The sequence below is a fragment of the Lontra canadensis genome, unplaced genomic scaffold (assembly GCF_010015895.1).
Source record: "Lontra canadensis isolate GAN:19392208 unplaced genomic scaffold, GSC_riverotter_1.0 scaffold9, whole genome shotgun sequence".
Classification (NCBI taxonomy): Eukaryota; Metazoa; Chordata; class Mammalia; order Carnivora; family Mustelidae; genus Lontra; species Lontra canadensis.
Window position 1 is genome coordinate 32,528,944 of NW_022631003.1, and position 144,179 is coordinate 32,673,122.

The 144,179-nt window shown below is 37.7% G+C and overlaps 1 protein-coding gene across 3 annotated transcripts; it reads left to right on the top strand.

The window, feature by feature from the left end:
* Positions 1-1,101: 1,101 nt before the first annotated feature.
* On the top strand, positions 1,102-61,735 carry LMNTD1 (lamin tail domain containing 1). Of its 3 annotated transcripts, XM_032855228.1 has the most exons (10): positions 1,102-1,110; positions 1,397-1,515; positions 11,510-11,739; positions 13,399-13,597; positions 34,189-34,375; positions 35,498-35,617; positions 37,803-38,017; positions 38,600-38,771; positions 56,980-57,045; positions 61,632-61,735. In XM_032855228.1, exons 2-9 carry the CDS (start codon positions 1,427-1,429, stop codon positions 57,019-57,021), a joined length of 1,254 nt encoding a protein of 417 aa, XP_032711119.1. In that variant the 5' UTR covers positions 1,102-1,110; positions 1,397-1,426; the 3' UTR covers positions 57,022-57,045; positions 61,632-61,735. The 3 variants fall into 3 exon arrangements, with proteins under 3 accessions (XP_032711119.1, XP_032711120.1, XP_032711121.1); XM_032855229.1 differs by lacking the exons at positions 1,102-1,110; positions 56,980-57,045; positions 61,632-61,735 and adding exons at positions 1,152-1,301; positions 43,803-43,894; XM_032855230.1 differs by lacking the exons at positions 1,102-1,110; positions 11,510-11,739 and having other exon boundaries at positions 1,430-1,515.
* Positions 61,736-144,179: the final 82,444 nt, after the last annotated feature.

The window sequence follows — 144,179 nt, forward strand, 5'->3', positions numbered from 1 at the left end:
ATGTTATGGAGACTCATCTTCCCAGTGTAGGTCCTGCATGTTTGGGATGCCTGGTGTGGAACCTGTTCCTCTCCCTTTCCTCTATTTGTGGTGTCCCTCCAGTCTTTGTGGTTAAACTCTCAAGTTAGGTTATTTCCCAACTGGGGCTCCATCCTTTCACCGTTTTCTCATGTGGCCTCCTTTCTACAGTTAACTGTAGTGAGTCTATTATGCCAGTCTTCAATCATTTTCTGGGTTAGTTATATTGATGTGGTTGTTATCTAAGAGTATCTGTGTGACAAGGTGAGTTTAGGATCTTCCTATGCCACTATTTCACAGGGTCCCCAAGAAATCGTTTTCTCTTGACTTATTAAAACAGTTACTTTGTTCATTGTCCTTTTATTAAATAATGCTCATCATTCCATGATGGAAGCCATTTTCTAATCCTTATTGGAAGATATTTTATCATTATTCCTTGAAGCAAGAACTATTTATCCATAGTATCTGTCTGGTTCCTGGTACAGAATAGATGTTCATTTATGAATGAATGTACTCCTCCAGTAATCATATTGCTAATATATCTTATAACTGTGTACAGTGTTAATTTTATTCTTATACCATCATTACCATAAAACATTTAAGTGAATCTTTTATTCAAGATCAGAATCTGAACTAACTGATTTCTTCTAAATCATACTGCTGGCATAACTAGAAGAATGTAAATCTCCTGACTTTGATTTACACTACTTCTACCAATAGCTTTCTTTCTGCTGAAAAGTACACAAGTTTTCTGTTCCTGCTGCTTGGCTATTTCCATGTGTTCAAAGAGCATTTGTCAAAACAAAACAAAAATCAAAAAAAACAAACAATTAAAAACAGTGACTAAAGCTCCAAATATTTACATACTAGCTTTGAGCCTCATAAATCCAAAATAGGTTATTGAATATTTTGGTGGCAAAATTTGTCTGACTCTCCTAAAAACAAGTTACCATATTTAATGTCTGCAAACTACAAAGCAGGTGCAGTGTCAACATAATTGCTCAGAGACTGGAACTTTGTAACCATGGAGACATTACCTCACAGTGTTCTAACAGGCAGTGTTGGCCAGATGTGAAGGTTCTAGTCATAAAGGTATCTGTGCTGGGTTGCCACCTTGTTTCTTGAGCTGCTTCCAGTGAAGGCCACACACCTTCACCTTGATTTGCATAATATGATTAACCAGTACTAGTATTGGCTATGTCAGTGCTTACATACTTACTTTAGAAACCTGGTTCTGGCACCAGCTTGGGAAAGAAATTATTAGATCTGGCAGATGGTTTGAGGTAGTTAGATTAACAGCTGAGGTCACTTGAAAAAAAAAAAAATCTACCTTGAACTTCAGCTATATTTATTACTATATCGTGACTTGTTTCCCCAGGAAAGAAAAGAGAATTTTCTCCTAGCCAAAATGAAAGGCACGCAAGCCAGTCAGAAAACTTCGGTGGCCCTGCAGAGTGAACTTCATGAGCAGGAAGATAAAATGAAGAATCAAACACAGTAAGAATGGCACAAATGAAAGGAGGATCTGAGATTTAGAGGATAATGATAGAGTACTTGACCTCTTGTTTCAAAACATCTTATTTTAAGTAGCTGTAACTGGAATTGATTCCAGTTGATTCCATTGATTTAGAACATCTTCTAAAATTAATTATAATGTACAACTATTTTCTCAACCACAGTTTTATGAAGTTTAGTTCTTGAATAATGCAAAAATTCACCTGGACAGATCTCTGTCATATAAGACATGGTTGAGATTTCAGAACTTATATCTAACATGTTAAGGCAATTGACAGACAATTTCTTTAGAATTCTTTTACTAACCTTTGGGACAAAGAATTGCTAGAGAATTGTGTTTTTTGGAAATGCCTGTGAAGATATTGAATAAAAACTACAACTCTCTCGCTACCCCCAAAAAGAAAAAGAAAAACAAAAAAAAATAAACAAACAAACAAACAAAAACTATAAGTCCCTATTTTTACTACTAGTACGAATCATTCTATCAATAAAAACATTAGCATGGGTTTTCCAATTTTTTTTTAAAAATGACCTCAGTATTGAATATACCCTATTTAAAGCTAAAGTTACTTTGCACCTACATGTCCTGTATTTACTGATAAGTTCATTTTTAAAATATTTGTTCTTAGAGGTCATCTGAGAAATAATTGTTGTCAGAATTACCAATGTAGCATCTCCGAAAATAACACTGAAATGTGGGAATTGAACTTTTATAACTACCTCTGGTGTAGTACTAATCAATTACAGAGGAAATAAAATGCAAGAAGGGACTTACAAAATTCCATATGATAGAGGGCAAGCTGACTAAGCACAAGGCCAAATCTCTCATCTTCCAAAAGGATACTAACAGGATAGTGCAGAGTTTAGACAATGGGCTACATCACATGTGTCTCTTGTGAAATGTCTCACCTTTTTCAGAGGTGTGTGCAACCATTAGAAATTTCTTTTTCAGGGGTGCCTGCATGGCTCAGTGGGTTAAGCCTCTGCCTTCAGCTCAGGTCATGATCTCAGGGTCCTGCAATCAAGCCCCACATCAGGCTCTCTGCTCAGCAGGGAGCTTGCTTCCCCCCGCCCCCACCCCCTGCCGCCTGCCTCTTTACCTACTTGTGATCTCTCTCTCTGTGTGTCAAGTAAATAAATAAAATCTTAAAAAAAATTCTTATTCAGCCACAAATATAAGAATACGTTGTGGCCCTAAGCCAGATTTCTTTAATCACAACATTTGCAAAGGCTTATTAGGAATCTTCTGTGGAATTAAATTATTTGGAAATGGTATTATTTTACTGGAGGAAGAAAAAAACTTTGGAGCTTTTAAAATGAAAATGCTGAAAAGATATAGCCAGTTTGTAATGAAACCCAGATGTAAGGAACTTTGAAAAGAAAAGTACATTTCCTGCTTATGTTAGTGTCAGGCAGAAATCATGTCAAATGATCCTGTCTCAGGTTGGACAGAGATGAAATATTGTAACTTGACAATCTACCTCTTAGTCTCCTTTCCACAAACTACCACATCCTACTCAAGAGTATATATTCATGGGTTAGAGGTTTTCTGAGAAAGATGAGTGCTTGGGGTGTCAGCAGAATGGCTAATGCTCAAGCTTTATATGTACTGGCCTAGTAGTACAATTTTCAAGCCAATGCCATTTATTTATATTAAAAAAAAATGCCTGAGATGTCTGTGCCCTCTGAGAGGTACATTTAGAGAAGTCTGGTTTTGAGTACAAAGCTCTCCAGATATAATACTTCTGATGAAGGAATTTACAAATTGTAGAGCAAGATGATTATAAATACCTCTTACTAAACAAAGTGATTAAGACTGACATCACTTTGGCAGATTCGGAAACTTCAGGCCCTTGTTTCCTTATAGAAATATTTAGAAAACAAAAACAAACAACAAAGCAGAAGACTTGCTAAAATATCTTTACAGTAACTCAGTAAAATAAAGAACCAAAATAGAAATAAGCCATGGATGCAAAATTCTTAGCTCTTGACTTACAGAGGATAAATAAGTGGCCCAAAATAACGGGGTGCATGAACTGGCCATTTATCCAGTTTTTCAAAAAGCTAGAGGATTTTGGACCCCAGGACTTTGTTCACAATTCAAGTGTTAAACACACATATACATACACATACACACAGATTGCTTTAAGGGGACTAAGTCTCAATGTGACTCATAAAATGGAGTTGTCGTAAATCTTTTCATGAGCCAAGCCATGGGAATATTATGTTACTTGTAAAATAATTGTGTTGTAGTTTAGAGGCTTTGTTTAAATGCACGCTAGTTAACAGATATTTTTATGTTTTTAAAAAAGAAAGAAAGAAAAACCTGTGTTCGTAGGAAGATTTAATTATAAAAATAATACCTGGAAATTAAGCCTGTTTTCTTCCTTTTCTATATTCCCCTCAACATACATATACACACATACACACACACGTATACACATGTACAGACAGATATACATGTATACTGTATTCAAAGTAATTAATTTTCAGAATATATTTGAAAGTAGACATTAACTAGAATTTTTATAAATATAGGAAAATCAGTTAGCAGGAATTAAAGGAAAAAGTTTACTAAACAATAATATATTAAGCAGGAACTATAACCATTTTTTTAGTTAATGGAAAGGGAAATATAGAGTAAGTAATAAAAGTGGTATATAAATGGTTTCTAGAGTCTCAATTTTGAGTTTAAAAAAATGTTAGAAACACTGGAATGGAGTGGAGGAGGCAAGATGGTGGAGGAGTAAGTGACCCTATTTCAGCTGGTCCCCTGAATTTAGCTATCTATCTACCAAATCATTCTGAACACCCAAGAAATCAGCCTGAGAGGTAAGAATATATATCTGGATCTCTACAACCAGAAAATCTCTGCAGGTTTCAAGGTGTGAAGGATGGAGTCGTGAATCTACAGGCAGATATCAGAGGATAAACAGAAGGGGGAAGGAGCTGTCATAAGCTGGTACCTCGAAAGTGATATAACACTGAAGCAAAAGAGCATCCTGCAATGGAAACCAGGCACAAATTTTCAGAGAGGTAGCACCCAAGAAAGGGTTTTAGAGCAGGCCCCACACAGGATCCAGGAACTGCAGGGGCACACACATGAACCTAGACCACTCACAGTTTTAGAAGCCCAAAAGGCAGAGACATGCCCCGACCCTGGGGTTGACCTCTGGGAGATCTGCTGTGGGCACAAACCACTACAGGAGTCTGCCTTTTTTAGCAGCATCTACAGAAGCAGAGACTGTATCTTGGAGGGCTCAGTGAAGAGCAGATTATGATTTGTCTCCTCTTGGACAGAGTTTTGAGTGTGACTATTTTTGCTCTGGCTCTCAGAAGAGATGCAGAAAGCCACCAGAGAACAAAAGCTCAAAAAAAATGGTTTCCATCAAGCCCAACCCCTGGACGGGGGCAGGGCATCTCTCCCCAAGTAGGGTTGCCTGAGTAATAGCATGGCAGGCCCTTCCCCCAGAAGACAGAGTGGAAGAACAAGAGGAAGACAACACTAGAGTCCTCATAAAATGGGTGCATCTTGCTTACATCATGGTTAATACTTTGAACTCTGTGTATTCCCTCAACCACCCCTCGACATAGTTAGTAGGAGGAGGAAACTCCAACAAAGAAAAAAGAGACTGTGGCCTCTGTCACAGACCTAATGGTTATGGATAAAAGCAAGATGTCAGAGATAGACTTCAGAGTAGCAAATATGAAGTCAATATCCAGGCTTAAGAAAAATATTAGTGACAATATAGAATCTCTAAGGGCAGAAATGAGATCTAATCAGGCCAAACTTAAAAATACTATGAATGAGATGCAGTCTAAACTGTATATCCTGACAGCCAGTGTAATGAGGCAGAAGAATGAATTAGTGAGCTAGAAGATAAGATGATAGAAAGGAAGGAAGCTGAGGAGGCCTAGGATAAACAACTAGAAGCATAGGAGAATAGACTTAAAGAGATCAATGATGTCATGAAACATTCCAATTATCAGAATTATTGGGATCCCTGAGGAGCTGGAGAGAGAGAAAGGACTAGAAGGCATATTTGAACAAATTGTAGCTGAGAACATCCATAATCTGGGGAAGGAAGCAAGCATTTGTGTCCAAGAGGCAGAGAGGACCCCTCCTGAGATCAGTAAGAACAGAAAAACATCCCAGCTTATAGGGAGTAAAACCTGCAAATCTTAGGCCCAATGAAGCTATTCTGAGAGCAGCTGGGGGAAGAGATTTCTTACATATGGAGGGAGGAATATCACAGCGTTGCAGATTAGATAAAATACATGACCCATCTATATGTTGTCTACAAGAGACTCATTTTGAATATAAAGATACTTCTGGTTGAAAGTCAAGGGATGGAGAACACCTTATCCAATGAACCTCAAAATAAAGCTGGGATAGCAATTCTCATATCACAAAAATTAGATTTTAAGCTAAAGACTGTAGTAAAAGATGTAGAGGGACAGTATATCACACTTAAAGGGTCTGTCCCACAAGATCTAACAGTTGTAAATATCTATCCCCCAACATGGGAACGGCCAAATACATAAGCCAACTATTAACCAAAATAAAGAATCATATTGATAATAATACTTTAATAGTAGGATGTCTTAACACTCCACTCTCAGCAATAGACAGATTCATCTAAGCAGAAGATCAACAAAGAAACAAGAGCTCTGAATGACACATTGGACCAGATGGACCTCATGGATACATACAGAACATTCCACCCTAAACAACAGAATACTCATTCTTCCCAAATGCACATGGAACTTTCTCTGGAATAGACCATATATTGTGTCACAAATCAGGTCTCAACCAATACTAAAAGACTGAAATTATTTCTTGCGTATTTTCAGACCACAGTGCTTTGAAACTGGAACTCAATCATAAGAAAAAAATTGGAAGGAATTCAAACACATAGAAGTTAAAGACCATCCTGCTGAAGAATGTTTGGGTCAACCAGGAAATTAAAAAAGAACTTAAATAATTTATGGAAACCAATTAGAATGAAAACACATTGATCCAATACCTATCGGTTACTGGAAAGGCAGTCCTAAGGGAGAAATACATAGCCATCCAAGCCTCACTCAAAAAAGTAGAAAAATCCAGAATGCACAAGCTAACCTTATGCCTAAAGGACTTGGAGAAAGAATAGCAAATAAAACCTAAACCAAGCAGGAGAAGAGAAATAATAAAGATTAGAGCAGAGAGCAATGAAATATAAATCAGAAAAACAGTAGAAAAGATCAATGAAACTATAAGCTGCTTCTTTGAAAGAATAAGATAAAATTCTGGAAAGACTTACTAAAAAGAGAAGAGAAAGGACCCAAGTTAATAAAATCATGAATGAAAGGGGAGAGATCATGACTAACACCAAGGAAATAGAAACAATTATTAGAAATTATCAGTAACTATATGCCAACAAATTAAGCAACCTGGAAGAAATAGATTCCTTTCTGGAAACTTATAAACTATCAAGACTGAAACAGGAAGAAATAGACAATCTGAATAGGCCAATAAAGAGAATGGAACAGAAGCAGTTAAAAAAGAAAAAAAAAAAAAACACCTCCCTAAAAACAAGAGTCCAGGGCCAGAAGGCTTCCCAGGGGAATTCTATCAAACACTTAAGGAAGAAATAATACCTATTTTTCTGAAGCTGTTTCAAAAGATAGAAACAGAAGGGAAACTTCCAAACTCATTCTATGAGGCCAGCATTACCCTAATTCCAAAACCAGGCAAAGACACCATAAAAAGGAGAATTACAGGCAAATATCCCTGATGATTAGATGGGTACAAAATAATAAGATCCTAGCTTATAGACTCCAACAGTACATTAAAAGGATTATCCATCACAACCAGGTGGGATTTGTTCCTGGGATACAAGCGTGGTTCACCATTTGTAAATCAATCAACATGATAGAGCACATTAAAAAAAGAAAAAGACAAGAACCATATGATCCTCTCAATTGATACAGAAAAAGCATTAGACAAAATACTGCATCCTTTATTGATTAAAACTCTTTAGCGTATAGGGATAAAGGGAATATACCTCAATTTCATAAAAACCATCTATGAAAAGCCCACAGCAAATATCATTCGCAATGGGGAAAAGCTGAGAGCTTTTCCCTTAAGGTCAGGAACATGACAGAAATCCCCACTCTCACCACTATTGTTCAATATAGTACTAGAAGTCCTAGCATCAACCATCAGAGAACAAAAGGAAATAAAAGGAATCCAAATTGGCAAAGAAGAAGTCAAACTCTCTCCCTCACAGATGACATGATACTTTATGTGGAAAACCCAAAAGACTCTACTCCAAAATTACTAGAACTCATACAGCAATTCAGTAATGTGGCAGAATACAAAATCAATGCACGGGAATCAGTTGCTTTCTTATCCACTAACAATGTAACTGTAGAAAGAAAAATTAAGGAATTGATTTCATTTACAATAGGACCAAAAACCATAAGATATCCTGGAATAAACCTAACCGAAGACGTAATGGATCTGTACTCTAGAACTTTTTATGAAAGAAATTGAAGAAGACACAAAGAGATGGAAAAACATTCCATGCTCATGGATTGGAAGAATAAACATTGCTAAAATGTTTATGCTTCCCAGAGAAATCTACACTTTCAAAGCAATCCCTATCAAAATACCATCAACATTTTTCACAGAGCTGGAACAAACAATCCTAAAATTTGTATGGAACAAGAAAAGACCCCAAATAGCCAGGGGGATGTTGAAAAAGAAAACCAAAGTTGGGGGCATCACAATGCTTGACTTCAAGCTATATTACAAGACAGCATGGTACTGGCACAAAAACAGACACAGAACAATGGGACAGAATAGAGAGCCCAGAAATCAACACTTGACTCTATGGTCAACTAATCTTTGACAAAGCAGGAAAGAATATCCAATGGAAAAAAGACAGTCTCAGGGCACCTGGATGGCTCAGTCATTAAGTGTCTGCCTTCAGCTCAGGTCATGATCCCAGAGTCCTGGGATCAAGCCCTACATTGGGCTCCCTACTCGGCGGGAAGCCTGCTTCTCCCTCTTAGTCTCCCCTTGCTTGCATTCCCTCTCTCTGTCAAGTAAATGAATAAAATCTTTAAAAATTAAAAAAAAAAAAAAGAAAAGTAAAGGACAGTCTCTTCAATAATGGGTGCTGGGAAAATTGAACAGCCACAGGCAGAGGAGTGACAATGGACCATCCACTTACACCATACAAAAAGATAAACTTAAAATGGATGAGAGACCTCAATGTGAGACTGGAATCCATCAAAATCCTAGAGGAGAACATAGGCAGTAACCTCTTTGACCTCTGCCATGGCAACTTCTTTCATGACACATTTCCAAAAGCAAGGGAAACAAAAGCAAAAATGAACTTTTGGTACTTCATCAAGATAAAAAGCTTCTTCACAGCAAAAGAAATAGTCAACAAAACAAAGAGATAACCCACGGAGTGAGAGGAGATATTCACAAATGACATTACAGATAAAGGGCTGGTATCCAAGATCTATAAAGAACTTGTCAAACTCAACACCCAAAAAACAAATAATCCAGTTAAAAAATGGACAGAAGACATCCAAAGAACAAAGAATCCAATCAAGAAATGGGCAGAGGACATGAACAGACATTTCTGCAAAGAAGACATCCAGATGGCCAACAGACACATGAAAAAGTGTTCCAAATCACTCGGCATCAGGGAAATACAAATCAAAACCACAATGAGATATCACCTCACACCAGTCAGAATGGCTAAAATTAACAAGTCAGGAAATGACAGATGCTGGCGAGGATGCGGAGAAAAGGGAACCCTCCTACACTGTTGGTGGGAATGCAAGCTGGTGCAACCACTCTGGAAAACATCATGGAAGTTCCTCAAAAAACTGAAAATAGAGCTACCCTATGACCCAGCAATTGCACTACTGGGTATTTACCCTAAAGATACAAAGGTAGTGATCTGAAGGGGCACGTGAACCCGAATGTTTATAGCAGCAATGTCCACAATAGCCAAACTATGGAAAGAACCTAGATGTCCTTCAACAGATGAATGGATAAAGAAGAGGTGGTATACATATACAATGGAATACTATGCAGCCATCAAAAGAAATGAAATCTTGCCATTTGCGACTATGTGGATAGAACTAGAGGGTATTATGCTGAGCGAAATAAGTCAATCAGAGAAAGATAACTGTCATACCATCTCCCTGATATGAGGAAGTAGAGAAGCAATGTGGGGGACTTAGGAGGTAGGAAAGGAATAAATGAAACAAGATGGGAACGGGAGAGAGACAAACCATAAGAGACTCTTAATCTCACAAAACAAACTGAGGGTTGCTGGGGGTAGGGAGGGAGAGGGTGGTGGGGTTATGGACACTGGGGAAGGTATGTGCTATGGTGAGTGCTATGAAGTGTGTAAACCTGGCGATTACAGACCTGTACGCCTGAGGATAAAAATACATTATATGTTTATAAAAAAATAAAAAATTTAAAAAAAAACTTTAAATCTAAAAAAAAAAAAAAAGATGGACAGAAGATATGAACAGATGCTTGTCCAAAGAAGACATCTAAATGGCGAACAGACACGTGAGAAAATGTTCCATGTCAATTTTCATCAGGGAAATTAAAATTAAAACCACAATGAGATACCACCTCACACCAGTTAGAATGGCTAAAATTAACAAGGCAGGAAACAACAAATGTTGGCGAGGATATGGAGAAAGGGGAACTTTCTTACACTGTTGGTGGCAATGCAAACCAGTACAGCCACTCTGGAAAACAGTATGGAGTTTCCGCAAAAAATTAAAAATAGAGCTACACTATGGCCCAGTAATTGCACTACTGAGTATTTACCCCAAACATACAGATGTAGTGAAAAGAAGGGGCACCTGTGCCCCAACGTTCATAGCAGCAATGTCCAAATAGCCAAACTGTGGAAGAAGCCAAGATGTTCTTCACTGGATGAATGAATAAAGAAGATGTGGTTCATATATACAATGGTTCATATATACAACCATTAGAAGGGATGAATACCCACCATTTGCATTGATATGGATGGAACTGGAGGAGATTATGCTAAGTGAAATAAGTCAATTATCACATCATTTCACTCATATGTGGAACTTAAGGAATAGCATGGAAGACATTAGGGGAATGAAGGGAAAACTGAAGGGGGAGAAATCAGAGGAGGAGATGAACCATGAGAGACTATGGACCCCGGGAAACAATCTGAGGGTTTCAGAGGGGAGGAGTTTGGGGGGAGGAGGTAATAGGGTGATGGGTATTAAGGAGGGTATATGTTATAATGAGCACTGGGTGTTATACACAAATAATGAATCATTGAACACTACATTAAAAACTAATGATTTAATGTATGGTGACTAACATAACATTTAAAAAAAAAACCTGAATGAAATGGTTGATAGCATTTTGTGATTTTTTTGGCAAAATTTTTGGTTGGTAGCATTTTGGTGATTTTTGTTTTCTTCTTTCTACTTTTGCACTTTTTCAAAATCATCTACAGCAACAATTGACTGATATTTATTTTTTATTTTTATTTTTTAAATAAAGATTTTATTAATTTCCTTGAGAGAGAGCACAAGAGAAAACAAAGGGAGAGGGAGCACAGAAGGAGAGGCAGACTACCCCTGAGCAGGCTTCAGTATGGGACTCAATCCCAGGACCCTAAGATCATGACCTGAGCCGAAGGCAGATACTAAATCAGCTGAGAAGCCCAGGCACCCTGATTGACTGATTTTTAGTTAAAAGAGTAAATAAAAGCATTTCTTAACATTCATGCGTCTTATTTAGATTGTTAAAACTACAACTATAAGATGTCCTTATGCTTATATAGATACATAATACCTTTGAAAAGCAGAACTCTGGGTAATAATCACAATTCATGATTCTTATGTTCATGTGTATTCATTTTTAGTTTCTCACTTTACTTATTGTACTGATTTTTGTACACAGAAGAAAAGATACCCAAGACAGTCTCCTAATGACACAGAGATCTTTAGCACATTTTTTTTCGACAGCAAATTCAGATACAACGCTATCATTTCCATGGTCATTATCCTATGAAATGCCTCTTGATTACACTCTGTCTAGCCCTCACTTTAGTGGACTAACTGTATCAACAATTGGGCAGAAGACTCCTAAAACTACAGGAGTGGGACTTTCCAGATCAGAAAACAGCTTGGGTAAGCAACACATGTACCAATTTTTTTTTTTTTAAGATTTCACTCATTTATTTGACAGACAGAGATTACAAGCAGGCGGAGAGGCAGGCAGAGAGAGAGAGAGAGGAGGAGGAAGCAGGCTCCCTGCCGAGCAGAGAGCCTGATGCGGGGCTTGATCCCAGGACCCTGGGATCACGACCTGAGCCGGAGGCAGAGGCTTTAACCCGCTGAGACACCCAGGCACCCCTGTACCAATTTTTTTAAGACGATTTTTAAATCATGTAGTTTAATAGATTCTTTATATGCCTAGAAGTCAGAATGAATTCCAATAACACAGATTTCTTAATGTCATATGCAGAGTAACTTGATTATGCTCAACATTGATCCTAACACTTAGTCATATTCAGGTCATATAAATGTATGTGGCCAAATGTATCATCTCCATGATTAATATATCTTGAATTGTCATAATCGTTTATGGGTTGATGGTTTAGATGCTCTAGAATTGCTAGATAAAAATTCTAATGTATAGCATTAACTCCCCTTCCTCTGAACACTACCAGAAAGATTTAAGCAATGTCTTGTGTATTTGTGCCACTAGGAGACTTATAGCTTAAGTAAGGAAAAAACAGACATATAACAGAAAGAAACAAAACAAATGGTAAGAAAATGGTGGAAAGATAGAACATTAATGAATTTGGAGAAGAAGATAGAACATTAATGAAAACAGTACTACAATAGGAAAAATTCAGGTTTGACAGTTGCCAACAGTGTAAGCAATGCATTCAGCAATATCCACAGTGTGTTCCTCATGATGTTAGGGAACTTCAAGGGAATGTTATCATGTTTTACTGAAAACATCATGGTCTTGGAAACAGAGGACTTGTCTAAAGGATATTTCTACACTGTGAGATAATAGGCTAGGTATCCGTGGGTCCTATTACACCTACAAGTGCAAAATAGGGATTAAAATATCAACTTCACAGGGCTGGCCTAAAGATTAAATAAGATATGTATGAAAATCACCTAGCATATAGTAAGTACTAAATAAAAATTAGTCATGAATATGAATATATCTATAAGCACCTCCTCCTCATTGAATAGGCTAGACTTGGGGTCTGTATCTTAATTACCAGTCAAGAAGTTTCAAAACTGGTAGCATAAACACACCCATGACTACTTGATGCCTCTATTTTCCTCTATTACTCCGTGGATATTTAAGCCTGACTGTTGGTTATCTATATTTCATTTTGTTTCTGATATTTTGCTAAACTTGTGACACAGTGTTATGTAGGATTTTGATCTGCTGCCATTATTTCCTATGCTTCATTGTTTGTATGCCTATAATCCACTATTTGAAGAAGCCTCCTAAGATTACAGTGACCTTTAGCAATGACTAAAATCCATACACTCTATAGCGAAAATACCAACTTACATCTAGGGACAGAATATTTTTCTTTCTTTATCCCTGTACCAGTGTGTCACTAAAAATAATCACTAGTTATTTCATAGACTTTGGTGTATAGCTTTTAATTATCCTCATTGAGTTTGAAAGTGACAGTAAAATGCACAAAGAAAATAATTTTGTAGAAGCAAAGAACAAAGATAGTGGCTTTGTGTTCTTTTAATGTCCTTTTATTTACTTCTCTTTGTTTCTTTCCTCTTTGGTTTCTTTGAAAGGAATCAACAGCTCCATAATGACAAGGAGACAGGCTCTGCCATACCTTGCTCCTGAGATACCAGTAACTGGGGAAGGAGAAGATTACTTCCTATCTTTGTTTGGCGATACAAAGAAACTTCTTTCACACTCACCCCCTGCAGAGAAAGCCTGGAAACACTTTTCTATGATTCTTGAAGAAGTAGGCCAATCTAGATCCAGGTACATATTCTATTTGAACTATTTAACATCTTCTATTGGAATAGGAACTACTTTACTTCAGTAGGAAATGAAGTTTTAATCTGATATTACATTCCTGATTTCATCTAAAACCCTAAGCAGTTTATTGAAATATAACTTTCTTATGTTCTGAGCAATGATAAGAAATCAATGTAACTTATTAGGGAACCAAACAAGGAATGCTGATTTTTCAAAGATGCCAGAGGAAACAGCACTACATAATCCCTACAAATAAAGACAACTCTATTTTTTGTTATTGGCAAATCGTTCATATGGATTTAGTGTCTGTTTTTCTCTTCTACTAGGTGCTTGAGTTCAAAATAGAAGGAAAATTGATCCATTTTTATGGTGGTTGGTATCTATGGCAAAAAGAATTGGTCAGGATGAAAGTTGATATTAGAGCTAAAATAAAAGAGATGACTCCTTTATACATTTACTTCATCCTGCTTTTCTTGTTGCCTTAACAACAGATTGAATTGTGAATTATTAGAAATAAACACATGTCGACAGAGAGTGTGAGATGGCTAAAAGGAGTTACTAGCCAGTTTAAAGGTCAGACATAAAGGAAACTGTTTTCCCCTTAGGTCAGATTTCCTAAAATCAACCACTATTACCATTCAACTATAGTGAATAATTAAGTGTTCACTCAATCATCTAAAAGCACTATATGAAATTATTCATTCAATATCTAACCAGTGTGTTAAGAATGATGATCTATTTGGAGCAAAAATTCAAAGAAAAAAAAAAAGAGTTGTGAATATGGTTTTAAGAACTTTCACTCAGACCAGGAAGACCTGCAGGCAAAAGGATTGAGAGAGGCAAATAAAGGATCAAGGCATTTAGAGAATTTTCTCCCAGTAGAGGATGACCTGGGAAGATTTTGTGAAGGAGTTGTTAAGTAGAATTATAAGAAAGATAAGTAAATTTTGGATATGCACTAGTTCTCAATTGTACCTACAAAGTTGAATCAGCTGAGAGGTTTTTAACGTCCTGACCCTAGCCTAGACTCTTTGAGTCAGAATTTCTAGTGGTAGAATTGAGCATTGTATTTTTTTTTAAATCCCATGGTAATTCTAATGCACAGTCAAGGCTGAGAACCGACAGCCTAGAGAAAAGGAGCAGCATAAACAAAGTGAAGGAGGCAGAAAAAGCTAGGATCTGGTTGATATAAGGCACTTTATAGCATTGCCCCACTGAACAGTGCATTAGTTGGTATAACAAGACTGGGGAGTGATCACAGGGAGCCTTGAACACCAGGATGAGGAATTTGATTTTTATAATGGGAAATGGGAAGCAACGGGAAAGTTTCAAACAAAGGAGTAACAGGATCATGACTTAGAATGTTGAACTGTGGCAATGAATATTATGAATGAATATTGGATTTTTGTCAAATGCTTTTTATGCATCTACTGAAAAGATCATATGGTTCTTCTTAATGTTAAAGCAACCATACACACTTAAAATAAACCTCCCTTGATCATAATATTTTTTCTTTTAATATATTACTGAATTTTATTGGTTAAAATTTTGTTTCAAATATTTACATCTGTGTTTGTGAAAAGTATTGATCTGTAGTTTTCTTCTGTAATGTATTTGCTTTGACATAAGGTAAAGCTTGCCTCATAGAATGAGTTGGGATATATCCCCTCCTCTTTCATTTTCTAGATGAGTTTATATAGAAGTAACTTTTTTCTTAAATATTTTATAGAATTCATCAGTGAAGCATTCTGGGCCTGGAGTTTCTTTGGGGGAAGGTTTTTATCTACAAATTTTATTTCTGGAAAATAGATATCATGATATTCCAGTTATCTATTTCTTCTTGGATAATATGTGTCTTTCACACAATTTGTCCATTTCAACTACTTTGTCAGATTAATTGTCATAAAGTTGTTCATAATATTCCTTTATTATTCTTTTAGTATCTGTAGTGATGTCACATTTCTAATTACTGATACTGGTCAGATATGTCTTCTATCCGTTTCCTAATCAATCTTGCCAGAGAGTCATCAGTTTATTGAGCCTCTCAAACAATTGGCTTTCTGTGGTTTTTGTTTTGTTTTCTATTTTATTGATTTCCATTCTGATGTGTGTTTACTTTCTTCTGCCTACTTTAGGTTTCCTTTCCTTTTCTTTCTCTAGTCTCTCAAGGTGGAGCCTGAGATCAATTGCTTTTATACCCTTTTCTCTTCTAATATAAGCATTTAGTAAATTTCCCCCTAAGTACAGCTTTAGTAGCATCCCACAAATTTGATATGTTGGATTCTCATTCATTTCAAAATACCTTCTAATTTCCACTTACTTTCTTCTTTGATCTTTGTGTAATAAGAAGTTCCCAAATGTTGACAAATTTGCAAGTTACAGTGATTTTCCAGACATATTTTTATTATCAATTTTTAATTAAATTCTATAATGGTCAAAGAACATACTTTGCACTACTTGAGTCCTTTTAAAGGTATTAAGACTTGTTTTACAGTCAGGATATTGTCTATCCTGGTAAGTGTTCTGAGTGAACTTACAAAGAATTTATATTCTGATGTTGTTGAATAGAGTATTTTATAAATGTCATTCAGGTCAAATTTCATTACTGGCATTAAGTTACAGTCTTTTTGTTGCTTTTATGTCTACTTGTTCTATCAATTTTTGAGAAAGGGGTGTTAAAATCAACTATAATTGTGGATTTATTGATTTTGTCTTGCAATTCTATCAGTTTTTTTTCTTTCATATACTTTGAAGTTCAGTTACTAGATTTACAAACATTTGAAATTGTTATATCCTCTTAATGAACTGATCTCTATATCATTATGAAATGACCTTCTTTATCCCTGGCATTATTCTTAGTTCAGAAATCTATTGATATTAATATAACCATCCCAGCTTTCCTTTTCTTATTGTTAGCATGGTAAGTCTTTTTCCATGGTAAGTCTTTTACTTTTAATATATTTGTGTCTTTATATTTAGAATGCATGTTTTGTAAGTAGCATGTAGTTGAGACTTGTTCTTCTATCAAGTCTAATAATCTCTGTCTTTTGAGCATTTAAACTGTTTACATTTAAAGTAATTGTTAATATTTGTTTTCTATTTGCCCCAACTATTCTGTGTTGTCTTTCTCCTCATTTTCTGTATGCTTTTGAATTGAGTATTGTCAATGATTCTATTTTATTTCCATTGTTGGCTGATTAGCTATAACTCTGTTATTTTAGTGATTCCTTTAAGGTTTCTAGGATATCTTCACCCTGTCCCAGACTACCTTCAAGTGATATTATACCACTTCACAAATAGTATAAGACTTTTCAATAGTATTCATTTCTTTTATCCCAAATATTGTGTTTTTGCTATCACATATTTTATTTCTACATATGTCATAAATTGCATACTCCATAGTTATTTTGTTTAATAATTAGTAGAAGAAATTTAAAATATAAGAAAAATATGTTATATATTTACCCTCATATGTTTTCACTGCCTTCCCGTATTTCTTTTTTGTAAATCATGTTTCCATCCCTTATAATTTTGCTACTACCTGAAAAAGAACTTCCTTTCTTGTAATATGGATCTGCTTGTGATGAATTCTTTCTTCAGTTTTTAAACAGCTTTATTGATATATCATTGACATAAAAATGGTGTGTGTATATATATACATATATACATGATGTATATGATATATAAGTTATTTTGTCTTTTTGGTTTTTTATTAAGATGTAATTGACATATAATATCATGTAAGTCTAAGGTATACAACATGATGAATTGATACTTATATATTGTGAAAGGAATACCATTAAGTTAGTTAACAGATCCACTACCTCACATAATTATCTTTATGGTGTGTGTGGTGAGAACATTAAGATCTATCTTCTCAGCAATTTTCAAGTATCATTAACTATAATCACTGTGTTGTACATTAGATCTCTAGAACTTACTCATTTTGCTTACTGCAAGTTTGTACCCTTTGAACCACATAATACCATTTCTGCCTCCCCCAGTCCCTAGCAACAAGCACCATCAAGATCATACAATATTTCTTTCTGTATCATGCTTATTTTGTTTAGCATAATGTCCTCCAGTTCCATCCATGTTGTCATACATCCATATTGAAGTCAGGATTTCCTTCTTTTTAAAAACTGAATATTTCAGTGTGTGTGTGTGTGTGTGTGTCTGTGTGTGTGTGACATTTTCTATACCCATTCATCTATTGAAGACATTTAGGCTGTTTCCATATTTTGACTATTGTGATAATGCTGCAATGAACATGAGAGTGCAGATATCTCTTCCTGATACTCATTTCATTTAATTTGGATATATATCCAGAAGTGGGACTGCTGGATCATATGACAGTTATATTTTTAATTTTTTTTAGGAACTTCTGTATGTTTTCCATAATGGCCTTATTAATTTATATTCTCACCAACAGTACAAGTGTTCCTTTTTCTCCACATCCTCACCAGCACTTATATTGTTTTTTTCTTTTTTATAAAGATTTTATTTATTAATTTAATAGAGAGCACACGAGCAGGGGGGAGAGGGAGCAGGACAAGCAGCCTCCACACTGAGCTGGGAGCCCAACATAGGGCTCTATCCCAGGACCCTGAGACCATGACCTGAGCTGAAGGCAGAAGCTCAATAGACTGAGCCACCCAAGCACCCCATCTTTTCTTTTTGATAATAGCCATCCTAACAAGAATGAAGTAATATCTCATTGTGATTTTTATTTCATTTCACTGGCAATTTGTGTTGTTGAACACCTTTTCATATACTTGTTAAACATTAGAATTTCTTTTTAAAAGTTTCTATCGTGGTCCTTTGCTACTTTTTAATCAAGTTATTTGCTTTTTTGCTGATGAAATGTATGAATTCCTTATTTATTTAGGCTATTAACCCTTATCAGATATATGGATTACAAATATTTTTCTCATTCTATGGGTTGCCTTTTCATTTTGTTAACTATTTCCTTTTCTGTGCAGAAGTTTTTTAGTTGAATGTAATCCCCCTTGTTTATATATACTTTTGTTGCCTGTGCTTTTGGTGTCGTATCTAAGAAATTACTATCAATACCAATAGCAAGATTCCCCCCCCCTTTTTTTTCCCTATGACTTTATGGTTTCAAGTCTTATCCCATTTTGAGTAGTTTTTGTATATGCTGTGACATAGGGGTCCAATTTCATTCTTTTACATGTGGCTATCAGTCTTCCATCATTCACTGAAGAAACTATCCTTTCCCCATTGTGTAATTTTGGCACTCTTGTTGAAGATCAGTTGACCATAATTTTTATGCATGGGTTTGTTTTGGGCTTTCTATTCTGTTCCATTGGTCTGTATGTCTATTTTTATGCCAGTACCATACTGTCTTATTTACTTTAGCTTTATAATATAATTTGAGGTAAAGAAGTGGGATACCTCCAGCTTTTTTCTTCCTGCTCAAGATTGCTTTGTCTATTTGGGGTCTTTTGCGGTTCTATATGAATTTTGAGTTATTTTGAGTTGTTTTTCCAACTTCTGTAAAACACACACACACACACACACACACACACACACACACAGGTCTTTGGTATTTTGATAGACATTGCATTGAATCTATAGATCACTTTGAGTAGTACGAGCATCTTAACAATTTAGTTCCTCCAGACCATGAACATGCAATGTCTTTCCATTTATTTTGTCTTTTAAATTTCCTCCATCAATATTTTGTAGTGTATAAGTTTTCAATATTATAGTACAATATATAGTACAATTTCAGTGTACAAGTCTATCACCTCTTTGGTGTAGTTAATATGTAAGTATTTTATTCTTTTTATTCTTTTTATATAAGTGAGATTATTTTCTTAATATCTGTTTTAGTTAGTTTATTATTAGTGTGAAGAAATTCCACTGATTTTTGCATGTTGATTCTGTAGGTACAACTTTACCTAATTCATTTTTTCTAATAACTTTTTGTAGTGTTTTTAGGATTTTCTACATATATGATCATGTCATTCTTCAAATATCTGTAATTTATGTCTCATCTCATTTGATCATCTTTAATTTTTTTTCTTACCTGATTGCTCTGACTAGGACTTCAAGGACTATGTTGAATAGCAATGGTGAGAATGAACATCCTTGCCTTGTTCTGGATCCTAGAAAAGCTTTCAGGTTTTCCCCATTGATTTTGTCTTTTACCCAATGGTGATTTAAGAATGTGTTGTTCAATTTCCATTTATTCATGAGTTTTCTTGTGTTATTGATTTCTAGATTCATTCTATTGTCACTTGAGAAGATAGCTGGGATGATTTTAATCCTAAATTGTTGACTTATTTTGTGACCTAACATGTGATCTATCCTGGAGAATGTTCTGTGTGTGCTCAAGAAGAATGTGTATTCTGCCACTGTGGGGTGGCTATATAATAGACATATCCATTTTGTCTATTGAGTTATTCAAGTTAGCTGTTTCCTTATTGATTTTCTACCCTCAATATTCTGTCTATTATTGAAAATGTGGTTATAAAATTTCTTATTATTGTAATGTTGTCATTGTTTCCCTTTAGCTATGTCAATATTTGTTTTATATATTTTGGTGCTCTGATGTTGGGTGGATAAATATTTACAATTTTTACATTTTCCTGTTGAACTGACCCTTTTATCAAAGACCTTTATATAAAGGTCTTAAGAATGACAATTTTTTACTTAACGTCTTTTTATCTAATATAAGTATAGCTACCTCTACTTTATTTTGTTTAGCATTTGCATGAAGTGTATTTTTTTCTATCCATTTTCTTTCAACTTATGTGTGTCCTTATATCTATAATGAGCCTCTTATAAATAGCACATTGCTGGATATTGTTATCTGTTTTAATCTATTCAGCCATTCTATGCCTTTTGATTGGAGAATTTAACCCATTTACATTTACAACCCATTTACATTTAAAATTACTATCAGTAGATTAAAAACTTGGTATTGCCATTTTGTTCATTGTTTTGTTTTCACAGTTCCTTTGTTCCTTTCTTCCTCTCTGTCTTGTTATTTGATAAATTTCTGTAATGGAATTTATAGGGATTTTCTGGTTATCATAATGCTTGTATAGATCTTCTTACAGCTTTAACTGTCTATTGTGATTTCATAATTACTTAAGTTCAATTCAATATAAAAATTCTACACTTTTACCTCACATACACTTTATGTTCTTGAAACCAAAATTGGCTTTTTCAAGTAATGTGAATCCTTTACAAATTTTCATATTTATAGTTATTCTAAATACTTTTGTTCTAACTTTTATGTTTGATTATTAGTAATTTGTGCACAACCACGAGTGTCATATTATTTTGTATATATAGAGAGAGAAATAGATATATAGATATATACATTTGCCATTGAGATTTACACTTCCACATATGTTCCTGTTGTGTTTAGTGTGGTTTTTTTTTTTAAGATTTTATTTATTTATTTAAGAGAGAGAGAATGCCAGAGAGAGAACAAGCAGGGAGAGAGGCAGAGGGAGATGGAGAAGCAGATTCCCCACTGAGCTGGAGGCCAACATGGTGCTCAATCCCAGGACCTGGAGATCATGACCTGAGCCAAAGGCATACTCTTAAGCATCTGAGCCACCCAGGTGTCCTGTTTAGTGTGTTTTTTAATTCCATTTGAAGAACTCCTTTAAGCATTTATTGTAAAGCAGTTTTAATGGTTGAAAAATTCCTTTCATTTTTGTTTCTCTGAGAAATGCTTTATCTCTCTTTCACTTTTAAAGGATAGCTTTGCAAGGTGCAGTATATCTGGTTGGCAATTCCTTCTTTCAGTACTTTGAATATACCATCCCGTTTACCCTGTGTACACAGTTTCTGTTGAGAAATCCGCCTACAGTATTATGGTGGTTTCCTTGTATGTGATTAATCTTTTTTCTCTTGCTGTTTTTGGAAGATTTGATTATGATATGCCTTGGTGTAACTTTCTTCAGGAAGTCTATGCTTGGGCTTTGTTGAGTTTCTATGATTTGCAGATATATAGACTTAAAATTTTAAAATTATAGAAAATTTTAGGTAATTGTTTCTTAAAATATTTTGTCCCTATCTTTTCCTTTAGAGAGTCCAATTACACATGTACCAGGCCATTTGAAGTTATCCCACACTTCACTAATGTTCTATTCTTTTTTAGTCTTTTTTCGTTTGTGTGTCTCATTTTGGATAATATCTATTGCTATGTCTTCAAATTCACTAATATTTTTATTTGCAAGGACTAATCTTATTAATCCCATCTATTGTATTTTTACTTCAGCTATTTCACAATCATGTTCAATCTTTCATCTAGATTTTGTATATACCAATTATAGTTACAAAGACTTTGCTTTTTCTGCTATTTTTGACATCTTTGTCCATTTTGGATCAATTTTGATCAATTTTTATTTTTACTTCTCCTTATTATGGGTTGTATTCATCTTGTTTACATATCTAGTAATTTTTTATTAAATGCCAGAAGTTATCATTTTTAGGTTATTTGAGTGCTGGAATACCTTTGTATTTCTAAAAGTATTCTTGAGCTTTGTTCTGGGATGAAATTAAATTACTTAGAAATAGTTTGAACCTTTTGGGACTTGTTTTTAAAATTTGTTTAGCGGTGAGGGATCCAAGATGACAGAGGAGTAGGACATCTTAGTTTTGTCTGGTCCCAGGAACTCAGCTAGAGAGCTATCAAATCATTCTGAACACCTGCAAATTCAGCTGGAGATCTAAGAAAACAATAGCTGCAACTCTACAAATAGAAAAGCAACAATTTTATGCAAGACAGAATGACAAGATGGAAAAACTCACCTCAAAAAAGAGAACAAGAGGCAGTACTGTCTACCAGGGACCTGATGAGTATGGATATAAGTAAGATATCAGAACTAGAGTTCAGAATAATAATTATAAAGATACTAACTGAGCTTGAAGAAAGCATAGAGGATTATTTGACCATAGAGTTGAAGGTCCATATCTGGGCTCTCTATTCTGTTTCATTGATTTATGTGTCTGTTTTTGTGCCAGTACCATGCTGTCTTGGTATTTGCAGCTTTGTAATATAGCTTGAAATCAGGTATTGTGCTGCCCCAAGCTCCGTTTTCCTTTTTCAACATTTCCTTGGTGATTGAGGGTCTTTTCTAGTTCCATAAAAATTTTAGAATCATTTGTTCCAACACTTTGAAAAATGCCATTGGTATTTTGATTGGGATGGCATTGAAAGTATAGATTGCTCTGGGAAGCATAGACATTTTCATAATGTCTAGTCTTCTGATCCATGAGCATGGAATGTTTTTCCATATTTTTGTGTATTCTTCAATTTTTTTCATAAGTGTTCTGTAGTTCCCAGAATATAGATCCTTCACCTCTTTGGTTATGTTTATTCCAAGGTATCTTATAATCTTCAACAAAGTAGGGGAAAAATATCCAATGGAAAAAGGACCGTGTATTCAATAAATGGTGCTGGGAAAATTGAATAGCTACCTACAGAAGAACGAAACTAGAACATTCTCTTACACCATACACAAAGATAAACTGAAAATGGATGAAAGGCCTTAATGTGAGACAGGAATCAATCAAAATCCTAGAGGAGAACATAGGCAGTAACTTCTTCAACAATGGCTACAGCAACTTCTTTCAAGATGTGTTTTCAAAGACAAGGGAAACAAAAGCAAAAATAAACTTTTAGTACTTCATCAAGATAGAAAACTTCTACACAGCAAAGGAAACAGTCAACAAAACAAACAGGCAACAAATGGAATGGGAGAAGATTACAAATGACATTACAGATAAAGGGCTGGTATTCAAGATCTATAAAGAACTTGTCAAACTCAACACCCAAAAAAACCAAATAATCCAGTCAAAAAAATGGGCAGAAGACATGAACAGACACTTCTCCAAAGAAAACCTACAAATGGCTAACATACACATGAAAAATGTTCATCATCTTTAGCCATCAGGGAAATTCAAATTAAAACCACATTGAAATATCACCTTACACATTTTGTTAGAATGGCAAAAATGGACAAGACAAGAAACAACAAATGTTGGAGAGGTTGTGGGAAAAGGGGAGCCCTCTTACACTGTTGATGGGAATGCAAACTGGTACAGTCACTTTGGAAACAGTGTGGAGGGTCCTCAAAAAGTTAAAAATAGGGCTACCCTTTAACCCAGCAATTACATTACTGGGTATTTACCCCAAAGATATAAATGTAGTGAAAAGAAAGCCACCTTCATCCCAGTGTTCATAACAGCAATGTCCACAATAGCCAAATTGCAGAAGGAGCTGCGATGCCCTTCAACAGATGAATGATAAAGAAAATGTGGTCCATATATATAATGGAATTTTACTCAGCCATCAGAAAGGATGAATACCCACTTTTGCATCAACGTGGATGGACCTGGAGGAGATTATGGTAAGTGAAATAAGTCAAGCAGGGAAAGATAATTATCATATAGTTTCATTTATTTGTGGAACACAAGGAATAGCATGAAGGACAATAGGGGAAGGAAGGGCAAAATGAAGTGGGGGGAACATGGAGGGAGATGAACCATGAGAGACTATGGACTCTGAGAAACAAACTGAGGGGTTTAGAGGGGAGGGTGGTGGAAATGCAGGTCACCCTGGTAATGGGTATTAAGGATGGCACATATTGCATGAAGCACTGAGTGTTATACACAAACAATGAATCATGGAACACTACATCAAATACTAATGATGTACTGAATGGTGACTAACATAACATTATAAAATAAATAAATAAATCCATAAATAAATTCATAAACAAATAAATAAATAAAAGCATAGAGAACACTAGAGAATTCCTTTCTCAAGAAATAAGAGAATTAAAATCAAAACAAGTCTCAATCAAAAAGGCTCTAACTGCAAGGTTAATGAGGCAGAAGAGAGAATTAGTGATATATAAGACAAATGATGGAGAATAAAGAAGCTGAGCAAAAGAAAGATAAACAACTATTGGATCATGAGGGGAGAATTCAAGAGATAGGTGATACTATAAAGCATAACAATATTAGAATAATTAGGATCACAGAAGAAGAAGAAGTGTGCCAGAAGGTATACTAGAGGAAATTACAGCAGAGAAACTCCCTAATCTAGGGAAGAAACTAGGAATTCAAGTCCAGGAGACACAGAGAGCGCCCTCAAAATCTATAAAAGTAGGTCAACAACTTGAAATACAATAGTGAAACTTGAAAATCTTAGAGACAGAGAGAAGATACTAAAAGCAGCTCAGTACAAGAGGTCCATAACCTACAAGGGTAGAAACTTCAGACTGGGAACAGACCTATCCACAGAGACCTGGCAGGCAAGAAAGGACTAGTATGATATATCCAGGGTGCTAAATGAGAACAATATACAGGCAAGGATACTTTTATCTAGCAAGGTTGTCATTCAAAATAGAAGGAAAGATAAAAAGCTTCCAGGAAAAACAAACTAAAATAATTTGTGATCACTAACCAGCCCTGCAAGTAATATTAAAGGGGATCCTTTAAGCAAAGAGAGAGACCAAAAGTAATATAGACCAGAAAGAAACAGACACAATATACAGAAATAGTGACATTACAGATAATACAATGGCACTAAATTTGTATCTTTCAATAGTTACACTGAATGAAAATGGGTTAAATGCACCAATCAAAAGATACAGGGTAACAGATTGGATTTTAAAAAAGCAGAGCCCATCAATATGCTGTATGCAAGAGACTCATTTTAGACCTAAAGACACCTCCAGATTGAATGTGAGGGAGTGGAAAACCATTTATCATGCTAATGGCCATCAAAAGAAAGCTGGGGTGGCCATCCTTATATCAGTCAAATTAGATATTAAAACAAATACTAACATTATGTCATATTTAAAGAGTCTATCCAGCAAGAAGATCTAACAATTATAAATATTTATGCCCCTAACTTGAAAAGAGCCAATCACATAAGCCAATTAATAACAAAACTAAAGAAACACATTGATAATAATACAATAATAGTAGGCAACTTTAACATCCTATTCAGCAATGGACAGATCATCTAAGCAGAGGATCAACAAGGAAACAAGGGCTTTGAATGACACACTGGACCAGATGGACTTTACAAATATGTTCAAAGCACTCAATCTTAAAGCAACAGAATACACATTCTTCTCAAGGGCACATGGAACTTTCTCCAGAATAGATCATATCCTAGGTCACAAATTAGGTCTCAATCTATATGAAAGGTTGAGATTATTCCTTGCATATTTTTAGACCACAATGCTTTGAAACTTGAACTAAATCACTGGAGGAAATTTGGAAAGAAATCAAACATATGGAGGCTAAAAATAATCCTATTTAAAAGTGAATGGGTCAACCAGGAATTTAAGAAGAATTTTAAAAATTCTTGGAAATAAATGAAAATGAAAACACAACTGTTCAAAATCTGTGGGACACAGCAAAATCTATTCATCTTCCCCAAGGACTCTATTTCAAACTAAGTCCCATTTTTTCCCTCAGATGCTTTAAAACATGAAGATAATAATATACTAACTTACCTCTTCATTAACTTAATACTTCATTAAGGAAGTATTACCAAAACTTTCAGTCTGAGGGCTTTTCTCTTGTAATACCAGTGAACAGAATCAAGTTCCCTGAGTCTTCCTAAGTTTGTCTTTTAAAACTTTGGAAGGTCCTTAAATCCTTACCCCTTTGCCCCCAACAGCTATGATCACAGATGCCAATCTGTATGGAGAATGTTAGGAGGGTGTATACTAGAAGAACTGAAACTCTACAGGTAATTTTAGTAAACTTTAAAGTTATAGAAACCTAAAGGCAGATAAGTAGCTTGAATCTACCAAGAAAAATCCAAGAAGTAGGTAAATCAGGTCTCAGATGATGGAAAGTCATTGTTTAAAAAAAAAGTTACATAGCCATATATCTCTTCAATCTTTTTACAATTCAGTCCCATGCAAAAACTCCTGACAGAATGGTTGGTACATCACTCTACACTCTCATCAAATAATGATTTATAAGCAGAGGTTTCAAGTCACTTTCCTACTAAAGAAAAATGGGAAGGCTTATGGAAAGAGAAAAAGATAACTACTAAAGTCTGTGTGATAACTGTTTAACAGCCCTGCTTCTGTGAATGTCTATGTATCGTGTGAAGTATTTTCTATAACTTTTGGATTTATACCAAAAGGAAGGCAAAGGAAGTGACTAGCTCTGATATGGATGATGTTTTTTTTTTTTTCATATGAGCTAATTTACTCTTCTTATGTATATAAAATAAAAATTTAAGATCAATAAATAAACAGTTCACTTAAATAATGAAAGATTTTTGAAAAGCAACTATACATATTCCATTACATGTATAATAACAAAGAAATAACTGAACTATTCTAGGATCTTATCTGTTTAAAAGCAAAATTCAAAACAGTGCTCATCTCTCATGTAAAAAAGCAAGTTTGAGAAACAAAAAGACATCTTTTTAAGAAATTAAAACATACCACAGATAATTCAATAACAGTAGGATAAGGATGACATAGAGGAATTCTAGAGATTTCAAAGGATAAAATGTTATATCCACAATTTATTAAGAACCATATGGTAATGCAAAAGAAAAGACTATGCATGTAAACTACTCAAAAATGAAACTCTCCAAAATAGGCATTCTCATACAATGCAAAGTATGAAGTGAGAACACTATTTTGAAAGCAGTTTAGTTGTGTGTATTGATATTTCATGGATGTTTACATCTTCTATTCTCACAGTTCCTCTTCTAGAAGAGGAAACCCAGAGTGATGGCTGACATTTGGAGCCATTTTTCTCCTCAAAACAGTTGTTAATTTGAAAGCAGCAGGAATCTGAGAAGTTAATAATATATTGGCAGTTTCATAGGACCAGGTGAATAAAAATTGGGATTCAGGTCCTATCCTGAAAGAGAATCACTGATAACCCAGGTTTTCAGTTGGAATTTCAAATTTCAATTTTAAATTTCAAATTTCAAATTTCCACCCAATAGTAAGACTATATTCAAAATAGACTTCCTAACTGGAGCTGAAGTACAGCATCAAGACACTTCTTACCCTGGTTTGATTAAAGTAATTTACCCCCAACTTAGATAGCTGTCAGAGCTAAAGTAAATCCTGTATGTATGGGTTGAGAAAATGCTATACAGACACTTAAGTTATCTCTGCAGTTCTTTTAATTCATAATACTAGGCACTAAGTAAAAAAAAAAAAAAAAAAAAAAAAGGCATACAACTAATAAAAGTTAACCAAAAACTAAGGTTAAAATGAATGCTAAAAACAGGCCTTGGTGGTGCAGATATTATGGTTATCTGACAGGGATTTTAAAATAACAATGATTAAATATTCAAGGAATTAAATGACAAGATACAACAGGAAACTAAATATTTTATTGGTTTATTCTTATTAAATTATCAAAAGGAAATTCTAGAACTAAAAAATCCAATAAGAGAAATTACTATTTCAGAAGTAGATGGGTTTAACAATATATTTGATGCAACAGAAGAGAGAATTATTGCACAAAAACATTCTTAGAGGAAAATACCCAGGCTGAATTGCAAAGATAGTAGAAGAACAGAAACAAGCATAAGGACTAATAGAGAAAGATTTTTAAAAATCTATTTACTTGTAATTGAAGTTACTTAAGGAGAGGAGACATCAATTAAGGTAGAACTATACTGGTGGAAATACGCAGAGAAGTTTCCCAAACTAATGAAAGACATCAAGACACAGATGGAAGATGCACTACCAATTCCCAGAAAGATAAAAGACAGAAAAATAAAAACCCAAACCTCTGGGTACATATTGGAAAAACTTCTAAAACAGAAGATATAAGAGGAGTGCCTGGGTGGCCTCAGTCAGTTAAGCCTCAATCAGTAAAGATTCTTAATTTTGGCTCTATGCTGGGCATGGAGTATGGTTAAGATTCTCTCTCATCCTCTCCCTCTGTCCCTCCTCTCCAATCCCCCTTTAAACAGACAAAGAAAAAACTGAAGACATAAGGAAAATCTTAGCCAGAGAAAAAGGAAATTTACCTTTAAAGGAACAATAGAAGATTGGGAGTGCTTTTTCATTAGAAAAATAGAAGACAGAAGACTCTGGCAGCATTTCTGGCACATAATTTAAAAATTTATAGAAGTGGATATCAGTTTTCTATTTCTTGCCATAACAAATTATTACCATTATAGCAACTTAAAATAACATAAATAATATTCTTTTATTACTGCATAGTTCTTCTAAAAATATGTGTATATATTTAAATGCTATTTTATTTAGATACTATGAACTCAATCATAAAAATGTAAAACAACTTTATAGAAGTGGAAAAAATTTTTAATAGACAATTCACAGAAGAAAACTGGGTGACCAATAAACAGCTTATTCAATTGCACTATAATCAGCGGAAAATAAGTTAAAATAACAATGAGATACCTTTTGTACCCATTATATTGAAAATACTAAGAAGTCTGAAAATTTCAAGTGTTGGTAGGAATATGGGGAACAAGAAGAGGGACTACTAACACTTGCATAGACAGTGGGTAAAGCATGCAATGGTATGAATTGTCACAAGTGTTGTAATAAAACCTTTGTGGTTGAAGTTTAAGCAAAGCTAGGAAGTAGGAAAAAAGAGATTAACAAGACAAGCAGATTATGTAAGGCCTTATTTCCATGCTATGAAGTTTGTGTTTTCTCTGGAAGGAAATGGTCAGTTATTGCAATATTTATCCTTGTTCTGGATAGTAAACAAAGATCATTCTGAAAACAAAATGAAGAATGGTTAGGAGGGTACAGAACTGGAGAAACCAGTTAGGACACTGTTACAATATCACACAGAGGTGAGCAGGACCTAATGAAGATAACAGCAATAGGAATGGAAAAGGGGGATGTTTATAGAAGATATAGGGATAGAATCAATAGTATTTGTTACAGATAAGGCAAGAAGGTTAAAAGAATGAGAAAGTAATGGAAATTTCAGACATGCCCTACAGGATAAATGATGATGCAATTCACTGGAATAGGTTTCCCACCCTTCCAAAATGATGAATTCAATTTGGGTCATGTTGACTCAGAGGCATCTTTGGGGTCTGTAGTGACCAATTGTTTCCAAGGGTCCAAAGCTCATCTGGAAAATCTAAGCAAGAGATTTAGATTTAGCAGTCGTTGGTGTATTAATGGTTACTGATGCGCTGCTCATAGGTGATACCACATATATGAAATGTGATGGGAATAAAAGATGGTTAAGAATAGAATCCCAGGGATCAATATCTGAGACAGATGTAGAAGAAAAATCTGAAAAAGAGACTAAAAAAAAAAGAGAGAGAGAGAGAGAGAGATCCTGAAAAGGAGCAACCTTTTCAGGAAAACAATGGGTAAACAAGGAGAGGAATTCCAAAAAAGAAAGCATATCTGGTAAAGGCAAATACCACAGAGACATTAAGACAAAGACTAAGTTAATAGGAATGTAAGTTGGTGTGGCCACTGTGGAAAAGAATATGGAGTTCCTTAAAAAGTTAATATCATATGATCTAGCAATTCTACATCAAAAAATGAAACAATCTCAAAGATAGGTATATGCCTATCCCTGTCTTTATTGCAGGCTATTTACAATAGCCAAGATAATGGAAGGAACCTTAGTGCCCATCAATAAATGAATGGATAAAGAAGCTGTAGTATATAATACATATTGAATATATATATTCAGCCATTAAAAAAAGAATGAAACCTTACCATTTCCAACAACATGAATGGACCCGGAGAATATAATGCTAAATGAAATAAGTCAGACAAAGACAGTACTGAATGATTTCACTTACATGTGGAATCTAAAAACAACCACAACAAATGAACAAACCAAACAAAACGGAAGCAGACTCATAGATACCTGCAAGAAACTATTGGTTACTAGAGTTGGGAGGGGTTGGGGCAGATGACATAGGTTAAGAGAATTAAGAGGTACAAACTGAGTTATAAACTAAGTCATGCTGACGTACAGCATAGGTAATATAGTCAATAATATTGTAATAATGTTGTATGGTGGCCAATGATGACTTATCACAGGGATGATTTAATAATGTATAAAAATATCAAATCACTATGATGCACACCTGCAACTAATAGGATATTGTGTGTCAATTATACTTCAATAAAAAGTCATTGTATAGCATATTTGATTGCCAAGAGAGTAGATTTTATACTTTTTTATCACAAGAAAAAAATTATAACTATGTCTGGTGATAAATGTTAACTAGACTTATTGTGGCAATCATTTCTCGGTATATACAAATATCGAATCATTGGGGCACCTGGGTGGCTCAGTGTGTTAAGCCTCTGCCTTCAGCTCAGGTCATGATCCCAGGGTCCTGGGATCGAGCCCCGCATCGAGCTCTCTGCTCAGCAGAGAGCCTGCCTCCACCTCTCTCTCTGCCTGCCTCTCTGCCTACTTGTGATCTCTGTCAAATAAATAAATAAAATCTTTTTAAAAAATTGAATCATTATGTTGTAAACATGAAACTAATATAATGTGTCAACTTTACCTCAATAAAAAATAAGTAACCATTCAATTTACCACTCAGTTTACCAACTGGGAGGACAGTCTAAGGCAGAAGTAGATGGTAGTGGATTGAGGAGTAGAGGTGACGAATTAATGACATGGTCTTTCCAAATTGGTTGTAATAACACTACTAAGTGGAAGGTGAAGGAGGCTTGTGGTTTTGGTTTTTGTTGTTTTGTTTTGTTTTTGTTTTTTGCTTTTTTAAGGCGGCAGCCGTTTGAGGATACATACATATCTGGGGTAATGGGGCAGTGTGGAGGGAGAGGTGGTGTTAAAGGAAAAGAACGAATAGACTGAGTTGTGGAAGTAGCAAGAGGAAGAGCGAACAAAGTGTTTCACTTGAGATGGGAAAAGGGCCCTTCTTCCACCGAAACAAGATGGGCTGAGAAGAGAAGTCAAGCGGGTATGGGTGAAACTGCTTCTAAGTGCAAAGTAGGAACACACTTCTCTCTGATGGTCCTGTTTTCTCTGTGACATTATTTGCTGAGAGTAAGGATGGAGATGTGAGGGCAGGGATTTGTACATTGTTCGAGGAATAACAGACTAGTTCCGCTTATGAAGCACACAACTTTCTAACACACACACACACAGAGACACACACATACATACACACATACACACACCTTGCTGCCAATTACTAAGGGAATCACTAAGGGCTGAGGTGTGGCTGGAGACCAGTTTATTCAGTGGCAGCAATCTACACGTGTGTATATGCATGTGCGTGTGTGTGCGTGTGTTCTCTAGCAGTGCTCAACTACCAGACTATCTAGACGATTTGAATGGTTGCATCAAATCTCTTTGGGAATTTACTAATTGAGTGAGACAGAAGAACAGTGCTAACACTTATTGAGTGATCTTGGATATGACAATCTTTCTAAACCTCAGTTTCTTTATCTGTAAAATGGGACTAAAAATAGTATCTGTCTCACTGGGTTGTTGTGAGAATTAAATGAAATATTAGTGGGTTGTGTTTTTTGTTTGTTTTTTTTTTACCATGACTTTCAGTAAGAAATATGTAGCCTTATCATGAGAATTGAACGAATATCTACAAGTTCACAATGCCTTTCCCAAAATATTTGGGGACTTGATGTGTTTCAAAATTCAGAACTTGGGGGATTTCAGGAAAGTAATATGATGACTAGAATACATATTAGGTAACACCCTATCAGGGCTTAGAAAAGTATTCAAAATCAAACATCAATTTGTCCATAGCCAAACATATGAATAATTCACACAAACCATAATTAAAGACTATAAATAGACTACTCTCAGTTTTAGGTCAGATTTTGCCACCAAAGGAATTCAGGTCAGATTTGTCTCAAATGTATTTTTTTCCAAGTTTTTATTTAAATGTCAGCTAATTAACATACAGTGTAATAGTTTTAGCTGTAAAATTTAGTGATTCATCTCTTTTATACCACACCTGGTGGTCATCAAACATCAAATGCATTTTTTTTAAGTTTTGGCATTTTTCAGAATTTTATGGATTTTGGAATTTGGGGTATGAATGTGTAGATATAGATATATTCTTTAAAAGGTACCCAGCACATAATAAGTATGATTATTATTTTTGGAATTTCATTTCTAAAATGACAGCTATTACCCACTGAAGGGATTTAATGATGTACTATTAGGTTCTGACCCACCCTCTGAGAAATGCTAACATAAATGTTTATTAGCCTAGTCTGTGGTACATACTAGGCTCTCAACACATTAGAAGGAAAAATTACCATCTTATATTTGCATAATATTTTAAGTTTACAAAATTCTTTTAAGCACATAGTTGCTGTCATCTTCACAGTAACTTTATCAAAAATTATCTAAATGGCTTACCTTTCTCTTTACTTGATAGTTTCATGAATAGAAGGAAATTTAAATAATGATAATCACATCTTCCTATGGCATTTATACCTTGACAACTACAGCACTTTTTAACTTTAATTATGTTATGTGAAAGAGACAATTTTGTTGCACAGATAAACAGAACTACCAGATCAAACCATATGTCTTAGGTTATAAAATATACCATTTCTATATAGAATGTGTCCAGTAGAATATACAGCTATATAAAAGTTATACTTTCAAAGCACATTATTCAGTTCTTAAAATGAACTAAAGACACATTTCTCTAAAGTCACCTTATAATCTTTGTGCTTTTTTTTTAAATTTCTTTCCAGTGTACCAGAATTCATTATTTATGTACCACACCCAGTGCTCCATGCAATACGTGCCCTCCATAATACCCGCCACCAGGCTCACCCAACTTCCCACTCCCTGCCCCTTCAAAACCCTCAGATTGTTTTTCAGAGTCCATAGTCTCTCATGGTTCATCTTCCTCTCCAATTTCCCTCAACTCCCTTCTCCTCTCCATCTCCCCATGTCCTCTGTGTTATTTCTTATGCTCCACAAGTAAGTGAAACCATATGATAATTGACTGTCTCTGCTTGACTTATTCCACTCAGCATAATCTCTTCCAGTCCCATCTATGTTGATACAAAAGTTGGGTATTCATCCTTTCTGATGGAGGCATAATACTCCATAGTGTATATGGACCACATCTTCCTTATCCATTCATCAGTTGAAGGGCATCTTGGTTCTTTCCACGGTTTGGTGACCGTGGCCATTGCTGCTATGAACATTGGGGTACAGATGGCCCCTCTTTCACTACGTCTGTATCTTTGGGGTAAATACCCAGTAGTGCAATTGCAGGATCATACAGAAGCTCTATCTTTAATTTCTTAAGGAATCTCCACACTGTTCTCCAAAGTGGCTGCACCAACTTGCATTCCCACCAACAGTGTTAAGAGGGTTCCCCTTTCACCACATGCTCTCCAACACACGTTGTTTCCTGTCTTGTTAATTTTGGCCATTCTAACTGGTGTAAGGTGGTATCTCAATGTAGTTTTGATTGGAATCTCCCTGATGGCTAGTGATGATGAACATTTTTTCCTGTGTCTGATAGCCATTTGTATGTTTTCATTGGAGAAGTGTCTGTTATGTCTTCTGCCCATTTTTTGACATGATTATCTGTTTTGTGCTTTATTTTTTAGTGCTCTTGGAGACATTAAAATAGCTGAAGTGAATGTCAAGGGTTTATTTGTGAAACTCATTAACTCTTCCCTTGACAAAGAATTGGAGATTGGAGGTCATATTCTCCAGCAAAATGTGAATGGACAAACAGTCTCTTTTTACCGCTTCCTTCCAAATATCACAATGCAGGCCAATTGCACAGTAACAGTGAGTATAAAATATAAATGTTATGAACTAGAATTTTATAGGAAAAAATATTTCACCCAGCCAGACTTGCTTAGCACCAGTTTCTTCATCACTCGATTACTAGGTAAAATGTGATTTCTTGTTGTTGTTAGTTACTTGTCCCACTTCGTCCACCCCTGAATGTAAATTAATACCCGTAAGTAAATTTCCATGGCTTTTCTCAATCTGTGTACAATACCTTTTGGGATTTTTAAATATTTATTTATTTATTTATTTGAGAGAGAGAGAGAGAGCAGTGGGTGGGAGAAGGAACAGAGGGATAGTCAGTCTTTTTAAAAAAATTTATTTTTTTAATAAACATATAATGTATTTTTATCCCCAGGGGTACAGGTCTGTGAATCGCCAGGTTTACACATTTCACAGCACTCATCATAGCACATACCCTCCCCAATGTCCATATCCCCACCCCCCTTTCCCGTCCCCCCTCCCCCCAGCAACCCTCAGTCTGTTTTTTGAGATTAAGTCTTTTTTGGTTTGTCTCCCTCCCAATCCCACCTTCTTTCATTTTTTCTTTTCCTACCTCCCAACCCCCCCACATTGCATCTCCACTTCTTTATATCAGGGAGATCATATGATAGTTGTCTTTCTCTGATTGACTTATTTCGCTAAGCATAATAAGAGGGAGAGAGAGTCTTAAGCAGACTCCACGCTAAGTGCAGAGCTCACTTTCACAACACTGAGATCATGACCTGAGTGAAACCAAGAGTCAGTGAGGTAATTGAAGTAATCAACTGTGCCACCCAGGTGCTCTGAATACTTTTTGTTTTTATTATTCAACTATTAAAATAAAATACCTAGTTTCCTAAAAGTAAACAAGCATAATCCTTAAAAGAAAAGCAAAGAGATTGTTTGCTTAGAGAACAGGTAATTTGCTGATGCTGGAAGGTTTCCTCTCTTTCTTGTAATTTCCTTTATGCCATGTACAGTAACTGATTGGAGTCACACAGCTTGATATTATATATTGTACAGTCATATTTTAAAACCTCATCTGTGCAGAATGATACATTGCAATGACCCTCTGACATATACAAAACTCCATGGAACTCAAAGGTCATTTGTCACTAACAAACCATTTTTTTACAGGTGTGGGCAGCTGTATCTGAAGCAAAGCATCAGCCACCATCAGATTTTCTTTGGAGAGAACAAAACAAGTTTAGAACAAGCCCAAACTGTACAACGATTTTGTGCAAACCTAATGGTGAAGTCAGTGTCCTATTCTTAACAATGGGTTTTGAAAGAAGAATGGATAGCTGTCCTTATGTTCTCCTTCTCCTCTTAGCTGACTCAAGTATTTTCCATCCTTAATAGCTTAGATAAAACCATCACTAACTGCAATAACATGTCAGGCAAATCAACAGCACCCTGTTCCCAGGGCCCAAGTGCCAAAGAGCTACTTATAATCTGGCAAAAATAATTTTCATGGCCAATATTTCTAAGAAGTTACTTTAAATTCCAGAGTCAAGGATGGATTTTATTTATGATATTTAGGTTGAAGAGTGGAATAATAAAGGAGTGTACTATGTAGACATCTCTTCTATTCCTTTGTGCACCTCTCAATTATTTGTTGAGATTATTCTCTATTCCAATGACTATAATATAATAATGTAGAATAGGACATGATATCTGCTCTTAAGAGACTATTATTGAAAGGATCTATAGTCTAATTTGTAACAACTATACGTTATTCACTATAAAATTAAGTGTATTAGTAATTATTTTGGATAACTCATTCCCAATATTTGACAATTTTATAGTTTCATTCTATCTTTTCCTTAGCATAATATTAGCATAAATAGATGCCCAAAGACACACTAATAAAGTTGAAAGATATCTTTGTTTACAACAAAAAGTTATTCCTTTTTCAAAGCCATTCTTTTGATTTTTCTTGAATACCTGCCCTTTATTTTCTTACCTCCAGTCTTACTTACTATGTCCTATAACTACTAATCCAGATAATATGTTGATTGGAATCTATCTTTCTGATTGTCTTGCTTGCTACATTATACCTCATGCTTCGTTTGACTTTTCCTTTAGAGTAGACTTGCTAATTTATTAAGAGCCATTTAATGTCTTTCTGTAAGAACAGTAGTTGTCATTAGAACACTCATTAGTTGTAATTTTGAGGCCTTTACTCACCTTTAGATCTTTTAGTGGGCTCAAGATGAATTTTATAATACTTCTAATGATTTTCACTGTTGGAAAAATAAGGTGATATAATCTAAATTATTTACTCAGGCTCATAAAAAATCATTGACAAAACTAAGATTAAGGCATTCTTATTTCAGACTTTTCATCACATTTATCCATGCATTTATTCATGTTCTGGGTTTCTACTTTGTATACACACTGTTCCCAGGCACTGTATGTTGAACCAGACAGACAAGATCCCTAAGCTCCTGGAATGCCCATTTGAGTAAGTTGTCATTCCCTGGAACAGGATTAGTCTTTGTACTTATTTATTTGACAGACAGAGATCACAAGTAGGCAGAGAGACAGGCAGAGAGAGAGGGGAGGAAGCAGGCTCCTCGCTGAGCAGAGAGCCCGATGCGGGGCTCGATCCCAGGACCCTGAGATCATGACCCGAGCCGAAGGCAGAGGCTTAACCCACTGAGCCACCCAGGCGCCCCTAGTCTTTATACTTATACTACACTTTTTACTCTGGTTTGAACTACTTTGCACATAAAGGATCGGATTATTTTTGCAGGGTGGTGTAAACATAAGTAATTTTATTTGCTAGTAAAAGAGTGAAACTGACCAATGAATTCATATGGGGAAAATTTACATATGTTTAGTATCTGCCAAGCATTATGCTATGTGCTGGAGGGAAAAGAGCACAACTATTGCATGGTTTCTCTCTTCAGGAAACTCAGAGTCTAGTTAGTTTCCTTAATAGTTCCAGCTAGGATTCTAGCTCAAAAAAATGTGGTTTCCTCTCCACATCTCTAGTTCTACTGCCCATTTCCCCATTTCAAATAAGACCTATATATAAACATACACATATGTGTAATATCTTAAATATTTAAATTTTAATGATAACATTACAACTACTTTTTGCATAGTTCTTCAAAGTTATGAATTTTAGTAGTTTAGCCGAATCTCACAACACCCTCATACAGCAATTCCCTACTATCACCCTCCCCTTTTCACATATGAGGACACAGTCCAATACAGTAAATGACTAATCTGCCTGAGGTTACGCCCCTTACAATTTTTGAAACTGGAAACTAAGTCCAGGATGTCTTACTCCTCATTGTGTTCCTAATTCACACACAGTAGGTAAGTGACATTAAACTGTTTGACTTCGAAATGTTATTGCAATAAGCCTATGACATTTAAAAAATCTACCTAACTGCATTGGTATTTGATACTAATGAATCATTTTTGTTAGGCTGTTGCCTGGTACACTCCTATTCACTGGAAGCAAGCGTGGGAGAAATTAGAGACTGACATTGAATTTGACAGACGCTCAGTTGTAAGTCCAACATCTCAAAGACACATGTTTAGTTGGCCAGCAGCTGTAACTACAACTAAAGAAAAACAAGATAAATGTAATAAAGATAATTCAAAATGTCAGATGGAGCAAGTTAAAGTTTTTCTTAGAAGGTAAAATTTACTTGGCTTTTTTTTTTAATTGATTCCTTCCCACAATTAGTAACTGAAGAAGTAGGAATGACTAGATGACAAATAGATATATGATGAATAGGTAATTCAAATAAAAAAATCCTACTTCAAATAGGACCATACTTTTTGTGTTTTATGAAAAACAGAGCAAGCAGGGTTATTGTCATGGGACAGTAGAGGCTGGTGACTTCCACTAGGCAATATCAACACCCCTCTGGCCATTTCACTTCTTAGTGGCACTGCTGTTAGAGGCAGGGTTATGGAGAGGTGAAGAGAGAAAATTATCACCTTGTCTTTAGCAGTGCTTAGGAGGAGGAAGACGTGCATCATCTAGAAATTTCATCTTGGATCAAGAGCTGGCTTGCAGCGAAAAGTGCAGAATTTATGTCACACTTATCTAGGCAAATACTTCTGATGTTGACAAAAGTGCTGCTCAAAAGTCAAGAAAAGCCATATTCTCTGGTCTTAAAACATGCTTTCGCTTTTATTGAACCTTCATTGCTAATTCCACTATATAAGATATTTTGGGTTTACTTTTGGCTCAATTTTTTTTTTCCTTAACAGAGAAATTGAAAACCGACCAAGCCCCTTTCCCAATAGCAGCCCTTGGTGCCACAGTCCCAGTGCCCCTGCACACCCCTACAGTCCTCTGATTGAAACTTGCAGTACGTGTGTGGCTGGAAGCGGCTTAGACAGACACCGAAGGCCTAAGTCATCCAGGCCTGATCGAGCCCAGGTAAGTCAAAGGGATACTCATTCCAGTGGAGAGTTAAGGGATGGGGGGGGGGGGGGGGGGGGGGAGGCGGTGTGGTGAGGGAGGACAAGAGAGTAGGAGGGAGTGAAGGTGGGAGATCTGGTGAAATGGATTAAGTGGTTAAATTCTCTAAAAACTAAAAGCTATTCATATCTTTAAATATAGATGGCTTCTAAAGCAAATATCTGAAATCATTCACTTACATTTGCTTTAGCATAGTGTCTTCTACTGTTCTTGGTAAGTATCTGTGGAATGAATCAATGAATCAAAAGAATAGTGTGGCAAGCAAGAGTACATAGGATCCTTGAAGTCTGGTCAAAAGTACATCAAAAATTAATTATGTACTATACAGTGGCTAACAACATAATTTTTAAAAAGTAATTTGTTTTTTATTAGGCAGGAAAAACTTTCCCTACAAAGTTATGCTGTCCTTAAAGATAAAGCCATCTTTTCCAAACACATTCTAATTTAATCCCAAATTCTTAACTCTTTTTCAACAAGAAGTTTCTTATTTAAGTCATCTAAGGTTCTCAGAGTTGTGTTATTAAGCCAGGATCTGTGAATGGATTTCAGGAAGTCCCTAAACTGCTGTTTTAGGTACATAAATGTGTACAAAATGTGTACCTATATGTTACTTCCTGGGAAAAGAGTTCATGAGGTTCATCAGGTGCCCCCCCAAATGTTTACAAGATACTAATTAAAACACAGTGTGAGATTCTAAGCTGTGGAGAAAGTCTGTTTCATACAGGTGCTATATCCTGTTCAAGCTATAATGATTTGCAGCTTTTATTTAGTAGAGGGATGCTTTTTTAAATGACATCTTGGACAGACCCAATATATAGGACAGATATAAGCAAGCCTGTCAAAGTTGAAGGAAGGGTAGCAATTCTCACTCCTCACTACACCTTTTTTCCATCCCGTCTTTCCTTGCTTCATCCCTCCCTCCTTCCCTGTGATCTTTGAGGCACCTCTCTGGAATCATAAAATTCTATACCACAGTATGAAAACCACTGTGTAAGTAGACCAACACATAATTGGAGGTGCACTCCCAAAATAGTAACTTTTAGAAGTGAAATGTTGAAAATGATGTAAAGTCCTGAATATATTCTATTTCATAAAATTAAATACCCTATATCTTTGTGCTTTAGTTTCTTCATCTGTCAAGTAAGAGATTTGGCCTGAAATTTAAAGAGTTCTTTCAGCAATAATTTATATGTATAATCTTATGTATAATACACACAGATACACACCTTTAGTACATTACAACTTAGATTTGAGACTCACAAGAAGTATGTGAATTGTTTTTCCTCATTTAATGATAGTTTTCGCTATTTTACCCATTCTAAACAACTTGTTTCCCAAAGAAATTTGACTTCAAATTTTCTTTTTCTTAATTTTTTATTCAACTACAATTAACATAAAGTGTTATATTAGTTTCAGATATATAAAATAATTATTTAAGTATCTGTGCATTACTCAGTGCCCAACATGATAAATGTACTCATAATCCCCCTCACCTTTTTCATCCATCCCTCCCCCAACAACCTCCCCCCTGGCAACCAATAGTTGGTTCTCTAAATTTAAGAGTCTGTTTATGAACAGACATTACCCTAACGAAGACATACAGATAGGCAGCATGAAAAGATGCTCAACTTCACTCATCATCAGGGAAATGCATATCAAAACCACAAAGAGATATCACTGCATACCTGTCAGAATGTCTAAAATCAAAATTCAAGAAACAAGTGTTGGCAAGGATGTGAAGAAAAAGGAACAAAACAAATGAAAAAAAGGGAAAGGACAAGCTGAGAAACAGACTCTTAACTATAGAGAACTAACAGATGGTTACCAGAGGGAAGTTGGATGGGGGGATGGGTGAAATTGGTAAAGGAGATTAAGACTACATTTTCCTGGATAAACACTGAGTAATATATTGAACTACTGAATCACTATATTGTACATCTGAAACTAATACCACACTGTATGTTAACTATACTGGTATTATAATAATTTTTTAAAGCTTCTTTTTGTCTCTTTTATTCTTTGTACACATGTTTTATTTCTTAAATTGTACTTGTGAATAAAATCATATGATATTTATCTTTCTCTGACAGACTTATTTCACTTAACATTATATCCTCTAGATACATCCATGTTGTTGCAAATGGTCAGATGTCATCCATTTTAAGGTTGAATAATATTCCATTATACACACACACACAAATACACACATACACATACCGCTTCTTTATTTAATCATCTATGGATGGACACTTGGGTTGCTTCCATATCTTGGCTACTGTAAAAAATGCTACAGTAAACATAGGGGTGCATATCTCTTTTAATTAGTTTTTTCATTTTATTTGGGCAAATATCCAGTAGTGAAATTACTGGATCATATGGTAATTCTATTTTTTGAGGAACTTCCATACTGTTTTCCACAGCAGCTGCACCAATTTGCATTCCCACCAACAGTGCACAAGTGTTCCTTTTTCTCCACATCTTCACCAACACTTGTTATTTTTTGTCTTTTTTATTTTAGCCATTCTGACAGATGTAAGGTGATATTTCATTGTGGATTTGATTTTGCATTTCCCTGATAATGAGTCACGTTTAGCATCTTTTCATGTGTCTAATGGCCATCTGTATGTATTCTTTGGAAAAATATCTATTCCGGTCCCCTGTCCATTTCTCAATTGGATTATTTGTTCCTTTCGTGTTCAATTGTATCAGGTTTTTTTTGTTGTTGTTGTTGTTGTTGTTGTTTGGATTTAAGTTCCAGTTAGTTAACGTACAGTGTAATATTAGTGTCGTGTAGAATTTAGTGATTCATCACTTATTCATAACACCCAGTGCGCATCACAGCAAGTGCCCTCCTTAGTACCCAACACGCATTTAACTCATTCCCCTGACACCTCCCTTCCAATAACCATCAGTTTGTTCTCTATAGTTTAGAGTCCATTTTCCAGTTTGCCTCTCTTTTTTCCCTTATGCTCATCTGTTTTGTTTCTTAAATTCCACATATGAGTGAAATCACTTATTTCACTTAGCATTACACTCTCCAGCTCCATCCACTTCTTTGCAAATGGTCAGATTTTATTATTTTTATGGCTGAGTAATATTTGATTGCATATATAAACAACTTCTTTATCCACTCATCAGTCAATGGGCATTTGAGCTCTTTCCATTTTTTGGCTATTGTTGGTAACGCCGCTATAAACATCAGGGTGCATGTATCCCTTCAAATCAGTATTTTTGTATCCCTTGGTAAATACTCAGTAGAGCAATTGTGGAATGTAACGTAGTTCATTTTTAGCTTTGTGAGGAAACTCCATACTGTTTTCCAGAGTAGCTGCATAAGTTTGCATTCCCACCAACAGTGTAAGAGGATTCCCCTTTCTCCACATCCTTGCTAACACGTGTTGTTTCCTATGTAGTTAATTTTAGTCACTTTGGTGGGTGTGAGGTGATGTCTCATTGTAGTTTTGATTTGTATTCCCCTGATGCTGAGAGATGTTGAGCATCTTTTCATGTGTCTGCTGGCCATCTGGATGTCTTCTTTGGGAAAATATCTATTCATGTCTTCTGCCCATTTTTTTAAACTGGATTGTTATTTTTTTGGGTGTTGAGTTTTAAAAGTTCTTATGGATTTTGGATACCCTTTATCAGGTAAGTAAGGTGTTAAAGTCCTCTACTATGATTGTATCACCATCAGTTGCTTCCTTTATGTGTATTATTCGGTGCTCTGTGTATTTGACTGTTCTCATGTTGGTGTGGAAGTATTTACAATTGTTATATCTTCTTGTCAGATTATTCCCTTTACAATTACATAGTGTCTTCCTTTGTCTGTTGTTATGGTCTTTGTTTTAAAGGCTACTTTTTCTGATATGTATTGCTCCCCCAGATGTCTTTTCACCTCCATTTGCGTAATAAATGCTTTTTCAGTCCCTTCACTTTCAATCTGCGTGTGTCTTTAAGGTCTGAAATGAGTCTCTTGTAGGCAGCATATAAGTAGGTCTTGCTTTTTATCCATACCGTCACTCTATATAGTCTTTTGACTAGAGCATTTAGTCCATTCACATTCAGAGTAATTAGTGATAGGTATGTGTACTTATTGCCATTTTGTTACATGTTTTATGGTTGTTTTGTAATTATCTCTTCCCTTCTTCTCTTTCTCTCTCCTCTCACATTTTTCTGTTTTTTTTTAATTTTATTTTTTATAAACATATAATATATTTTTTCCCCAGGGGTACAGGTCTGTGAATCACCAGGTTTACACACTTCACTGCACTCACCATAGCACATACCCTCCCCAATGTCCATAACCCAACCACCCACTCCCTACCCCTTCCCCCCAGCAACCCTCAGTTTGTTTTGTGAGATTAAGAGTCACTTATGGTTTATCTCCCTCCCAATCCCATCTTGCTTCATTTACTCTTCTCCTATCCCCTTAACCCCCATTTTGCATCTCCTCTCCCTCATATCAAGGAGATCATATGATAGTTGTCTTTCTCCGATTGACTTATTTCGCTAAGCATGATACCCTCTAGTTCCATCCACGTCGTCGCAAATGGCAAGATTTCATTTCTTTTGATGGCTGCATAGTACATTTTTCTGTATTTTTAGTGATATGCTTGGACTCCTTTCTCCTTATTTTTTCCATATTTATGAGTGGGTTTTGATTTGTAGTTACTATTAGGTTTATATATACCATCTTATACATATAGCAGTTTATATTAAATTGATGGTGGCTTAATTCTCAACACATTCTTTACTCCTTCCCCTAACATACTTTAGGTATATAGTGTTATATTTTCCATCCTTTTATTTTGTTAATCCCTTATCTGATCTTTATAGATATACTTCATTTTACTGCTTTTGAGCTTTCTTTTGTATTGCTCCCTGAGAAGGTTTTCCTGGTGGTCAGGGCCTGTAGTTAGGCCTGATATTTAACCCCAGCCCACTGTGGGGATTCATTTGGAGTGGTTTCTCTCATTATCTTTCTCTCTCCAGTAAGAGTCACACTGCAGTGGTCCTGGTCCCTGCTGGGGCTGTTTGTACCATTTTGGATGGGCTCTAGCCAAGGGCATATTGGATGAAGGAAGTCCACAGGAAAACATGGGGGTGAACTGATGTGCTGGCAAGGGTCATGCTGGTCTGCTGTGGGATAGCCCTTGCAGCCACCCAGGAAAACTGCCAAGGCTCACCAGGTTGAAGGGGGTAGATCCGAAAAAGTTCACAGGAGACTGACATGCAATGTTCACAATGCTGTCTCTGCTATGGTAGGAGACTGTTGGCCACTTTGGAGAACTCCTGCAAAGGCTGGGTGCATGGGCAGGTCCACAGAAGAGTGCAGGAGTGGGGTATGCTTTTAGCAGGTTAGGTGGAGAATGTTGGCACTGCACTCATTCCCACAGGCATCCATATATTTAGGCTGGGATGCAGGGGAAGGAAATGGCACCCCCAGCTCTTTTGCTCTTGCAGTAATCTCCCAAAGATCCCTGCCTCTCCAGCACACGCTCTGAGATTAGCAAACAAATCTCCTTGTATCATTCCAGGAATTTTTCAAACTGTTGCTTCTATGCTGTAATTTAGCAAGGCTGCTTGTTATGCTGTCACTATAAGGGCAGGAACTCTACCCTCCCAGCTATCCTAGGGTTGAGCCACTGATTTCTTAAGTTCCAGGTATTAGGCCCCTGATTATTAGACCCCTGTTGTTTTCAAAGCCAAATGTTATAGGGATTCTTCTCTGTGTGTGTTCCCTGTGCCTGAGGTGCCTGGTATGGGGTCTGGTCCTCTCCCCCTCTCTTACAGTGGTGGCATCCCTCCCTTCCTGAGAAAGTCCTGTGGGTCTCTTTGGCTCCCAACCATGTCTCTGTCCTTCCTACCCTTTATGATGTGGCCTCTTCTCTACATTTAGCTGTGGGGAGTTTGTTCTGCCAGTCTTTAGGCTGTCTTCTTGTAATTTGCAGTGATGTAGGTGTTATCTAGTTCTATCTATGGGACGAGGTAAGCTTAGGATCCTCCTACTCTGCCATCTTCCTCAGAAGTCCTTTACCATTTTCTTATGTTATTAGATTGATTAGGTTCTCTGGTATATTACGGAATATATATGGTTCCAGTGAGCATGACCATCTTTGACCTGTTCGTACATGAGAATGCTTCTAAAACAATAATAGCAGGATGTTTGCCAAAGTTACCACTTATAGCTTGATCTGCTGAGAATTAACCCCATTGTAATTAGCAGAAACTTGAGGGAGTGTTCTGAACTTCTAAAATATATGGAAATTTTATCTAATATGATAGAAATTTTATCTAATATGATAGAAATCACAAAATGCACAAAAGCTGCAGTTAAGTTAGTTAAAGCCTACACATTATGAAAGGATTTAATAAGATATGAAGTTCGTGCTTCCACACTGAATGTTCACAACAAACTAAAACACACACACACACACACACACACACACACACACACACACTTATAAAAAGAAAGTACTCCTGATAATTATGGAGTTATGAAAAAGGGTTTCATCATAGCCCCCTACAAAAAAAAAAAAAAAAAGCCAAAAATTGTGGATAGATTCTCCTGAAGAGTCCTTTCAGCAATCCTACCAAGTGGGAGAGGGCATCCACTGGCCCTTCCTTCCATGAACAACCAAATCTCTTGCCGTAATTGCTCTCATTTTCTCTGTTAGAAGCACACTTACCCCATAACTTCAGACATCACCACAACTTTTATCAAAAGATTGTCAATCTCCTATCTTAAGAGAAATCTGATGACAGATATTAAAATATTTTCATCTCATTGTAAGTCCCATTATTATTCCCACTTCACAGAAAAAGAAAGTTAGTAATAAGTTAAAAAATTTTCCTTCTTTGAAATTTTTTTAATGCTATAAAATACAGAAAGTTGCAAAAGACACTCCTCTGTCTACTCCCCCAACTGAAAAGGTTAATAAAAAAAAAAAGAAAGAAAAAAGAAAAGAAGCAGAATCTCCTGTAGTTCTTTCTATGGTCCTTGTCTCCTCCCTCTCTCCCTGAAGCATGAACTTGGGTGTTGATGGTGGTGGTGGCGTTTTGTATTGTGTTGTTGTTCAGCTCAAATCTAACCTGAAATTCTGAAATTTTTCCACTTTGAACTGTTGAAGCCTAGAAAATTTATCCATAACTTCTAATATATCTTCCAAACCTAGAACATATTATTCCTTTTAATATGAATACATATTCAAGATATGCTATCAACAAATTTAAACTATTTCTTGACCTTAACAGAAGAATTGAAGGAACGCTGAACAAAAAAAGAGGGAGAGAACATAGACAACTATGCAAAACATTTTCTACCATAAGCAATTTATTCAAAAATGATTGAGTGCCTATAATATATCACAGTGCTAAATATGAGAGACACAAAAACAAATAAGGTATCCTCCTTCTAGGGAGAAAGACAACTAGCAAAGCAACAAAAGTGGTAGAATAATGACTTCCAAATATTTTTGACCATAAACCACAGTAAGAAATATGGTCTATATGATTATTCAATATACATATACACATATACATATGTAACTGAAACAAAAGTTTCAAGAGGCAATACTTATTTTTGAACTGTCTGTATTTCCTACTCTTTCTATTTCATTTTAAGTACCTGTCATGACCCTCTAACTTTATTTCATAACCAATAAATGGGACAGGATCTGCTCTTTGAAAAACATTGTTTTAGAAACATTTATAAGGTGACATGAGAGCAACTGAAAAGGCAACTCAGAGGAGATGTATTTGAACTATGATATTGAAGGATGAATAGAAGTTATTCAGGTTGAAAAGAAAGTGGACAAAGCATTCTGAATAAAAGAAACAGCATATTTTAAAAGCATATGGAGATAAAAATAAATTCTATGTCTAGAGAACAGTGAGAAATTGTATCCAACTGAAATATATGTTGAGATGTTAGTCTGGAAAGTTTGGTGGGTACAAAATTTTAAAGGTTTTTGCACACCATTATGTATTGTAGAGTTAGACTGTGTCACGTAGCTAGGAGGAGACACTGATGGCTTATAAGCAGGTATCTCATAGAGGTAAATCTATTTTTGAAAAAGAACTTTGAAAACAATATGGGAAAATGAAATGGAGTAGGAAAGATTCTAAAATCTGTATCTTTAGCCCAACCCTCTATTCTGAATTCCTGAATCGTGAGGCCAATTGCCTATAATTTCTTAGATGACCCCATGAGTATCTCATTCCTAATATTTACAAAATTTATCTTATCATCGTCACTCCCTCAAACTCCGTCATTCCACATTTGCTCTATATCTCAGCAAATGCCATTCAGAAACCCTAGGACGTGAGAATCTTTCTCTATTCCTTTCCTTTTCTCAACTCCCACCTATAATTAATCACAAAATCTTGTTTATTTATCAAAATAAACAAAATAAAATAAATAAAATAAACAAAATAAAATCTTGTTTATTTATCATTTTCATTTCCTTGCTTAAATGTTTTCATTTTTTCTCCCATTATCATCATGATGAAACTCAAACCCATGAAATTTTTTGTGTAGCTTGTAGCCTGGCCCAACCTATCTCATTAAACATTCATCTTGTATTCTATACCTCAACCGTCTTGAAGTTCTTTTAATTCCTCCAGCATACCATAACTACCTCTAGGCCTTCACATGTTCTGTCACCCATTTCTTCACATGGATAAATCTTAATCATTCTTAACATTTCCACTTATACATCACTACCTCCAAAGAGTCCATCTTCTGGCCTCCACCAAATGAGTTTTTTGTTCCTGATATGTATTCTCTTAACATTCTATACTTCCCCTATCATATAAAGCACTTATTGCACTCTATTAAAAATTTTCTCTATTCCCAGACTATATGCTCTGAAGGGATAGAAATAGCTTTTACACTGCTCCCCTTTTTGTCTCCTGCACTAAACTCAGTGCACGACCCATAATAGTTTTTTGTTATTATTGTTGTTGTTTTAAAGATTTTATTTATTTATTTATTTGACAGAGATCACAAGTAGGCAGAGAGGCAAGCAGAGAGAGAGGAGGAAGCAGGCTCCCTGCTGAGCAGAGAGCCTGATGTGGGGCTCGACCCCAGGACCCTGGGATCATGACCTGAGCCAAAGGCAGAGGCTTTAACCCACTGAGCCACCCAGATGTCCCCCATAATAGTTGTTTAATAAATGTTTGCTGAAGGTCAGATGGAAAAGGAGATAGTGAAAGTTTTTAAGCTAGCATCTCATAGAGTTAGATACATATTTTAGAGAAAATTTTAGAAGCAATGCTGAAAATTTTGTGGAGTATAAAGTATTCCAAAATTTAGGAAGGGAAGGGAAAGCAAAAGAAAGTAAAAACAAAGCAGGTTATAAAAAGAGATTGGGAACAAGTAGTTCTAATAAAGCTATAATTTATGTTCCACAAGGTAAAGAAGAGAAATATTTGGGCATAAGTAATATGTAAAGAAATAATGACAAAAATTGTCAAAAAATTGATGAAAGACACCAAGTCACAAAACCAAGAAAAGCAAATCCCAAGTAACACAAAGCCAAAGGGAGCACCACCAATGTATATTATAGTAAAACTTCATAAAACCAAATAACAGAAGTCAGAAGATGATGGAATGATATCTTCAAGGTGCTAGATGCTAAAAGAACCACTAACCTAGAATTATATGCCTATCAAAAATACACTTCAGAAAGTGAAGGTAAAATAAAGGCATTTCCAGGCAAACAGAACTAAGAGAATTCACCAACAGCAAACCCACAGTAAGGAAATACTGATAGAAGTACTCCAAGAAGAAAAAAAACAATCCTAGAAGGCATAGAGAACTAGGAAGAAATGAAGAAAAATGGAAAGAGTCAAACAACATAAATGAATATTCACTATACAAACAATGCCAGTATGTTCTTATAGAGACTAAAATTTATATAGAATTTAAGTACACGACAACTGTGTTAGTTTCCCAGGACTACTGTAACAAAGTACCACAAATTTGGTGGCTTAAAACAACAGAAATGTATTCTCTCACAATTCTAGAGACCAGAAGTCTGAAGTCAAGGTGTTGGTAAAGGCTATACTGTCTGAAAGCTCTAGAGGATTATCCTTCCTTCCCTCTTAGCTGACAAACCTTGGTGTTCCTTGGCTTCTAGATACATCAGTCCAAACCCACCTCCATTTTTTAGTGGCCTTTTCTCCTACATATCTGTGTCTGTATTTTCCCCTTCTTATAAAGACACTAATCATTAAAAGGATACTAATCTAGTATGACCTCATATTACTTCACTACATTTGCAAGGACCCTATTTCTAAATAAGGTCACATGCACAGGTTCCAGGGGTTAGGACTTCAACATGTCTTTCTGGGGGACACAATTTAACCCATAACAATAGCAATAACACATAAGTTGGGAGGGGAGTAATTGGAGTTAAAGTGCTCTAAATTACACGTTGTGTCGAATAAGTTGTAAAAGTTACAGTTTATATTAGTCTTTAGTAAATCAAGGATGCATGTTTTGTAATCTAAGATAGACACTAAAAGAATGGTTTAAGAATGTCATGTTTATGATTATGATCTGATATACATCATAGTTTCATTGTCATTCATCATATACTCTAATTTCCAATGTGATATTTTCTTTGACACATGGATTATTTGGGGGTAATATATCACAAAGTGGGTTTATTTCAAGAATGCAAGGTTGGTTTGAGCTTTGAAAATTAATCAAGTAAACTTATCATTTTAACTGAAAAAAGAGAAAAATTATACAACCATCTCAAAAATATAGAAAAAGCATTTGATAAAATTCAGTACCCACCTATGAAGGAGAACCTTAGAGAATTAGGACTAGGAAGAATTTTCTTAATCTGACAAGTGTCATGTACAAAACTCCTAAAGCAAATTTGAAGTTAAGGAAGTTTCCTCCTTGAGATCCAGATAAAGACAAGAATTTTCTTTATGACAACTTCTATTCAACATTACACTAGAAGTCTGAGTTCAATAAGGCAAAAAAAAAAAAAAAAGATACACAAATATCCTATTACCTTATATCCAGGAATTACATATGCCTAACAAATATATACATATGTATAACAAAAAAATACAAATAGAATAATGATCATAACAACCGCATTTGTAATAGCCAAAAGCTATAAAGCAATCCAATTATTCATTGACAATATAATGGATAAATAATGATACATTGATACAACCCCATAAGCAATGAAAGTGGATGAACTACCTGCCACATGAATTAACATCAGTGCATCTCATAAATACAATATTGGGCAAAAAACGTCTGACAAAAAAGGAATATATGTTGTATGATTCTATTTATATAAAATTCAAAAACATACAAAATTAAACCATTGTGTTAAAGATCACAGTAGTTATCTCTCAGAGGAGAAGGGAAGTAGTAAATGGAAGTTGCACAAAACTGCATCTCAATACTAATAATACTCCACTTCTTAATCTGAATAGTGTTTATATGTATCACTCACAGATAATGAACTCAAAATGAGTATTAATAACACAAAACTTATTTAGTATAGGAGGAAAAATAGTCTTACCTGAAATAAGTCTAAGCCTATCATCATATTGTTATGTATAGGGAATTAATTTTAATACAATTTGTCATAGCTTAGTTATTTCTAGGAATATCTTTGGCAAAGATGGTTAATTACTGCCACTAGACCATGTTCCTTCAGATAGAAGATGTACAGGTCCAGGGAAAGGTAGACTATGGCCACCAAGAAAAAAGCCTTTTTTAAAATTTTTTAAAAATTTTTTTATAAACATATAATATATTATTAGCCCCAGGGGTACAGGTCTGTGAATCACCAGGTTTACACACTTCACAGCACTCACCATAGCACATACCCTCCCTAATGTCCATAACCCCACCACCCTCTCCCTAATCCCCTTCCCCCAGCCACCCTCAGTTTGTTTTGTGACATTAAGAGTCCCTTATAGTTTGTCTCCCTCCTGAGCCCGTCTTGTTTCATTTATTCTTTTCCTACCCTGTAAACCCCCCATGTTGCATCTCCACTTCCTCATATCAGGGAGATCATATGATAGTTGTCTTTCTCTGACTGACTTATTTAGCTAAGCATAATACCCTCTACTTCTATCCACGTTGTCGCAAATGGCAAGATTTCATTTCTTTTGATGGCTGCATAGTATTTCATTATATATATATATGATATATATATATACATATATATATATGATATATATATATCACCTCTTCTTTATCCATTCATCTGTTGATGGACATCTAGGTTCTTTCCATAGTTTGGCTATTGTGGACATTACAGCTATAAACATTCAGGTGCATGTGCTCCTTCAGATCACTACGTTTGTATCTTTAGGGTAAATACCCAGTAGTGCAATTGCTGGGTCATAGGGTAGTTCTATTTTCAACTTTTTGAGGAACCTCCATGCTGCTTTCCAGAGTGGTTGCAACAGCCTGCATTCCCACCAACAGTGTAGGAGGGTTCCCCTGTCTCTGCATCCTCGCCAGCATCTGTCATTTCCTGACTTGTTAATTTTAGCCATTCTGACTGTTATGAGGAGGTATCTCACTGTGGTTTTGACTTGTATTTCCCTGATGCCGAGTGATATGGAGCACTTTTCCATGTGTCTGCTGGCCATCTGGATGTCTTTGCGGAAATGTCTGTTGATGTCCTCTGCCCATTTCTTGATGGATTATTTGTTCTTTGGGTGTTGAGTTTGCTAAGCTCTTTGTAGATTTTGGACACTAGCCCTTTATCTGATATGTCGTTTGCAAATATCTTCTTCCATTTGGTCAGTTGTCTTTTGGTTTTGTTAACTGTTTCCTTTGCTGTGCAAAAGCTTTTGATCTTGATGAAGTCCCAATAGTTCATTTTTGCTCTTGCTTCCCTTGCCTTTGGCGACATTCTAGGAAGAAGTTGCTGCGGCTGAGGTCGAAGAGGTTGCTGCCTGTGTTCTCCTCAAGGATTTTAATGGATTCCTTTCTCACATTGAGGTCCTTCATCCATCTTGAGTCTATTTTTTCGTCTATGGTGTAAGGAAATGGTCCACTTTCATTTTTCTGCATGTGGCTGTCCAATTTTCCCAACACCATTTGTTGAAGAGGCTGTCTTTTTTCCATTGGACATTCTTTCCTGCTTTGTCAAAGATTAGTTGACCATAGAGTTGAGGGTCTATTTCTGGGCTCTCTATTCTGTTCCATTGATCTATGTGTCTGCTTTTGTGCCAGTACCATACTGTCTTGATGATGACAGCTTTGCCTTTTTAACCCAGCCTCTGCTGCAGCTAGAAAGCACCTATGTGTCGACATTCTGTAGAGCAAAATGTGAACAGAAATTATGTATACAACATCTGGATTGTGCCCTTGGAGTTGTACTTCCCTGTGTCTCCTCTGTGCCATAATAACTGGTTGCAGCTGCCATCTTTCAAATCAGAGGTAAAACTGTGTGTTGGATGTCAGGATGGAAAAGCCACATTAAATGCCCTTTATCAGCACATCTCCAAACTAAATGAAAGAGAAATAATTTTGTTTAAGCCATTGTTAAATTGTTTCTAAACCAGATGGCCCACACCATATCACTACCATTTAGTTTCACTTAAACTATTGGTTGAAACACACAAAAGTCACAGCTAGAAAAGACAATTAAGTACATTTAAATATAGAATGAATATTAGATATTGACAAACCATTTTTCTTTCCTTGGGTTGCTAATTGTGTTGTTTGTGTTGTGGTTATATTGGTCGTTCTTAGATTCATACAGAAATCTTACTTTTCAATGGTTTGGTGATATAAGCATAAATAAATAAATAATGCAAATGTGGCAAAATATTAACTATTGAATCTAGGTGATAGATATATGGATTTGGTTGTATTTTGCTTTCATGTTTTCTTTATATTTCAAATTTTTGACAATAAAAATTTGAAGAAAATCAATAAGATAGACATCTGATAGAATGTGGTGTGCCCTTGGCGCTATTAGCGCACAGAGGCAAGACCTGAGTGCTGCACAAAGGAGGTGCTCTTAGGAAGGCTAACCTTTGACAAAGCAGACGCGTTTGCATCGTGTTACCACTGTTCCTTCTAGGTCTAGAGAGAATTAGCTTTCTTCCTGCTGGGGTTAGTTTACAGATTGTGGACAACTTTGTCAGTCTTCTGTAATTCAAGTTAAATGGCAGGAAGTAAAGTGAAGGTAGTATCCAACCGACATTGTTTTAAGCTGACAGTGTGCATGTGCTGTTTAATGTATTTTATTTGAATGCTGTCTGATACACTTTACCTATCATCTGTGGTCCATATTGCACCCTTTAGTGGGGTTCGTTTTAATTGTACACTCTACAACTGCTACTGTCTTCCATACAAATGTTATAATAATGATGATCATAATAATATTATTATAATTATAAAAACAATAATAATAATGTTTCCTTGTTTCTGAAGGCTGCAGAGACACACAATAAAAGTTTATCTGTTATAAACAAATGGGACCAGATCTTAGATAACATGTAAGAATTAAACTTTTAAAACCTTACTACTGTACACTCTGTACATCTTAAGATCACATTTATGGAATTTAACTTTAGTTGGACTGTGACCAAGTACTCATTACAGTCCAATAGGTCTGGCTTATCTGGCTGGGATCAAGGTATTTTTTTCCATAGAACATGTTTCCAATCCATAACAGTGACAAAAGGAAAAAAATATAAGTTTGAGGGGCACCTGGGTGGCTCATTGGGTTAAAACTTCTGCCTTCGGCTCAGGTCGTGATCCCAGGGTCCTGCGATCAACCCCCGCATCGGGCTTTCTGCTTGGCAGAGAGCCGGCTTCCCCCCTCTCTCTCTGCCTGCCTCTCTGCCTACTTGTGATCTCTGTCAAATAAATAAATAAATAAATCTTAAAAAAAAAGATATATATATATATATATAAGTTTGAAATAAATTGTCTTTAAGTATCCTTCATGTAAGTACTTTGTTCTCTTTATTGATGTTTATACCTGTGTTGCAGTATTTACATTTATCAGATTATAAATTTGGAAAGTTGAATGTCACATCTCTGTGATTTTTACCTTACTTATATGTACATATGTATGTGTGTGTGTGTGTGTGTGTGTATGACAGTACTAATCAATAATATAATTAGAAATTGTATGAACCACACATGAAAAAATGTTCATCATCACTAGCCATCAGGGAGATTCAAATTAAAACCACATTGAGATACCACCTTACACCAGTTAGAATGGCCAAAATTAGCAAGACAGGAAAAAACGTGTGTTGGAGAGGATGTGGAGAAAGGGGAACCCTCTTACACTGTTGATGGGAATGCAAGTTGGTGCAGCCACTTTGGAAAACAGTGTGGAGATTCCTCAAGAAATTAAAAATAGAGCTTCCCTATGACCCTGCAATTGCACTACTGGGTATTTACCCCAAAGATACAGATGTAGTGAAAAGAAGGGCCATCTGTACCCCAATGTTTATAGCAGCAATGGCCATGGTCGCCAAACTGTGGAAAGAACCAAGATACCCTTCAACGGACGAATGGATAAGGAAGATGTGGTCCATATACACTATGGAGTATTATGCCTCCATCAGAAAAGATGAATACCCAACTTTGTAGCAACATGGACGGGACTGGAAGAGATTATGCTGAGTGAAATAAGTCAAGCAGAGAGAGTCAATTATCATATGGTTTCACTTATTTGTGGAGCATAACAAATAACATGGAGGACAAGGGGAGATGGAGAGGAGAAGGGAGTTGAGGGAAATTGGAAGGGGAGGTGTACCATGAGAGACTATGGACTCTGAAAAACAATCTGAGGGTTTTGAAGGGGCGGGGGGTGGGAGGTTGGGGGAACCAGGTGGTGGGTATTAGAGAGGGCACGGACTGCATGGAGCACTGGGTGTGGTGCAAAAACAATGAATACTGTTATGCTGAAAAGAAATAAAAATTTTAAAAAAAATTGTATGAACCAATATATAGGGGAGAATCTGACTATCCTTTAGAATCTTTTAGAATAGAACAGGGCAATTATGTGAACCTCTTATAATCAGACCGAGTAGAAAATAGTTGAAGCAACACTGAAAACTGTCAAGAGTTTCTGTCCACTTTTTGTTATCAAAATAATAGCACCAAAATATCAGGAACTTTTTTATAAAGGAAAATTACATCATGTATTCCAGGGTAATGATTTTTCTCTACTGTTGCTTGCTTTCAGAAAATTTAAATTGTAACATCACCGTATTCCTACAAGACTTTTTTCTATAAAATAGATAATTAAAACCATTTACATGTCTGTTCTTATAGGTGAAATAAAAGTTTTTTTAATGATCATACAAAGAATTCCAAGATATTAGCCCTAATAACAGAATAATTGAGTAATTTCATGACTAGATCTCTTGTTTCAAAACAATTCAACATTACAAAACAGAAGTATTTTCATTTACCTTTACTTAAGAACAATTATAATCTCATTTGTGGAAATATATGTCATTAATTAACCTATTCTTCACACAAGTAAGCAATACTATTTCAGGAAGTCAGAGTATTCTAAGATTAAAGTTACCAGGGTTGAATGCGTCAGGTTTAAATCACCATTAAGAAATTGCCATCACCTAACAAAATGGAAACAAACACCACTGCTATTAACAATTCTATCATTAAATTTCAAGAAATTATGGGTGGGAATTTTCTTATTATCTTATAAGTGTTTTTAGCTCTAAAATACAGTATTTGGGGGGGCACCTGGGTGGCTCAGTCTGTTAAGCACCTGACTCTTGGTTTTGGCAAGGGTCATGATCTCGGGTGGAGACCCGCGTGGGGCTCTATACTCAGCAGGGAATCTGCTTGAGATTCTCTCTCTCTCCCTCTACCCTCTCTCTCTCACATAAATAATTTTTTTTTTTTTAATAAAACACAGTACTTTGCTTCCTGAAGAACAAGCTTTCAGGGTGCAATGCAAAGGCCTACATCTTCAGGCTACTGAGTTTGGAAGGACATTCAGAAAATAGTTACAAGGTTTGCTTCATGACAACACATTGTACCAGAAGATGAGAAGTGATGAGCTAGATTCTTATTATATCTGAGCCACTGTCTCTAGTATGGAAAATATCTTAGAAGCCTATTTATACTCCAGGTCCATAACTTACTATTCAGAAAGTTTACACTGTGATGAGCCAAATATCACGCTGATTCATTGGATTCAGAAACCCATTAGTGACAAAGAGAATCAGTGTGTTTAAACCAGAAACACCCTGCAATTTTGTTCATCTTTCTTTCAGATTACATCTTCACATCCAGCCTCTGGATATTATTTCTTTGTAATCAAATACTGGCAATGTAACTTGATAATTCTTCTGCACTTTCAGAGAAACAGAAAGGGTTAGGTATGACTGAGTCGCTTTTCCTGTAGTTGTTTTTTCCAGAGGAACTTGTTATTGTCTACACCTAGAATATTATTTTGCCTTCTTATCTTTTATTTTAAAAGGGAGAAAACCACATCTCATTTCTGGGCTAGAAGTCATTTGTATTTCACATTATTTGACTGAGCACTATTTCAATTTGATACTCTAGTTTTCTGTGTAGAAATTATATTTAAATAAAGTGACTTTCAACCCCTGCCTAAGCATACAGGAGTGAGGGAGGCCACCATATTTGTCACCTCATTCATCACCAGGGTGAAGGTGACTAAACTGGCAGGCTAAGCATCTGCTTCTAGAAGTCCACACACCATCTCACGCATCCCTCCTGATGCCGCCTCCCTTCACTAACTGCTTCATCCTTACGGCAGCTGTAAGTGTAGAAAATAGAGAAGTTAAGGGATTTTAAAGACTGGTAAAGTTACCCTGCAGCCTCGGTTTTTAAATATATATATATTTCAGATTGATATTTCTTCTCTCAAAGTTTTGATTAATTATGTCTTGAAATATAAGTTTCTTTTAGAAATGATGCACTGAAAAGTTGAACTTAATAGTCAAATATTACTTATCAAGTGGTTTTTAAACCCCTTGTTTAAAGCTACCATTAAATAAATGTCCTTAAACCTTAGACATCTCCTTCAAATCAAAGAAAGTTATTTTGTTCATAGTCTATCTCAGAGTTTGTTTTAATGTGAAAAACTCAATGCTTGGAATATTGGATTCTCAATCTCTCTTCTTTGGGGGTACTTCACAGGGACCAAGAAAAATAGGACATCTGAGTTACAAAAGCAAGTAGACAATCAACTCAACTTTTTTAAAGGTAAGCAGCAGTATTGCAAATTTGCCTTCTCTGCTGAAAAATGAAAACTAAAATAATTTCCACATATATCTTTCAGAGTCATCAGTACATAGATTGTTCTCATATGTTCTGTAGTCATTAATTTTCTGTTAAATATTTATGTTGCTTTTGGATCCATCAGTTTTTGTCTTCCTTTGTTGTATGACAAACTGTCCAAGAACGGAAAGAAAGAAATACCACATCTTTACTTTTTGCCCTATATCCTCATGCTATCCTTTTGGTGGATAAGTAAGAGCAATTAGACTCCCGAGTCTAATTGAGTCAAATGCCCAAAAACAATTCTGCAACTATACCAATACATTTTAGTTTTTATGAGCAACACATTATTAACAGTTTAACAGAAATTATTCCAGTTAAAGAGACTGCAGATGCTCTGTCATTGTGTATCTCTTACATAGCAATGAAAGGGAGAATTAGGAAATCTGACCTCTGCTACTCAGTTGATAAATGACCCGCATCATTTAAGCAGTCACTTCCTATATTACTTCATCTGCTTCATTTTATTAACATCTAAGTGACTGAGGAAGATCTCAATGGCTTTCTGTTTCATTAGTGGTTGTGTTCAGACTATTCCCGAAAGAGCTGATGACACAGTGATTTTTTTGGTCAAGGATTCCTTTTGTTTACTATCCTTCTCTAGTTTACATCCTTTGTTGCCCTAGTCCATAACTGATCTATTTACATGTTTTCTTACTCTTTTTCCTGAGTAGGCTTTAGATTTATTCCTTGGTTTAAGAATAAAGCTATAGCCACCTGATCCCTAACTTGTTAATGTGCTAGACTCCACTGGCAGAAATGACTTAATTTTACCACTCCAAACACACTGTTGGCCTTTCATGGTGCCCCTTACTTCTGTGTACCAACCTTGAAGTTTTTCTTAGATTGCCCATTTGTCCCAATTTCTTTCAGTTTGTCTCTCCCTAGATTTTCCCTAATCCTCATCTTCTACTTTTCTGAATGTCACCTACTGTTAAAGTCCACTCTCTATATTTGTCATATCATTACCCTTGAGCTTCCAACTTTATAAAAATGTGATGGCCACAGACTCCCTGTTCTTCTGAGAAGCTTTATTCTTTCCTATAGGACATTGGGAATGTAAAGAGATTTTATTCAACCACATCATTTTACAGCAAAAGAAACTGAAGTCTGTAGAGACAAGTTAACCAAAATTTACCTCATAATCAACCACAGAGCCAAAATGAAATCTAAGGTCTTTCAACTGTAAAGAACTAGAGAATCCAGCTGTAGTCCACTGATGTAATTCCTGCTCTCAGAGGTCTACCTTCACTGGGACGCATTTCCTCCGGGTAGGATAACCATGAGCAAGCCGAGTGTAGTCGAAGTGCAAAGAAGGGGATCTGCAATCCACCCCAGACACTGGCAGCCAGCACTTCTACAATTCAATTACCTTTCATTTCTGTAGCCAGGAAGAAATTATACTGGAAAGGGGACATGTTATTATATATAAAAACAGGGAATTTTTTGTTGTTGGGTTTGGTTGGAAAAAAAATGTTTTGAATCCTCTCATTGGATATTGGATAACATAATTTTGGCAAAGCTTTTTAGCTTTAGCTTTTGTTTGTCTTCTTTGATTATAATTTTGCTTAATTTCCATGGTCACAAATTTGTTCATTGATTCCCCTCTGTAGGAGATTCTTCGGTATGTTTGATTTTTTTTTTTTTAACCCACCCTGTTTCCCTGTTTTGAAAAGTTCCAGATGGCTTAAGATGCCTTACTTCTGTCTTCTCAGAGCCTCCACCCCCATCTGGTGGTATATTTAGGGTTGACCATCAATGTGGCCTCAGAATATTTCTGAAGACTTTATTGGGAACAAAATTTTATCTGTCAGGGGCACCTGGGTGGCTCAGTGGGTTAAAGCCTCTGCCTTCAGCTCAGGTCATGATCCCAGGGTCCTTGGATCGAGCCCCGCTCTCTGCTCAGCAGGGAGCCTTCTTCCTTGTCTCTCTCTGCCTGCCTCTCTGCCTACTTGTGATCTCTGTCTGTCAAATAAATAAATAAAATCTTTAAAAAAATTTAAAAAATAAAATAAATTTTATCTGTCAGTGAATAACTTATATGGTAGTCAGCTCTGAGTCTAGCATGTCTACTCATGGAAAATTGTTCAGAATCTAAGTCATCTTTTAGTTCTCTTTTATATTCATGACCTTTCTCTGGTGATTTATAATGCTATACACTCATATAGCATTTCATGGTTTTCACATTATCTTGTTTAAGCCTATGAAGTAGGTAAGGCTGATATTATCTCCCTTTTATGGTTGAAAACACTTTAGCTCAGAGAGATTCAGTGATTTGCCTAAAGTCACTTAGATAGTAAGTGACAGAGCTAAGACTAGAATCCTAGCAAGCCAGCATTAAGATTGTCTTTGTCTTGGGGTGTCTGGGTGGCTCGGTTGGTAAAGTGTCTGACTCATGATTTCAGCTCAGGTCATGATCTCAGGGTTGGGAGGTTGAGCCCCATGTCAGGATGGGGCTGCTTAGGATTCTGTCTCTCTCTCTTCTTCTGCCCCTCACACCCTCCCCCAATGTTATCTTTATCTTATTGCCCACCAACTTGTCTCAAAGGAAAAATAACACATATTAAGAAGTAGGAATAGAAAAGAGACATTTTTATTCACAAAAAAAGGAGTTGGCTATCATGAGAATCTCGACTGCTCCATACAACAAAAAAGATGCAGGTCTTATTTCCAAAACTGCTAATTTAACAGAGTGCTAATTATTGGTACAAACAGCAAAGTAAAGTTGTTTTCAGGGCTCTTTGACTGCTAATCACATCTCTGTGCTACAACTGATTAAAACCATGCAGTTTTACTTGGAGTCACAGTTCTCAAATGTTCTTGCTCAGTACTTTGCAAGGATTGTGTGGGAGTTTTACTGTATGACTAATGGGCAATGTAGGTGGGTGATGCCACAGAAGCCACCAAATAAAAAAAAAAAAAACAAAAAAAACAAGAGAAATTTCTGTGAGTTAGAGTTAGAGAACTAGAAAGGCCAGGCAATTTTCCTATGTCTGCCACACGCCCTAGGAACTCTCAGACTTGCTAAGAGACATGGAAGAATCTAGGATAGAGAATAAAGAGGGAAGAAAGAGGAGGGGCAGAAGTAGGATTTGTTACCTATCACCAGCATTGTCCTCAAGAGTATCCGATTGCTTAGGACCTGGGAAGAAAGCACCAAAACTCCAAACACAAGATATTAAATTCATAATTGGTCAAAGTGCTTATACCTAAGAGGCATTCTTAACAGAGTACTGGTGATAAAGTCCTTCCATGTACTAAGCTGTGTTCACACATCACTTAGGGCTCTGAATGGCCCAAACTGGACAACCCAAACATGAGGTGTCCTTCTAGTCCTCCAAGGAAACTTTTTTGGGACCCTGACAAGAACCTTCCATAACAATTTCTCCTCTTGGGGCCACTTTTTGTGAGCAATGAGTCAGTATTTAACAGCCCAGAAAGTATTTAATACTCTTTGATATGAAACCTTCCTAAAGAAGCTTGAAAGTCTAATGGTTAAATTTTCTGGTGTCAAAATTTTTTATCTATATTTTGCTATATATTCCTGCCATTTATTTATTAATATATTTCTCCTCTCAGCCCTCAAAGTGCTATGTTTCCAAAATTCATCAGTTGAAATTTTATGAATATTGTTTCCCCCAACATCCTTCCTTCAAAGTTTTTCAGCCACACTGTTCTCTCTCTCCCCAGCCTAACCTCACAGTGTCACAATTAGGTTGTAAGGGAGGAGTAAAAAACAAAAAACAAAAAACCTGCAATCTAGACTCTCTGCCATGTGAGATCAGAGGTGTCCCAGAGTTTAAAGAAAACTAGATGCCTGTGCAAAGGTCTCCAGTTCCATTTCTGTAAAGGAAGCATAGAACATAAACATCTCAGACTGCATGTTCTCCTGCTCAGATCCCTGAAGAAGACTCAAGCAGTTGCACACAAAGAGAAAGGAAACATTCCTCTTTTTATTACATTTTTATGTGTATTACCTGGTATGTTTTAACTCCAGGGAACATCTTAGACATTTAATGGAAAAGATAGTTAAGTACTGTTCAAGTACTATCAAGAAGGAAATGAAGGGCATGAACATTTCAAAATGAGTCATTAGACTGGTTGCTTCAAAACAATTTCTATCTTCATATTTAAGACCAGAAGTAAACGATATCCATGACCAGCTAATGAAATAGCTATTCTGCTTAACAATCAAAGAGCCCTCTACATCCTAAATCATCATTAAAACTAAACAAGCACACACGTTGCAGAGTTGATTTAGAAAAGAGAAAAAAATGAATAGTCCTTTCATCTTGGCAAAGGCTGAGGTATCACAGAATAATTTCCTCCCTATTATTGTCCTTCACCCATGACTATGTTCATGGTCTGCTATTTTCCCGCTATAATCTTAATTTAAGATTAAGACAAAGGAAAAATTCTAAACATCTCAACTTTATATTCTATAATGATTTCAGCATATTAACAGTCTGTGTTATATTTCACCATGCATTGCCCTTTTATTTTTTGTTCAGGACAATAACATCCAAATCTAGAGAATACAAGAATGCCCAACATGTCACAGCCAGCCTTCTGCAAAGCACAGGAGGCCAGCTGCAAGCAAGAAAACGGTTTCTTTTTGAAAAAATAATTCTTCCAGACTTTACAGTAACCATTTCTTAAAGAAAGAAATAAGAGTTTGTGGTCAAGTTAAACCATTTGTTTTCTAGGCTGTTAAGAAGAGAAACACGGGTCAAAAGGAAAACCACCCCAGTCTTCACTTTATACACATGATGTTCCCCCACCACTAATTTCTGTTCTAACCTGCCCAAGCTGTTATGTCTACTATTCCACCATGTCAGCAGAAGAATTTTCCAAGAGCATGTTTCAGGAATTCTGAACCCGTGGTCTGTCTGATTCTTTACACTTGCAATCTGGTCTATCTCATTAAAACATGGATTAATTGAGCTTTCTAATGACTGGAAGTAGTAGTTGAAGCTTCCATGTTGTAACTAGTTGGGAGTTCTTCAAATTACCTACACTTACCTCAGATTCATCAAAAATAGTGTCTTCTAGCTGCAGTATTATGTACAAAATCCCATGGATGCGAAATGCCAAGAATGTTTCAACTAAATTATCTGGTAGAGCACTTGTTTTTCAACCATTCTTATTCCTTATTCTTTAACAATCTTATTCTATACCCATCACAAGTATAGAATTTGAAAAATAATGAAATTTGCTCATTTGTAGTGTTGACTCTGCATAGTCAGAAGGTATGATTGCTTCAGTCTCTGAGAAATGCATCCAATCTATACCATGTAAACCTACTTAATTTAACTTACATTGATTTATGTGTATTTATATGGCATATGAAGAAAGATGGGGCACATACAGTCCTGAAATGTGAAGAGTGAGAAAAGTAAGGAATTTTCCCAGTATCTGTTTAAAAAAAATAAAGAAAAGCAAAATAACCTAAAAACCCATCCAGTGGTGACACTGAATTTTGTTTTATTACATCCAAACACCAAAAACTAAAAATACTTCATTTTTTAAAAGTCATATACCAAGGGACTCAAACATATACTGGGATACCAATGTTCATAGCAGCATTATTCACAATAGTCAAAAGGTGGAAACAACGCAAGTGTCCATCAACAGATGAATGAATTATTTAAAGGTGGTATATACAATATAACAATATTATTCATTCATTAAAAGATGAAATTCTAATATATGCTACAACATGGGTAAACCTTAAAAATGTTAACGCTAAGTGAAATAAGCCAGACACAAAGGACAAATATTCTATGATTCCATTTATCTGAGGTACACAGAATATGCAAATTTATAAAAGTGGCAAATATAATACAATTTACAAGGGACTGGAGGAAGGAGGGAATGGGGAGTTATTATTTAATAGGTGTAGAATCTATATTTGGGATGATGAAAAAGTTCTAGAAATAGTGATGATGGTTGCACAATACTGTGAGTGTACTCAATGCTACTGAATTGTCCACTTAAAAATAGTTAAAATGATTTTAAAATGCCTTTAACAAAGTATTTTATTAGTATTTCCAAGGCAAAAAGTAAACATCATATGCCAGTGTAAAGCATCTGAGAAGACATAATACAAAAGGGATTCACATTAACCCCTGCGTAGTGATACAAAATAAATATTTTCTTGTTACCAGGCCACACTGATCACAATAGTTTCTCATTCTTTGGACATTAGGAATAGACTTGAACATTTTTGGAAAATTATCAATAATACCTTATACTACTTTGAACCATTAAATATGATCTTTGAATCAATCATATGTTGGCTAAATATGTAGGCTGTGCTGTCTTTTTCATGGTTACCATGGAAACTCTGTAGTCATGGCATTATGAGGAGACTACAAGGGCATCAGAGAGTATACAATAAAAGTTAACTTAATTCATGGTTTACAGTTTCTTCCAGCTGTCTCCCTTTGTGATTATCATGTTCACATTGGGAGTATAAACATAAAACCAAAAGGTCTCTGATAACTATAGCCAATAAGCTATCTCACCCATATTAGACTTCCAACCTCCTTTCCTCAAAGACTTGGATAGAAATACATGAAAGAAGTGGCATGTAAGCTTCAGGTGTTTTCAATTATTTCCTTCGTATGAGCAAAGATTTTCTAATGCAAAACATGTTTCAGCTCAAATAGTTTTCCTTAAAGATTGTGTAGTTTCAGAAGAATTTCATCTATATACTCCTAATTCATTGACACTTCATCAACATAATATCTCCTCTGAGCTCTTCTTTAAGATCATTTCCTCTATGGGTGGTCAAAAATACAGCACTTTTAAGTATTGCTTACTTTTGTGAAGTGCACTTTTAAAAGTGTATAACCTTTTGCCCCTGCAAGAAAGAGAAATAAATGCTCAGTACTGGGATTTGTAGTAGATTCTTTGTCAGTTAAGTCACCACAGAGTGTTCTAGCACAATGCCCCAACTATTTTCCTATTTAAGAACTGTCAGTTTCTCTCTAGAATGGTATCGATGGGGGAAGATAAACCCACCTTTGCTGGTATAAATCATTAACTGCCAAAATGCTCAGGCAAGCCTATTCAGGGATTGCAAAGAAAGAATGTGGGTTTGGAGCATTTTATTTTCCTAGGTTTCTATGAGTGAAAGTGACAACATTGATCATGTAGGCTTCAGCAGCCTTACATAGCAGTGAGCTTTATCTAGGTCCAGAAATTTGCCACTTCATTATTGCCTTCTGCAAGTCAGCAGCACCACCCTGTTTGTAATTACTTTATAGGAATTATGAGGATTACTTCATAAAGCATTTGAATAATGAGCATTGCTAAACAATATTCACCATTTAGGGAAACAGATTTATCTACAGATGGATAAACTACATGAATTACAATGAAAAAGAAATCCAAAACCCTACCTACTGCTAAATATCCTCCAAGATAGGTGAACTTAATTTTAAGCCCTACCCCAGCACATTCTCCCCATACACACACACACACACACACACACACACACACACACACACATTTTATGATTTTGGCAGGAAATAATGAAAGAAATTGTGAAAAGGTAAACACTGTTCTGATGATGAAGGGGTTTTGGTTAATTGCCAATGAGCTTTGAAGAGGAATCCAAATTTTCAGATCAGTATCAAGGCTAGAGTTTATCCCAAGTCCAAGTAGAGCAGTCATTAGAATCTAACCATCTGAGCAAGTTTTAAATGTTTAGCAGCAATATAACTTTGCACTTAGATAATAAAAATGGTTACCACTCATTTATGTTTACAAAAATACTTGTTTTAAATATATCTATATAGACATATTCATGACATAGACATGCTATTTGGAATACATTACAAGACAAACTAGATATGAGTAGAAATTTGGTTTCATTTTTAGAGTTTCACTTTCCTAATATTTTACTTTTCTTATGCTAAGGACCATTTCAGTAGGCTGAATGCCATGAAACTACCAGCCTGTAGTTCATATTTTACCACAGTATGAGAAAACATAAAACTGCTGAAAATGGCATCATTCTGCCATGTCCTATTAGTCAAAAAGTTATAGAGCCTATATTTCAGGGGAGGGGACATATACATCACTTTTCTATAGGAAGCCTAAGAATTTTGTGGCCCTGTTTTAAAACCAGCACTATTTGTAAATCACCATGAAAACACGTACTTCTTTTTAATTTGATCTTGTCTTTTTAATCTCAAGTGGTAATGTCTGCCCCAATCTTGGAAAATAAAGTATTTCTCCTGAACCATCTGAATCCTGATATTTCAAAGAATCACAACAGAACGGGCAAGAAACTGTGACATCCTCATCTTTACTTAGGGTATATTGTGAGTTTAATTAAAAAAGGAAAATCTGTTTGAAATATTGCCCTGAAACAATAATGGGCTGTAGAGATTGTAAATTACCTCTTAATTTCTTGAACCACCTTTCTAGGACCCCTCCATGTTTCTCTCTTTAAATGACCAAAATCTATGTAGATTAACTGAAGATATATCTTGAAGGCCTGGTAGTTGTCTGGCTAGTTTGCATTTTGCAAGATTATTTTTCCCTGTCATGCATTCTTTTCTTTTTTTTTTTAAGACTTTATTTATTTATTTGACAGAGAGAGAGATCACAAGTAGATAGAGAAGCAGGCAGAGAGAGAGGAGGAAGCAGGATCCCCGTGGAGCAGAGAGCCAAATGCGGGGCTCGATCCCAGGACCCTAGGATCATGACCTGAGCTGAAGGCAGTGGCTTAACCCACTGAGCCCCCAAGGCGCCCCTTGTCATGCATTCTTAATCACCAAATATTTACTGAGCATCCTTTATATGCTAAGCACTGGAATTTTAAAAATACATGATTCATGGTTTTATGGTGTTCATATACCAGTGGGAAACATGCTTATAACAACAACAAATCAAAGACATACTACAGTAAAGCTAAACAAAACATCCTGTGAGTTCTTAGAGAATGAAGAATTCCAGATAGGTGCCATGGAGCTGATTTTAAGAGAAGAATGAAGATGCTTCAGGCAAATGGAGAAACAAAGTTAATCAGCACATGCAGGAAGTAAATGGAATGCACCAGGTAGTTTTGAGAAATGACCATTTATACTGGTGTGTATAGAATATGGAAAGAAACGAAAAATAAGATCAGACTAAGAAGGTAGATGGAGACAATCCTGAGCTTTGTGTTCTGAGGCCAAGTATTTGAACATTATAGAAAGGAAATAGTAATTCCGGACTTGTTTTTTGGAATCTGTCAGTACATGAAAAAGTGAGAGATGGAGAGAGAATTTGCTCCACTATAATATGGTGGCCTTTTTTTCTGAGAAAACTTTTCCAAACGTACTTTTTATAATACTTGCTTTAGGGGCACCTGGGTGGCTCAGTGGATTAAAGCCTCTGCCTCCGGCTCAGGTCATGATCCCAGAATACTGGGATCAAGCCCCACATCAGGCTCTTTGCTCAGTGGGGAGGCTGTTTCCCCCTCTCTCTGTCTCTGCCTGCCTCTTGGCTTACTTGTGATCTCTGTCAAATAAATAAAATCTTTAAAAAGAAAAAAAAAGACTTGCTTTGAAATAAAAAAAAATTCTCAATGGAAAAAAAAAATATGAAGCAGAGCATTTCTAGCTACACACACATAGTTACAAAACCTAAAAGTCATTGAGCAAGTGCAGTGTTTGATTTCATCTAGCTTTGGCTTCAGAGTAAGTCTGTCTTTACTGTCAGGATAAGCTTCTTAAAATTCTCCTTACCTCCATCATCTACTGTTAGAACAAAGCATACAAATAAATACTTACAGAAGGCAGCCATGATTTGTGTGATGGATTCCCTATCCTTCAGGAATTTAATGTTAAGCCAATATCAATCTGTACAATTAACTCATGTTACCAAGCTAATAATGGTATGTTGTCAAATCTTCTTCGAGAAAACATGCTACTGGGAAATCATCATCTTTAAGAAACTGTCTCGGGAATTAAGGAAGGTATTCTATTAAGGGGAAAGATTGGAGCTATGAACCTAAATTGAAAAGTTGGCTTGAATTATTTTAAAACTATGTTACAGAATTTTCAGGTAAAAACTTCATGAGGGATGGAAAAACAATTCTAATTTTAAAAGACTTCTGAAAAATGTGCTAATAACAAAAACAGACACATAGACTAATGGAACAGAATAGAGAACCCAGAAATGGATCCTCAACTCTATCGTCATCTTCAACAAAGCAGGAAAAATACCCATTGGAAAAAAGTCTCTTCAACAAATGGTGTTGGGAAAATTGGACAGCCACATGCAGAAGAATGAAACTGTACCACTTCCTTACACCATACACAAAAATAGACTCCAAATGGATGAAAGACCTAAATATGAGACAGGAATCCATCAAAATCCTAGAGGAGAACACAGGCAGCAACCTCTTTGACCTTAGCCACAGCAACTTCCTGCCAGACCCGTCTCCAAACACCCGTCTCCAAAGGCAAGGAAAACAAAGGCAAAAATGAACTACTAGGACTTCATCAAAATAAAAAGCTTTTACACAGCAAAGGAAACAGTGGACAAAACCAAAAGATAACTGACAGAATGGAAGAAGATGTTTGCAAATGTCTTATCAGATAAAAGGCTAGCACCCAAAATCTATAAAGAACTTATCAAACTCAACACCCAAAGAACAAATAATCCAATCAAAAAATGGGATGAAGTCATGAACAGACATTTCTCCAAAGAAGACATCTAAATGGCCAACAGATACGTGAAAAATGCTCCATATCACTTCGCATCAGGGAAACACAAATCAAAACCACAATGAGATACCACCTCGCACCAGCCAGAATGGCTAAAATTAACAAAGGAAACAACAGATGTTGGTGAGGATACAGAGAAAGGATATACTTTTGATAGGAACACAAGTTGGTGCAGCCAACAGTATGGAGGTTCCTCAAAAAGTTGAAAATAGAGCTACCCTACAACCCAGCAATTGCACTACTGGGTACTTACCCCAAAGATACAAATGCAGTCATCCAAAGGGGCACCCCAATACTTATAGCAGCAATGTTCACAATAGCCAAACTATGGAAAGAGCCCAGATATCCATCGAAAGATGGAATGGATAATGAAGATATGGTATACATATACAATGGAATATTATACAGCCATCAGAAAATGAATCTTGGGGTGCCTGGGTGGCTCGGTGGGTTAAGCCTCTGCCTTTGGCTCAGGTCTCAGAGTCCTGAGATCGAGCCCCATATCAGGCTCTCTCCTCAGTAGGGGGCCTGCTTCTCGCACACACACACACACCCCCGCTGCCTGCCTCTGCTTACTTGTGATCTCACTCTCTGTCAAATAAATAAAATCTTTTAAAAGAAGAAATCTTTCCATCTGCAACAACATGGATGGAACTAGAGGGTATTATGCTAAGCAAAAATAAGTCAATCAGAGAAAGACAGTTATCATAAGATCTCACTCATATGTGGAATTTAAGAAACAAAATAGAGAATCATAGGGGAAGGAAGGGGAAAATAAAACAAAACAAAATCAGAGTGACAAACCACAAGAGACTTTTAACCATAGGAAACAAACTGAGGTGCTGGAGTGGGGGAGGAGGTAACTGGGTGATGGAGATTAAGAAGGACACATGATGTAATGAGCACTGGGTTTTATATAAGATTAATGAATCACTGAGCTCTATCTCTGAAACTTATAATACACTATGTTAATTAATTGAATTAAAAAAATAGATACTAACCTTTTATCAAAAAAATAAAAAATAAAGCAAAATGGTGTTAAGAATGAACTATATTTTTTTAAACCTGTACTATTAGTCTTGCCAAAGTGAAAATTAGCTCATATATTATGGCTCAAGGTCCAACAATAGTGCTTACTCCCTGCAGTTTGAAATCTGAAGTGAAATCTAAAGTGTGTTAAATCTTCTGGTTGATTTCTGGTCACATTATGTTTCTCTCTTCTGTATTTATTTGCATATTACTGTCTCAATTAGAATTTTATTTTTATGTAAATTGTCAATTCCTTAAATGTTCCCAAGGACTCCTCTTGACCCCATCATGGGAAACCCCCATCTCTTGGGAGTTTGGTTGTTAATTGTTTAGGGACTTTGTTCCCCCTGGTTGCTGATTACCTCCTGTGGAATTCTCCATGCACTGTTCTAGTCTTACCTTCTCCACGTCCTTTCCCTCAAGCTGAACATTACTGGACACTACCAGAATCAGGCTGCATACCACCAGAATCCTCCACATCCCAAAGTACTTCCTGCATAAGGCTGCATGTGTCCAGCACACATTATATTGGGGCAGTAGAAAGGATTTATATCACTTAGTCTACAGCACAGCAAAGAAGTTAGAACTGAACATTTATCATGTATGTTCTGAAGTTTTAGGGGCATTCCTGCACCCAGGGACACCTGGTTGGCTCAGTCAGTGGAGCATCTGACTCTCGATCTAAGAGTCGTGAGTGTAGACATTTTTTTTTTTTAAGATTTTATTTATTTGTCAGAGATAGAGCATGCACAAGCAGGGGGAGGAGCAGGCAGAGGGAAAAGCAGGCTCTCCACTGAGCAAGGAGCTGGATGTGGGGCTTGATCCCAGGACCCTGGGATCATGACCAGAGCCAAAGGCAGACACTTTACCAGTTGAGCCACCCAGGCACCTAAACATTATTTTTTTAAAAAGATTCTGCACCCAGTTACAATGTGTGAGTTTTTTCCCCACACCAAGCAATTCTCCAAGGGTATCCTACAATTTAACTCAGTTCTAATACTATCTACCTTGAGATAGCATCAGGTCCCACAGGTTAAGTGTTTAGTCCCACCTGACTGCCCACCAGCCACCACCATTTTAGATGCCTCCTCACAAATTCAAGTTGTCACCTGTTCTTCTGACCTACTGGTATAGATCAGAGGTTCCAACAACCCCTTCCTTGAGTTAGATTAATTCACTAAAGCAACTTGCAGAACTCAGAAAAGCATTTGACTTACTAGATTACCAGTTTATTACAAAAGGATATAACTTGAGAAAAACCAGATGGAAGAGATGTATAGGGTAAAGTATGGGGTGAGGGGGCAGATCTTCTATGCCCGCTCCTACAGCATACTACTCTCCTTGTATCTTCACATATTCACCAACCAGGAAGCTCTTCAAATCCCATCCTTTTGGGTAGTTATGGGGGCTTCATTTCAGAGAGGAATGATTGGCCAATGGTAATTAATTCAGCACCTGCTCTCCTCCCTCAGCAGTGGTGGGGGGCGGGGGTGAAACTAAATCTTCTAATCACAAGGTTGGCTCCCCTGGCAACCAGCCCCCATCCTTGGATGTTTTCCAAAAGTCACTTATTAACATAACAAAAGCTCTCATCACAGAAAATTACATGGGTTGGGGAGCTCTGTGCCAGGTATGGAGATGAAGATCAAATATATATTTCTTATTATAAAGCACAATATCATACCACCTCTGGGAGCTTCTCAAGGACATTGCTCCCACAAAAGCCTGTTGCTTCACCAAGCTTCCTTCTTAGCTCCATTTCCTTAGCTTCCTAGTCCAGTTCTAATTCTCTGATTGACTTTCCTATTACTTCTCTTATGGAAAATTAAATCTTTCTAGGTTTTTTTGTTGTAGTTGCTAAATAAGTCAATCTTCTTTCAAAAACAATCCCTGATTTCAAATTTATTAAGTAATGTCATAAGCACTCTGTATTATACCCATTGGCCCATCATTCTCTAATCAGCATTTGATTTTATCAGTATAAAATACCGAACTATTATTGAGACATGTTTGCTGGCAGTTTCATTTGGCAATTATTTTTGTAGAAAGAGGAAAAACCAGTTATTGAACACCTCCCTTGTGCAAGCCATTGAACTAGATAGCTCTCATTTTATCCTTGGTCAACACTGGCGCCCAACACCGGCAGTCAACTAGAGCTCAACTGCAGTTCCTTTATTTACATCTGGCCACATACTCTTTGGCTTATGTCTGTCAACTGTCTGCTTCTGTTTCACTTTCTACAAAGGCATGCAACTTTGCCTTCTGGTATTCTGCAGTGGTGCTAGTCAAAGATTAGTCTGTAAATAATTGCACTGAATCACCTGGAAATTTATTAGAAACTCATCACCTTAGGGGCACCTGGGTGGCTCAGTGGGTTAAGCCTCTGCCTTCCGCTCAGGTCATGATCTCAGGGTCCTAGGATCGAGCCCCGCATGGGGCTCTCTGCTCAGCAGGGAGCCTGCTTCCCCACCCCTGCCTGCCTCTCTGCCTACTTGTGATCTCTGTCTGTCAAATAAATAAATAAAATCTTTAAAGAAAAAAAAGAAAGAAACTCATCACCTTAGAATCAACTCTAGATGTACTTCTTATCCCTAGGTGGTTAGTATGCACATCAGTGTTAGAGAAGCACTAATTAGAGAACCAAGTATTTATTCGGATCACAGAAGCTTTACAAATACTTCCTGATTAAGTTCTGTATTCAACCAGGCCTGCTAATTCAGCATAAGAAGATGTTGATGACCCTGTATCTCCAGAAGAAAAAGCAAAATTGTTTAACAGTGCAAAAATAAAGAGAAAAGAAAGGCTTTAGTTCTGAACGTAAGCTAGTCACAAAAATTTTAAAATTAATTTTCATCCTTCAAACTCCCTTCCATATCCCCTATTAAAGAAGGTTTCCTTTTGGCCACACCTTAACCGTAAATGCTTCATTTTTAACTTTTGTGAACTTACCCATTCCACTTAGATAATAGATTGCTACTTTTGTTCCTTAAGGTTTGTAATTGCCATGTGTTTCAATAATGATATCTTTGAAGGAAGTATTATGGTTTAAATTTCACTTATGTTAGGAAAACTTTACAAATATGAGTAAATCCTCCTTGAAAGTGCCAAATGGCATTTTTGCTAGTTCTTTTACAATCAGCAAAAAACCACTATAGATGTCTGTCCTTATCTATAGTGCTTCTTTTCTAGTTGTAGTTTGGTTTGCTAGCAAAGGGAGAGAAATAGGATGTAGAAATATGAAATAGGGTTAAATAAGAATAAATTACATATTCTAGGTTTTTAGGGGCCTATAAACTTTTAGGGACACCTGGGTGGCTCAGTAAGATAAGTGCCCAGCTCTTGATCTCAGGTCAGGGGTTCTTGATCTCAGGGATGTGAGTTCAAGCCCCACGTTTGTTTCCACTAAAAAAGGAAGGAAGGGAGGGAGGGAAGGGGGAAGAGAAAGCGAAAGAGAGAGAGAGAGAGAGAAAGAAAGAAAGAAAGAAAGAAAAGAGAAGAGAAGAAAAGAAAAAAAAACTTTTAAATGCCCAACAAGTAGGGGGAGCTGAATTGGGTGAGGGAGCAGGAAGCTCAAAAGGATATTTGTTGAACTGTTTTTTCTGTTTTTTGTTTTTTAATTTAAACTCAAATAGTTTCCAAAAAAACTAAACTTCCTGGTTTAACTTTAGATTTTATCAAGCAACATTTTTACAATCTCTCTTTGCTATAAAAATAGATCTAATACATACTTTCAAATTATACTAATAAATTTATGGCCATGTCATAAAGATACTGAAAGCTATAGAAATAAGTACATTTGAAATTGGTACATACAACCTTTATATTCTGTTTTTTTCTTCCTTTTGTTTTTCAATAATATCATTGGATTTTCTTATGTAATTTTATCATAAGCAGGGTAGATGTTGTCTCATAGTCTTTATAACTACTTAAAATGACCAGTGGGTGAAGTCTCATAATATATTTATCTATCCATCTCAGGGCATTCAAATCATTTCTCAAATATTTCTTGTTGTAAGCAATGCTTCAAGAAACACATTCATGAGTATTATTATTTCTACATGTTGTCTTATTTACTTGGTGTCCAAATATGCTAATAGACATATTTATTTTAAAAATAAAAATAATTTAGAGAAAAGAATTTAACTTTAATGAAAACTGTAGTTGAATAAAATATGAATATTTTCTAAATTTAATTCCCCCAATCTGAACTTCAAAAAATTCTTGTATTTCTTTAAAAAAAAAAAAAAGAAGTTCCACAAGAAAAACTCAAAAGTAACTATCCAGGTAACTTAAATATATTTGCTTTTCTCTGTCAGTTACCTGGCAAATTTGAGATTAATCCCCTTTCTGGTTGAACTTTGCTTTGCATGAATAGACACAATCCTTAAGGTTAATCAGTACAGTTAAAGCTCTTGGTCTTCCAAGTCCTTTTTAGTTCTCCAGATTATTTATTTCAGCAAAGAAATATTTTAACAAAGGGATTAAAGGGCTAGAATCCTAATTCATAAGTTTTGTGGGGTTACTACCCCAGAAACTTTAGCTTCAACTATTAGCTATTCATTTTTAAAGGACTACACTGATATTTCTTATACCCATTTTATTCTCTGCTACTTGTCTTAGATTTTTAAGTGTGGTGTCAAAATCCAAGGGGAATAAAAAATTCTTAGATAAATGATGAGCAAACCCTCTAAAGTTAAGAGAGAAATGTTAGTGGATTATGTGACAATAGTTTTTACAAAGATATTGTCACTGCTTTGAAAACCTTAAAGATGCTTTACCAAATGAAATGGTTTATGTAAGTGAATGCACATTCTGAAATGCGCTGTGGCCTGGCAACCTTCTCTTCTGTGAACACAGAATTTCTAGGCCTCAGAACGACGTTCAGAATGCCGTTGACAAATGATAATTAATTTAATTGTGAACAGCTGTTTCCTGGTCCTGTGCCTTTTCAAGTGAGGGGGCTGAGCATAATAAACACCATCACCCAGCTAGGCTCTGGGGGATAGGAGTTGAGAGACATGAGAAGTGAGTCTTCTGAGAAAATTGAAAATGTGAGAAATTTCACTTCCTTTTTCTTCATTTTAGAAGGAAAGACTTGTCTTTTATCTCTTACATTTTATTACTGATTCTCGCTGGGAACATTAGCAAAGGATCCATCCAGAATTTAACTGTTTGTTTGTTTTTTCAATAAGGAAAAGAGACACTCCTAAATCATTCTCAAAAAGTATAGTGAGTCAACAGATAAGTATTAATAATGTCTTACTGTGACAGATTTGTGTTAAGTTCTGGGCTTTAATTTTTTTTTTTTTTTCCTCATGAAAGTAGATTGTCTTAGAACTTCCAAGATTAATGATCTCTGACAACTATAAAAAAATATAATTACTAGGAAATGTAAAATTAAAGATAATGAAAGCTGTTGAGGCTAGTGTAGTTCTGAATTCATATGAAATGTTAAGTTATTAGGTCTCAACATATCTTCTGTTAATTCTTATCAAACTCAGCCAATTAATCACTTTACCTCCTAACTATCAAACACATACTGCTGACGACAGCCATTTTCTAGCCTGAAGTTTAAAGTATGCAGAATTCTTTTTTTATTGTTTGTTTTTGTCTCCCTTTTGTTTTCATAAATATTCTGAACTGTTTTGCAAATTGTTTCACTTTTATCTAATCATCCACAATTGGCTGTTTTCCCTTACCTCAAAGAAAAATACTGCTGAAGAGATTTGAGTTTCAGGAAAAAAAAAATAAGTATTGCTTGACTTACAGCCTTTAAATGAAAACCCAGATGAATTTATTTTCAACTTTTTTTGTATCTTGAGATATGTATGTATGTGTGTGTGTGTATATATATATATATATTCTGACCTTTGAGCAACACAGGTTTAAACTGCACAGATTCACTTATAACAGATTTTTTTCAATAAATACAGACCAGTACTGTAAATGTATTTTCTCTTCCTTATGATTTCCTTAATAACATTTCCTTTTCTGTAGCTTACTTTATTGTGAGAATACACTATATAGTACATATAACATAAAATGTGTGTTAATCAACTTATCGGTAAGGCTTTCAGTCAACAGTAGGCTATTAGTAAAGTTTTGGGGGAGTCAAAATATATTCAGATTTTCAACTGCATCGGGGCTCAGCGCCCCTAACCCGTGTATTGTTCGAGGGTGTGTGTGTGTGTGTGTCTGCATGCACATGTGCATATCAGAAGAGACAACATATTAATATATGTTGGTGACTTAAGTATGTATCTGCTGACCTTACTGAGTAAGCTGTTTCTTAAGTTTTGATATAAAAGAAGTCTTGAGAAATCTAACTATTCAAAATTTCTTTTTCTTTCCTTTCTTTTTTGGATTTTTTGGATTTTTTGCTCATTTATTTGAGAGAGAGAGAGAGAGCAGAGTAAGCAAGAACACAATTGGGGGACAGAGGGAAAGGGAGAAGCAGGCTCCCCCTGAGCAGGGAGCCCAATGCAGGGCTCAATGCCAGCACCCTGGCATCATGACCTGAGCCAAAGGCAGCCACTTAAACAACTGAACCACCCAGGCACCCCTACCTGTTAAAGAATTTCTTCCTCCTCTCCTCCTCCTTGTCGTCGTTCTCCTTCTTCTCCTCCTCCTCCTTGTTCCCTATAACATAGACCAGCTTTCAGCTGAATCACTAGCAGCCCTATTGAACCACGCATGAGGTGACCACTGGAATGGAAGTCATGTGCTTAGGATAAAAGATAACAGATAAGGATCACCAATCCTGTCTTAAAGATATCCCCAGACTGAGAGAAAATAAACTCTATCAAGCTTAAGTCACTGTCATTTTGTCTTCTTTCATACTGTTTTGCTTCAATGTGGAGCTGAACATGATCCTAACTGATACACAGAGACAACATGGACGTCGTGGAGTACACAGGAGAACAACAGTGAGCTGGGCTCACCCACCAAACCCTCACCAAGACCAATTAGAATTAGAACACATTCATGGGGAAACAGCAGTTTTAAATGAACTTTTAACGTAAGATTACAAAATATTATGGACTGGCGTAAGGATTTCTTACCAGGGGGACACCTGGGTGGTTTAGTTGGTTAAGCGGCTGCCTTGGGCTCAGGTCATGATTCCCAGAGTCCTGGATTCGAACCCTGCATCAGGCTCCCTGCTCAGCAGACAGCCAACTTCTCCCTCTCTCTCTGTCTCTCCTCTTGTTCATGTTCTCTGTGTCAAACAACAAATAAAATCTTGAAAGAAAGAAAGAAAGAAAGAAAGAAAGAAAGAAAGAAAGAAAGAAAAAGAAAGAAAGAAAGAAAGGATTTTTTATCAGGAAAAGAACACCCAGATTATGGTCTACAATGAAAAGCAGAAAACTCCATTATAAATTTCCTTTCTTAGGGTACCTGGGTTAACTTAGTTGGTTAAGGGTCTGGCTCTTGATTTTGGCTCAGGTCATGATCTCAGGGTCGTGAGCTTGAGCCCCAAGTCAGGCTCTGTGCTCAGTGTAGAGTCTGTTTGAGATTCTCTCTCTCCCTCTTCCTTTCCCTGTGCCTCTCCCCCTGCTCATGCTTACTTGCTCGTTCTCTCTCTTTCTCTCTCTCCCTCTCCCCCCAAACCTAAAATAAATAAATAAATAAAATCTTTTTTAAAAATAAAAAATTTAAATTCTTTTCAACCGAAGGAGACTTACCCATAAATGTACTTTCTTGATACTTAATACTGTAACCATGTGTTTGCAGTTTTCTCCCACTATTGAAAAGTAAAAGAGGAGGTAGTGGTGTGTGCCATCGATAATGTATGCTTACAATATTTTACTTTTATGTAAAAATTAAATGGTAGTGGAGTATAACTTTTAGTACCAAGAAAATATTTTGCCATATGTTAAACACTTTCTTCCTAAATAAAAACAGTTGAATTCCTTTTATAGTAATGTCAAAGATAATTTTAAAAACACACAAACGAGTTCATAGCAGCATTGTTTGTAATAGCCAAGAATTGTAGAGAACCTTAAATAGTCTGGCAACAAAATAGAAAATCTATGGTACTTATGGTATGTTTAGGGGATGGGACACTACATAGTAATGAAAATGAACAGCTACACACAAATACATAGATGAACTCACAAACACAGTAAAAGAAGCCAGACACAAAAGAGTATATGGCATATGAGTCCATGTATGTAAAGTTCAGAAGTAGGCAAAACTAATTCCCCATGGTAGCAGTTAGGATGGTGATTTCCTTCATGGGAGCCAGTGACCAGGAGAAAGCAAAATGGGCCTTCTGGGGAACTAATAATTCATCTTGTTCTCACACCTGGTAAAAATTCACCTGACTATAAATTTATGATTTTGTACCTTTGCATATATAAGATATACTGAAATAAGAAATTGACTTGGAGAAAAGCAACTCGAAATCAACACCACCTAATTCCGATTTTTTTCCCATCCTTACTTCCTGAATCTAAATAAGCAGTTAAAACATTCACCATCCTACAGTGTGGCCAGCACCAGGATTTTGAGGGACACAAAGATCACCTCTTCTCCATCCTTTGTTTTTCCTGGATAGTCTCATTTTTGAATGGGAATCACGTGGTCCCTCTGAGTTCCTTTTGTATTTTTGTATCTTCTCTAACTTCTCCAGTATTGCCTTTCAGGGAGGGGGGGGGGCACGGGGAGGGCAGCGGGTCTCAAATTCTAAATTTCTCTCTATCTGGTGTCTTTTTTTATCCATTTTTTAAAATTTGCTTCCACTGGCCAAGACTCCATTCTAATCAGCAGCAGCCCTAAACAAGTAGTCCCAGTCGGTGGTGACAGGTCCTGACTTCTGCGGTACATATGCTAGTTGTGACTGATCAGTGGTTCATGTATTATCCTAGTGTGGGTTATTACACTTGGAGCTTTCGCTTTATTTTTTTCTTCCCTCCCCTACTAGAGCTTTCACTTCAGCTCATCTAAAGGGGTTAAAAAAATTAATGTGCTATAGGCTTGGCTTTTAAAATTCGTTATTATTATTATTTATTATTTTATGATTATGAATGTTTTCTGCACCCTTGCCATGCTTTTAATAATTGACAACAGAGCTCTAAAAGCCACCAGAGCCAGGCCCAGAGGACCCTCTAGCAAGAAGGACATAATGCGGTCCACGGCAGCGTCTCTTGGGAGCGTCAGGAGGCTTGCAGACCCGGCCCTCGTGCCAGGAGAGCCTGATCAGCAGTGTCACAACTACACCACCACTTCTTCAGGGAATGAGGAGAGGACTTTGGCCTCTTTCCAGGGGTCCTCTTATCTTCACATAAATTCCTCTGTTGATAAATAACAAAGCAAAGATGTGGTTGATAATGGTCGCTACTGTAGCATAGAGAGTGATCTGCCAACCTTTCTTAATGTTGTAATTCTTTATGCAGGTACATTGGGGTAAGAGGGGTTGGTCTTGCTGGATGAGGGGCGGGAGAGACACCTTACTACTTGAAGTGCTCCCCTCCCACTAACAACTTCTACAAGGGCTCTGCGGGTCACACAGTCACGTGGCCCTGAATTTTTATCCTGATAAAATGGTATAGTTCCCAGGCCACTGGAAGAGCAACTTCCCAAATCCAGTCCTCCAGTGGAAGCCAGGCAAGTTGCATAATAATCACTTGTAGAGCTGATCAACATGCACATTGTCAAGCCTCATTAAATTTAGTGGTGGGTCTTAAATATGCAAGACGTCTGTATATTTCACAAGGATGCTGGGTAACTCTGATGCACAGACGAGTTTGGGCACCATGGGCATGGTCAAGACAAAAACCTACACCCACACCCACGTTTGTGAAAGTAAGGACCAGGGACCATCTGCATGGGTCCCCCGCGTGTCTGGGATGTGCGTATTAGGACAGGGACGATTACACTGAGAAACGGCACATGGGGGCTACTTTAGTTGAATTGAACAGGAAGGCTTCAGGACTTCACTATATAGAAAGTCGGGTGCTACTGGATCTGGAAACATTTCCATGTGAATTAAAGTTCCTATCCATAGTTTCTTTCATAGAGTTTCTGATCTTCGGCCAGGGCCAATTTCCCTTCTGGGAGACCCACCAAAGTCTTTGCTTTATTTGCTTATTTCATGTCTTCTCTCCTCCCCCCCCCCCCCCCCCCCCCCCCCCCCCCCACCCAGAATCCTTTATCTAGGCTTGTGGTTAGAAAAATCAGTTAGGACTGATTCACATTCTTTCAAATCTCTCATTCTTGGATCTCTGTCAAAAAATAAAGTTCTTTTTTTTTTTTTTTCTCTGATATACTGAGACCTCCCTTCCCTAGGACATGAAGTTGGAAAACTCTAGCTTAAGATAGAGGAAGGGCCTCAGGGTTTAAGTAAAGGCTGAGGGAATACACACCACTTCTGGTAACTTTCTGTTTCTTGATCTAGTATTAGGCACATAGGTGTATTCAGTTTAAAATGACACATTGATTTGTGCAACAGTACACTTGTGATTCATGCACTTTTCTACATGCATATTATAATTCAATAAAATTTACAATAAAAATTTGCTGATATCTCAAAATATTATTGTGGCCATAGGCAGACTGATCGATCGATCAGTAGAGGCAAACAAAGATAGAGATACAGGTACATTCTGAGTAAAAACTATTAATGGAAACTGTTTCAGTATTTTAAGTACAAGTTATTTTCAACTTCTTTGATTTGAATTCTTCAATTTATCCATATCCTTAAATTTTTCAAAAGCTTTAAAATTTAAAAAGAAATTTTCAAAATCTCTATTCTAAATGAGAACAATAAGCAACAGAAAAAGCAATTTCCCATTCACACTACTTGAGGATGACCTTTTTGAGGGGGCTGCTCCAGTAGTGAATTCTGAGCCTATCCTCTTTCACCTAACTTTATTATCGTGGAGTTCATTGGCGCAGGAGTATGTCCATCTGTGGCCAGATCTGCAACACTTGCAGGAGCCAATAGAAAACTTCAAAGAACTTACAAGAAACAGAACGCTTTTCAAAGAGCCTTGCAAACAGAACTCTGTAAGTATTTATATAAGAAGCCACTTAATGTCTGCTTGACTGACGGGAATTTCAATTGTCATAGGGCTGCCGCTGAATAGAAAATAAAGTGTTGGGGCGCCGGGGTGGCTCAGTGGGTTAAGCCTCTGCCTTCCGCTCAGGTCATGATCTCAGGGTCCTGGGGTAGAGCCCCGCGTCACGCTCTCTGTTCAGTGGGGAGCCTGCTTTCCTTTCTCTCTCTTTCTGCCTGCCTCTCTGCCTGCTTGTGATCTCTGTCTGTCAAATGAATAAATTAAATCTTAAAAAAAAAAAAAAAAAAGAAAGTGTTTTTAAAGTTGAAAGAGACAATACTCCTGTCTGCCTTCTCCCAAGGGTAGGCGTTCTACAACATCCCTGCCAAAGAATCACATGAGGTCCTCCTGACTGGCATTTCCAAGGGTGGCTTAAGAGAAACTGGAAGCCGGCAGAATTACTTCTGGGTGCCCAGATTCTCTCTCAGATCCCCTCTGCTCGCCACCACCTTCCTTACTCCCACCCGGTATCACCCTCAAACACACCATTCAGCTTCGCATTCGTTTTCCCTTTCTTGCTCTCAGGAGGATGACATTAAATTCAATCTTTTTGTCAAATACACGTAAAACAGCAACTCCCTGGGATTGGCCGGTAATTTATGTTACCTGAAGACAGTTTAACGTGTTCCCTATGTTCTTCCCAGGGAATTCTGGAAAGAGAGTTTTTAGAACAGGTGGCAGGATGGGTATTTCTGGCCAGAAAGCATCTCTGCCTCACCTCAGTGTTGTGCTGAGTCATGTTACCCCACAAAGCCATACCATTCCTCTCTTGTTTTGGTTTTTGTTTTTTTTGTTTTGTTTTGTTTTGTTTTTTCAGATTGCACGAACGCCAGGTATCTGAGTTTTAGGAAAGCATTCCTCTGCCACAGCGTCTGCTACTAGGTGCAGGGAAGTGGTTTCCTTATGGCAGTGGCTTCTACCCTCTGTAAACAAGGGTGTTTGCAAAGGGTTAGCATATCCCCTCTCTCCTCCCAGACCAGGCTGCTGTCCCCTGCTCTAAGCCCAGTGCCTACATGTGAATGTTAGGGATGAGTGAACTCACCCCCCAACCATTTCCATATGGCCCTTCAACACAGTCCTGCCTACTGCTTGGAACAGTGGGTGTTTAGCTTCTATGTACCTCCATTCCTCATCTGTCAAATAGGGAGAGCAACAGTGCCTACCAAATGGCATTATTAGGAAGATGAAATAAGTTCACACCAGAAAAGTGCTTGAGCACAGTGCCTCGTGGACAATACTCAGTCTGCGGGAGCTGTGGAGTCACCCAAAGCATTCTCTTCAGACTTCTCCACATGAGGGAGGTCAGAACTCCGGGGTGACCCCTTATTTGTATTTTGCATTAGGTCCTACTTCAAGTAGTCCCCTACTGGAATATTCCTCATCCTGGGGTCCCAGCTATCAATCATTAGTGCTGAAGCGTGCCAGGTACACCAACATCCCTTGGCTCCTTTAATCCCCATGACGACCCTTTGAGGTAAGTGCTGCTGTTCTCAGTTTACAGATGACAAAGTGAGGTACAGAGAGGTTCACTGTCCTCCCAAGGTCACCCAGCTACTAACTGGCAGGACTAGGATTAGAATACAAGCAGTCTAGCCCCACAGTCCACAGCAGCCGCAGTCCTGTACCGTACACCACACTGCCTACTGTCCGCCTCAGGCCAGAAGGTGCAAACGTGCCTGGCGGTCCGAGGCAGGGACTGGCTGAAACAGGCCTGCCTCCAGCACTGCTCCCAGCCTGCGCTCCGATGCCCGCCTGGGGATAGAATGTTTGATGTTCTGAGTGCTTTGAAAATTTCAAGTATTTTTCACATCCGCCGTCTGTAAACACTTTCCTTGGACAGTCACAGATAAAAATAGCATGATTTTTAGCAGCTAATACTTTGAACAGTTGTAGGGGAAGGAAAATAATTTTACTTCTATCCTTCTACATTCGTGGCTGAGACAACACCCTTGTAATAAAAGAAAAACAGAAGGCGGGTGGGGGGGAAACATTATAGGTTCACATATGCAAGAGCTCCACAAAGATGAGCTTTAGAAAGGTGGCCAGACAATTGAGGGTTGCTTACACAGCCTCCTGAGCCAAGGAAAGGGACTGAGGACCAGGGCTTCAAAGAGAAGAATAGAAAATGTTTGGTAAACAAAGTCTGCTCTGCCATGCAGATAAATCTCTCCAGTAAAAAAGTTCTGTCTGGTAGTAGCTCTCTTCCTGGTACAGGCCCCTTTCTAATGTAAATTTCCTGTCTAGTCTGTTTTCAGTTTCCCCTGCGTCTGCAGTTTCTCAAAATAACCCTAATGTCGAAGAGGCATATTTTGGGGCAGCATATTCTGCTACTTTTCACACTTAATGTAGGCTAGGAACTGAGCTAAGTGCTTTACATTAATCCTATCACTTAATTTTCACAAAAACTCTAGGAGATAGGTATTGTGACCCCTCCCACTCTATAGATGGGACTCAGAGAAGTTAAGTAACTTGGCCCAATGTCACACAGCCACCACCTTATAGGGCTGTGATGGGGAATAAATGAGATAAGTCTGTAAGCAAGTGCTTCTGCATGATTTGTGCTGTCCCTAGACTGTTCAATGACTATAGAAGGTAGGATTCTTTATCTCACTGTCTTAGGAGAGACCACTCTGATTCAGCCAATGTGGAAAGACATCTTCACCACTAAAACAACCATACGAATTACCAGCTAGCAGGAAGATTTTTAAATCCGCTGCCTATGGAAAATGTTCCGATTCATCAAATCTCCTTTCAACTCAAATTAACTTCTGGCTCCCTAACTGATTTAACTTAATGGGTTTAACACTAGGAATTTTGTGGGGGATTAAACTATAGTCAGAACTACATCATACATTTCTTCTTCTTTCATCTAATTATATTATTATTACATAAAAGTTTGGTGGGAACTATGTTTTATAACCTGAAATATGTCAGTCCCAGCAGAACAAACACTGTAGTAACACTTTCTCCTTTTCTATCCTCGTTTTAACTTTAAGTCTTGTCCATTCTTCCCAGCTACCACCTCTCCAAAACCAATCAGACCATTACTCCTGGTTCCATTTTGGGATGTAACAGTTCCCAATTTCCAACATTCTCAGGGACACTCTTGACCAAAGAAGTTATTAGGCAAGCAAATCTTCCTCTTCCTATTACGGACCTCTCCTACCACAATTTGGCTATGTAATCAGGTTAGAAGACTTGTTCCCCATCTTGGGTGAGGATGAAGGGAAGACAAGAGTGCTGAGGAAGAACACCCTAGCCTGCCACACTCTGTCATCCTCTGCCAGGCTTCGGGAGAGTCCGCACTGCTCAGAGCCCAAGCAGGAAAAGCTGGGTTTGGCTCCTTTCCCCTCCAACCCCGTCCTCTTATGGGAACTAGTGTCACAAGTTCCCAGAGTCTTCCAAGGGTTAGCAAGCATACTTTTGAATGCCTTCCTTCTCCCTGCCCTTTCCTTCTCCTCTCAGACCCAGATCTCTCTGCTCATTGGAGTGGATCCTGACGCACTGCCTCCACACATCCCCACTAGCCTAGAAAGCTAAGGACAGGAGGAGTAGGTGGGTGTCATGGATGGTGGTGTAGTCACTGCCTAGTCACACCACTGTCAAGAGGAAGATTCCCATCCTAGGGTTCTGAAGATGGCCAAACACCTGACGGCTAACATCGGACAAATGAGATCAAAAGCAGCTTCTTAGTCACACACACCCTCACAGCCTGGAGAAGGGGATCACAGTGCCCCCTGCAGGCCATATGGAGGTTGCCCTCGGATGCCTGGGAACAGCCAGGGGCTGTGGGAGTCAGGCTTTGTAGAGTCAAGAGGATGAGGTGCCCTCTGGTTCAGATATGATTGCGTTGTTTGAATAATTCCACAGGCTGGCAAGAAACTAAAACCCATTAGTGAGGGATAAGCAGAAACTGTGTCTGGTCCCCTTGATAAGGAAGGTGGTTTGGCGAGGGAGCCTTATCCGTGAGAGCAGAGTGGGGATTCAGCCATTCAAGCCCTTCCCATTTGTACCAGCTGTCAGGGCAGCACATCATATTAATTTTAGGCCTTATATCACAGAAGGTGAGTACAAAGGGAGTCTGCAAAAAATAGCTTTCAGCATACACAGGTAGATGAAGAGCAAGTTAAAAACTTGAGAGACAAAGTCTATCATGCAAGCCTGATGTTGTTCAAAGCCAGAAATAGAGTGTGATGTTCAGGAGCCCTTCATGAAGCAGAGCTCTGCTCTCAAGTCTCCAGATACTCAAATATTAGCTCGTTTCATTTTTTTTCTTCTTTCATAAGAAACGTGTTTGCTTTTTATTAAACCTAGGTAACTATTTGGGAGAAAATATATTGTTAGGATTATGTAACATTCAGAGAGGGAAAGCACACAAAGTCTTATATCAATGCAAGGTCACCCTTTCAATACACTAAGAATAACACAGGCTCCCACCTTCACACAGAACTTACTGTGTACTTTACTCACACCACCTCTTGGTGAATTCTCCTGCCTGCCCAATAAGCCACTTGTTATCCTCAGAAGGGAAAAAGTCATAAAGTCAGAGAGCTACTAAATCCCAGAGCAGGGATTTTACCTGAAACCTGCATAGATCTCGATACAATTGTTCAACATTTCACTAAGAAGTGTCTAATCTGGTGAATGAACAATAATACTGTGTCTTTAACTTTATAGTAAATTTGGGGAGACCAGTTATTCAATGACTTAGTCATTCAGCAGCTAATGTTTGACTCTCTACTGTGTGCCAGCCATTGTTCCAAGAGGAGTAAAGGCTCTTTCCTTCATGATTCAAAGAATAGTGTGGAAAGATGGAGATCCACTTCTGACCATGAAGGAATAACAGGCTAGATCTATGACCTTAAAAACTAAACAGAAATGAACAAAATATACGAAACAGCGGTTTTTAGATAATAGACAACAAACAGTAGAGAGATGTGACCCTGCAGAAAAGAAAAACAAACAAGCAAGCCCCGTGATAGCCCTAACTCACCGCCTAGTTTCCAGGCCTCAGCACCCAAACAAAGCCCAGCAGTCTCCCTGAGTTGAGGAGACCGAGTGGAGAATTTGGGGAAGCCAAAGCAGCTACAAGAGAGGAGAGAGCTGAATGGAGAGGAAGGAACCTCACAAAGAGAAATTTCTAGAAATTTCTTGAGGATTCCTCTGGCATCTTAAACTAAATACTGTTCAGTGAGTGCATGTGAAGAAACCACCACAGCCAAGAAAGGACCACCTCAAGAAACAGGACAATTCCTGGGGCTCACACAGGACTTGGGAGTGCTTTGTGTTTCCACAAGGCAGAGTGGAAAATGTAATGTGCAGGGCATCAGATAGGCAACTCAGAAGGGCACTCACTGCCTTTGCTGTGGGCCTATAGACTGCTTTGGTCCCAGCAAACAAGCCTCAAAAGACAGCCTCCAAAGGATCAAACTATGTTCAAGTATTTTTTTTTAAGACTATGTTCAAGTTTTTTTTTTTTTATTTTTTATAAACATATAATATATTTTTATCCCCAGGGGTACAGGTCTGTGAATCGCCAGGTTTACACACTTCACAGCACTCACCATAGCACATACCCTCCCCAATGTCCATAACCCCACCCCTCCCAACCCCCCTCCCCCCATCAACCCTCAGTTTGTTTTGTGAGATTAAGAGTCACTTATGGTTTGTCTCCCTCCCAATCCCAACTTGTTTCATTTACTCTTCTCCTACCCCCCTAAACCCCCATGTTGCATCTCCTCTCCCTCATATCAAGGAGATCATATGATAGTTGTCTTTCTCCGATTGACTTATTTCGCTAAGCATGATACCCTCTAGTTCCACCCATGTCGTTGTAAATGGCAAGATTTCATTTCTTTTGATGGCTGCATAGTGTTCCATTGTGTATATATACCACCTCTTCTTTATCCATTCATCTGTTGATGGACATCTAGGTTCTTTCTATAGTTTGGCTATTGTAGACATTGCTGCTATAAACATTCGGGTGCACGTGCCCCTTCGGATCACTACGTTTATATCCTTAGGGTAAATACCCAGTAGTGCAATTGCTGAGTCATAGGGTAGTTCTATTTTCAACATTTTGAGGAACCTCCATGGTGTTTTCCAGAGTGGTTGCACCAGCTTGCATTCCCACCAATAGTGTAGGAGGGTTCCCCTTCCTCCGCATCCTCGCCAGCATCTGTCATTTCCTGACTTGTTAATTTTAGCCATTCTGACTGGTGTGAGGTGGTATCTCATTGTGGTTTTGATTTGTATTTCCATGATGCCGAGTGATATGGAGCACTTTTTCATGTGTCTGTTGGCCATCTGGATGTCTTCTTTGCAGAAATGTCTGTTCATGTCTTCTGCCCATTTCTTGATTGGATTATTTGTTCTTTGGGTGTTGAGTTTGATAAGTTCTTTATAGATTTTGGACACTAGCCCTTTATCTGATATGTCGTTTGCAAATATCTTCTCCCATTCTGTCAGTTGTCTTTTGGTTTTGTGAACTGTTTCCTTTGCTGTGCAAAAGCTTTTGATCTTGATAAAATCCCAATAGTTCATTTTTGCCCTTGCTTCCCTTGCCTTTGGCGATGTTCCTAGGAAGACGTTGCTGCGGCTGAGGTCGAAGAGGTTGCTGCCTGTGTTCTCCTCAAGGATTTTGATGGATTCCTTTCTCACATTAAGGTCCTTCATCCATTTTGAGTCTATTTTCGTGTGTGGTGTAAGGAAATGATCCAATTTCATTATTCTGCATGTGGCTGTCCAATTTTCCCAACACCATTTATTGAAGAGGCTATCTTTTTTCCATTGGACATTCTTTCCTGCTTTGTCGAAGATTAGTTGACCATAGAGTTGAGGGTCTATTTCTGGGCTCTCTATTCTGTTCCATTGATCTATGTGTCTGTTTTTGTGCCAGTACCATGCTGTCTTGATGATGACAGCTTTGTAATAGAGCTTGAAGTCTGGGATTGTGATGCCAACTTTGACTTTCTTTTTCAATATTCCTTTGGCTATTCGAGGTCTTTTCTGGTTCCATATAAATTTTAGGATTATTTGTTCTATTTCTTTGAAAAAAATGGATGGTACTTTGATAGGAATTGCATTAAATGTGTAGTTTGCTTTAGGTAGCATAGACATTTTCACAATTATTCTTCCAATCCAGGAGCATGGAACATTTTTCCATTTCTTTGTGTCTTCCTCAATTTCTTTCATGAGTACTTTATAGTTTTCTGTGTATAGATTCTTAGTCTCTTTGGTTAGGTTTATCCCTAGGTATCTTATAATTTTGGGTGCAATTGTAAATGGAATTGACTTCTTAATTTCTCTTTCTTCTGTCTTCTTGTTGGTGTAGAGAAATGCAACTGATTTCTGTGCATTGATTTTATATCCTGTACAAGTTCTAGCAGTTTTGGAGTGGAGTATGTTCAAGTATTTTAACTGCAGAAAAAGCCACAAGAATATCTAAAGGAATATTATCCAATAAGCAAAGACATAAAATTCATATCTGGCATCCAATAAAAAATTACTAAGTTTGCCAAAAGGCAGGTAAATACAATCCCTGATGAGAAGAACAAAATAATCATGCAAGGGAAACAGTCCCAGAAATGACACAGATGATAGAATTAATAGATAAGGACATTAAAATAATGATAATAAATGTATTCCATATGTTCAAGAAGGTAGAGAAAAGACTGAGCTTGTTAAGACATGGATGATATGAAAAAGATTCAAATTCGACTTCAAGGCATGAAAAGTAGAACGGATGGTTGTTTGGGTGTCCCAAGCCCACCCACAAGTTGGATTGCTCACCAGCATGGCTCAGAGGGCTCATTACCACAGTGGGAGAGTAATCACAGCTAGAGCCTATCACAGCACAACCATACTTAGCAGCCCTGCAAGGGAAGAAGACAGATTAGGTGGAGGCTGCGGGAATTCAGGCACAGACTTCCAAAGGGCTGACCCCAGAGGGCTGGAGTGGGTAAGGAGTAGAGGAATAGTCACACAGAACATGCTCCTTCCTCCCAACAAAATTCAATGTTTCTTCCCAGGGAAGTCTACCAGAAGACTCAAAAGTCTGGGGCTTGGCACACTCTACAACTGCCAAAATTCCAGACTCTCAGTGGGAAGACTGGTGCTCACTATAGATATATCATTTGAACAATTAATCTAGGTTGAGGCAAACTGGTACAGCAGGGTCCCCAGTGGTCAAAATAGCCTTATCAATGTGGGAAACATTCCAAAGCCAAGTTCCAAGGTGGCAGGCAGCCAAGGGCTAGCCCCTCAGATAGGTCCTTCTAAAAGGTATGCACAGTTGCTTGCACAGGGACACCTGGGTGGCTCAGTCGGTTAAGGGTATGCCTTTGGCTCAGCTCATGATCCCGGAGTCTTACATCAGGCTCCCTGCTCAGCCTGGAGCCTGCTTCTCCCTCTCCCTCTGCCATGCCCCCCACCTTGTGTGCATGTGCTCTCTCTCAAATAAATAATAAATCTTAAAAAAAAAAAAAAAAGTTGCCTGCACAAATGAGATGGACATCAGAGCAGGCACTGCTGAAGAAACAATTATTGTATCATAGAGGTTATCCAAAACAAAAGCAAGTGAATATGACAGCCCCTGAGTTTCTGCCTTGGGTGATTTGGAAAATGGTGGCACTATGAAGGTAGGAGAGAGTGATGGGCTTTCTATAATACCTCTTAAAATATAATTCATGGGCAAGCAAGCACTAAACTAATCCATTATACAATTGTGTGCAGTCGCCAAGCACTAGTCAGATCTTCAGTTGAGTGTTAATTTCTGAGATCTCCATAACAAAAAGCTTGGTCGGAATATTTCCATATAACCAAAAAAAAAAAAAAAAATGAAGCTGTTAAACATCTTAGTAAATGGCCTCCATCAGAAGTAAAGGAAAAATGAATATGAAAGGATACAGTATATGAATTAGTATGAAAGAATGAGGGAGGAAACATTCACCTTCAGCATATAAGGCATCTTCTATACAATTATCTGATTTAATTTCCATGACAATTTAAAAAGTAAGAATTGTCTTTCCAGATGAGAAAATTGAGGTTAGGGGAGGTTTAGTAAGTGCTACACAAGAAAACAGTTAATTCTATGGAGCCAAAAATACAAGCCCATATCTCTGTCTCCAAACTCTTTGTGCTTCCCATCGTTCTCCGTTTTTATTTCAACTGAGGACAAACAGAATGAAAGAGGCAATTTTTTTTAACAAATATGAAAGTAGCAGTCTTGAAATGCATATGGAGTCATTGGCACTATACCAGTGGACAGGAAGGGGATAGACCAAAAGTGTGATTTCCAAGACCTGTAACAGCCCTAACCTCTGCCCTCTCATCTCCCTCCTGCAGAAACAGTAAATAGGTTAACTCTATTCCACCTACTGATTTTTTTTGTTTTATCTCTAGAGCTTTATCCCTGTATCCCTAATTCTAGCATAATGAAAACCAAAAGGCAAAGATGGGAAATATGCAATCATTCCCCACTTTCACATGAGGGAGACATTATTCGTACATCATGGTGCTTTTCCCTTCTAAAACCAGATATACCTTCCAAATCCATCTCAATACATCGTTCCAGGCAGCCATTCCCAGGGATTGCAAGTAGAGCTCAGAATGAAACTTCCTTGCCACCTTTATTCTTGGATCCTCTATAACAGCATAGGGGTTAGAGCTCAAATTCTAGAATTTGGTTGCCCAGGCTCAAATCTTGGCTCCACCACTTACTACCTCTGCGTGAATGTAAATAATTACCAAACCACTCGCTGTTTCCATCTTATCTGTAACTGGAGGACAGTAAGGGTATCTACCTCAGAAGGTTCTATGAGAATTAAGTAAGTTAAAATGAATGCAATATTTAGGCTAGAACCTGGTACATTGTAAGGCCCTGATGTCCTACATGTTATTGTTGTTACTGCTTGATTATTAAAACCAGAGAGATGAAGCTTTGTTAATTTCTTTGGACAACACAGAGAGAGAGTGAGTGAGGCTGACAGCTTTGGGCACCTGAGCAAGAAGAGGAATAAAAGAAAATGGAAGAGAATAAATCCCTTCTATAATTTTTAGTCTCAGTCCCACTTATAAGGATGATTAAAGAATAATAGAGGTGTGAACTAGACCATCCCTCAAAGCCTTTTCTATCCCTCTAAATTCTATAATACTTTTGACAAGGAAAAGGGAAACTTCTACAAGAAGCCTTATCTAAAACATCCAACAGATGTCCAACAGCAAAGTATTTGGTTAGGTATAAACTCTGGCCTATGTACACAGGGAAATACTGAATATCTCCATAAAAATGCATGTTTCAGAATACTTGATAACTTAAGAAATATTTATAATATATTGTTAAATGTAAGATTCTAAATCAAATATAAAATATGTTCAGATTTTATAAAATGTATACAAATATTAATACAGTATATTTGAAAAAATATTCTACATGTACACATGGTACATATAACTATATTATGTATACCAATGTATAATATATAAATAAAACTATATGTGAAATATGTACATACCCTATCAGACATATAACAAAATGTTCACACCACTACATTCGTATGATAGGATTATCACCAATTCTTAATTTTCATAAGGAACTATATCACATTTCCAGATAAGCATATATTACTTTTATTTAGATTTTTTTTTTTAACTACACATTTACAATTGGTCAAAATGCAAAACATTTGCTGGTATTTTTTTACTTGGCCATAACTAATTCAAGAGATCTATCCTATTAGTGAAGACAGACAAAAATAAAATAATAATAAAAGAATCAAGGTGTTTAAACAAATGTCATTCACATAATTCTGCTCCACAAAGATCCCAATTCTTTTCTATATAATCTAGAGAAAATTTGTTTTTCCTGAATAATTATGTCTAGCCTAGAATTTTCTTGTATCAGACCAAAGAGAGGTTTTTTTTAAAATCCTGTAGGTTTTTCAAAGCCTAGAGGTCAAGCACTCAAACATCAAACAGTGCTTCCCAAATTTGGTCTAAAGCACCATTTATAATATCAGGTGCCAGCATTTCTAAACCTGGATATCCCACCATACCTTGGCCCCGGTCCCCTAGAAAACAAAGCATGATGGCAAGTGTATACGGTACCACTCTTGTTCGCAGAACAGCAGGAGTGAGGGAAGAGGGTGAGGGAGATGGTGAAGGAGAGAAAACAAACAGAAGGTGGTGGCTGTGGCTTCACAAGAGGACCTACCCATTGCTTGACCACATGGACATCTCCAAGAAGGCCATTTGGAACCGTTGAGCCTCAGAAGAGTTGATGGGGCCGGGGCGGTGGGGGGGGTGGTGAGAAAAGGCTTAAGTTCTGGCTCTCTTCTATTTCCTATTCAAATGCGCTGCTCTCCATACACTTGGGCTATGCTCCCAGCCCTGTGGTGCCGCTGCTGGGGAAGCCAAATCTCCTGTCCCAGAGCACGGACTTCCTCTGAACCTGGAAATGGCAGCAAGAGCCAGAACCTTTGCCAGACATTTGATCAGACAGGGATGCATGAGGAGCCCTCCCAGGAAGGCTGGGATAGCAGGTCGTGACATGTGGCCAAGGCCTGGTGAGCAAGTGGGGCAAAGTGAGTTGGGGAGATAGATCAGTGATTATGGGACACCCCACTAGGCCTGGTCCACCAGCCTCAGGTCACAGTTTCTTCATTTCTTACAGCCCTTAACAGTGGACCTACCACTTCTAGTGTGAGGGTTTCATGAAAACTGCTTTGAATTAAGTCAACTTTGCCTACCAGGTGTGACTTGGCACATCCCCTCTGAAATTACCTACTAGAAGCTTTATTAATCTTCAATCATTTTTTTTCCTCTAAATTCACCTTAAAATATTAAAAAGTGACATGTCGCCACTGAAATAATGAAATAATGTTGCAGTGAACTAATACCAAAAAAGAGGGAAATTAATACGCTCACCTTCCTGCTTTAGTCCCTTTCTGTGTCATAACGTTTTCAGCCTGGCCTGCAAGTATGTTTTGCGAAAGGAAGAGCTCCAGGCTGTGTTCCATTAGTTTCTCCTAATTTCAGGGAATCACACTATGTAGTTACTCTACAATTTGGTTTCCTTACTTTACTACACAGTATATCAGAGACTCCCTCAAGGCAAATAGAAATAGCTCTGACTCAATCAAATACCGCCTTCAACTTAATCCTGAGACATTTTCTTTTGGTGACTGCCATTCTTCTTTTCCTTTAATAAAATTATATTATTTTCCATTAAAATTATCTTTAGATTCTCTTCCTAGGATGAAATACAGGCAATATAGCACAGTGCCTAAGCATGCAGCCTCTGCTGTCAGGATGCTTGACTGTAAATCCTAACTCCACACTTAGTAGCTGTGTGACTTAGGAAAAGTTACTTAACCTCTCCATGCTTCAGCATCCTTATCTATAAAAGTACTTACTTTCTAGATGGTGTTAGAAGATTAAATGAAATAATACAACAAAAGCACTTAAGACGCTTAAGACAGTGCCCAACACAGAAGAAACAGTAACTGTTACCATTGGAACAACACTGTTAGCATCTCATAGTGCCTACATAAACAGAAACACACCCACTTAACAAAGAAACAAAAGTGAGTTGAACTCTACCTTGTGCTACAAGAGCTAAGTACAAAATAGCAATAAAGACAAAGTCTCTGCTCCAGAAGAATGATGAAGAAGATAAATAGGGACAGGTAGATTACCATATCACGTGACAGATGGTCTAATAACAGTAGAAACCAACAGCTGTGGGGCTCAGCGATGGCAGTGAGTAATTGTGCCTCAGGAAAACTTCAGGTCTGAGGTGGATCTTAAAAAATGAATAATGGGGGTGGAGGCTGCCTGGGTGGTTCAGTGAGTTAAGCGTCTGCCTTTGGCTCAGGTTATGATCCCAGGATTCTGGGATCAAACCCTGTATTGGCCTTCCTGCTCAGCCGGGAGTCTGCTTCTCCCTCTCCTCCCACTTGTGCTTGTTTTCGCTATCTCTGTCTCTCTCAAATAAACAAATAAAATCTTTTTTAAAAAAATGAGTAATAAGAATTTGCAAGTCAGAGCTGTAGCGTTAGAGTGGGTGTTCAAGTCAAGGGAGCAATATGTGCAAAAACGAAAATAAGACTCTAAGCAGCTGACAAACATGTTCCATGGGGAGATAGTAAGATATCACAGTTTTCTTCCCATTTTCCAAAATGTCATATCTCAGTGGTTCAAGCCAGAGCATTTGGTCATCTGCCAAGCACTTTGCAAAATGTTTTGGTTCTTGTGACTCATCACCGTCATAGACTAATCAACTACTATGACTCATTTCAGCCCTCTTAGAATTTTATCTCTGCAAAGCATATCTGTCTGCATGAAACATGCCTTTCAAGTGAAAGACTAAATACTCTTGTTAAGGGTTACACCAGATAGTTGCTAAGGATCATTGTCACGCTTACTAGATTTTGCGCTCCAGCATTGATTTCTGCACTGTGAAGGAAATTGTCAGGGAGCAAGAGACTGACTTTAAGCCCAAGCAAAGGGTATGGATGTCCAAAAAAAAAAAAAAAGTTATGGATGTCCAAATGAGGCAAGGCATTTCATGTTGCTACTCTTTGATGGGGACCCAACAAGGTACATTAAAGCAAATACTGCAGTGGCACAAATTAAAAGCCAAGAGACTCATGAATAATTATTAACACTGACAGTTCTTTTCTGTCTCCATGATTTCACAGAGTCAGAAGGGATGGAGAATCTAAGGAAAGCTTGTTCCTCTCAACTATCTCTTTTGTTTGATCATTTTAAAATCAGACTTTGCTCAGTTTTTAGAATGTATGGAACATATAACCATTAAGTAGTTCTCTTATAAGAAAATGCCAAAGAGTGAGAAGATATTTTTTTTAAAATATTTATGTTGTCTTAGCTTCCCTAAAATTCAAAGTTCAGAAAGCATTCAAAACAAAAGGAGTTTATATCATTGTTTCAATGATAACGTAAAAGTTGGAAACAATCTAATAGGGAACATAGTAATACAATGTGGAATAATCAGTTATCAGAAATTACTGTGAAGCAATTGAAGCAATTGAACTAGATCTATGTATTGTTGAGGAAAATATGCAAAATGGAGAATATGTACATATGATGCTGTTTTTTTGATGTGTAAAATATATCTACATATTTATATTTAAAATATCAATTAGAAGCATATAAACAAGTCCAATATAGTGGTTACTCTGAGAAAGGAAAAAGGGAATGGGAAATGATCTCAGCAGTGTCGGGTGAGGGGAAGTGATAAAGATTAAAGTAGACTTTAGGTTCAAAAAAGACAAAGGAAAATATTGGTAGTTATGACATTTCTGAGTTTTTTTTCATCTTTAAATAAAAACATGATTTTTTTTCTCCTGTTATACAACTTGATTTGTATCTTCCCCTTGTCTTTGTTATCAGAGACATACACTGGTCCTACCATTTGAACTTCGGACATAGACACTCTGATTACAACTTTTTTTGTTTTTATTTTAATTCTAGTCAGTAAACATACAGTGTAATACTAGTTTCAGGTGTACAATATAGTGATTCAACACTTCCATGCAACACCCAGTGCTCGTCACAGCAAGTGCCCTCCTTACTCCCCATCACCTGTTTCACCCACACCCCCCCACCTCCCCTCTGGTAACCATCAGTTTGTTCTCTATAGTTAAGAGTCTGTTTCTTGGTTTGCCTCTCTCTGTTTTCCCCTATGTTTTTTGTTTCTTAAATTCCACATATATGAAATTATATGGTATTTGTCTTTCTGACTTATTTTGCTTAGCATAATGCTCTCTAGCTCCATCCATGTTCGACCTTGCAAATGGCAAGATTTCATTCTTTGTTATGGCTGAATAATATTCCTGTGTGTGTGTGTGTGTGTGTGTGTGTGTGTGTGTGTAGATATATACCACATCTTCTTTATCCATTCATCAGTCAATGGGCACTTGGGTTGTTTCCATACATTGGCTCTCACTGATAATGCTGTTCTAGATATCAAGGTGCATGTATCCCTTTGAACTAGGGTTTTTGTATTCTTTGTGTAAAAACCTAGTGGTGCAATTGCTGGATCATAGGGTTACAACTTTTTAAATTAGAGTTCAGTCAGTAAAACAGAATCTATTTTATATATTTCACGCAAAAAGAATTAATACATAGAATCAGATGTTTTCAAGATGACTGAAAAAGCTAGGAGCAAAAATTACAGGGAGTGAGGGACCACTAGCTTTTAGTGTTTAGCTAGAGTTTCGGTCCAGAGAATCAGGAAGCCCGTGCTGCTGCCCAGTGGTCCAGAAATGGCAGAAAATCACTGCTGAAAGTCCGAGCTGCCTGCAGCGGAGGAGGGTAACTGCGGGGAAGGGAATTAACTCTAAAAACCCATGTCTGCTGAAGTTCACACACCTGCCATCGGTGCCTGAAAACCTTCCTTTACCTTCTAAATCTCACATGAATCCATCTCGCTATCATTACTTAAATTGAGTCCAAAACGCTGCTGGAAATGGAACCTGGGAGATGAAAAATCAGTCTCTCAGCTGCAGGTACCGGGTCTGGAGTAGAAAGGGATGGAAACAAGATGAAGTGCTAAGACAGAATCTGGAACGCTTTCATTTTATAAAGGCCAGACACGCAGTTCTTTTACTTCACTCATCATTTTTTCTTAGCCAGATTTGAAAAACAGCTAAGTAAGTGCTTCACTGCCCCATTCATCACATGGGACTGAATCAACAAGGAGCTGCCCAGGGACCCCCAGCGACAGAAACTGTCTTCTTAACCAAGGAGCATGGGCCACCTCTTCTCTTGAGGAGGCAAAGCTGGTTCTTAGCAAAGCTTCCCTGACTTGGTAAATAAACATCTTCTCTATCTTTCTAAGTTACCAAATAAAATGTTATGGTGTCTTTTGACCTAATGCTGAAGGGCACAAAAAAATTGCAGGGTGGTATCAGGTTCTGGTAGGAAAGACACAAAATCCATAGTCCAGAGGCCTATGGCGTGTCTCCAGCCTTATCACTCACGAGCTAAGTGACACATCAGAAAAAGTACTTAGTCTTCCTAGAAAGGAGGTATATTGTTACTCAGTGCTACCTAGCACTCAAACCCAGCTCTCAAGCGATACTGTTATAGCAGCGTAGTAACTCTAAATGTTCCTCTTAAAAGCCATCATTCTCACCTTAAATAACTAATGCGGGTTCTAGCATCAGATTTTTCTTGCCGGGAATGAGGAAATACTAGCTTCCCCTTGGCACTTATAAACTGAATATATCAGAAGTGCCTTCCTCCACTCAGAACCTTCCAAACTATACTGAGATGCATACATAAACTAAGTTTCCCATTTTCTGAAACTTCAGATCCTAACTGCTTTCAGTCTTATTGTTCAAGCCATCATAGGAAACAGCTTTGTTTTGTTGTTTTGTTTTGTTTTTTTAAGTTTATTTCTAAGTAATCTGTACACCCAACATAGGGTTCAAACTCATGATCCTGAGATCAAGAGTCATATGCTCTTTGGACTGAGACAGCCAGGTGCCCCATAGGAAACAGGTTTTAAATATCAATAGTCCTTCTGTGAAGACATCTTGAGCTCCTTAACTTGTAAAGATTTTTACGAATTCTTCATTTCCTGTGTAATATTTCCATCTGGTTTAAAAAAAATTCGAATCTTTGTTACCTTTATTTGAATCTCTACCCATTTCCGCCACCAAATGCTATAGACATTTGTCCTAGAATCCAGGTTTTATTGTACTGATTTATTTAGGTATTACTGGCCCCAGCCCCCTCCCAGAGCAAACACCCTATTTCATTCATCTAATTACTACCAGTGCCTGCACCAGTGTCCACCACATAAGAAGAGCTCAATGAATGTTTATTGACGACTGAATAAATGAATAGATTATGATTCTTAGGCTGCAGTGGGCGCTTTCTTTTCAATGATTACTGTTACCACCTTTCAGTTCAGTTCTGCTATGGGCCTGGGACAGTTCTCCCTCTCAGAGCTAGACACAGATTCTAAACAACTGTGACTTCTCAGAAGAAATCAGGAGACATGATTTTGTCAATCTGTCCATTTTGTTTTATTTTTTTGTTTTGTTTTGTGTTGTCACTTTTAAAAAAGGGGGTGGAGGGAAAATACAACAGAGAGAAAAAATCATAAAGCATATATGATCAATTTGAGAACTATTTTAAAATGGACAACCCTGTAATCATTACCCAAGTCAAGAAGAAAACATTACCTGCAAGCCAAAAGCTCTTCAAGTGCTTCTCCCCAAGTCCAACCCCCCTCTTCTTCTAAAAATAGCTACCAGGGGCACCTGGGTGGCTCAGTGGGTTAAAGCCTCTGCCTTTGGCTCAGGTCATGATCCCAGAGTCCTGGGATTGAGCCCTGCATCAGGCTCTCTGCTGAGCAGAAATCCTGCTTCCCTTCCTCTCTCTCTGCCTGCCTCTCTGCTTAATTGTGATCTCTTGTCTGTCAAATAAATAAATAAAATCTATAAAAAAAAAAAATAGGGACGCCTGGGTGGCTCAGTTGGTTAAGCCTCTGCCTTCAGCTCAGGTCATGATCCCAGGGTCCTGGGATCGAGTCCTGCATCGGGCTCCTTGCTCAGTGGGGAGCCTGCTTCTCTCTCTCTGCCTCTGCCTGCTTGTGCTGTCTCTCTCTCTCTCTCTCTCTCTCTCTCTCTGACAAATAAATAAATAAATAAAAATCTTAAAAAAAATTTAAAAAAAAAATAGCTACCAACCTGACTATGATAATCATGTCTGTTTTTCTCTGTAGTGTTCCCCCCAAGCATTAATTTTGGAATACTATAAGCTACTGTTCCTGTTTTTTGAACTTTGCATAAATGAAATCACAGAGTATGTTTTCTTTTGGGTCTTTCTCCTTTCAAATAATAAAATTACATTATTTTCACTTGGAATCAAGGTTTTTAGCACAAGAAATATAATTATAAAATAAAGGAAGCTAGGTAAAAACCATATTGTGCTAAATTCAAATTGAAAACATCAGTATTAGGGGCGCCTGACTGACTCAGTGGGTTAAGCCTCTGCCTTTGGCTCAGGTCATGATCTCAGGGTCCTGGGATAGAGCCCCTCATTGGGCTCTCTGCTCAACAGGAAGCCTGCTTCCCCCTCCCTCTCTGCCTACTTGTGATCTCTCTGTCAAATAAATAAATAAAATCTTAAAAAAAAAAAAAAAGGAAAGAAAACATCAGTATAAACCCATGATGTATTTTTTTTCTTTTGCGAGTATACATCTCCTAGTTATGCCCATTGAAAAGACCTAAAAATAATGACCAACTAGGCAATGTATCATCCTAGAGCCAAGATCTCTAAGCACTATTTCCTACTAAAAGGAGCCAGGAATCTTTGAAAAATGGCATATCCAGGTCTAAGGCAGGAAATTTTATATGCAAGATGAGCTTGGAATCAAATCAAAGAAACTACCAAGAACAGATTCAAGTCAAAAAGACACAGCCAATTGATGAGTCTCCAATGGATCAACAAAGAGAAAATTTGAGTATCAAAATTAATTTTCATAATTAATAACAATTGATGTAAAAATCATGAATTCATAATAATACTAAAAATCTTTAACCTAATTGGTCACCTTGAAGGATTGCTAGAGGGTCAATTTATTATGTTGAAAACCAAATAAAGAGAAAGAATCAGGAATGCCTGCATAAACTATATTTCATGGAAATCAATGGTTGAATAAATTTCACCCATTAAATGCATAAAAAGCATAAATGCAAAAAAGTGACTCAATTAGAATATCACTATTTTCTAAGCCCTGATGGAAAATGAATGTAAGCAATATTCATCAATGACCCCTAAAATGATTATGTAAAATGCTGATGGTGAACTTTATAATAGATAACTATTAACAGTCTTAGCATCACAAAAAGAAAGATACGTAGGTACTATGTGCTGACATACTCAACAATGCTTATGAAATGTTAGCCTCTTCCTCCCATCAAATCTGCTCAAGCTTCTGGATCTAAATAAAAGACTACAAGAACTACAAATAACAGAAACATCAAATTATAGGAAATACAGAGGAAGTAAGATATTAAATACTAGCAAAATCAGAATATTAAAAATTCTGTAGAACAAACAAACCCCTTTTTTTTCCCCAAAAAAATAAATGGCAACATAAAAATGAGAGCAGAGAGGTGTCTGGGTGACTCAATGGGTTAACCATCTGCCTTCTGCTCAGGTCATGATCCCAGGAGCCTGGAATTGAGTCTTGGAGTCTTCTTGCTCAGTGGGAAGATTGCTTCTCCCTCTGCCCCTCCCCCCTCAAATAAATAAATAAAATCTTTTTTAAAAAATGAAAGCAGAAAACCTATCGATCAAATGAAACGAGCTATAGCTGCCAAATTCAATGGATGAGACTTGTTTATATTGTGACTCAGACAAGGAATCAATAAAATAAAACATTTATTGGATAATAGAAGAAAATGTGAACTCTGACTAAATATTTGATGATATTTAGGAGTTATTAATTTGGGGGAGATGGGAATGGTTTTATGGGTGTTTTATTTTATTATTATAGTTTTTGTGCTATTTTGGATTTTAGAAATTCTTAGATGGGTAGAAGAATGAGGTGCTGACCTAAATAACTTCAGAAATGAGCAGAGTCTGTGAGACTAGAAACAAAAGAAACTGCACATGAGAACTATGTTTTAATTGATGAAGTTATTTCCCATGGAGTCTGGGTTAACAATTTGGAAACCCCTATATTTATATACTGGAATTAAATAATTGTGTAAATGGATGACAGGTGGTAGGAGCCAGGATTCTCACTGTTGGAGGAGAAGTTGTGAAGGGGAAAGGCAGAAAATGATCTATGTGGTAATGAATTTAAGTTTGAGACATCAGTATGACAATGGTAATTAAATTTAATGTTCTGGATCGAATCCTAGAACCGGAAATAGGCATAAGGCAGAACCTAGGGAACTCTGAATAAACATTTTAGTTAATAAAAATGTGTTAGTATTAATTCAGTACTTGTGACTAATATACCATACTAATGTCAAATATTACTAGTACAGGAAACTGGGAATCGAGTATATGGAAATTACCTGCACTATCTTTGCAAATTTTGTGCAAACCTAAAATGCTTCCAAAATAAAAGATTTATTAAGAAAAAAACAAGGTGGGGGGAAAAACACCCTTAGAGAGTCATCCCAAAATAAGATAGCCAAAATTTGCCTTAAAATAATCCAACGGCGGGGAGGAAGAGAGAGGGGGTGAAAGGAAGTGGGAAGAGGTATAGATAAAACTAGCCAAGAGTTGATAATTGATTAAACTGAGATTAAGAGTATGTGAAGGATCACTATATTCTTCTGAGGTAAACGTATTTTTTGTATTCCCTGTAAGACGAACCAGTATTCAGCATTTATTCACATAATACTGGGACATAAATGAAGTGTGATTTTTTTGGTGAAGAGTAGTCACAGGTTTCTCAGTAAACATGTGGTATTCAGGGTCAGGAGCATACCCTCCTGCGCTGGGGCATTTGAGTCTAACACACTGAACTTCTCCACTTAGCAGATCACGGTCATGATGCTTTCAAACCATGCAGAGGGCCCCTGTCTCAAAAAAGATGGACATTCATTTAATCTGGAATTTGATGGATATTCCAGAAAATCCAGTAGACGCCAATTTGATTTTTAGTTCATAAGAAATTTTATATCATGAGTCTTAACCAAATTAACACACTCTAAACCATTTCCTGCAACAAATATATTTTATAAGTTTTAGTTCAACTTTTACTGTTAAATCCACAGGAAAATATTATAAGGCAAGATAGTAATATTCCATAAATCTACCCTATGGAAAAAATACTTCTATTTTTATGATCTCTGTCTAGACAGCTATAAGTTTCTCAGCTGCTGAACTTCCTTATCATTTTGATATAAAATACTTCTAAAGTAGCATTTTTATATGCGGCAAAATGACTCATTACTGGTGTGGATAGAACAACTTGCTTCATAATTCAGGTAAGAATATATTCTAAACAAAACAATATTTTTTAATTCTAATTCTGTTTATTCCCTCATATTTACCATTTTATTTTTTTTTAAATCATGACTTAAAGGAAATTTATTCCAGTTATTCAGTTAAATGTGTGTTTCCTCTATAGGGAATAATAAAATTAATAAAATTTGACACTGTAGCCTTTTGTCAAATGCTTTGGTGAAGTCTTATAAAATAATGCATAAATGACCTTTTAGGATGACATAACCAGCAGAATCTGGGAGGCAGACTAATGTAATGCTATTTTGCACAAAATGTACTTCACATAATTCTAGTTCTGTGGAGTGTTAATAGATAGTACTTGCTGAGGTGGGGGAAAGTGCTGAGGTCAAATAAGTTTGGAAAACATTGCATTAAGCAAGTTCTTTACTATAGGACTTTTAATATGCTGGTGAAGATCATTAATCTTAGGAGAGGGAGATAGCCTACAGCATTTCTTAGATTGGTTTGACCACAAAACATTTTTTGTTTTTTTGAGTCACCTTACAGTAGTGCAACAATAATGGGAGGAGAAGAATGGCAAGCGGGGGAAGGGAGGTGGGCACATGTTCTGTTGGCATGGAAAGTTCAACCTGCATTGAAATTCTGATGCTGTTACACGTAAATTGGATAATGTTAGGCAAGCGGTCTTCTCTAAGCTACACATTAATCTTTAAAAAAAGATAAAGATATCTAATATGCCTGGTTTTCATAGGGATTATGATTACTTTAGATGAGTTTTGTTTTAGGTTGTAACATAAAAGTCTGTAGCAGACCATAATTTTCACTCTAACAAGTAGGGAAATTGAAAAACTAAACAAACAAGTAAATGGATGCAAAGAAGTCGAAAGGACTTAAATTCCAGATTGGGAAGAGTCACTTCCTCCCTGATAGCATTGGCTGAGCTTGGGCTAGGTAGGTGATTGAGTTTCGCCATGAGAAGAGGAACTCTTTTTCTGAGGGAAAAGTGAATCTAACAGAGTCTAAAATACCCACATGAGCATGAGTGATATCCTAGAGTCTAGAGGAGCCCCCCACCAAAAATATATAAGCAGTACGCCCCACCAATCAGTCTTTACCCAAGTAGTTGATGAATGATGGGCAGTTTGTGAAGCTGCAACCCTAGGTTGAAAAGGTAAAGGGAGAAATCTCCATAGTCCCAATGTGATTAAATCCCAAGGAGATAGGGAACAGGCTGTATTAAACACAGAACAGATTTCACTCTCAATACATTTGAAACCAGATGGGAACTACAGCAAACTAAAACTATAACTCATTCCCACCCCAACTCAATTCCTGACAAAAGTGAAGTGGCTAGTCCCTCAGCCTTGCTGACTGATACGGAAACAAGTGTGCCCTACTTCAAGAGAAATATCTCTCTGTCAGTATCTAAGATCTCTTTATACAATGTCCAATATAAAATTTTAATAAAAATTAAAAATTAAAAAGGACATGCAGAGGAGCAGGAAAATGTGATTTGCAATCAAGAAAATAATAGAAGCAAATCTGTGGATGTTTCAGAGGTTGGAATTAACTGACATATCAAAATAACTATTATATAAATATACCAAATAAAATAGAGGAAAGGATGGACAAAATGGATAAAAACATGAAGAATTTAAGCAGAGAAATGGAATCTCTACAAAGTATCAAATGAACTTGTTAGAACTGTCCAGTATATGAAATTATAATTTTATGGAATGAGTCAGTGAATCCCAAGACAGCTCAAAATAAATTCTTCAAACTGAAGCATGGATAGGAAAAGGAATGTTAAAAAAAAAAAATATATATATATATATATATATAGTCAAATAGTCTAACAAATGTGTGATTACAGTCCTGGAAGAAGAGGAGAGAAAGAATGGGGAAAATAAATATTTGAAGAGAGAGTTTCCCAAAGCTGATGAAAGACCACCACAGATACAAAAAGTTCAGTGAATCCCAAATAGGATAAAAACAAAGAAAAAACTCCTAAGAACAGTATAGGTAACCGCTTAAGACTAAAGATAGAAGAAAGTTTTTAAAGTAGCCAGAGAAAAATGACACATCTTCAAAGGAACAATTAGTTATAAAACCAAAAGACAATGAAGTGACATCTTTTAAGTGCTGGAAAAAAAGTAAAAGAAAACTGCCAACTTAGGATTCTTTACCTAGTAAAAATATCTTTCAGAAGTGAATGTGAAATAAAGACATTTTCAGATAAACCTAAAGTGAGGAAATTTTTCACCAGCATATCTACAATATTACATATATCTATATTTAACATTAAGCTAAAAGAAGCTCTTCAGCATGGAAGGAAATTATCCCAAATGGAAATGTGGAATTGTTTTAAGAAAGAGCAAAGAGCTCCAGATATGGATAAGTGTAAAAGACTAATTCTTTTAAAACTTTTTAGACTAGTGACTATTTAAAGCAACAAAATAATAAAAACAACAACATGTGGTGAAGTTTTAATATAGATAGACATAAAATACAAAGTGAAGAGAGAAAAAAAAAAGTCCATTTTAAATAAGGGAAAATTTAGAGATTTTTTTACATTGTTCATTAAATGGTAAAATAGTCCTCAAAGATGGTGGTAAATTAAGGATGCATATTATAATCTCTAGAACAATGATTTCCAAAATATAGTCTCCAGACCAGTTATATCCACATCACCTAGAAACTTGTTAGAAGTGCAGTCTTGATTCTTATCCCAGATCTACATTTCAAAAACTCTTGCTGTTGAGCCCAGCAATCAGTGTTTTAAAAAGGATTCCATATATATTTCTAATGCAAACTAAAACTTGAGCACCTCTATGCTAGACTTGGAAAGAGAGCTGAGAGAGAAATCTTCCCAGTGGTAGATCTGTAAGCAGTATAATTGGTCATTCACTTGGATGGAAGGAGAAGTGACCCACGGTGAGAATATATATAAATTCCTAGGCAGTGACCAATAACTTGGTTATCTGGTTAGAAAACTGGAAGGAAAAGAACTGGAAGATCAGAGACAAGGAGGTCTGTGAAGAGACATACAAAGATGACAGGATGAAGTGTGAGGCTTGTGTATTGCATTTGGATACTGACAAGAAAGCATCTACCATGGGAAAAAAGCCCTTAACACAAGGAAACAAATGACTAGCCGCTTGACCTTATAGCCAGTCTTGTCATTAGTCACCCAGAGAAGGTCTGATGGACACATGAACAGAGTGGACGTGGTTGGAGAAACAGAAGCTATGTATGAGCCTGAGAGCATATACCCTGCTTTCCAATGCCAGATAGCTTCTGCTGACTTTGAATATCTAACTTGTCAGCAACAGAGACCAACACGGAACTCCCAAAATGGCATCATTCTTGCAGACATCAACTAGCCACTTAGTAGCAAGTTAGCTACAGGAATCCTCTCCATCTTGAAAAGGCCAGCAGCTTACCTTCACAGGGATAGATACATAATTTCAGATATATGTTTGCCTTTCCTGCCTACAGAGCCTCCTTCAGCATCACATTCAAGGGTTTGTGCAGCGCCTCGACCTTAGGCCTGAAAATCCAAACAACGCATCCAACTGGGATACCTTCTACACCATGAAGGCAATGTAGAAGGGAGCCCATAATTGTGGGAACCACAGATCATTTCACATATTGTATCATCCAGAGGTAGTAGGCTTCATAGAATCCTGGAATGGCCTGCTCTTAGGTAACAAAAGATCTTTTGTCATGTTTGTTCATTCAAATGGTATATTTTGCCATGAGAATATGAGAAGCAGAGAGTACTGATATGCAGAGAAAAGAGTGAAGTAATGACCAAGAGAGGAGCAGTCACAGAAGACTCAGTGTGTCCCGACAAATCTCTAGTTTCCAGACTTTGTGTTAGCCACAGCCCATGAGCCATCTCGGTTTCCTGACAATAAATTCCCCCACACCCCGTCTGCTTTTTCTGCCCAAGCATGACTGATTTCGTTAACATTATTTGCAAGTAAAGGATATTATCTAATACAATAAATTCCCAAAAGGCAAACTTTTCTCTTACATAAAAAGTATCCAATAAATAATATAGCTATCCCCAAATGGAAAGAACATCTCTTATCATTTTTAGATTGTAGACAGCCCGTCAGTATATAAGAGACTTCATCTATTACAACAAATGGGCCCTTTCCCACTCCAAGCTCCTCTGACAAACATCAGGAAAGTGTGATTTGGAAAATAGAATTGTTTCATGATTTAGGAAATAAAAAATAATGAGTCCCCAGGTGCTCAATAACATTCCAAAAGAGGATTGCAAGAATGTACAATATTATGGGGGAGGGGGGGCTGCGGCGGGAGGCTGATTCTAGATTTAGAATTTGTTAGAAATCCAGAACAAAACTTTGCAATGATTTATCTTTTATTAAATTAACGCACCCCACAAAAGTCTAGAAGTTAAGTATCTGGAGTATGAACAAAATAGCAAGTAAAGTAACCTTTGAATGTACATTATTTCTTAGTGGCTGAAATGAAGACTGAAAAAGGTCTCAATAAATTTAGGCAGGATTCTCTTTGTTTTGCTTTCCCTTGATAGCACTGCCAACAATGCCCTCTAGTGGTAAATTAAGTAGCCACTGAAGGATGGGAAAAAACGAAACCTAATTAAGCAGGCCTGTTAAACTCATTGGTAAGATTTTCATGAAAATATGAACTTTTACACTTCCAGTTGGTAACTGAATGTTATATTTGGCAAGAAAATGAAGCCTTACAAAGTATCGCAGAGTATACCTTAAAGCCCAAGCGTTTCAGAGCCAATTTTCCCCTGTGGTTTCCTGAACATATGCCAAGCAGCACATGAAAATAGCCATCTGTAATGTCTTATGGGGGCACTTCTGGGTCACAGCTTCTACTACGTACCTTAAAGGAAAGTAAAACGTATTTTTATTGAGGATGAAATCAATCTCCCAAAATACTTCTGCTTTTAAACCTAATTACCTTCAAGAATTATAGCTTCACTCAACAACAATGACTCGTTACTACTTTCAAGATTGTATCTGAATTTTGAACTCATCAACCAGACAAAGCTCCTTTGCTTAAAAAAATCTTCAAACTACAGCTCTCAACCGCTGGGGCAAGCCAGTAAAAACAACAGTTCCAGGAATGAAATTTCTCCAACCTGGCTCAGCAAAGAGCTTCCCAAAGGAACTTCTACCGAAGGAAAAGAAGAAGACAATGTATACTACTCACTCCTCTCTAATTCAAACCAGCCAATTGCTGGCCCTAGTCTCTGGCTCAAGACTTCTTTTTCTCTGCATATTGTTATGCTTTCTCTCCCCTCCAATCCTCCTTCCCTCCGACTTTCTACCCATCCTACATTCCCTTCAGCAACTGATTCTGCGTGCAATTTTGAGAGACACTTAGGCCCTTTCGTGATAACTATATTTGAATGAGAATATTTGCTCCGAGCGACTTTGACTAAGGCATTAACCTACTACTCTGTTCTGGGATTTCATCTAGTTAAATAGAAACACATCCACAGATAGCTATGCTGTGAGTAGACAAGGGCCATTAATATTAATATTAATTCCCTTCGAAAGACTGAGATGACCACATTCTGCGAATACTAAGCATTTCCTGTTTTTGCATTGCTAACACGTAATCCAAACAGGAAGTAACATGTCTTTGAGGAACTCATCCCTCATCAACCTTAGACAAAATGTCATGAGGCAATCTGAAAATAGCACTTTCTCCATTATCATTTCTGGTGTACCAGAAATACTTTTGCTTTTGGAGTCAGATAACAGCTTAGGTATAAATCCCACCTTTGCCACTGACTTGGTTGTGTTGTTCAGCAAGTCATTTTTAGGCAAACCAGTTAAGAAGTTTTGTAGGGACTCACAGAATAATTAGCTGACAATTTCACCTACACTTAGCACTAGGCCAAATGAAAAAACAATGTTTAGATCCCAAGAGGGCAGTATATAGCACTTGTGTTTCTCAAAGTATGCCCTCTAGAATGATCTCTAACTTATTTGACCATTGTACTCTTCTTTTTATACAGAGCATTTCAGAAAACCAGGATATATTAAAACAACAAACAAACAATAAACTCTTTAGGATATGGTAGGATAGGGTATTGTCTGGAATTTTTTCTAATTCAAATTGCATTCTTTAAATTTCCTCAGTTGTGCTAGCCACATTTCAAATGCTCAGTAGCCACATGTGGCAATGGCTACCATATTGAACAGTGCAGAACTGATCATTGCATTATTGCAAAGCGTTCTACTGGACAACACTAATCTAGAGTTTTCCTTATAATCTCATAATCATTATCAAACTCCAGCCCTTAAAAATCCTCACAAAAAATAGTTACTTCACAATAGAGAAAACCATTAAGCAACATCTTAACCAAGTGACCAAAGATAACAACCCTCTAATGGTACAAAATAGACATCATGTACCTCCTGTCATGTTCATTAAAAACAAACAAAAAAACAAAAAAACTCATGTGTGGCATTTCTGCCCATAAGAGCTAACTTTAATCTAAACATTAGGAAAATCAAACACACAAATTTAAGGATATCACACAAAATAACTGCTCTATACTCTTTCAAATGTCAAGGTCATAATAAAGAAAGGCAAAAGAAGTGTACCAGATTAAAAGAGAATAAAGAGACAAGACAACTAAATTCAATACATGATCCTTAAATAGATCCTTGATTAGGGAAAAGAATGACTATAAAGGAAATTATTGGGGCAACTGATGAAATTTGAATATTGACTATGGGTTAGATAATAGTATTATAAGAATGCTAAGTTTCTTGATTTTGATTACAGCATCATCTTGAGAGAAAGTCCATCTTAAGAAATACTACATTAAAATATTTAAAAGCAAAGAAGCACTCTCTACTTTCCAAAGAAGATGGAGAAAGCATACCTCACACTGTCTCTCCTACTGAATGCAACTTAAAACCCTTGAAGACCATGTATAGAGCAGCTACCTGAGGACTTTGAAAAGGAAACTGTAGCAAGTTTATTGGGGAAGACAAATAGGTCTCTGAGAACCGCTAAACTGGGAGTCAGTTTCCCTTTACTTTAAATCTACTTTCTCCCAGTCTGGACTCAAGGGCAACCTGAGATCCAGAAACATGTAACAGGTGCCTACAGAAAGTGTTCTGAGAGAAGCCTTCTCTTTCTGCTGAGGAGCAGGAAATGGCCTATTATGGGTCAGAAAAATTGGGGGAAATCCTCTGGGTTGTTTTTTTTCCCCCTCTCTCTTGTCCCAGGTTTGGCACAGAAGTAACAATAGCTGAGCAAATACCTAAAACTCAGAAGGAAAGGAGCCCTTCTTCCTGGCCAGATGAACTCTAGATCCAAAAGTGTGAGAGAAATCCCTGGTGCTCTTTTCTCTCTGACCTTCTTGCTACTTGGTCCCAGTACCAGACACAGTTGCAGAAAGTGCACAACCAGGGAAACTCAAGTTGCAGCTGTCAGTGAAAAGACCAGGAAGGGGGTGCCTAGGAGCGGGAAAGATTCTCATGAAGAGAAGGAAGTTCAAGAAAGTGATCATAAAACTATATATGAACTCCTGTGTCCATCTCTGAGCTGCACATGCACGGATCCCAACCCTAATCAGCTTTCAGAAGGCACTGAGAACTGATCTGCAGGGTGGACTGCTACCTGAGTCTCACGCTGCCCTCTGAGTGTGATCAGGCACGGGACAGACCCAAGCAGCAGAGCAAAAGCTTTTAAAGAAGAACTGACTTTGGAATCACAGCTAACAGAAGGCAGAATAGAGAACTGCAACCAGACCTAAACTGCTTGATTGCCTACTAAAACAAATGAATAAACAAACATTCTCCATAGGATTTAAACAAGACCTAGAGTCCTATAGCATAATATTCAAAATGTCCTGGATCAAATCCCAAACCATTCAACATGTAAAGAATCAGGAAAATCTTGACATTTCTCAAGAGAAAAGATAGTCAATCAATAGCCATAAATACAGATGTTGAAATTAGACTCTTAAATAGCTGTTAAAAATCATTTATATATTAGCAAATGCAGCTTGTATTATCCTCTTACTGTTTACCATATTTCTCCTTCAAATCACCACTCAAAGCACTAACATTCAATGATCTTTTATTAATTGATATACATATTCTTGCTACTTTTACTTAAAATCTTTTACTACATACTGCAGCACCTGGGTGTCTCAGTTGCTTAAATAGCCAATTCTTGATTTCAGCTCAGGTCATGATCTCACGGTCATGATCTCAGGGATGTAAGATGGAGCCCCATGTTGGGCTCCATGCTCAGCGTGGAGTCTGCTTGTCCCTCTCTGTGACCCTCCCCCCAGCTTACATGTGTGCACTCTCTCTCTCTCTCAAATAAATTTTTAAAAAATTATCACTTACTAATTATGTATCTTTTCATGTCTCCTCACCTTTCTTTTTCTATGTATGTTATCCAAATACACGTTCTTATTTGATTTTGTCTAAACAATTGAAATAGCCTCAGCTCTTTTCTTATCTCATCTTTCCACACTTCTATTCATCCTACACACAGTGGCTTCCTGAAACACAGATTAGATCATATTTATTGATTCCCTATGAACCGGAGTTTATGCTAACCATGGGAGACAGATGTTATGGGAGTTCAGTATCTACCTTCATAAATTCAGGTCCAAAGGAAAAGACCAACATGTAAACATATGATTATAATACACTGAAAAACTCCTACCACAGTTTTCTTATCTATAAAATAGAAACAATAATTGTACATACTTCCCAGAGTATGGAGAAGATTAAATGAATTATAGGTATAGCATGTAGTCTAGCACATGGTAATCATACAATAAACACGAGTTATTAATTATAATTAACTGCCCGTGCCAAGTACAGTGTTATAAGCTATGACTATTCTAATTTTCAAGGGTAGTGAATTCAAGTGAATTAAATCAATTTTTCAAGCCACCCAATGAGTCAAGGAATCTTGAACAAAGCCAAAACTCTGAAGTCTACTTACCCAGATCTCTCACAAGGGATTATGATTTTCCAAATAAAATAAACTATGTCCTCTCAATTTTATCATCCATTTCCAACATGCTTTTGAAGAGGTTTCCAAGATGAATTTCAGGGGAAGATTTTCTTCTCAATCATATAGTTTACGCAGAGGAGCACAATGACATAATCTCCACATTCTATTTTACTGTACTATGCCTTATAATTCCTGCCAGCGCTCACATCTCAGACACTTTTTTCTCTTCCAATAGTCATACATATTTATTGGCATAAAATGAAATATCTTCTTCAACAAAATGAATTATGAATATTATATATAAAAAATAATAGCTATAATGAAAGGGCAGACAGGAAAATAAGGCCTAAAACTCCTAACACCCTGAGGATTTGAAAAATAAAATGACATTATACTTTTCTGAATCCCAAACATAATCTCTGAAGTGTCCCAAAGAAAGCTTGGAGGATATGGATAAGAATCAAAAACTATCATCCATTTCCAAACATGCCCAGAAAAATATGTTCTCTCCAAGCTGCCAAGACAAATGCGAAACAGAGGTTTTATTTTTTTTTTTTTATCTCACTTTATGGCTTTTCAGATGTGTCCCAGAATAATTTTAAAAATAGACAGGCTGCCCTTATAAACCAGAATGTATAAGATTCTTGCCATGAAGGAGGGGATGAAAACAGCAAAATGCAAAAACCTCAGTCCTGAAATGAGCACCGCACATAACCGGCTGCAGACTTCTGCACGAGGTCCTGAATCCTTTTGGACTTTGGTTTGCAAAGCTATTAAAGATACCATTGCGGGAGGTTCAGTTCACCAAAAGTCAGCCAGATAGACATTAAATACTGAGGGAAGGTTCTAAATAAAGAAATATTTCTATTACTTAAATTTAAATTGAAATACCATACCTAAGGGATATTTACCCTCTTCATGGCTTTTAGGCCTACTGTTTGAGGGCACATTTGATTGGTTGTGAGGAACAAAAACCCACTCAATGGGGAAAAGGAGATAAATCTTCTTTACAGAAGAATTTCCAAATAGTATCTGTAGATATTCTCTAATCCAGGAGGTAGAACTTAAATCCTCTCAACCTTGAAGGTGGATATGTGGTTAATTTCATATGTCACCTTGACTGAGTCACAGAGTGCCCAGATATTTGGCCAAAGATTATTCTCAGAGTTTGATGAAGGTGCTTGGGGATGCGATTAACTTTTTTTTTTTTTTTTTAAAGATTTTATTTATTTCTTTGACAGACAGAGATCACAAGTAGGCAGAGAGGCAGGCAGAGAGAGAGAGGAAGAAGCAGGCTCCCTGCTGAGCAGAGAGCCAAATGCAGGACTCTGATCCCAGGATCCTGGGACCAGGACCTGAGCCCAAGGCAGAGGTTTAACCCACTGAGCCACCCAGCCGCCCCTGTGATTAACATTTAAATCAGTAGACTGAGTGGAGCAGATTGCTCTCTCTAAGGTAGGTGTGCCTCATCCAAACAACTGAAAGCTTGAATAGAACAAAGCTGACCATCCTTTGAGTAAGCGGAAAGACAGTCAACATCGTTAATCATTAGGGAAATGAAAATCAAAATCACAATGAGATATCACTTCACATGCATTCAGATGGCCATAAAAAAATTGTAAATAACAAGAGTTGGAGAGGATGTAGATGAATTAAAACCCTTATATATCATTAGTGGGACTGTAAATAGTGCAGCCACTGCGGGAAAAATAGTTTGGTTCCCCAAAAAGCTAAATATCGAATTACCATATAGCCCAGCAATTCTACTCTTAAGTATGTACCCAGAAGAGTTAAAACATATATTCAAACAAAAACTTGTACATGAATGTTCATAGAAACATTATTTGTAATAGTCAAAAAGAGGATACAATCAAAATGCCACTAACTGGTGAATGGCAAACAAAATGTTGTACAGCTAATGAGTGGCGGCAGTGGCTAGAGGAAAGGTGGCATGGAAAATGGCTGCTGATAGGTACGGGGACTCTTGGAGTGGTGAAATATTCTGGAATTAGATTATGTGGATGGCTGCATAATTTTGTGAATATACTAAAAGCTACCAATTCATATACTTCAAAACGGTAAATTTTATGGTACGGGAATTATATTTCAATTTTTGAAAATCGTAGGACAGAAGGAAGGTTCATAATGATGTTCTAAGAGCAACCTTGCAAGAAAGACAGACAACTAAAACCATAGTAAAAGGAAATAAATGAGGAAAAATTAAATGAATGAAATAGAATGAACAGTAGGTAAAGGCAATTAAATATAGACCACAAATTGGGAAAGGTGGTTTTTTGACAAGAAAAATGAAACTTACAAATCTCCTACTAGGTTGATCGAGAAAGAAACAGACAACACAGACATATGACAGACAACACAGAAATTAGCTGTATCAGAGGGATGTGGGGGGCAGGGGGTGCGGTTTAAGCATTTGCCTTCAGCTCGGGGCATGATCCTAGGATTCTGGGATTAAGACCCACATCAGGCTCCTTGCCCAGTGGGGAGCCTGCTTCTCCCTCTGCCTGTCTCTCCCCAGGCTCGTGCTCTCTCTGATGGAATAAATAAATAAAATCTTAAAAATAAATACATTAATAAGAGAAAGTAACTGTATCAGAAATAAAACAGGAAACTCACTACATATCCTACAGACCTTAATAAGGTAATAAAGGAAAAATTATACAAAACTTTTGGCAACAAACAACTTATATAAAATGGGCAAATTCCTTGAAAAACTCATATTACCAAAACTGATTCAAAAAGAAACAAAAACTGTGAGTAGGCATAACTTTATTAAGTATTTACAACAGTATTAAAAATATGAAATACTTGGGAATCAATAGAAAAAAGATTGGCACTGGTAAGAAACTGACACTGATAAGAAAACCATAAAATATTTCTTAAAAAATTAAATAAGACCTACTTAAATTGAAAGACATATCATGTTCATGAATTGGAAGACACAATATTGTTGATGTGTCAAATCTCTCCAAATTGATTTGTAAATGTAATGCAATGTCAGTCAAAATCTTAGCTGATGTATATGGAAATGCAAAAGAACTTGGCCAAGACAACTTTGAAAACAACAAAGTTGGAGTGTTCCTACTGCATGAATCTAAGACATACTATAAAGCTAGAATAATCAAGACAGTGTGGTGTTGGCATAAGGAAGACACATAGACCGTTGGGGCACCTGGGTAGCTCAGTCAGTTAAGCATCCAACTCTTGATTTCAGCTCAGGTCATGATCTCAGGGTCGCGGGATTGAGCCATGTGTCAAACCTCGTATTGGGCTCCATGGTTAGCATGTGGTCTGCTTAAGATTTCCACCTCTTGCCTTCCCTACCCAGCACCATTCACGCTCTCTTTAAAAAAAAAAAAAAAAGGAAAGAAAAAAGATATATAGATCAATAAAACAGAATAGAAAGTCTAGAAATTGACTTCTACATATATAGTTAATTTTTAAGTTAGTTTCCAAAGTAATTGTGTGTGGAAAGGCTAATCCCTAACAAATGACAATGAAACAATTAGATATCCACATGGTACAAATATAAACCCCAACTCTTACTTTATACCGTATGTAAAAATGAACTCAAAATGAATCATAGACCCACAGATAAAAACAAAGATTACTTGAGTATAAGAAGAAAAGTAGGAGACTATCATTTGACTTTGGTTTAAACAGATGTTTCTTAAGTATGACACAAAAAAGCATGAAAAAAAAGAATTTTAAAATTGGTAAATTGGACTTTATCAAAATTAGAAACCTTGTTATTTAAAATATACTAAGAAATTAAATAGGCAAATCACAAACCGGGAAAAGTGTTTGTAAAATATATATCTCATAGAAGACATACTCAGGATGTGTAAAGAACTACTATAAGTCAATAATAAGACAATCCAATTCAAAACATGGGCAGTATCACTACCTACCTATTAAACCAACTAAAAAAAAATTTTTTTTCAAGATTTTATTTATTTATTTGAGAGAGAATGAGTGAAAGAGAGAATGAGAGAGGAGAAGGTCAGAGGAGCTGGGAGCCCAATGCAGGACTCCATCCTGGAAGTCTGGGATCATGACCTGAGCCGAAAGGCAGTCACTCAACCAACTGAGCCACCCAGGCGCCCCTAAAAAAATTTTTTAAAAGGTGACAATATCAAATGCTGGCAAAGATGAAGAGAAACTGCATTTCTTATACATTGCTATTAGGACTGTAAAATGGTAGAGCCATTCTGGAAAAGTTTGGTAGTTTCTTGTGAAATTAGACATGTACTTACCATGCAACCGAGAAATTGCACCCTAGGGCATGTATACAAAAGAAAACCTATGTTTACATAAAGACTTGCACATGAATGTTCATAACAGCTTTATAAGAAGCTAAACACTGGAACAACCCAAGTGGCTTTTCAATGAGTGAATGTTAAAACTGTGGTACATCCATCATTCTAAGTGATACTCCAGAGCAGTAAACTAGAACCGCCCATTGATAGGCACGAATTGAGGGAATCTGAGGTGAATTTTTTTTTTTAAGATTTTTATGTATTTATTTGACAGACAGAGATAACAAGTAGGCAGAGGCAGCCAGAGGGACAGAGGAAGGGAAGCAGGCTTCCCGCTGAGCAGAGAGCCCAATGCAGGGCTTGATCCCTGGACCCCGGGGATCATGACCTGAGCTGAAGGCAGAGGCTTTAACCCACTGAGCCACCCAGTCACCCCTCTGAGATGAATTATGCTGAGTGAAAAAGCCCCTCTCAAAGGGTTGCATGCTGTAGGATTCTACTTATATAATATTCTCAGAATGATAACAGTAGGAAGCTAGAGAACAGACTCGTTGCTGGACGACAGGGACAAAGGATGGAATGGTGGGTAAAGACAAAGTGCATGAGGGAGTTCTTTCATAGTGACAGAACAGTTCTGTACCTTGATTGTGGTGGTGATTACAGGAATCCCTGCATGGGGTAAGAGCACATAGAACTTCACACTCATGCCTACACACACATCCACACACACCCCTCCTCTTAAAAAAAGCAGGTTTTATGAAAAGCCAAACTGAATAAAGTCTGTTAACAGTAATATCAATGTGAACGTCCTGGTTTGGGTCTGTCCTGCAGCATCATAAGACGTCGCCACTACAAGGCTGGGTGAGGGGTACATAGGACTCACACTACTTTTGCGACTTCCTGAAAGCCTACAATTATTTCAAAATAAAAAAGGTGTTTTTTAACAAAAGGATCTGCACGCCTCTCCAAAGAATCCATATAAATAGCAAATAAGCACCTCACAAAATGCTCAACATCATTAGTTATCCGGAAAATGCAAATTTAGGAAAATGCAAATTAACCGCAATAAGAGATAACCACCATAAAGGTGCTGGGGTAGCTAAAATTAGAAAGAATAACAATACCAAGTATTGACAAGAATGTGGAAGTAACTTGATCGCTCACATGCTGGGGAAGTATAACACCAGTTATACGTAATTTGGAGTTATACTTTTACTCTTTATACTTACTCTTCTTAAACTTTATATACAGTTTGCCAATTTCTTACAAAGAGAGAAAAATAAAGGTAAACCAACAATCTAACTCATAGGTATTTACTCAAGAAAAATTAAAACAGCAGCAACCTCTTTGACCTCAGTTTCAGTAACTTCTTACTAAGCACGTCTCTGGAGGCAAGGGAGGCAAAGGAAACAAAAGCAAAAATAAACTATTGGGACCTCATCAAGATAAGGAGCCTCTGCACGGTGAAGGGAACAATCCGTGAAACTAAAAGGCAACCAATGGAATAGAAGATATTTGCAAATGACATATCGGATTAAAAAACAAAAAATGATGGAGGGGCTGCTAATCTTTTCCTTGAGGATCTGACCTGTCCTTATAGATAGTAGTCCCAGAGAGACAGGGATTATCTCTTTCCTGAGAGTTTGAGCAGAAGTCCTGGAGACAATATTGATTAGTCCCACTTGAGTCATGTGCCCATCCCTGAACCAAACAGTGAGGCCAAAAGAACAGGGAACTCTGATTACTTTTATTTTAAATGGACTATGTGCCCATCCCTGTGATGAGGGATGAGGGTGAGTCAACTCTACTCAAATCGCATGGAAAGAGATCCCCACAAGCAGAAAGTTTCTGTTACAGGAAGCAGAGGGAAAGGGATAGTGTGTTAGATGAACAAAAATTCTAACTATACGAGTTCACTTCCATTCTCCTCATAGCAGTCAGCCATTTTACTTTAAGTAATCTCTACGTCCAACATAGGGCTCAAACTCACGACCCTGAGAGAAAGAATCGGATGCTCTACCAACTGAACCAGCCAGATGCACCCCCCTGTTTTATTCTTTTTAAGTTAAATCTAAATCTCTGGCTTCAGATCTTTCCACAGCTTTCTATTACACTTAGAATAAAATTTAAAATCTTCCACAAGGCTGAAATGCCTTTATGTTCTAAGTCTACCTCACTAGAGTAAATTTTATGTCACTTTCTCTTCAATCTTTTTTCCAAAAACCCTAGCTATTGTTGTTGTTGTTGTTGTTCTTTGGGTTTTGTTTGTTTGTTAACACATCATGCTTCCTCACAATTCAGGTCCTTTCCACTGGCCTTTGATTCCCCTGGACACAACCATAGTATCTCCATCAAAGAACATCTAGTCATTTTTAGAGCTCAGCTCAGATGTTCCTTCCTTAATGAAGTTTTCCTGACTCCCCAGATCAGGACAAATTTCCCCAGTTAAACTCACTCATGGCACCTGCGCATCTCCTTTATAGCATGTGTCTCAACTGTAATTGCACAGTCATTAAGATAATTATTGCTTACTCTCCAATCTCTCCTGTTAGAATATAAACTCGATCAGAGCTGACACTTACCAAGTCATTCGCCACTATAGTCCTAGCACCTAACCCGGTGTCTAGAAGAAAGAAAGCACTCCATTTTCTTCTCAGTCAATGAAGAAATTTTGTGAGGAACCAGAGGAAGCTAATAAATTTGGTTTTAGACAGACTGAATCTGAAATCATGACAAGGCAGGAAGTTAGAAAATTTATAATAGATAATTACAAGTATAAAAATTCCATGATGAGTAGAGCCCAATATTCCACGGGAATAAGGTCTTTCCCAAAAAGAACAAATATCAAAACATCAAAAATGTATGCTGCTTCCCCAAGTGAATGTTTATTGTGAATGGATGAATCTGGGAATACAAAAGCCCTGGTCCAGTCCAGAAGCTTTTACTGTCTACATAACTAGTACTTCACTTACAAGCTCATCCCAAACTAGAGTGCCAACCACAGTAGAAAAGGAAGGAAAAATGTTGCATACAGAAATCTGAGGTAAGTTTAGTTTTATTTACACAAGCCATTCAACTTAGAGACTGAAGTCAGATTTAGAGATTCAAACAACCCCTGTAATGAGTACATTTTCTACGATCCTTTCCCTTGGTAAACAGCTTTTAGAGACACTAACAGCACAGAATATCTTTCTGAGAAGAGCCCAATGTTCTGTGTCTTTTTAAACATCCTCTTCTCCTCCAGACCCACTCTCTGCTAAACACAAAGGCTTTACTTGTTTGAGGTTATTCTGAGCCTGAAGAGTACTTCTCAAGAGGGTAGTCTAAAGGGTGTTTCTGTATTTTCCTTCCTGAGGTGTGTGCAAAGAGAAGGAAAAAAACAAAACAAAAAAAACCAAAAAACACAAAACCTGCCACAGCTATACTCCCATTCAAAACAGTCCAACAATCTTTTTTCTTAATATTTAACAGTGAGTAGTAGAGTCCTAGAACAGGGCTTTAATAATGAAAAATGAGACTGATGTTTTCAAAAACCAATTCTGGTTATAAAATACAGATATTTGGCTATTTTTTAAAAATATTACATGTGTAAACCTAAAGGAAAAAATGATGGGGAGGAGAAAAAAAGCACAAGAGAAAGGAAACAGCTGTGCTTTAGTTTTACTCCAAAGTTCAACGAAACCCTTACTAAATTTATAGTTTATGTTGTCAGCAGTGAATGAAAAAACTTAAGGAAAGAGAAGCAGATGAGAAACTCTTAGAAGAGAGGGGTTGGGCTGAGAGGAAAGGAAAGAAAAGATGTGAGGACTTCTTTGAAGCTGAGTTTGGACTACAACGTCTTTTTGTAGCTTATCCTCCAAGAATTTTCTCCATACGCAAGCCATATGTGTTGCCTACTACATATCCAAAGAGTGGCAGGGGAATAAAGATTTAGCATGAGATGAGAAATAGGTAAGTTTCTCAGCCACTTGTCCACTCACCTTCTCCATGTTGAACTATCCTCTTCTCCTTTCTGCTGAACTGAGACAGTGGGGAGCTCACAAGTGCCTAGAGGTTGGGCAACCACCTTAAGTACATTGTATCGTGTATAGCCTAAATGTTCAGCAATGGAGGGAAGGCAGGAAGTACCATGCTAATCAAGCTAGCCTAGGACTAGAGGTTCTGTCCATCTCGTTTTTAAATGTACCTAGTGGTCCTTCATTTTTCCAAACCCTCCCTTTTTCTGCTTATTAACGCTTAAAATCCCAGACTTAAAAAGTAAATCGTATGAAGGAAAAGGCACATTTGGTTACATCATTAACAATGTGTATATCATTGACACTATAGTCTGTTCAGAAAACAAGTTTTGACATTTCTGTGAGGATAGGGAAGGAAGCAGTGAGGAAGGAGGACTTGTGAAGGGCCAAGAAAAAGGGCATAGAAGATCAGGCTAGGAGAAGGAGTCCAAGAGCTGGGTACTACCAAGGTGTGGCTATTCTCTAAGACGTCAATGTAATGGATAAGCAATAACGTCCCATTCACACATAATTAAAATATTCGGGTGGTAAACTAATTGCCATATAAAGAAGAGGCTTCCTATGGAGCCTGTAATTACAGCCTTGACAAACAAAAACATGAAATTTCTTCTGGTTTCACCCATTACAATAATGTTGACAGGGTTACATACATATGGCTATGGCTGAATTATATGCCCCTGAAATTCATATGTTGAAGCCCTAACCCCCATTGTGATAGTATTTGGAAATGGAACCTTTGGGAGGCAATTAGGGTTAGATGAGGTCGTTAGGGTAAGGTCTGAATCTGCTAGGATTATTCTTCTTTAAGGAGAGATACCAGGGAGCTTGCTGCCTCTCTTTCTACCACATGAGGACATAGCACAAAAACAGCCCATCTGAAAGCCAGGAAGAGGACCCTTTCCTGGAACCAAACTGGCTGGCACCTTGACATTGGATTTCCCAGCCTCCAGGACTGGGAGAATTAGATTTCTGTGGCTTACGTCTCCTATTCTATGGTATTTTGTTATGGAGCCCAAGCTGACTAAGATAGATTTTGGTACCACGAGTGGGATGCTACTGTCACACCTAAAAATGGGGAAGCAGCTTTGGAACTGCATAACAGGTAGAGGCTGGAAGAGTTTTGAAGCACATACTAAAGCTAGAGACATTGAAGGCAGCTCAGAAGGACAAGAGGAGAGTGAGAGAGAAAGCTTCCCTATTCTTAGAGAATACATAAATACTGGTCAACAGAATGTTGATAGACATTAAAGGCCATTCTGGTAAGGTCTTAGATGGAATGAGGAACAGCTTCCTTATTGAGGAGCTACAGGAAAAGAGACCCTTGTTACAATGGGACAAAAAATTTGTCTGAATTGTGTTTTGTGTTTTGTAGGACAAAGAATTTATAAGCCATGAAACTGGCTATTTAGCCAATGAGGTTTCTAAACAGTGTTGAAGGAGCAACTTGGTTCTCCTGACTGCTTATAGTAAAATGCAAAAAGGAGGAGATGAATTGAAGAAGGAATCTAGGGCTTTAGAAAATTCAGTCTATCCATATTGCAAAAAAAGAGAGCAGTTGTTCTGAACAGAATCTAAGGGTATGACTGAATAACTATTAGATAAAAAGATCATGGGTGTGACTCATGGATTTAATCAGCCATCTCAGCAGAAGCCAGGAATCGAAATGGGATTTTTACTGGCAGAAACATTGGCAGCAGGGACCAATGTGGACAGAAGAAAACAAAACAGGATGAAGGAAGGTTGTCAGACTTCCTAGATCCTATAGAACCACACCATAGAGCTATTCCACTAAGAACGTCCACTGGTCTTCAAGAAAAGGGAAGAACGACCCCAAAGGCAATTCAAAGATCATCAGGGTTACTTCTTCTCTTCCCAAAGACTGAGGCCACCACTTTGGTCAGGAGGCCAGATGGCCTCTGCCTGAAGTCTTAGGAGTGTGGCTACCCTGCAGAGCCATGGGCTTGGGGTTCCCTGGAGCCTTGAAAGCCAGCCTTGGCCAGTAGAGCTTTAGGGATGGGACCACCATGTCCGTGGGTCCAAAATGAAGGACCCTGCCCCTGTGGGTCTGGACTTTCCAGCCTCTAGAACTGTGAAAATTAGAATTCTATTGTTTAAGTACCCACTCTATGATATTTTTGTTATGTCAGCATGATAAGACTAATATACATATTAATATGTATTATATAATATACTATGATTCATAAATTGCCTCCATCCTACAGAAATAATAAGAATGTGTGTAAGAATGTTCATTGCAGCAGTTTATAATAGAAACAAAAAAAAGGAACAACATTGTATTAGTTTCCTAGAGCTGCTATAACAAGGAACCACACGGTTACCTTCAAGAACAGAAATGTATTATCTCACAGTTCTGGAAGCTAGAAGTCTGATATCAAGGTATGATCAGGACCCTGCTTTCCTCTGAAACCTGTAAGGGAATCCTCTGACTCTTCCTAACTTCTGGTGGCCTGCTAGCCATCACTAGAATTCCTTGTTCATACAGTATTCCAACCCTCCCTCTTCACATGGTGTTCTCCCTGTGTTTCATATCATCTTCCCTCTGTACATGTGTCTCTGTGTCCAAATTTCCTCTTTTTTATAATGACACTAGTGATGTTGGGTTAGGACCTATCCCAGTAACCTCATTTTCACTTGATTACCTCTGTAAAGACTCTATAACCAAATAGGGTCACATTCTAAGGTACTGGTGGTTGGGATTTCCATGTATCTTCTGGTTGGGGGAGGACACCATTCGACCCATAACAACCAAAAAAAATCCATCGATAGTGGAAATGGAATCCTATATCTCTATAATGGACCACCCTAAAATCATAAAAAAGAGAGGGAGCTATAATAACATAGGAATATATACCATCCAGAGGAGATTACTAAGTGGAAAAGGTGAGCATTTCAGACCAATAGGTAAAACATAGCCTAAAAAAGCCATGGAATCCTTACCTGAAATCTGGATTTTGTTCTAACACACCCTTCAGAAAATAATTTACCAAAATGTTAAATGGTGGTTAAATTTGGAGAAAGGGTGAAATTGGAGCGCAAAGGAGGTGCTTTCACTTTTTAGTTTTTTTTGTGTGGTTTTTTTTTGTTGTTGTTGTTTTTTAAAGATTTTATTTTTTTATTTGACAGATCACAAGTAGGCAGAGAGGCAGGCAGAGAGAGAGAGGAGGAAGCAGGCTCCCCGCTGAGCAGAGAGCAGGATGCAGGGCTCAATCCCAGGACCCTGAGATCACGACCTGAGCTGAAGGCAGAGGTTTAACCCACTGAGCCACCCAGGCATCCCACCACATGTATTTCTCTCCCACCCCCTTATCCTCCTTAATCCCTGGCAAACACTAATCTTTACTCCATTTCTATAATTTTGTCACTTCAAAAATTTTGTACAAATGGAATCCAACAGTAAGTAACCTTGGGATATAGCTTCATTTCACTCACTTAATTCTCTAGATTTTCATCCAAGCTAATGCATGTATTACTAGTTCATTGCTTTTCGTTTCTGAGTAATATTCTATGGTATGGAGATACCACAGTTTAAACTTTCACCTGTGGAAAGATATCTTTAAGTATTTTCCAGTTTTAGACTGTTACGAATAAAGCTCCTATAATAAACATCTGTCTAAGGTTTTCATGTAAACATAACTTCTTATTCTGGGATAAATGCCCACAACTACAATTTGTGGGTCATACAATCATTGCATGTTTAGTTTTTTAAAACACTGCCACATTGTTTTCCAGGGTAAATATAAATATATCATTTTATATTTCTACCAACAATGTATGAGTAATCCAGTTACTTGGCATTTTCTATTTTTTTATTTCAACCATTCTTATAGGTGTGTAATAATATGTCATTGTGGATTTAATTTGCATTTCCATAATGGCAAAAGATGTTGACCATTTTTAAATGTGCTTATTTATCATCTGTATGTCCTCTTCAGGGATATCTCTCTTCATGTCTTGTTGGAGTGTTTATTCTTTACTCACCTTCTTAGTAAGGTCTTTTTCGGGGGAACCTGGGTGGCTCAGTCAGTTAAATGTCCAACTCTTGATTTTAGCTTGGGTTGTGATCCCAGGGTCTTGAGATCAAGGCCTACATTGGGCATGGATCCTGCTTGAGATTTTCTCTCTCACCCTCTGCCCCTCCCCCACACCTAGCTCACTCATGTGTGTGTGCTCTCAGTCTCAAAAAATTTTTTTTTACAAAATAAGGTCTTTGGAAGAGTAAAAGTTTTTCACCTTAATGATGTCCCTTTTATCAATTTTTCTTTTTATAAATTTTACTTTGGGTTTCAAGCCTAAGAACTCTTTGCCTAACCAAAGACTTAAGAGCTAAGGGCTCTTTGATCACAAAGATCTTTTATTTTCTCCTGAAAATAAAGGTGTGTGTAAGGTGTGAGACAATCAAGTCTCTCTCTCTCTCTCTCTCTTTTTTTTTTTTTTGCCTATGGATGTCCAATCGTCCAGTAGCATTTGTTGAGAAGGCTATCTTTCCGTAATCCAATTGCTTTTTCACATTTTTTAAAAATCAGTGAGGCACTTTCTAGTTTTCTTTTTCTGTTCCTTTGATCTATGTATCTATCCCTCCACAGAGTCTTGATTACTGTAGGTATATAATAAGTTTCAAAATCAAGTAGACTGATTTCCTCCACTTTATTCTTCTTTTTCAAAATTGTTTCAGCTAATTATTATTCCTTTGCTTTTCCATATAAATTTTAGAACAATTTGTATAAACCTTTAAGAATTCATTAGAAATTTTTGTATGAATTGTTATATTTATTTTTTAAAGATTTTATTTATTTATTTGAGAGAGAGACAGAATGAGAGAGAGAGAGCATGAGAGAAAAGAGGTCAGAGGGAGAAGCAGACTCCCTGTCAAGCAGGGAGCCTGATGTGGGACTCAATCCAGACTCCAGGATCGTGACCTGAGCCAAAGGCAGTTGCTTAACTAATTGAGCTACCCAGGATCCCCTATATGAATTGTTTTAAATCTATGTATTACTTTAGGGAGAATCAATATCTTCACTATGTTAGCTCTTCTAATCCATGATCACAGTATGTTTCTCCATTTGGATCTTTCATTTCTTTCATCAGTATTGTGTAGGATATAAGATAAACATTTAAAAATCAGTTGTATTTTTATAGACTAACAATGTTTTTATGTTTTTCTTATCTCTTGTGACCTTGCTAAACTCACTTATTAGTTATAGGAGTTGTTTTGAAGATTCCTTGGGATTTTATATGTAGATAGTCATGTCATCTACAAATAGGGACAGTTTTATTTCTTCTTGTCTAAAGTGTATGTCTTTTATTTCCTTTTCTTGTCTTTTGCACTGGTTAGAACTTCTAGCAGTATCTTGGATAAGAACGGTAACACTAGACATCTTGGCTTTTTTCCCCATCTTACAGAGGAAAGCATTCACTCTTCCACTATTAAGTATAATGTTAGCTGTAGGCTTTGTTTAGATGTTTGTAATCAAATAGAGGACCTTCCTCTCTACACCCATTTTTTTGAGTGTGTTTGTGTGTGTGTGTGTGTGTATCATGAATGGGTTTTGAATTTTGCAAAATCACTTTTCTGTGTTGATTGATAAAATGATGTGATTTTCTTTTTTACCATGTTAAAATTATGGATTGTATTGCTTGACTTTTCAATATTGAACCAGCCTTGTTTCCCTGAAATAAACCCACTTGGTCATAGTATGTAATTGCTTTTATATATTGCTGAATTCTAATTAGCTAATATTTTAAGGATTTTGCTTTTATATTCATGAGGGACATTGGTCTGTACCTTTCATTTTTGTGTCTGTCACTTTGTCTGGGTTTGGTGTTAAGGTAATATTAGTTTCATAAAATGAATTGGGAGGTATTCTCTCCTCTTTTTTTTTTTTTTTTGGATGAAGTTCATGACTTGTGTTAATTTTTCCTTTTTGAAAATTTGATAGAATTCCCCAATGAAACTATCCAAGCCTGGATATATCTTTGTTGGGAGTTTTTCAATTACAAGAACAATTTACTTAAAATTTTAAGGCTATTCAAATTATTTCATTTTGGGTGAGTTGTGGCCGTTTGTGTATTTTAAGAGTTCCAACTCCCTAAGTGATCTCCAATAGCATCACAGGCTGTGGTCTTATTATTATTGTGTGATGGTGAAAGTCCTGACTCTGTAATAGGTCTTCTGAACACTAACCCAGTGGAAAGGGGTCGGGGAGACCTTTATTTCCAGGAAGGAGTTGAAGTCCAGTTTCCATTGAAACTGCAAGGGGTAGGGAAGTTACCTTACTTCAAACAAGCAAGGATGAAAGTCACAGCTTGGTGAGTCTAGAAAGCTAGATTCCCCCACTAAGCCTTTGGTTGGCATAAGCAAAGTAGTATTTAGTTACAGGAGAGTGGTTATTTTCTAAATCTTGCTAGGCTATCTATCCCTTTCCTGATCCTTTGGCTGGAGAAAACAGGCTTTTGTCAAAGTTGTTTTTTTGTGTGTGTTGATATTCACTGTTCCTGGGTTGCCAGTTTTTTTCAATTCCAAGTCTAAGATACATGAAACAAAAAGAAAACCCAGAATACTTACCACTATGTTGTTCCTTGGGGTCTAAGTCCCCTAGTAAGTCTGCCTTCTTATCTCTATCTTTCACATCCTTATGTTTGTTTTATATATGATATCCAAGGATTTCAATCATACACAGTGGGAGAAAGAGGGAAAAGGATGTCCATGCCATCTTCCTAAATATAGAAGCTGCCTTTTTACTTTTTACCTTATATAATAATTATTCTTTTGTATACCAACAAGTGATTTTTCAAGGTGTCAAACTACACAAAGAGGAAAGGACAATCTCTTTAACAAATGGTGTTGGGAAAACTGGATATTTGCATGCAAAAGAATAACCATTATCTTACATCATATACAAAAATGAACTCAAAATGGATTAAAGACCTAAACATAAGATCTAAGACAATAAAATTCTTAGAAAAAAAGATAGAAGTCTTCAGCACATTGGACATGACAATGATTTCTTCAGATATGATTCTAAAAGCATCGGCTACAAGTGCAAAAAATAGATAAATGGAACTACAGCAAACTTAAAAATTTCTTCACATGAAGCCACGATAATCGCTCACCCTCACCCCCAGCTTTCCCGAGGCCTGAGATGCTGGGGGGCAGGGCATTGCATTCTGGTATCTGGCTACTCTGGCCCCATCCCCACCCCCAACGGGAACATTACAAGGAGTGCAAGAGCTACGGGGAGTGGCCCTCCCCTCCCTGCCTTAAGCACTTCTGTTTTTGTGTCTGGTGCTAAAAATTCTGGGCTAGGGGTGGATAGCAGGAGGAGGAGGAAGATAGGGAGGCAATTAAATAGGTTTCCAAGGACAAAGGAGGGCGCGTTTGACCGACTTACCCTGTGGAATTGAGGAGTCCTGCGTAGTAATGGGTTAGTCCCCTGGTGGCCCCAGGCACAGGACACAGCAGGAGGCTTGGTTCCTTACCCGTTCCTTACCCGTTCTGGGAAATGTTACACAGTCATCTGTCAATAACAATATAATTTAGATAATGTGCCATTTTCCACCTTCACTCAAATTTAACATGTATTCAGAATGTATTCGCAATGATTTAATTGATAAATTCTTAACTTAAATAGCTCAAAAATTGCTGTCATCATTATAGTTATTCATTTTATCATTACTTATCTGCAGTTAATGATCTCTGGTTGGTTCCAAAAATCAGGACACAACATTTTCAAAGGGTATTTCTCTATCATTCTTGCCTAAACCACAGCACAATTTTTAACAAGCACTTAAATAATCTGATTGAACATTTAATTAAGTACTTGGTTTCTTAAATGAGTTTTGGAGATGTGCAATGGTTTTAAATTAGTACCTCAGACTGAGCTATCACTTGCTTTTAAAGACTGTATAAATTTTAGCACATTGCAGGCACTTGAAAATCAGTGAAACAATTTCTTCCATCATTAAATAAATGTGAATTTGGGATTCTCTTGTCACAAACTGTGTGATTATATTTATTTATTTTTTTAATGATTTTTTTTTATTTATTTGACAGAGAGAGATCATAGTAGACAGAGGCAGGCAGAGAGAGAGAGAGGGAAGCAGGCTCCCCACTGAGCAGAGAGCCCCATGCGGGACTCAATCCCAGGATCCTGAGATCATGACCTGAGCCGAAGGCAGCGGCTTAACCCACTTGAGCCACCCAGGCATCCCTGTGTGATTATATTTATAATCAGTTCTTCTGAATAGCCAATAAGTTTCTGAAAATGAGCAAACGGAGGTGTAGCTCTGTAACCTTGGCCAAGTCCCTTAAACTATAAAAGATGCTGATTTCAATCTCTCTCTCTCTCTTTTTTAAGAATTTATTTATTTCTCTGAGAGAGAATGAGAGAGAGAGAAAAAAAAATAGGGAGCATGAGAGAGGAGAAGCTCAGAGGGAGAAGCAGACTCCCCACCAAACATGGAGCCTGATGTGGGACCCGATCCTGAGACTCCAGGATCATGACCTGAGCCAAAGGCAGTCGCTCAACCAACTGAGCCACTCAGGCTCCCCCGGTTTCTCTTTAAAATAGGAAGAATAGGGGCTCCTGGCTGGCTCAGTAAGTATAGCATGTGACTCTTGATCTCAGGATTGTGAGTTCAAGCCCTACGTTGGTTGTAAAGCTTACTTTAAAAAATATATAAATAAATAAAATAGGAATAATAATTTCATATTACTCTGTCTCACATTCTGTGTGTCTCAGAGTGAAAGTACATATAATATTGTGGGCAGAAAGTTTCCTTCCCTTCCTACTTCTGTTTTAAGTTATCACTAAACAATCAAGAATCAGAGACTGATTTCCTCAAGGATATTTACCTAGAAAGGTAAAAATAGTAACTAACATTTCTTGGAGCCAGGAAACACACCTTAACCAAGTGATCAAGGGTAAGCTCACCAGTTAAAGACATATTGATATTATGTGTCCCCTGAAATGATACACAAGAGAAAAATACAAGGTCACTTTTGGGGTATTCATGTTAAAAATGTACAATCTCAATCTAATCTTGAGAAAATATCAAATAAACCCAAAATAAGAGATCAAAGTAACTGACCGGTACTTATCAGCATGTCAAGATCATTAAAGACAAGGAAAAAAGAAGAATTGTCATTGAAGAAAACTAAGGAGACAACTAAATTTGGTATGGAATCCTGGAATTTAAAAAAGGACATTAGGGGAAGAAGTGGTTCAGTTTGAATAAGTTTAGCTAATAGTATTATAGTAATGGTAGTTTCCCAGTTTTGATGATTATACAGTGGTTATATGAATTATTAACATTAGGGGAAGCCAGGTGAAGGGGTTCTCAGAACTCCTTATCTTTTATTTGCAACTTTTTTAAAGTTTAAAATGATTCCCAATAAAAAGTTTAAAAGGAAATATCAGAAAACAAATTCTTAACTTTTTTAAAAAAGATTTTATTTATTGATTTGACAGAGAGAGTGTGTACACAAGCAGGTAGAGCAGCAGGAAGAGGGAGAAGCAGGCTCCCCACCTAGCAAGGAGCCCGATGTGAGACTTGATCCCAGCGTGCTGGGATCATGAACTGAGCCCAAAAGCAGCTGCTTAACTGACTGAGGCATTCAGGCACACTTAGCTTTTTTTTTTTTTTTTTTTTTTTTTTTTTAATATTAAAGGAGGGAATGAGATCCCAACTGCTATCGATTGAATTGTGCTCTCCCCAAATTCATATCTTGAAGCCATAAGCCCCAATGTGAGGTTATTTAGAGATGGGACCTTTGAGGAGTAATTAGGGAGTAATTAGAGTTTGATGAGGTTAGGAGGGTAAAGTCCTAATCCCATTTGATGAGTCCTGATAAGAAGAGGAAGAGCACTCTCTCTCGGATTCTCCTCCTCTCTGTCTCTTTCCTCACTGCCCCCACCCAAAGCACGCACAGAAAAAGAGGTCAGGTGAGCATCAGCAAGTAGGCAGCCCTCTACAAGCCAGGAGAAGGGATTTCCCCAGAGCCGACCGAACTAGCACCCTGATCTGGCACTTCTAGCCTCCAGAACTGTGAGAAAATAAATCCCTGTTGTTTGAGCCACCGAATATGGTATGCTGCTATGGCAGGCCAAGCTGACTAACTGGTGACTTATATACCAAAGTGTCTCTCACAATAGTTCAGCTCTAAAACCATGTTCTATAGATCTCAGTTATTTTCTAAGGTTTTTGCCATTTAGTAGATGCAGCTTTGTTCCTACTAAATAATGGAAACGTAACGGGCTCTAACTTATCACTCCTAGGTCTATTCTTAATAAATTAATGGCCTTTTCTCTCACTTTTCTTCCCAGATCTATTCTCCGTCCTGCTCTGTGCTCCAGAAGAAGAATCTCTGTGATAGGAAACCCTCAGCCCTACCGCAGTCGCTTGCCCTTCCGCTTTTAGTTGGCAGTGTTGATTCCTCCTGCTTATACGTCATCTCACCCCTTCTGGCCGTGGCTGGTCCTTCACCAGCCATACCTCTTGTTAGATGTCCTGTCCAAGATCACCACTCTCATCAGCTCTGATAACACCCTTTACTCTCCCACCCCTCAGATTTATGAAGGTAATGTCTTTCTGCTGTTACTAATCCCTGATGCCTGAACATCTCCTGTGGAGTCCCTTATTCCTTTAAGCCATTCACATCTCTGTAAATAATCATTTTAATAAACACTACTTTTTAAAAAATTCTGTGGTTATGCAAGATGAGTAAGTTCTGAAGATCTAATGTATAGCATGGTGTTTATAGTTAGTGATACTCTATTACATCGTTGAAATTTGCTAAGAAAACTGATCTTAAATGTTCTCAACCACAGACACACACACACCACACACACATCATGACTTTGTGAGGTGATGGATACGTTATTGGCTTGATTGTGGCAGTCATTTCCCAATATGTATGTATATGAAACCATCACACCATATGCCCTAAATAGGTAAAATTTTTATTTGTCAGTTATACTTCAATAAAGCTAGGGGGAAGACAATCCCAGCTGAGTATGCTGCCGATTTTCTGCCAGAATTCTGATACACATATGTTGCTCAAAATCACTGGGGATTTTTAATATGCTCTTTCTTTTTTCTTTTTCCTGTCTTCTTCCCCTCCCCCAAAGAGTCTCAGTTACTCTTAACACTTCTGGATTCAAGTCACATAAAACAATATCATGAATCGCACTCACTACACTATAAAAAACATCATTTATTATGATCACTATATAGTTATTTTGAGATGATCTTTTATGGAAATTTGAAACTTCTACCCTACATTTTCCCTTTTAGGGAAAAGCCCTTTCAGAGAAATTTCCAGTTCTAATGACAATCTCAGCTTTAAAACATAACAAAAATTAAAATGTCTATTGAATAACCTAAACAGAGGAGATAAAGCCTAATGGTTCCCAGTAGAGACTGCTTATTCTCTCTGTGCCTCAGTTCCTTCTTCTGCAAGTAGATAACAATAGCACCTACCTCACTGAGGTGTCACAAGGATCAAATGAGATTTTCTAAGGTAAGCTCTTAGCATAATGTCTTACACATAGTGTATGCTCATTTTTGTTATTATTTTTTATTAAATAGGCATGTTTTTACCTATTGTTGATAAGGTATAACCCAAGAGGAGGCAATATTCAGCCTAAAGTATTATCAAATTATTCATCCTAAGATTTCATAGATCATGCGGTAGTTGTCTTTCCCTGACTTCTTTCTTTTCTTTTCTTTTCTTTTTGATATTTTATTTGCTTATTTATTTGACAGAGAGAGAGATAGAGAGAGACAGCTAGAGAGGGAACACAAGTAGGGGGGAGTGGGAGAGGGAGAAGTGCTAGGCAGGGAGCCTGAAGCTGGGCTTGATCCCAGGACCCCGGGGATCACAGCCTGAGCTGAAGGGCTGAAGGCAGCCACTTAATGACTGAGCCACCCAGGTACCCCTCCCTGCTTATTTCACTTAACATAATGTTCTCGGGTTTCATGCATATTGTCACAAATGGCAACCTTCTTTTTATGGCTGACTACTTCACTGTATATATATCACCATATTTTCTTTATCCATTCATTCATTGTTGAACACTTAAGTCGTTTCCATGTTTTGGCTATTATAAATAATGCCGCAATAAACATGAGGGTACAGATAAGTCTTTTTTTTTTTTTTTTAGACTTTATTTATTAGAGGGAGTGAGCTAGAGAGAGAGAGAGAGAGGAAGAGAAAGAAGGAGCAGGATAAGGGGCAGAAGCAGGCTCCCCACTGAGCAGGGAGCCCCACCCAGGGGGCTTGATCCCTGGACTCCAGGATCATGACCTGAGCTGAAGGCACTTTGCTGACTGAGCCACCCAGCCGCACCAAGGGTACAGATAACTCTTACAGATAGTGATTTCATTTCATTCAGATATATACCCAGTAGTAGAATTGCTAGATCATACGGTAGTTCTATTTTAACACAAGACTTTTTATAAGATTAAGTTCTGAGGATCTATCATATAGTACAGTGACTACGGTGAATAATAGTGTATTGTGTACTTGAAAATTGCTAGGACAGTAGATTTTTTAAGTTCTCAGCACATTCGTACACATGACAACTATGTGAGGCGAAGGATGTGTTAACTCACCTCAGTGTGGTAATCATTTCACAGCACACACACATCAAAGTATCACATTGTACATCTTATTTATGTACAATTTTTGTTTGTCAATTATGTCTCAATAACGCTGGAAAAACAAAACATAAAAAAGATCTGCTAGAGCTCACTGGCACAATACAAAAGTGGGTCAATTACTTGGAAAATAGGAAACAGAGAAAACAGTTTTTTCTCCTCAGAACCCCTTTGTACACTTCCTTAACATGCGTAAACATCCACCAGAGCCTGTATATGATATGAAAGGTATTTAGAGCTCCTTGTTTCACAAAGAGAAGAGAGAAACTACTCAGTCGTTTGGAGAAAATCCAACCACAATCTCTGTTTGGGTAGAGGAATGGAGATAGCAGAACAATCTTAAAAAATGTATTGATGAATTTTCTTTTCTGAAATTATCCTAGCTCAGCAATGAAAGGGAAGTTGTTCAAGATATCCATTTTAATTTTTGATGGCCTGATTTTCAGATATTTATGGTAAAGAAACATACTTTATTTTCACCTTCATATTATTAAAAAAGGGCTATGTACTTGTAATAAATTTTAAAATCCTGAAGTGCATGAAGTAAAAACATGATTGTTGCCCTCTCAACACTACTCTTAAATTCAGAAGACTCTCCTCCACTTCCAACTTTGACCCTTAGTATATTGAAACAAGAATGAAAAAATCAAGAGGAATTGGAATATGCATTACTTTAAATGTAAATTAATTTAAAAGGCTAAGTTAAAAACTGTTCAAAATAATTCAGTTTCTATGAAGATTTAATTCTTATTCATTTAACAAATACGTGTTTTCATCACAGTCTTGGCTGAGTGGAATCTGGCTACTCCTGGGAACATGTCTGCCTGACTAATCTCTCACCTTTACCTTTGACCTGAATTTATATAAATTGCCCTTTCAAGTAATTTCCCTTCTTTTGTTCCTGAAAAACTCCAGCTTTTATGAAGTTATCCCATGCAATGTAACGAGTGTCTACCCCTCCCCTCCTGTCTTCTCTGTTCCAGTCACCATTCCCAATGACTGCAACACCAAGGCGCTGTCCCATTCAGCATCAAGCCTGCTCAGAAACCTGGCCTCCTCTCCAGGAATCCTTTCATCCTCCACCTAACCCTCTCACTTCTAAAGTTGTAACTTCTCCTCAGTGTTACCAGTCATTACACCACCTCCCAAAAAGATCCCTCCCAATGCCTTTACTTAGACTCCATTTCAAAATTTCTTTTTTTTTTTTTTTTAAGATTTTATTTATGTATTTGACAGAGATCACAAGTAGTCAGAGAGGTAGGCAGAGAGAGAGGGGAAGCAGGCTCCCCGCTACGCAGAGAGCCCGATGCCGGGCTTGATCCCAGAACCCTGGGATCATGACCTGAGCCGAAGGCAGAGGCTTTAACCCACTGAGCCACCCAGGCACCCCTCCATTTCAAAAATTCTTTAGCCTCACTGAAAACTTTGATCCCTTGACCCTACAAGTTTTCACTGCACAGTACCCTCCACGTGGCTTTACTTCTCTCCACTTATTGTATATTTCTCTCCAATAAAATGTAAGCTCCCTGAGGACAAAAACCCACTTTTTCACGTTTATCTCTAGTGTCCAGGACAGAACCATGCCTGGTACAAAGAAAGTACTCAGTAAACATTTAATACATACATGAACGCCTCCTATGGGCCAGGCATTCGGCAAGGATAAGGAAATAAAAACAGCCTCTCCCTTCAAGAAGTTTAAACAAATGTATTTTATGCATATGTATTAGCACATTCATCACAAATTCCAACTATTTTTACTTAAACCAACTACCTATTCCTACCTGATTTTGAAAATAATTTTACATTTCATTATTCCAGCGTTCTTAGAACACAATGGGAAGTCTCATACCAGCAAGAAAATCTTTTAGTGTTCCAAACATATCTTTTAGGTGTAAGAAGTAATAGCATAAGGCATTTAAAACCCTAAAAATAATTAGCTCTTTTTAAAATCTACCAGATATAAATAATATACCAATGTAAAAAACACTAGAAAGTGATGATGTTGGCAATATATAAAAAATGGGACCATATCCAGGTGTCAGGCATTTCATACTATTCTCACCTCTGACCCCAGTGAGAGTCCAAATGGCACCATTGTCCAAAACAGAACATTCCCCTACTCAAGACACATTTTTGCCATCTCCTGGAAAACTGTTGTAACAACTATATAAATCCATGATGACTACAATATGAATGGCTCTCACAAACGTTGTACAGTTCTATAGCTGAAACAGTATCTGTTCAAACCATCACTTCCAAAACTTACTGGATCGTAGAACCTTTCTTTTTTATTTATGCCATTCATACATATCACATGGAACTAACAATCTCTGATACATAATTTGGGAAGTACTGCTCTCTCATACTCTAAGAAGTGGTTAGTATTGGCCCTATGACTTTTATTTATTTATTTTTTTTAAAGATTTTATTTATTTATTTGACAGAGAGAGAGATCACAAGCAGGCAGAGAGGCCCGCAGAGAGGGGCGGTGGGGGTGGGGGGGAGCAGGCTCCCTGCTGAGCAGAGAGCCCGATGTGGGAATTGATCCCAGGACCCTGAGACCATGACCTGAGCCGAAGGCAGAGGCTCAACCCACTGAGCCACCCAGGCTCCCATGACTTTTATTTTTAAGTTTATATATTTGCAATATTTTCTGAGGGTTTGACCTGGAGTAGATGGTCTTGTTTGAAGGCTAGCTCTGAACATAACTTTGAGCAACTTATGTAACCTCCCTGAATATCAGTTACCTCATCTGTAAAACACAAATAGCAACAGTGCTAACCTTTTACGATAAGGATTACAAGAAACCTGGGTATGGTCCTTGGTAGACACTAAAATCTCATTAAATGGTAGTCCTAACTAATAGTACTCTTCAGGCCATCTGACATACAGAGCAAAATTACTTAAAGGAAGTTGTGTTTGAACGAGGAAGCACAATTTTGAAAGAGTAACTGTAAAAGTCAACTGGATTTTCTGGTAAATTCTTTTTTATAAAAACAAAAGTAATTTTGACTTTAACTAGAATTTATGGGCTCCTAAGAAGACAACATATACAAAACTCGAGTCACATGTCAATATGGAAAGACAACCCAAGTTTAATAAGCATGGATTTCACACTGTCATCAATAGTGAATGCACATACTCCCATACTCATGTCATGTGGTCATATAATCTCCCTGTCAGTGAGCAAGGGCACCGGCAGTACAGTTTTGAGACCATCCCTCAGTCCATGGATCAGAGAAGTCAGCATTGTACTCCACTGCAGATTAATTCATTAACCACGCCAGAATCTCAGGGATGTGCTGACCTAACTGCAGTGAAGCTGGGCCAGTTCATAAATCTTTTGTCCTGTAGCCAATCTGCCCTTAAGCCTTGACATTTTTACCAACTACGTGTGCATGATAGAGATGTGAACTTCTATAGAGAGGACACTTTGTAATTATCACTAAATAAATGGGGAGGAAGGCAAACATATTGCCAGGAATATTCCTATGGCACCCACATCCATTTTCTACCTTTAGAACTGGCTTGAGGTGTGGTGACCACAGGGCCATCCGTGTGAAAAAAAAAATATGGTTCCTGCACCATTAGCTGGGAAAAGGGAGCCCAACTCACAGAGCAGCTGGAGTACTTGGCTCTCCTGCAAACGTTCTGGATTGTTTGCCCCAGGCTTACATACAAAGTCTCTCTCCAGCACTGGAGAGTACTTGAGCTTTTTCTAAATACATTTTTCAGCATAATAATAAACTCTATTTCCATTTCTGCCTCTGCAACTGAGAGAGAATTGAGAACCACAGAATAATCCGTGATCATTATCTCTATGTTTCCATAAAGGGTGGTAAAGTGCTTATTGTGAAGAACACAGCTGAAATGCCCATATTAGCATTTACAGCGGGAGACAGACACCTCCCTTATCTCTTCATTTGTGGTTTACCAGTTATCCTCTTACCTCCTACTGACTCAAAGCTGTACCAGCAGCTAACCTCTGATTGTAGTTCTTTCCTCAAGATGAGCAGCTCTAAAAAATGAGAGCCAATGGAAGTAGCAGCTGAGGTGTGCAGTTTTCAACTTACACAGTTACTTGGGGGCTTTTTAAAAATCGTTTTTCATTTGGGCATATTAACAAGGAAACCAATAAATGAATTAGCAAAAAAAATACATGCCATTTAAAAAAACTTGAGGGAAAATACTGTATAAATGCAATATATATACAGATGCTACAATAAAATGACAGTTTTTATATTGAAAAAATGATGACCAAGAAGGCAAAGATTGTAAATGCATCCATATCTAACCTGGGAAATTAGCAACACTAATTAAGACGGAGGGAAACAAGTTGAGAAAGGCTGGTGTAAGATAATTGAAAGTAGACTGTATCCAAATCAACTTTGACGATTCATACTAAAATTATTGGAAAAAGTATTTCAATGATTAAGGCACTTTTTTTTCCTGACACTAGTACCTGTTAACGGAGAGAATAATAATTGTAAAGCAATCCATCTTTTGTTCCAATACGGATTTTAAAGCATAGACTGACTCCTAGTACTATGGGCACACCCCATAGTACTTTTCAGTACTTTTCAGGCGCGCTGCCCATAAACCATTTGGCAGCAGGGGGCGCTCTTCTGTAAGAATCCGAAATTCTTTTTTAAAAGCTTTTAAGGGTGACATTCGCCAGAATCCAAGGAACTGTGGTTAGGTATTTTTTTCAGTAAGAGTATGTTTGGGCTCTGAGTTTTATTTAGGGGAGAAGGATGTCAAAGTGGAACGTTTATGAAATATCACTTAATGAGATCTTTAATGTTAGCCCATGCTTAGTCTCTTCCGAATAAATGTATTTGTGTAATTAATTCATTCCGCTAATACTGAGGACCAAATAGGTGTTAAGACACCAACATATACTTCCAGCAGTCATCCCCGGATATTGCTACAGGAAGGTTTGGAACTTTAGAATGTGTTGTATGCACTTTACGGGCAGAACATTTTAAAAATAAAATGAAGGAATTAAGTCACCATATTTAGTTCACTGAAATGTAAAGAATTTACTGTATGATAGATTCTACCTAAGATGTTTGGAAGGAACAGCGGAAAGTCTCTGTTCTCAGTTCACATCCTGAAGAGAGAAATGATTTCTGTAACACCCGATTATTAATATGACAATATCTGCATATTTCTCGCATGATCTATGGCTTTTTCTGGACAGAATTTCCTGTGCCTCTCTACACTCACAACATCGGATGGCTTCCTGGGTTTCAAATTATGGTCTCTTCTTCCTCCCCCTCTGACCTTCCCCACCACCAGCTCTCTCCCCAGAACGAATCAGCTCCTTGCAGGGTCAAGTTGCTGCACATTGTCAATTACTACAAGAGATTCTCTTCTGTGAGAACTGCCATGGGGAAAGTTTCCGCATCGCCGCTTTTTATTAGCTAATTGGCGCATTTTTTAAAAACTTAAGATTTAAACTAGGAGGAATCCTACATCTTGCATTTTCTGAACCCTCCTTGTTTCGTTTTCAGGCTAATGAGGTCTTACTAGTGATCATGCAAAAGCCATTTTTGAACACCCGAAGTCGCAAGTCATTGGCCAGGACTCCAAATGCGTGTCCAGCACTCACGTGGTGCCTCTGCAAGCCACCCTGAAGCGTTTGCTCGGGTTAAAACTCTTTAACTTCGTGCCTTTTCTTTCTCTAGAAAGAAAAAAAAAATCCAGCCTAAAAAGGCCGGCTTTCGGTTTCCCAAAACTGATCCTTCTGAGAAACAACTGGCAACCCGCCGGGCAGTTGCATGACTCAAGACAAAAAGTGCTCTAGTTCTAGGGACTCTGGACGCCACAGCAGCTCTGTACCGGTAGCCCGGCCGCGCGGCCACCGCTCCGCTGGCCCCGCCCACCCGCGCGGCTCCGCGCCACCCGCTGAGGAGGAGGGGCGCGTTAGGCAGAGGTCGCCGCCCGGTTGAGCAATCCGGCTATGCAAATAAGTAAGATTACGACAGCCAATGGGAAGCCGAGGCTGCCCTGACGCGCGCGCCCTGAGCCCGTAGTATTTATAGATCGTATTTAAAGAGCCCTTGGGAGTCTCCCCCGGCAGGGCTGGGCGGCGTTGGCGGCGGAGTCTGTTGAGGTGCCTTTAGCCCGGCGCGCGTGAGGTGGACGAGAGGTCGCTGCTGGTCCCTTCCCAGTGGGGGTGTGGGACGTGAGAGAGCGTCCGAGCACGTTCCACGGTGGTTTTTACCCACTTCCCAGCCTTGGTTTCTGGAGAGGGGGAGGAAATGCTGCAGTTTCGGAAACAGTTTTACTCCAAACAAAGCAAGGGATGTGGAATCTCTCAAAAGCTAGGGGACGAGAAGGGGGCAGAACGTCTGAACCGACCCCGCCCCGGCCCCACATTTGAGCCACCAACGGGTGCCGTTTCCTGGACCTGGGCTCTGCGCCGTAGAGGCGGCCTTCCTGGGGGGAGGGGAGAACAATACGTCCTGAAAAGCCAAAAGTCCTGGAATTTGGGGGCGGGGTCAGTGGACCAGTTCAAGTGTATTCGTGGAAAATAAATTGCAAGATAGTGGCCGTGATTATCTTGGCTTTCGGTCGATTGATCTAGAGACTTCCCAGCCAGCAAACTGCACACTGCAATGCGAAAGCAGGAAACTGGCATTACGTCAGAGAAGGGAAGAGACCCACATTGCAGCCCTTGCATCTGCAGGGCTGCCTTTCTTCCTCTCCCCAGTTTCCCCCTTTATTTCTTGGAAAGGTTTCGAGGGCCACGGGCTGGGGCACTGGGTGCCCCGCTATGTGGCTCTGAGGGGCTTCACGCAAAGGCGGGGAGGCGGAGGTGGGGGGCGTTTGGGGACTCTGCCTGGGTGCCCTGAGCTGCTACACGTCGCCTTCCCCAGCAAGCTCCTTAGAAGCCACAGCTAATTCCTTTCAAAGACGGCCCGGCGCTTAGATGGATTTCCTAAATTCCAGGAGGGGGTGGGGGGCCCGCACGGAGTGCTCAGCTGCTCTCCTCAGTTCAGCACGAGCTCACGTCCACCCCAGGAAAGCAGGTGGTGTATGTTGAGACTTCAACAGGGTAGAAATGGATGAACTCTCCACACCTTGTCAGAGATCTTATTTCTCAGTAGCAAAGGACCTGGTCGCAAGAAACCTGTTGTCTGCCGGGGGCCCATCTTCTGGGGCCCTGCCACTGCTCTAGAAATCTTTTTTTTTTTTTTTTTTTTTTGAGAGTTTATTTATTTATTTGACAGATCACAAGTAGGCAGAGAGGCAGACAGAGAGAGATTGGAGGAAGCAGGCTCCCCGCTGAGGAGAGAGCCAGATGCGGGGCTTGATCCCAGGACCCTGAGATCATGACCTGAGCCGAAAGCAGAGGCTTAACTCACTGAGCCACCCCGGTGCCCCTAGAAATCTCTTGAGGGACACGAAGTAAGAGTGTATTGCGAATTAGTACGTTTTTGCCTCTTGGAATGTTAAGTCTGACACTAGCCTCACTTGCTCTGCTGCTCCTTCCCTCCCCAGTTCAGGGTCATAACAAGGTAACCTTAGCAACCAGTTCCAGGCTCCTGCCCCACTCCACCCCTGGGCAAAGCTTAACACAAAAAAGGTGGTGACAATAGCTAATGATTATTGACTGTTCTGTTCTCTGCAGCTTGCTGAGTACTTTGTCAGACTTTATCTCGCAAGAGTTGGATGAGGTGAGTATTATTATCCCCATTTTACAGATAAGAAAACTGATTCCAAGAATTAGGTCCACTCGCTCTGGGGATGGGAACGCTCGGCAGTCTAACTCCAAGCCCACAGTTAACCTCTCTGTGCCAACTATATGGGGGAAGGGAGACGACTGTGGTCTGGGAAGCTTCCAGGCTCACCTCGCCTCACACCAAGAAGGCAAGGGCTTTTATTCATCCCTGATATCCTGTGAACGACAATAAACCTAGTCCTGGTCGTGGGGCAACTGGCTGGCTTAGCTCGGCATGTGACTCTTGATCTCAGGGTCATGGGTTCTAGCCCCATGTTGGAAGTAAAGATCACTGAACAACAACAACAACAAAACAACCCAGACCTAGTCTTGATTAAACGTGGTGGGTGTCAGGTGGCAGGTTTAGCTAATTTAGTCCTTTTATGTAAAAGACTGTTGGGAAAACCCAAGTTACTTAAGCTAATTTTTCTCATTGCACTGTTTGCAACAGTATCTTATAAGCTGTTTAATGATTAACTTTATATAATGTCTCATTCTTAGCTCAGGCTGCTGGATAATGTGAAATCCTTTTCTCCCCATTAAGCATATAGGGAACCTAAAGAACTGCGTGAGATTGCCATGTAAATTAGAATGGAGGCCGTGTTCAGAATGAGCAGATAGCCTAATTCAGGATCAGAGGAGTCCCGTCTTTGTTTCCTCCATTGGTTGCCTTCTCCCTCTTCACTAGTATATTGGTGACAGAGAGAGCAGGGAAAGGAAATTGTGCTTTTGGAAGATTGTGATTAGTGTCTGGGAAGGAAAATCCAAATGAGGAAAGGTTTAGAGGGACGAGGTTGTACCTGTTCATACAATCACAACTGTGTACACAGGTGTACCTGGAAGATACTGCAGATTGAGCTCCAGATTACTGCAATAAAGCAAACGTCATAATAAAGCAGGTCAGATGAATTTTTTTGGTTTCCCAGTGTATATACAAGTTATGTTTGCACTAAACTCTAGTCTATTAAGTGTGCAATAGCATTATGTCTAAACAGCAATGTTTTTACATTTAACACCTTAATTTTAAAATACTTTATTGCTGGGGCGCCTGGCTGGCTCAGTCAGTAGAGGAGCACACAACTCTTGATCTCAGGGTTGTGAGTTCGAGCCCCATACTGGGTGTAAATATTACTCAATAAAATAAATACTTTATTGTTGAAAATGCTTACTATCATCTGAGCTTTCAGCAAGTCGTAATCAGTTGATCACAGATGATCATAAACACAATCATTAAAAAGTTTGAAATATTGCAAGAACTAATGAAAATGTGACACATAGGCATGAAGTGAGTGTACGCTGTTGGAAAAACGGTGCCAAGGGACTTGCTTGATGCAGGGAGGTACAAACCTCCAATTTGTAAAAAATGCAGTATTTGGCAAGTGCAATAAAGCGAAGTGTAATAAAACAAGGTATGCCTGTAATAGAAATGAATGACTTGAAAGCCAAACAGCTGATGGAGGTTGAAACTCAAATTCTGCTGCATCCCAGCTGGAAGGCCTTAGACACGTGCAATGTGAGACCCAGTTTCCTCATCTGTGAAATGGAAGGTAACCTGCTACACATCCGCAGCTAGACAGCTTTGCTCCTCACAGTCTCCTCTGCTGCCTCATCTTCCTACTCTAGTTCTTTAAATCCTGCTATTAAAAGATCAAAATTCCTGTCTCAGCATAATCTCGTCTCACTCAACACACTCCCCCTAGATTTTACCCAGGCCCCGGGCTACATTTTGGAGTCCTCCTCTCTTGCCCGTGTCTTTTTTCTGAGCTCTAGGTCTGTGTATCTAACTATATATATACAAGTCCCCAGTTGGGCACCTCAAACTTAAATGTTCCAAACTGAGCTGGCCATGGTCTGTCTCCCAAACATTTATGATAAAAGGTCTGCCGTGCCTTTGTATATCACAACCCCGGTGTTAAAGTTAAAACCTAGCTAATTCCTCTTCCCCTTAAACAGTACATGCAATTAATGGCCGACTCCTGCCGTGGGTCAAGCTGTAAGCTGCCTTCTGTCTACCAAACCTCCTTTGCTGTGCAGCCGTATACCCTTCATCAGTCCCCTTCAGTGGCTTCCGCTGCCCTTAGAATGAGCAGGGCATGGGTTACAAAGCCCCTTGGGACTAGGTCCAGACCTAGGTCTTGAGTTGTTCCTCTTGCTTGCACTCCACCCTTCAGCCATTCTTAAATTTTTTTAATTCTAATGACACCAAATTCTTCCACTGTTTTTCTGAGCTTTAGCATAAGCTACTCCTAGGATGCTGCCATACCATGTCATCCCATCCTCTTCCCTTCTTCTAACAGCTCCTACTACTCTCAGTTCTCACTGTATGCTCCTTTCTCCACAACTCTCTGACCTCCACTCACCTGCACTGTAGGTGCTCCTGAGCTTGCTCAGTGAGCTGCTTTTCCATCACAGCATCTATACACTATATGCTAAATGCCTTTAAACTTGGCTGAATCTGTGTTCTTATTCATGTGGAAGGGAAATACATCAGAATCATTCAGAGTGCTTTGCCAGCCAGCATCCCAAAATCCCATCCACCCCTCCCCACTCCCTGTCTGCCATGAGTGTGTTCTGAGCTGAAAATCACACCACAGTGAGCCCATGGCACTGATGATGTTACGCTGTGGCCCCCAAGTCAGGATGGAGGAAAGGTTGAGAATGGCTACATTAGATTGGCAGTGCCACAGGGAAAGGGGTGGTATCTGTCTTGTCCATCTTTATCTTCTTCATGTCTGGCACAGTGTGAGGCACAGAGTAGAAAAATACTCTGGAAGGAAGTACTTATATGATTGGGGATGTGAGAATTAGATAAAATATGTATATTGAGCCACCCGGATGTAATAGACGTTGGGTAGATCTGGATTGTCTTTCCTTCCACTTGCTAAAATGAAGCTTAGGGCCTCTGGTTCATTTGGTAGAGCATGTGACTCTCGATCTCAGGGTTGTGTGTTCAAACCCCAAGCTGAGTGTGGAGCCTACTGAAAAAAAAATTAATAAGTAAATGAAGCTTAGGACACATTTATTGATCACCATGTGGTAAATGATAAGACACAAAGATGAATGAAAAGGAAAAGGAATTTATCTTTATTGATCCTGCCAACATCTTTCGCAAATGCTTTATGGTCATGATCTCTTCTAATAGCACAAATATTCTGGTCTCAAGAGGCTCCTATCAGAAAGGTGACATAGACACATCTGAAGCCTGACAGAAAGCAATAATGGTAATGTCCATATTGTCAAATGGGAACACAGATGGGGAGGCTATTAAACTGCTGGCCTCTTAGAGGTAAGGGGCAGGTGAGGGAGACATAGAGAAATATTGACCTTAATGCTTAGGCCTTGAAAAATAAAGTAAGATAAACATAAGAAGGGGAAGGGCACGTCAAGTAGAGGGAACAGCAGTGGTGAAGGATTGCGCTAGGAATGTATCTACCAGGGGAAAGGTAAAAGGTGTTGTGATAGAAAGTGTGACAGCAGTGGGTAGAAAACAGGGTGAAAAGTGAAGCTGGAGGACTTGATGTGCCGTGCTAAGGAATAGGGATTTTATTCTATAGGTAGTGGGGAGTCAGCTTCCCAGAACATGTTTTATCTAGAAGGAAAGTAACATGGTTAGACTTGTCTCTTTTAGAAAGGTAGCTGCATGGAGACCAGCCTGGAGACAAGGAGGTGAGTTAGAAATAATTGCAGTAGGTCAAGCAAACGATCATGAAAGCCTACAATATTGGTTTTCAAACTGTGTGTTGCCACCCATAAGTGGATCTTGAAATAATTAGTGGGTCACAACCTATATTTAGAAAAAATAGATTTGAATAGAAAAATATCAGAATCTCATGTAATAAAGGTCAATGCTTCCTAAAAATTTTTTTATTTACTTGTGCATAACTTTCCAGGCCATTTGAATTTTTAATAAATTCACTTCTACAATAGATTTAAATAAACTTCAGAAAGAACAAAGTGGATTTACTTAAAACTTAGCATGTTTAAGTGCCTATGTTTCAACATAGGCACCATTACTTTGGGTAGAAAGCATGACAGTTTGAGGGCATTTAATATATAGGATTTATGACCTGGAAAATAAATGAGGATGGGGGGATGAGTGGTTAATTAATTAGGTTTAAATCTTGATTAAGTTTCCTCTAGGTTACAAATGATATCTTAGAAATGATTTTATTAAAAATGTGAACTTCAGAACGCATATCCTGGGTCAGAATGCAAAATGCATTTCTTACCATGGAATCAGTGAAGAAAGCTTAACAACCTTGACTTGGAAGATTGAGGCCATAGCTCTGTGGTGAGAGAGAAGGATCAAGATATCAGAGTAATTTCTGAGATACAGTTAAGACCAGTTCACCAACTGGATATAGGAGTAAAGGAGAAGGATATTAAGGATGATTCACAAGTTCCTAATTTGGACCGCTGAGGCTATAGTTCAGTTCAGTTCAACCAATATCCCTTGATAGGAAGTACAGAAACAGACGAATGAGGAAGGCATGGTCAAGGCCCTTGAGGAACTCCATGTGGGTAAAAAAGACGTGTAAGCAGGGTACGTTAATAAAATATGGTCACTACACTCATAAAAGTAATCACTAGATGCTACTCAAGCTCAGAGGAAGTCCAGGCTGGATCATCACAGAAATTTCCTGGAGGAGACATCTTTGAACTGAGTTTTGAAGGAAGCGTTAGTCAGCCAGATCAGAAGGAAACAATCTAAAACCAGAGAGGTAGAACAGAATGTTTCTGTATAAGGAGTTGTGTGTACATAGATGTGAATGTGTGTGTGAGCCCATATTATAAGCAACTTGGTGTTACTAGAACACTGGGAAGTCAGAGATGCAGTTGGCAGGGGTAAAGAGATAGGTTATGAAAAGCTTTGATGGGCACCTGGATGGCTCAGTGGGTTGGGCCTCTGCCTTCAGCTCGGGTCATGATCCCAGGGTCCTGGAATCGAGCCCCACATCGGGCTCTCTGCTCAGCAGGGAGCCTGCTTCTCCCTCTCTCTGCCTGCTTCCTGCCTGCTTGTGATCTGTCTCTCTCTCTGTCAAATAAATAAATAAAATCTTTTAAAAAAAGAGAAGAAAAGCTTTGTTATGCCAAGGAGCTCAGAGCTCTTGTATGAGATAAAGAGCCACTGAAGGGGTTTTTAAGAAGGTTAGTAACAAGGTCACAGTAAGGAGATTGTATTTTAGACAGCTGGCTTTGGCATCATGTGGAAAAGGTCTTTATAGGGAACTGGATTAAAGATCAAGAGACTAGAAATGGGGACATTAAATTAGTCCAGGTGAGAGATGATGGCCCGAATTAGGGCAGTGAGAAAGGGATGAAGAGAAACAGATACAAATCGGCAAGGTACAGTCCCTAATTAGATATAGAGGACTCCAGCGGTCGGCATCTTCTTAGGAAAGCAGAATCCATGTCAGTGAGTTTCATGGAAGAAATTTAACATGGGGAACTATTTTTGAAGGTGTTAGAAAAATGAAAGGGTTAGTAAGTAGGAAACCATTGGAAACCCTGCAATTAGGAAGAGCAGGATTACTGCCCCTAAGACTGGAGCGACCAAAGAGTCAGGT

Bases quoted from the DNA above. Each gene is read 5' to 3' on its own strand.
- LMNTD1 (XM_032855228.1), top strand. From the start codon at position 1,427: ATGAAAGGCACGCAAGCCAGTCAGAAAACTTCGGTGGCCCTGCAGAGT. The intron at 13,598-34,188 runs GTACATATTCTA...TTTATTTTTTAG, and splicing joins GTAGGCCAATCTAGATCCAG to TGCTCTTGGAGACATTAAAA. The intron at 34,376-35,497 runs GTGAGTATAAAA...ATTTTTTTACAG, and splicing joins AGGCCAATTGCACAGTAACA to GTGTGGGCAGCTGTATCTGA.